General features: G+C 41.5%; 10 protein-coding genes and 1 long non-coding RNA gene across 16 annotated transcripts; 6 read left to right on the top strand and 5 right to left on the bottom strand.

Moving 5' to 3' along the window:
* Positions 1-450: 450 nt before the first annotated feature.
* On the top strand, positions 451-20,488 carry LOC137872086 (uncharacterized). The gene is made up of 24 exons (XM_068710319.1): positions 451-619; positions 968-1,351; positions 2,106-2,411; positions 2,525-2,785; positions 2,876-2,960; positions 3,027-3,066; positions 3,166-3,261; positions 5,212-5,443; positions 6,524-6,645; positions 8,113-8,188; positions 8,526-8,924; positions 9,517-9,822; positions 9,904-10,176; positions 10,253-10,334; positions 11,114-11,150; positions 11,914-11,956; positions 16,099-16,118; positions 17,236-17,311; positions 17,661-18,047; positions 18,674-18,979; positions 19,093-19,353; positions 19,444-19,528; positions 19,595-19,634; positions 19,735-20,488. The coding sequence occupies exons 1-24, from the start codon at positions 547-549 to the stop codon at positions 19,954-19,956; spliced, it is 4,212 nt and encodes a 1,403-aa protein (XP_068566420.1). The 5' UTR covers positions 451-546; the 3' UTR covers positions 19,957-20,488.
* A 3,974-nt stretch (positions 20,489-24,462) lies between these two features.
* Positions 24,463-26,630, top strand: LOC137871610 (uncharacterized). Its single transcript, XR_011102822.1, has 4 exons — positions 24,463-24,551; positions 24,628-24,709; positions 25,489-25,525; positions 26,255-26,630. It is a non-coding gene; the product is annotated as an uncharacterized lncRNA (long non-coding RNA).
* A 6,136-nt stretch (positions 26,631-32,766) lies between these two features.
* On the bottom strand, positions 32,767-41,479 carry pck2 (phosphoenolpyruvate carboxykinase 2 (mitochondrial)). The gene is made up of 11 exons (XM_068709681.1): positions 41,034-41,479; positions 37,853-38,065; positions 37,568-37,752; positions 36,586-36,656; positions 36,220-36,355; positions 35,925-36,112; positions 35,562-35,724; positions 35,261-35,476; positions 34,624-34,761; positions 34,360-34,455; positions 32,767-34,148 (listed from the first exon to the last, which is right to left on the bottom strand). Exons 1-11 carry the CDS (start codon positions 41,063-41,065, stop codon positions 33,679-33,681), a joined length of 1,908 nt encoding a protein of 635 aa, XP_068565782.1. The 5' UTR covers positions 41,066-41,479; the 3' UTR covers positions 32,767-33,678.
* Positions 41,480-45,321: 3,842 nt separating this feature from the next.
* On the top strand, positions 45,322-50,030 carry psme1 (proteasome activator subunit 1). Its single transcript, XM_068709680.1, has 12 exons — positions 45,322-45,401; positions 45,529-45,574; positions 45,893-45,925; positions 46,022-46,084; positions 46,214-46,315; positions 47,193-47,250; positions 47,445-47,542; positions 47,707-47,775; positions 47,862-47,929; positions 48,811-48,865; positions 49,107-49,193; positions 49,827-50,030. Exons 2-12 carry the CDS (start codon positions 45,536-45,538, stop codon positions 49,905-49,907), a joined length of 753 nt encoding a protein of 250 aa, XP_068565781.1. The 5' UTR covers positions 45,322-45,401; positions 45,529-45,535; the 3' UTR covers positions 49,908-50,030.
* A 108-nt stretch (positions 50,031-50,138) lies between these two features.
* Positions 50,139-52,124, bottom strand: fitm1 (fat storage inducing transmembrane protein 1). The gene is made up of 2 exons (XM_068709679.1): positions 51,751-52,124; positions 50,139-50,927 (listed from the first exon to the last, which is right to left on the bottom strand). The coding sequence occupies exons 1-2, from the start codon at positions 52,041-52,043 to the stop codon at positions 50,255-50,257; spliced, it is 966 nt and encodes a 321-aa protein (XP_068565780.1). The 5' UTR covers positions 52,044-52,124; the 3' UTR covers positions 50,139-50,254.
* Positions 52,125-53,453: 1,329 nt separating this feature from the next.
* dcaf11 (ddb1 and cul4 associated factor 11) lies at positions 53,454-62,597 on the bottom strand. Its single transcript, XM_068709678.1, has 15 exons — positions 62,403-62,597; positions 61,801-62,047; positions 60,989-61,116; positions 59,383-59,501; positions 59,210-59,274; positions 58,965-59,065; positions 58,425-58,571; positions 58,073-58,127; positions 57,568-57,636; positions 57,422-57,479; positions 56,227-56,412; positions 55,848-56,001; positions 55,305-55,457; positions 55,103-55,209; positions 53,454-54,689 (listed from the first exon to the last, which is right to left on the bottom strand). Exons 2-15 carry the CDS (start codon positions 62,031-62,033, stop codon positions 54,612-54,614), a joined length of 1,653 nt encoding a protein of 550 aa, XP_068565779.1. The 5' UTR covers positions 62,034-62,047; positions 62,403-62,597; the 3' UTR covers positions 53,454-54,611.
* A 2,537-nt stretch (positions 62,598-65,134) lies between these two features.
* thtpa (thiamine triphosphatase) lies at positions 65,135-68,079 on the bottom strand. 2 transcript variants are annotated; one of them, XM_068709480.1, is made up of 4 exons: positions 67,987-68,079; positions 66,968-67,037; positions 66,209-66,706; positions 65,135-66,094 (listed from the first exon to the last, which is right to left on the bottom strand). In XM_068709480.1, the coding sequence occupies exons 1-4, from the start codon at positions 68,044-68,046 to the stop codon at positions 65,994-65,996; spliced, it is 729 nt and encodes a 242-aa protein (XP_068565581.1). In that variant the 5' UTR covers positions 68,047-68,079; the 3' UTR covers positions 65,135-65,993. The 2 variants fall into 2 exon arrangements, with proteins under 2 accessions (XP_068565581.1, XP_068565582.1); XM_068709481.1 differs by having other exon boundaries at positions 66,209-66,703.
* Positions 68,080-68,677: 598 nt separating this feature from the next.
* On the top strand, positions 68,678-78,357 carry zfhx2 (zinc finger homeobox 2). Of its 3 annotated transcripts, none has more exons than XM_068709675.1 (5): positions 68,678-68,823; positions 70,899-71,057; positions 72,260-72,320; positions 72,592-76,802; positions 77,613-78,357. In XM_068709675.1, exons 1-5 carry the CDS (start codon positions 68,818-68,820, stop codon positions 78,027-78,029), a joined length of 4,854 nt encoding a protein of 1,617 aa, XP_068565776.1. In that variant the 5' UTR covers positions 68,678-68,817; the 3' UTR covers positions 78,030-78,357. The 3 variants fall into 3 exon arrangements, with proteins under 3 accessions (XP_068565776.1, XP_068565777.1, XP_068565775.1); XM_068709674.1 differs by lacking the exon at positions 68,678-68,823 and adding an exon at positions 69,257-69,396; XM_068709676.1 differs by lacking the exon at positions 70,899-71,057.
* Positions 78,358-81,476: 3,119 nt separating this feature from the next.
* Positions 81,477-94,454, top strand: pabpn1 (poly(A) binding protein, nuclear 1). 3 transcript variants are annotated; one of them, XM_068709671.1, is made up of 7 exons: positions 81,477-81,946; positions 84,353-84,461; positions 85,615-85,682; positions 86,285-86,391; positions 87,025-87,112; positions 88,074-88,252; positions 93,717-94,454. In XM_068709671.1, exons 1-7 carry the CDS (start codon positions 81,812-81,814, stop codon positions 93,910-93,912), a joined length of 882 nt encoding a protein of 293 aa, XP_068565772.1. In that variant the 5' UTR covers positions 81,477-81,811; the 3' UTR covers positions 93,913-94,454. The 3 variants fall into 3 exon arrangements, with proteins under 3 accessions (XP_068565772.1, XP_068565773.1, XP_068565774.1); XM_068709672.1 differs by lacking the exon at positions 93,717-94,454 and adding an exon at positions 92,498-92,916; XM_068709673.1 differs by lacking the exon at positions 81,477-81,946 and adding an exon at positions 82,276-82,389.
* Positions 94,455-95,399: 945 nt separating this feature from the next.
* On the bottom strand, positions 95,400-99,959 carry ngdn (neuroguidin, EIF4E binding protein). The gene is made up of 11 exons (XM_068709479.1): positions 99,906-99,959; positions 99,572-99,631; positions 99,191-99,262; positions 98,924-99,061; positions 98,745-98,829; positions 98,561-98,613; positions 98,246-98,357; positions 97,784-97,958; positions 97,498-97,642; positions 95,803-95,866; positions 95,400-95,545 (listed from the first exon to the last, which is right to left on the bottom strand). Exons 1-11 carry the CDS (start codon positions 99,924-99,926, stop codon positions 95,526-95,528), a joined length of 945 nt encoding a protein of 314 aa, XP_068565580.1. The 5' UTR covers positions 99,927-99,959; the 3' UTR covers positions 95,400-95,525.
* Positions 99,960-100,513: 554 nt separating this feature from the next.
* Positions 100,514-103,792, top strand: cebp1 (CCAAT/enhancer binding protein (C/EBP) 1). Its single transcript, XM_068709478.1, has 3 exons — positions 100,514-100,558; positions 101,576-101,839; positions 101,997-103,792. The coding sequence occupies exons 1-3, from the start codon at positions 100,556-100,558 to the stop codon at positions 102,300-102,302; spliced, it is 573 nt and encodes a 190-aa protein (XP_068565579.1). The 5' UTR covers positions 100,514-100,555; the 3' UTR covers positions 102,303-103,792.
* Positions 103,793-104,810: the final 1,018 nt, after the last annotated feature.

The raw sequence follows: 104,810 nt of genomic DNA, 5'->3' as shown, positions 1-104,810 counted from the left end.
CTGTTAGGGTAAGTCATTTATTTAATGATGAAATTGTAATAACGCAAATAAAAGTTTGTGAGGTTCATCAGTCCTGTGATGCAGAGCAACAGAGATAAAGCTCAGTGTGATCCACAGTGACTGTACTCAAGTCACTGGCTGTTACATGTCCTTATAATTATTGGGATATATATAATATATAATAGAAGATATAGACTCACAGGATATGAGCAGTTAAGGGAAGAACTCTGATAAAAATAAAACTGCTCTTAATTTAAAAAAGTTAACTTGGTTTAAAATTACGACAGCTAAAAAGGGGAAGTTGGTTAAAATTCATGAATCTCATTATTTTCTTTTTAAAACCACCAACCATCTGTTTGTCACTCTCTTGTTGATGTGGGCTTCTTTGGTGAGACAACATTCATGGTTTGATTCTCATCTAACACTCTGAGTCGTACACATTTGCAGACTTGTGAGCGGTGGTCTCTTAACACAACTTGTGGTTGTACAGAGCATGTTGAACGCTTCGTAAAATCCACTGCATTGTTGTGTTTGTGAATCCAGGTGATGAGTGTCATGGCAGTCCGGTCTGTGAGAACGGTGACAGCCAACATGTTACTGAGTGTCTTCTTTCTCTCAGGTGAGCTTTTGGTTCAGTCACTTGTATTTCTCTTGAATCATTTACTATTTGACACATATCATGTTACCCTAAATTCATGTGAATGTTACAATCTGTATTTTCTTCCTGAGCTTTTTGTCACTGAGACGAGGCTGACTTAGTTATTTGGAGATGTAGACGGGTTTGGTCACCACTGGGGTCGACCTCATAGTTGATGTAAAACCAAAAACATGAATCAATACAAAAACTGTTCACGGAAAAAAGACCACAATGCAAAATATTACTGCTGAAGCATATTTCTCTTCATGTTTTGTTGATGTTTTGATACACATGTTAATCACCACTGTCAATCATTAATCTGTTTCACAGGTGCTTTGGCTGATTGTGTAAATAATCTAGCTCTATTAATTACTGCACCTCAAGAGATGGAAGCACTGACTGGATCTTGTTTGCAAATCCCATGTAACTTCAGCGTTATTAAATCAGAGGAGGAATTCAACAGCACAAGAAAAACCTTCGGAGTGTGGATTAAAAATGAACATCTGTTTTTCAAACCAGACAATGTGATTTTCAACAGTAGCAGGAGTGATAACATCTATCCAATGAATCTAATTGGAGACCTGAGTCAGAAAAACTGCACCACTTTATTTTCCAGTTTAATCACAAACTACACGGACAAATACTACTTCAGGATTGAGAACTGGCCATTTTTGGGAACAGCTTCTTGTGATCCTCTTCAAATAACAATTCTAGGTAAGAGAGTTTGGTTTTTATCAGTCAGTCCATGATGTTATTGTTTAGAATAAAAAGTGATATCAGTTGAAGCTAACCTTCAATGTGAATGTAAATATCTGCTACAGAGACCAACCAGACAATGAAATGTTTACACTTCATGGATATTAATAGAATTTTTTTAGTGCACTACTATTAATAGTCCCATGATGAAGCTGGCTATTTATTGCGGACCTATTCATTTAACGCTTGAAAAAGGGGAAGTCTCATGAGTTCAGGTTTTTTTTTGACAATTTACCATCATTAATGTACAAAATCGACATTAATTAGTGTAAGTTTACATTTTATGTTACCCCTACAGAGGGTCACAAGATAAATCTGAGGGGTCGTGAGGTGATTAATGCGAGAGAAAAGAGAGAAAAAAGTAATTTCTGCTTCTCATATGTGTTCAAATTTTGGACTTTTCTTTAATCTTTGCTTCATTGTGAAATAGTGGAGACTTTTTGCCTTTTTGAGTCTCAAACAGTTATTGAAATGAATCCATGTGAGAAGTTCAAAAGGGGAAATTTCTCTTTGATGGAACTGTTAATAACTCAGAAATACAACACACATTATTTTATTTATATTAGGAAATAACAATCCAAAAGCTGTTAGTGGAGTAAAAGTACAATATTTTCCTCTCAAATGTAGAAGAGTACTGCTAGCATGGCAGTAGACTCCTGGTCTTGTCGCTGTGTTTTTCAGTGTACAATCTGTATTTGATTTGAAACCACAGATTCTCCTCCAAGTCCCAGGATTGAGATCTCAGGTGATCTGAAGGAGAAGGAGTCTGTCTCTATAAGCTGCTCAGCTTTCACTCCCTGTCCACACTCTCCTCCTAAACTCACCTGGAACCTCCAACAAGACCCTCACATCATGACAGAGGAAAACAAAGATCGAACCTTCACAACTAAAATCCAGAAGATCATCACTCTGTCAGACAAACATGATGGATCCATCATCACCTGTTCTGCCAGATATCCTGTGAATGAAGGAAAAGATGTCAAGACAGCAGAGGAGAGAACGACTCTCAATGTTTCATGTGAGTGTTTGTTATTGGATCCTGTCAGCAAATGATGATTCTTCTCTCTTAAGGATCTCGTTCAGGCTCTGATGCTGCTCTCTTACTTCACATCTCCGTCACATTCTCCTCAGACGCTCCCAAGGACACCTCGGCGTCCATCAGTCCACCAGGTTCGGTGTCAGCAGGTAGCTGGGTGAACCTGACCTGCTCCAGCAGATCCAATCCTCCCGTCAGCCGCTTCACCTGGTTCAAGATCAGCAAAGATGGACCCCTCACTGTATCTGAAGGAGACTTTTACAGCTTTAATGTCACTGATGGAGGAGTTTATCACTGTGTGGCCACCAATGATCTTGGTAATCAGACATCATCAGAGATCCGTCTGACTATTAAAGGTAACTATTAAAGGGACTTCGATAGTGTCACATGTTCACATTGTCTTCATTTAGTCACTTCTATTTGTTGTTTTTTCATCTTGTCTTGAGGTGAAGTTAACTTTCTACAATTGGGCGCAGTTCTTGAAGGAATCATTGGGATCATCGTACTCATCTGTCTGGTTGTCTTTGTTTGGTAAGTATCTCAAGTGAAATATTCTACTGGCACTCTGTATATTAAACCCAACCTTTTGTCTTCCAGGCATTTGAAGTCAACACATCCAACTGCACAACAGAGACAGGTGAGAACATACCAAACTCTGTGTAGTTCTGTAATCATGGTGAAAGATCCAGTGAATGTTCACAAACACTTCCTGTTTGCTTTATTTATATATTTGCAGACTCTGACTGTTGAGGAGACAGCAAGAACAGAGGAAGACATCCATTATGGAGAGATTAACTTCTCGAGGTGCGGACCTGAACCGTCCTCTGTCTCGGTGTAGGACAGTGGACAGCAGCAGGACACGCTGTATGCACTGAACTATTCTGAAAGACAGCTCTCTTCACACATTAGCATTGTACTACAATATTATATTTACTTTTTAAATGTTTCTGTCATTTAGTTTTTTCTTTAACAAGGCATGTTTAACCTCATTTACTGAGCTATTCTGTTTCTACGTCTTTTGCATTCTCCATTTTTTATTTGTATTTTAATTACTTCAAAAATGAACATCAAACACATGTGAAGACATTTATTCATTGCACCGTAATAAAAACCATGTACGACTTCTAAAATTACCTATTATTCTCAGTTGCATTTATTGGTCCAACATTTCACATATTGTGTGTAAACACCACCTGAAAATCACACAACTTAATCACAAACATTACATAAGCGGCAAAATGAATTATGCATAGTAATTCCCACTGGAAAACGGTGTTTTGAGTACTTAATGGTCTTCTGATATAAATGTATTTTAATATAAAGTTTAATTCAAAATAGAAAGGGCAGTTCCTGAGACTCAAGTCAATAATTAAAAGATCTGGTGCTATAACTCACTTAAAAAAATATGAGTACAAATGTTTAAACTTTTTTTGTCAGAATTTTGCAGAAAAATATCTTTGGGCTTGTTAGGGATCCGACTCTCGCAGACAAAGGAAGGCCGCACGTCTCCTACTGCTGCGTCTTTCATCAGCAAAGCAGTGCCAAAAAATCAGCTGGTTTGAGTCATAATCAAATCAAAAGATATTTAATAACTACAGAAGCAAAACAGTTGCAAACTGAATACACTATTAATAACAAAACAAACATAAATTCCATGAAATTGAGACCCAATCCGGGCCACCCGGCAGACTGGTGTGTCTGGCCGATGGTCCCCAGAAGATCTGAAGATGTCCGACAATTCACAGTCCCTTTGTTTCTTCAAAGTGTCTCTGAAAATGTCCCGTATCAGCTCAGTGATTGGCTGAAATGCGATAAGCCCCTCCTGGCCTTTGACCCATTGGCCTGGTCAATCACTCCTCTTCAGCCAGCGCTCGTCCATCCCCCGCTGACACACACTTCCTTACGTTCCTGGTGCCGGTTTCTCTGTTTGGTTCAGCTACTTCCATATATTGTCGTCCCCTGTGAAAACCCTCACTCACCTATCTATACTTCAGCTAATCTTCTTCACAACATTCAACACATTTAATGACTATACTTACAGTGTTCAAAACATTTGATGACTATACTTTTTTGTTTAAAACTTCTATAAGTAAACATATTGTGTCATATAATATCAAACACTAGGGGTGCTATTAAACATAAAAGCATTGCTTTTAAACTTAAATTCCTCACAACCTGAAAACATTAGCAGCCTAGACGTTGTATTGTTAAATGTCTCAAAAGGCTCCACAAGGCCGTGTTGATTGTGTTACAAACCTCCCTCCTACCACCAGTCTCTCTCACCAGTGGTATTAGTGGGAAGTCTTTCCCAAAGTTGTTGCATTGTAGATTATTAGATTTGTATCTATTGATATTTTTATTCCGAACAGATTTCTCTTCATAAAAGAGAAACACGAGAGTCACTGGTTGTTTTCACACACAGAGAAAGTTAACTACTGGCCTGGCTATTGGTCTTTTTGAGGCGTAAACCATCTTAGACTGACCAGCGAGTACTAGAACTCTCTCATACCTGCATTTCATGGATGAAACCCAAACTATGGTGACAGAACTAAGTTCTCTGTGAATGTAGACCCAGCCAGTGACTCTTGAGTGCACCCTAACGATCTGAATCCTGAGTCATCAGTGACTACCGCCCTGTTTCTGCTTGAACTTCCTGTCCGTAGCGTTTTAATTGTGCACTCGGTCCTCCAGTGCCTTCAGCTCAGCCTCCACCTGAGCTGGCAGATCAGCTCCAACCTGCTGGGTGAAGTAGGCTCTCAACTCCTTCGTCTCCCTCTGCCAGAAAGCCTTGGGCACGTCGAACAGGGCGCCCATGTCCACGTTGCCGCTCAGACCTTTAGTGTCGATGGCGCCATCTTCTGGCAGCCAGCCGATGATGCTCCTCTTGGCCGCCTCGTCCTCCCTCTCCCGGCTGCAGCGCTTGAAGATCCACTCCAGTGCGCGGGCGTTCTCGCCGAAGCCGCCGGTCGCCGGGTCCTTTCTGAACCAGCTGACGTGGACGTGCAATACAAACTGTAACGACTCAAACATGTCATGTGTTAAAAGAAGAAGACAACACAAGCACCGAGTCATTGTGCATGATGTTTCTGGGCTTCCTTTTGTGGTTGCAATGCAAGTTAGACTAATTTAGCTCACGTCCCTCTGTGAGTCACACCACAGAAGACTAACAACTAGGCAAGGCAACTTTATTTGTATAGCACATTTCAACAACAAAACAATTCAAAGTGCTTCACATAAAACCATTAAAAGCATCAAAACATAAGGCAAAAGAAAAATAGTACAAAATAGTAAATAGTAAAAAGCTAAAAAAAAAATAGAATGATAGTTGCAGTGCAGTGAAAGAAATAAAATACAGTAGGAAAATGCAGAAATGCAGGAAATTGATTAATATCCTTGAATCTGGTTCAATTAAAAGCAGCAGCAAACAGAAAAGTTTTCATTCTTGATTTAAAGGAGCTGAGGGTCTCTGCAGACCTGCAGCTTTCTGGGACTTTGTTCCAGATATGTGGAGCTGAAAACCTGAACGCTGCTTCTCCATGTTTAGCTCTGACTCTGGGAACAGAAAGTAGACCGGTCCCAGACCACCTAAGGGGTCGGGATGGTTCATAAGGTAGCAGCAGATCAGAGATGTATTTTGGCCCTAAACCATTCAGTGCTTTATAAACCAACAGCAGGATTTTAAAGTCAACTCTTTGTTGGACAGGAAGCCAGTGCAAAGACCTCTGACCTGGAGTGATGTGATCCACTTTCTTGGTCTTAGTGAGGACTCGAGCTGCAGCGTTCTGAATCAGCTGCAGCTTTCTGATTGACTTTTTACAGAGACCTGTAAACACACCGTTACAGTAGTCCAGTCTACAAATGCATGGACAGGGTTTTCCAAATCCTGTTGAGACATAAGTCCTCTAATCCTTGATATATTCTTCAGGTGATAGTAGGCTGATTTTGTAATTGTCTTGATATGGCTGTTCAGGTTGAGGTCTGAATCCATAACTACAACTAAACTAAATGCTTCGAGAGGTAAAACACATGAAAATGCTCTTCAAATAAAGTCTGCGACTGTTGAGAGAAAAACTCTGGATGTTCAACGAGAGCAGCACCAACCTTCCGGCCTCCTGCCACCGAAGATGATGGCGTCAATGGGAACGCCCTCCTCACTCTCCCACTGGGGGTCAATGATGGGACACTGAGCCGCCGGGGCACAGAAGCGGGAATTGGGGTGGGCACACGGGGTCGAGCCTCCTTTTTTTAACAACAGGAAACAACAGTTCAGTCGACCTTCAACGTCACAGTAATCTTTAAAAAAATAAGCTTGTTAATCTACATCTGGATGTCATGCTTCATACTGTGTCTGATCCACAGGTCTCTCCATTTCTATAGATGGCATTGCTTTAACATACCACTAGATGGCCCTGTTTACTGTATGGCTGTTCAGTTTACTCTTTACATATTAGTTTGATTTATCCAGAGAGTCTGTGATGAAAGAGTAATATTTAAACGTTTGATATGAGCTTTGCCTGCTCTGTTTTAGGCCTAACATCAATTATAACTGATGTCTTTGTTGGCAAAGAAACAAACATGATTCAAGCTCAAATTAAATCAGTAAAACTGCTGAGTATTCAATTAATCTCCTCTAGAACTACTGAACTACAAGCAGGACACTTTACACTTTCACACCGGTGTTACCTTGCTGCCAGGTTTTTCCGTGCCAGTCTGTGTGTCAGGACTCATGGGTGGATAAAATATCAATACGTTGTAAAGAGTAGCTGCCCATCTGAGCCTTTTCTGTATTATTCATGCCATTGAGTGCCTTATATTTTACTGACTGCTTGGCGAATCATTTTCCACTGCTTCTCATGGATTCCAGTATTTTCCCCTCTATGCTCCTTTATGAAGGAAAACAAAAACAGATACAATTTCTTCAATAATCTGTGTGAAACTGGGCTCCTTGATGGGACATTTTCATGTTTTTCTTTTTAAATATAAAACAGAATTATCCTTACCTTTTGTCTGCTGGTGTTTATGAAATGTACTTTTTGAAGATTTTAATAGATATTTGAGATGAAGATGAAGCAGAAAGTATGAGTGAGGAAATGTTTTATCTATTGGGGTAAGCCATTTATTTAATGATGAAATTATAAAAAAGCAAATAAAAGTTTGTGAGGTTCATCAGTCCTGTGATGCAGAGCAACAGAGATAAAGCTCAGTGTGATCCACAGTGACTGTACTCAAGTCACTGGCTGTTACATGTCCTTATTATTATTATAATTATTGGGATGTATGTAATATATAACGATTATAGAAGATATAGACTCACAGGACATGAGCAGTTAAGGGAAGAACTCTGATAAAAAATAAAACTGCACTCGTTCTGTGCTCTTAATTCAAAAAAAGTCAACTTGGTTTTAAATTACAACAGCTAAAAAAGGAAGTTGGTTTGTTAGACTGATGAAATTCATGAATTGCATGATTTTCTCTTTAAAACCACCAACCATCTATTTGTCACTCTCTTGTTGATGTGGGCTTCTTTGGTGAGACAACATTCATGGTTTGATTCTCATCTAACACTCTGAGTCGTACACATTTGCAGACTTGTGAGCGGTGGTCTCTTAACACAACTTGTGGTTGTACAGAGCATGTTGAACGCTTCGTAAAATCCACTGCATTGTTGTGTTTGTGAATCCAGGTGATGAGTGTCATGGCAGTCCGGTCTGTGAGAACGGTGACAGCCAACATGTTACTGAGTGTCTTCTTTCTCTCAGGTGAGCTTTTGGTTCAGTCACTTGTATTTCTCTTGAATCATTTACTATTTGACACATATCATGTTACCCTAAATTCATGTGAATGTTACAATCTGTATTTTCTTCCTGAGCTCTTTTGTCACTGAGACGAGACTGACTTAGTTATTTGGAGATGTAGACGGGTTTGGTCACCACTGGGGTCGACCTCATAGTCGCTGTAAAACCAAAAATGTGAATCAATACAAAAACTGTTCAGGGAAAAAAGACTACAATGCAAAATATTACTGCTGAAGCATATTTCTCTTCATGTTTTGTTGATATGTTGTTACACATGTTAATCACCACTGTTAATCATTAGTCTGTTTCACAGGTGCTTTGGATGATTGTGATTGGAATCCAGCTCTATTCATAACTGCACCTCAAGAGATGAAAGCACTGACTGGATCTTGTTTGCAAATCCCATGTAACTTCAGAGTTATTAAATCAGAGAAGGAATTCAACAGCACAAGAACAACCTTCGGAGTGTGGATTAAAAATAACCGTACCTTTGGCGAATATCCAGATAATGTGATTTTCAACAGTAGCAGGAATGATAACATCTATCCAATGAATCTAACTGGAGACCTGAGTCAGAAAAACTGCACCACTTTATTTTCCAGTTTAATCACATCATACACGAACACATACTACTTCAGGATTGAGAACTGGCCATTTGTTGCAACAGCTCCTTGTGATCCTCTTCAAATAACAGTTCTAGGTAAGAGAGTTTTGTTTTTATCAGTCAGTGCATGATGTTATTGTTGAGAATAAAAAGTGATATCAGTTGAAGATAACCTTCAATGTGAATGTAAATATCTGCTTCAGAGACCAACCAGACAATGAAATGTTTACACTTCCTGAATATTAATAGAATTTTTTTTGTGCACTACTATTAATAGTCCCATGAGAAAGCTGCCTGTTCATGTGGACCTTTGCATGTAACGCTTGAAAAAGGGGAAGTCTCGAGATTTTTTCAATTTACCATCATTAATGTACAAAATCTACATTAATTAGTGTAAGTTTACATTTTATGTTACCCCTACAGAGGGTCACAAGATAAATCTGAGGGGTCGTGAGGTGATTAATGGGAGAGGAAAAGAGAAAAAAAGTAATTTCTGTTAACAACTCAGAAACATCAGAAAAATGACAAGCAGCCTTGAACAAACGCGATCTTCTTTTTTCAACAAAAAAATAATATTCCAAAAGCTGTTAGTCTCAAATGTAGAAGAGTACTGCTAGCATGGCAGTAGACTCCTGGTCTTGTCGCTGTGTTTTTCAGTGTACAATCTGTATTTGATTTGAAACCACAGATTCTCCTCCAAGTCCCAGGATTGAGATCTCAGGTGATCTGAAGGAGAAGGAGTCTGTCTCTATAAGCTGCTCAGCTTTCACTCCCTGTCCACACTCTCCTCCGAAACTCACCTGGAACCTCCAACAAGACCCTCACATCATGACAGAGGAAAACAAAGATCGAACCTTCACAACTAAAATCCAGAAGATCATCACTCTGTCAGACGAACATGATGGATTCATCATCACCTGTTCTGCCAGATATCTTGTGAATGAAGGAAAAGATGTCAAGACAGCAGAGGAGAGAACGACTCTCAATGTTTCATGTGAGTGTTTGTTTTATAAAGATTGAAAGCAGATGGCACGACAGCTGATCTTTTCTCATCATTATGTGCTAAATCTTCCAGACCCTCCCAGGGACACCTCAGTGGTCATCAGTCCCACTGATCCAGTGTCAGTTGGCAGCTTGGTGAACCTGACCTGCTCCTGCAGAGGAAACCCTCCCATTGACACCTTTGTGTGGTTCATGATCAATGATGGCAGACTGACAATGATTAAAGTTGATGAACAGATTTATGGCGTTAAAGTGAGCAGCAGTGATCGAGGCAGATTGTATTATTGTGGATGTAGAAATGAGCTGGACATTCAGCTATCGACTGGACGTCAGTTGGTATTTGAAGGTAACTGCAGGAATTATGATTTCAGATGTTTTAGAGTCATAACATTTTAGAAGGTGACCATGCTGTTGTGTTGCAGGCGATCAACGGGTTGGTGCTCAAGTCATAGTGAAGATCCTGGGAATCGTAATGCTCGTCAGTACATTGGTCATCTTTGAGTGGTGAGACAAACTTTTCTACAATACGGTCGTCTGCAGATTCACACCAGCTGGTCTCATTTTAAATGTGGTTGAAATGTATGAGACAGATCATTGTCATTACAAAACAACCGCCAAAAATGTAACACTTTCTACTCTCTAAGCCCATGTCTATAATACATTATGAACACATTTGTAATGCATTAATGCATAATACATCATCAATATTCATAATGATGATAACTATAATCATACACATTATAAAGCATTTTACAGTGACGTATAAGGTCAAGTATAACACTTCATACCTGCTAGTCACTCACTGACATTTGCAAGGATCATAGTGTATTATAATTCCCGTTGTTGTTATACATCATAGTCTTTTAATAATGCATTATAATGTGATCATAAGTTACTCTAAGTGGGCACTGTTTGCTTCAAGAAAAGTGAAGAAATATGTCATTAAATCTACTAAATAACAACACACAACATGTTCACTTAAATCAAAACAATAACCACAGAGTAACGTATAACCTCATTATAATGCATTATAACAGTGAGTGCAATGATTTTTAAAACAAGTATAATTTATTGTAACTATGAGAAATATAATGCACTACTATCCTTCCAAATGTCAGTAAATGACCAGCAATTATAAATTATTATGATACTGGACCTTATATGTCATCATAAAATGCATAATGAAGCAGTGCTGAAAGGAAATGCATTACAGAGTATGTTTATGAAATATCATAGTTATAAAATGTTACCAACAAATTCATTCATTCTTCTTTTTCATCCAGCTGGTTCAGATCAAGACGCTCCATCAAACCACAGAAGGTAAGATATCAGATGAGGAGAGCTATTTCATGATCAGGTAACTTAACTGTCTGCAGGTCTCAGGAAGAGGGAAGAATCCACCTTAAATAGCTCTTAATGTAACTCTTAAGAATCAATTAGCAAGGTTTTATTTGTAGATGTCCTTGTTTTGATTTACAACAAGAATACAGGAATAATCCTTCAATGTTGTGATAATGTTTAAAGACCAGAGTCTCCACCAACAGCAGACCACTGCAATGCAATGAAGCACGTCTCCAAATGAATGCTAATGATGCTCTGGATCTGCTGGATGCTTTCTTTGTTAAACTGTTTACCGTGAAAGCTTCATAAAGTGGTTCCATTTATTCATCCGTAAAAACAGAACATCAGAAATGAATAGCGACAAAAATTAAATAAAAAACTATTGAAACAAAACAAAGTCAAAACAACATTAAACCTGCATTAATGTATTAAGGGGCAGTCCAACAAGCTGTAAACACAACATTGACATGTTATCACCTCATGAAGATGATATGGCAAACATTATCGTGTGTGTGTGTGTGTGTGTGTGTGTGTGTGTGTGTGTGTGTGTGTGTGTGTGTGTGTGTGTGTGTGTGTGTGTCTGTGAGGTTTAACATGTTCTTTGAGGGCCTAATTTAGGTGGTGGATTGCTCCATCTGCTGTTCTATAATGTGAGGCCTTGTGACAGTGACACATCTGGAACACAAAAGACATGTTGCATCTGTTTTCATCTTGGCAGTAACTAAAACTCTTTCCGCTGCAGCGCGCAGTAGAAGCGGACTATGTTAACAGCGTGGTTGAGTTACGTCCATCATGAGCCAGAAGAGGAAGAAGATGTTATGAAACGACAACTGTATTATAAGTTCTGTATTCATTAGTCTTAGTGTGCCACTTACAACAATGTGTGTAGATTTTCTCTTAATACTTAACGGCCTTCCATTCTTTAAAGAGGAACAGTGAATCATGTTTATATGTGCTTTCTCTGCACTGTGTGTCTTTGTTTAAATCATCATAACACAAAAGTAAAAACATCCTCTTTCATATTTTATCTCATGTTAAACTGATTCTTGGCACCGGATTTTATTATTTGTTCTTAAGATACAAAACACATGCCTGGACCATGTAAATCATTTCTATTGCTTAGCTGATGTTTCCATTGGATGCATGTAAAGTGTGTTAAATAAAATCAAAAATGATGCGTTTCAATCAGCAGAAAGTGTTGTCACTTATTTTATCCTTTAGCATGTATTCACAGACTCATGATTGCTATGTAACTGTGGAGGTAACTGCTGATATAATGTGCAGAAGTCAGCATTACGGTTTCTGTACGTGTAAAATACATGAAGTTCATGCTTTCACCTGTTCAAATATGTCATTATTATTATGTTATATGCGTTATGTGAAATATATATGAACGCTTGCAATGAGTTGAGTCATTTGAAACAAAGATTTTAAGATGTCGTAATATCTGACTTCATATGGTTCAAATATTTCTAAGTCAACACAGACAAGTGAGAATAAGTCGTAATTATAACTGACAAAATAACTAGTTGTCTCATACTGTGGAAAGCTCACGTTCCCCTACAGAGAATATGGTTTTATATGTGAGGTATTCATACAGTGCAAACAGTCTATGTAATGACAAGACAAGACTATTATTGTTATAAATATAAATCCACATGATCAGGAGTCCAGGTAATAATGCATTAATAATAATCCTCAGGAGGACATCACATTCACTGCAGGACAACTCAAATTCAACGTATATGCTATTCATCGTGACAGATACTTGTTTGTCAAGTTTCACACACGTTGAGTTGGTGTTGACACTCTGAATGTGTTGAGAAACCTTTGCTTTAGCTGTGTGGCTTGTCAGCCAGACTAATAAGGAGAAGTGGTGGAGGGTACGACATGTACAACTCCCTCAATACATTTTGAGAACTTTTAAGTACACAGGGGAAGTTGGTTAGTCGGAATCTGTAGAATTCTCACTTGTGATATACAATTTTCTGCAATAAAATATATTCATTGAGAAATGGGATTTTCATTTAAAAATATATGTTATGTGTACTAGGGATGGGACAATGAAGGATTTTATAGGATATTGCATTAAAAGAACAATAAGTACAGGAATTATCATGTACAAAAGAGCAGACTCACACAATGTTGCTATTTCTTTATGTAGTCATCCTTAAAGGGGACCTTATGATTTATGATTATTGTCAGACGAACATGATGGATTCATCATCACCTGAATTTGTACATACAGTATGTATCAAGCTACACTGGAAACCAGCAAGACATGGACCCAAAACACACGTCTCAGACGAAAAGTGCAGGTGCATGTAAAAGTTTTAAGTTGGCAAAAACATAAAAGTTCACAGGAGACTGTGAATGAAGTAAGACAATGGTACAAAAACACCATGTAGAGTCAAAGTCAGAATCCAATGAATAAAAACCTATTTCAATAACAGAAAAATCCTAATAATCTCATTTCAACATGAATTATATTCAATAAATGCATCCACAATAAATCAAGTTTTTTCTGCATGTAATAATCAAGGAGAGAAAGAGTATTTCTCCACTCATGCTCTTAACAAATGAAATAATCAGTTCCATCTCATAATAAGCATTGTTGTGACTCTTAATGTCTCATTTCTTCATTTAGAATACTTCATTTAATCATTGGCTGGTAAATTAATGGACGTTGTGGTATTTTCAGAATCCAGTGGTGGTTGTAGTACAAATGTGCATACAAGTGTGTGAATTATAGCTTTATTTACCATTTGCAGGAACACCAGCAGTAATATTTTGACACACCTTCCATTAACTCCTCCTTCCTTTCACAGTCCATCTTGGTTCATAGACCTGTGACTTCTGCATAGACCTGGTCAGACAGAACGGCTGCACTGAGAAAAAAACACTCACTCCAATGTAAGTTGATGTCTGCTACAATCAATCATTTTAGGATCAAATGGCAAATGGTAGAAAACCATCATTCTATATATTTTAATATTTATATTCGATCTAGTATGATATATTTAATTCTAGTTATTCACCAATAAATTGATTTTCGGAACTTCTGTGTTCATATTTAAAGGCACAGAGAACAAAACTGTGTGTCAGGACTCATGGGTGGATAAAATATCAATACGTTGTAAAGAGTAGCTGCCCATCTGAGCCTTTTCCGTATTATTCATGCCATTGAGTGCCTTATATTTTTCTGATAGCTTGGCGAGTCATTTTCCACTGCTTCTCATGGATTCCAGTATTTTCCCCTCTATGCTCCTTTATGAAGGAAAACAAAAACAGATACAGTTTCTTCAATAATCTGTGTGAAACTGGGCTCCTTGATGGGACATTTTCATGTTTTTCTTTTGAAATATAAAACAGAATTATCCTTACCTTTTGTCTGCTGGTGTTTATCAAATGTACTTTTTGAAGATTTTAATAGATATTTGAGATGAAGATGAAGCAGAAAGTATGAGTGAGGAAATGTTTTATCTGTTAGGGTAAGTCATTTATTCAATGATGAAATTGAAATAACGCAAATAAAAGTTTGTGAGGTTCATCAGTCCTGTGATGCAGAGCAACAGAGATAAAGCTCAGTGTGATCCATAGTGACTGTACTCAAGTCACTGGCTGTTACATGTCCTTATAATTATTGGGATATATATAATATATAATAGAAGATATAGACTCACAGGATATGAGCAGTTAAGGGAAAAACTCTGATCAAAATAAAACTGCACTCGCTCTGTGCTCTTAATTAAAAAAGGGTCAACTCAAATTCAACGTATATGCTATTCATCGTGACAGATACTTGTTTGTCAAGTTTCACACACGTTGAGTTGGTGTTGACACTCTGAATGTGTTGAGAAACCTTTGCTTTAGCTGTGTGGCTTATCAACCAGACTAATAAGGAGAAGTGGTGGAGGGTACGACATGTACAACTCCCTCAATACATTTTGAGAACTTTTAAGTACACAGGGGAAGTTGGTTAGTCGGAATCTGTAGAATTCTCACTTGTGATATACAATTTTCTGCAATAAAATATATTCATTGAGAAATGGGATTTTCATTTAAAAATATATGTTATGTGTACTAGGGATGGGACAATGAAGGATTTTATAGGATATTGCATTAAAAGAACAATAAGTACAGGAATTATCATGTACAAAAGAGCAGACTCACACAATGTTGCTATTTCTTTATGTAGTCATCCTTAAAGGGGACCTTATGATTTATGATTATTGTCAGACGAACATGATGGATTCATCATCACCTGAATTTGTACATACAGTATGTATCAAGCTACACTGGAAACCAGCAAGACATGGACCCAAAACACACGTCTCAGACGAAAAGTGCAGGTGCATGTAAAAGTTTTAAGTTGGCAAAAACATAAAAGTTCACAGGAGACTGTGAATGAAGTAAGACAATGGTACAAAAACACCATGTAGAGTCAAAGTCAGAATCCAATGAATAAAAACCTATTTCAATAACAGAAAAATCCTAATAATCTCATTTCAACATGAATTATATTCAATAAATGCATCCACAATAAATCAAGTTTTTTCTGCATGTAATAATCAAGGAGAGAAAGAGTATTTCTCCACTCATGCTCTTAACAAATGAAATAATCAGTTCCATCTCATAATAAGCATTGTTGTGACTCTTAATGTCTCATTTCTTCATTTAGAATACTTCATTTAATCATTGGCTGGTAAATTAATGGACGTTGTGGTATTTTCAGAATCCAGTGGTGGTTGTAGTACAAATGTGCATACAAGTGTGTGAATTATAGCTTTATTTACCATTTGCAGGAACACCAGCAGTAATATTTTGACCCACCTTCCATTAACTCCTCCTTCCTTTCACAGTCCATCTTGGTTCATAGACCTGTGACTTCTGCATGGACCTGGTCAGACAGAACGGCTGCACTGAGAAAAAAACACTCACTCCAATGTAAGTTGATGTCTGCTACAATCAATCATTTTAGGATCAAATGGCAAATGGTAGAAAACCATCATTCTATATATTTTAATATTTATATTCGATCTAGTATGATATATTTAATTCTAGTTATTCACCAATAAATTGATTTTCGGAACTTCTGTGTTCATATTTAAAGGCACAGAGAACAAAACTGTGTGTCAGGACTCATGGGTGGATAAAATATCAATACGTTGTAAAGAGTAGCTGCCCATCTGAGCCTTTTCCGTATTATTCATGCCATTGAGTGCCTTATATTTTTCTGATAGCTTGGCGAGTCATTTTCCACTGCTTCTCATGGATTCCAGTATTTTCCCCTCTATGCTCCTTCATGAAGGAAAACAAAAACAGATGCAGTTTCTTCAATAATCTGTGTGAAACTGGGCTCCTTGATGGGACATTTTCATGTTTTTCTTTTGAAATATAAAACAGAATTATCCTTACCTTTTGTCTGCTGGTGTTTATCAAATGTACTTTTTGAAGATTTTAATAGATATTTGAGATGAAGATGAAGCAGAAAGTATGAGTGAGGAAATGTTTTATCTGTTAGGGTAAGTCATTTATTCAATGATGAAATTGAAATAACGCAAATAAAAGTTTGTGAGGTTCATCAGTCCTGTGATGCAGAGCAACAGAGATAAAGCTCAGTGTGATCCACAGTGACTGTACTCAAGTCACTGGCTGTTACATGTCCTTATAATTATTGGGATATATATAATATATAATAGAAGATATAGACTCACAGGATATGAGCAGTTAAGGGAAGAACTCTGATCAAAATAAAACTGCACTCGCTCTGTGCTCTTAATTAAAAAAGGGTCGACTAAAAAAGGAAGTTGGTTTGTTAGACTGATGAAATTCATGAATTGCATGATTTTCTCTTTAAAACCACCAACCATCTGTTTGTCACTCTCTTGTTGATGTGGGCTTCTTTGGTGAGACAACATTCATGGTTTGATTCTCATCTAACACTCTGAGTCGTACACATTTGCAGACTTGTGAGCGGTGGTCTCTTAACACAACTTGTGGTTGTACAGAGCATGTTGAACGCTTCGTAAAATCCACTGCATTGTTGTGTTTGTGAATCCAGGTGATGAGTGTCATGGCAGTCCGGTCTGTGAGAACGGTGACAGCCAACATGTTACTGAGTGTCTTCTTTCTCTCAGGTGAGCTTTTGGTTCAGTCACTTGTATTTCTCTTGAATCATTTACTATTTGACACATATCATGTTACCCTAAATTCATGTGAATGTTACAATCTGTATTTTCTTCCTGAGCTTTTTGTCACTGAGACGAGGCTGACTTAGTTATTTGGAGATGTAGAGGGGTTTGGTCACCACTGGGGTCGACCTCATAGTTGATGTAAAACCAAAAACATGAATCAATACAAAAACTGTTCAAGGAAAAATAGACCACAATGCAAAATATTACTGCTGAAGCATATTTCACTTCATGTTTTGTTGATGTGTTGTTACACATGTTAATCACCACTGTTAATCATTAATCTGTTTCACAGGTACTTTGGCTGATTGTGTAAATAATCTAGCTCTATTAATTACTGCACCTCAAGAGATGAAAGCACTGACTGGATCTTGTTTGCAAATCCCATGTAACTTCAGCGTTATTAAATCAGAGGAAAAATTCAACAGCGCAAGAACAACCTTCGGAGTGTGGATTAAAAATGACCATCACTTTGGCGAATATCCAGAAAATGTGATTTTCAACAGTAGCAGGAATGATAACATCTATCCAATGAATCTAATTGGAGACCTGAGTCAGAAAGACTGCACCACTTTATTTTCCAGTTTAATCACATCATACACAAACAAATACTACTTCAGGATTGAGAACCGGCCATTTTCTGCAACAGCTCCTTGTGATCCTCTTCAAATAACAGTTCTAGGTAAGAGAGTTTTGTTTTTATCAGTCAGTCCATGATGTTATTGTTTAGAATAAAAAGTGATATCAGTTGAAGCTAACCTTCAATGTGAATGTAAATATCTGCTACAGAGTCCAACCAGACAATGAAATGTTTACACTTCATGAATATTAATAGAATTTTTTTAGTGCACTACTATTAATAGTCCCATGAGAAAGCTGCCTGTTCATGTGGACCTTTGCATGTAACGCTTGAAAAAGGGGAAGTCTGATGAGTTCAGTTTTTTTTTTTCAATTTACCATCATTAATGTACAAAATCTACATTAATTAGTGTAAGTTTACATTTTATGTTACCCTACAGAGGGTCACAAGATAAATCTGAGGGGTTGTGAGGTGATTAATGGGAGAGGAAAAGAGAAAAAAAGTAATTTCTGTTAACAACTCAGAAACATCAGAAAAATGACAAGATGCCCCGAACAAACACGTTCTTCTTTTTTAAAATAAGGAATCACAATCCAAAAGCTGTTAGTGGAGTAAAAGTACAATATTTTGCTCTCAAATGTAGAAGAGTACTGCTAGCATGGCAGTAGACTCCTGGTCTTGTCGCTGTGTTTTTCAGTGTACAATCTGTATTTGATTTGAAACCACAGATTCTCCTCCAAGTCCCAGGATTGAGATCTCAGGTGATCTGAAGGAGAAGGAGTCTGTCTCTATAAGCTGCTCAGCTTTCACTCCCTGTCCACACTCTCCTCCGAAACTCACCTGGAACCTCCAACAAGACCCTCACATCATGACAGAGGAAAACAAAGATCGAACCTTCACAACTAAAATCCAGAAGATCATCACTCTGTCAGACGAACATGATGGATTCATCATCAACTGTTCTGCCAGATATCCTGTGAATGAAGGAAAAGATGTCAAGACAGCAGAGGAGAGAACGACTCTCAATGTTTCATGTGAGTGTTTGTTATTGGATCCTGTCAGCACATGACGATTCTTCTCTCTTAAGGATCTCGTTCAGGCTCTGATGCTGCTCTCTTACTTCACATCTCCGTCACATTCTCCTCAGACGCTCCCAAGAACACCTCGGCGTCCATCAGTCCACCAGGTTCGGTGTCAGCAGGTAGCCGGGTGAACCTGACCTGCTCCAGCAGAGCCAATCCTCCCGTCAGCCGCTTCACCTGGATCAAGATCAGCAAAGATGGACCCCTCACTGTATCTGGAGGAGACTTTTACAGCTTTAATGTCACTGATGGAGGAGTTTATCACTGTGTGGCCACCAATGATCTTGGTAATCAGACATCATCAGAGATCCGTCTGACTATTAATGGTAACTATTAAAGGGACTTTGATAGTGTCACATGTTCACATTGTCTTCATTTAGTCACTTCTATTTGTTGTTTTTTCATCTTGTCTTGAGGTGAAGATAACCTTCTACAATTGGGCGCAGTTCTTGGAGGAATCATTGGGATCATCGTACTCATCTGTCTGGTTGTCTTTGTTTGGTAAGTATCTCAAGTTAAATCTTCTTCTGCCACTCTGTATATTAAACCCAACCTTTTGTCTTCCAGTCGTTTGAAGTCAACACATCCAACTGCACAACAGAGACAGGTGAGAACATACCAAACTCTGTGTAGTTCTGTAATCATTGTGAAAGATCCAGCTGAATGTTCACAAACACTTCCTGTTTGCTTTATTTATATATTTGCAGAGTCTGACTGTTGAGGAGACAGCAAGAACAGAGGAAGACATCCATTATGGAGAGATTAACTTCTCGAGGCGCGGACCTGAACCGTCCTCTGTCTCGGTGCAGGACAGTGGACAGCAGCAGGACACGCTGTATGCACAGGTCAAAGTGTCCCACCGAGCAAACAACGTTACACAGACTGCTGACGTCCCAGAGGATCTCTACGCTCAAGTGAAGAGAATATGAGTGTTGTCTTGTGGTCACATTTGGGTTGGATTCTTAATATGCTTTTTACTTACACAAGAAGTTTCATCTCTCAGTTTATGTAGAAGAAGAAACAGGAGAAAATGCAATCTTCATTGTTCACAGTTCATTAAAGGGGAACTCAAAACCTCCACACTCTGCAGCTCAGATAGTTTCAGCCAGTCATCAAGATACCATCATTTATATTTTTTAAATGACTTTAATGGGTGGCTGTGTGGTAGGAAATGTGTTATCAGATCAGTTCAAATAGAGCTCCCAAAACTCTTAATAGGGAACTATTCTGAAGGACAGCTCTGTTCACATGATTATATTTACTTTTTAAATGTTTGTGTCATTTAGTTTTTTCTTTAACAAGGCATGTTTAACTTTATTTACTGAGCTATTCTGTTTCTACGTCTTTTGCATTCTCCATTTTTTATTTGTATTTGAATTACTTCAAAAATGAACATCAAACACATGTGAAGACATTTATTCATTGCACCGTAATAAAAGCCATGTACGACTTCTAAAATTACCTATTAATCTCAGTTGCATTTATTGGTCCAACATTTCACATATTGTGTGTAAACACCACCTGAAAATCACACAACTTAATCACAAACATTACATAAGCAACAAAATGATTTATGCATAGTAATTCCCACTGGAAAACGGTGTTTTGAGTACTTAATGGTCTTCTGATATAAATGTATTTGAATATAAAGTTGAATTCAAAATAGAAAGGGCAGTTCCTGAGACTCAAGTCAATAGTGTATTCAAAGATCTTTGGGCTTCAGCCTGAAGACATTAGCAGCCTAGACGTTGTATTGTTAAATGTCTCAAAAGGCTCCACAAGGCCGTGTTGATTGTGTTTTAGTACAATGCCAGGTCTTGTGAGTGAATGGAGGTAGTGACATAGCTTCTCTATATGAGGAGTTTGACAACGTCAAACAAATCAAACCATGTTGAGACAAACCTCCCTCCTACCACCAGTCTCTCTCACCAGTGGTATTAGTGGGAAGTCTTTCCCAAAGTTGTTGCATTGTAGATTATTAGATTTTTATCTCTGATATTTTTATTCCGAACAGATTTCTCTTCATAAAAGAGAAACACGAGAGTCACTGGTTGTTTTCACACACAGAGAAAGTTAACTACTGGCCTGGCTATTGGTCTTTTTGAGGCGTAAACCATCTTTGACTGACCAGCGAGTACTAGAACTCTCTCATACCTGCATTTCATGGATGAAACCCAAACTATGGTGACAGAACTAAGTTCTCTGTGAATGTAGACCCAGCCAGTGACTCTTGAGTGCACCCTAACGATCTGAATCCTGAGTCATCAGTGACTACCGCCCTGTTTCTGCTTGAACTTCCTGTCCGTAGCGTTTTAATTGTGCACTCGGTCCTCCAGTGCCTTCAGCTCAGCCTCCACCTGAGCTGGCAGATCAGCTCCAACCTGCTGGGTGAAGTAGGCTCTCAACTCCTTCGTCTCCCTCTGCCAGAAAGCCTTGGGCACGTCGAACAGGGCGCCCATGTCCACGTTGCCGCTCAGACCTTTAGTGTCGATGGCGCCATCTTCTGGCAGCCAGCCGATGATGCTCCTCTTGGCCGCCTCGTCCTCCCTCTCCCGGCTGCAGCGCTTGAAGATCCACTCCAGTGCGCGGGCGTTCTCGCCGAAGCCGCCGGTCGCCGGGTCCTTTCTGAACCAGCTGACGTGGACGTGCAATACAAACTGTAACGACTCAAACATGTCATGTGTTAAAAGAAGAAGACAACACAAGCACCGAGTCATTGTGCATGATGTTTCTGGGCTTCCTTTTGTGGTTGCAATGCAAGTTAGACTAATTTAGCTCACGTCCCTCTGTGAGTCACACCACAGAAGACTAACAACTAGGCAAGGCAACTTTATTTGTATAGCACATTTCAACAACAAAACAATTCAAAGTGCTTCACATAAAACCATTAAAAGCATCAAAACATAAGGCAAAAGAAAAATAGTACAAAATAGTAAATAGTAAAAAGCTAAAAAAAAAATAGAATGATAGTTGCAGTGCAGTGAAAGAAATAAAATACAGTAGGAAAATGCAGAAATGCAGGAAATTGATTAATATCCTTGAATCTGGTTCAATTAAAAGCAGCAGCAAACAGAAAAGTTTTCATTCTTGATTTAAAGGAGCTGAGGGTCTCTGCAGACCTGCAGCTTTCTGGGACTTTGTTCCAGATATGTGGAGCTGAAAACCTGAACGCTGCTTCTCCATGTTTAGCTCCGACTCTGGGAACAGAAAGTAGACCGGTCCCAGACCACCTAAGGGGTCGGGATGGTTCATAAGGTAGCAGCAGATCAGAGATGTATTTTGGCCCTAAACCATTCAGTGCTTTATAAACCAACAGCAGGATTCTAAAGTCAACTCTTTGTTGGACAGGAAGCCAGTGCAAAGACCTCTGACCTGGAGTGATGTGATCCACTTTCTTGGTCTTAGTGAGGACTCGAGCTGCAGCGTTCTGAATCAGCTGCAGCTTTCTGATTGACTTTTTACAGAGACCTGTAAACACACCGTTACAGTAGTCCAGTCTACAAATGCATGGACAGGGTTTTCCAAATCCTGTTGAGACATAAGTCCTCTAATCCTTGATATGTTCTTCAGGTGATAGTAGGCTGATTTTGTAATTGTCTTGATATGGCTGTTCAGGTTGAGGTCTGAATCCATAACTACACCTAAACTAAATGCTTCGAGAGGTAAAACACATGAAAATGCTCTTCAAATAAAGTCTGCGACTGTTGAGAGAAAAACTCTGGATGTTCAACGAGAGCAGCACCAACCTTCCGGCCTCCTGCCACCGAAGATGATGGCGTCAATGGGAACGCCCTCCTCACTCTCCCACTGGGGGTCAATGATGGGACACTGAGCCGCCGGGGCACAGAAGCGGGAATTGGGGTGGGCACACGGGGTCGAGCCTCCTTTTTTTAACAACAGGAAACAACAGTTCAGTCGACCTTCAACGTCACAGTAATCTTTAAAAAAATAAGCTTGTTAATCTACATCTGGATGTCATGCTTCATACTGTGTCTGATCCACAGGTCTCTCCATTTCTATAGATGGCATTGCTTTAACATACCACTAGATGGCCCTGTTTACTGTATGGCTGTTCAGTTTACTCTTTACATATTAGTTTGATTCATCCAGAGAGTCTGTGATGAAAGAGTAATATTTAAACGTTAGATATGAGCTTTGCCTGCTCTGTTTTAGGCCAAACATCAATTATAACTGATGTCTTTGTTGGCAAAGAAACAAACACAAGATTCAAGCTCAAATTAAATCAGTAAAACTGCTGAGTATTCAATTAATCTCCTCTAGAACTGCTGAACTACAAGCAGGACACTTTACACTTTCACACCGGTGTTACCTTGCTGCCAGGTTTTATCGTGCCAGTCTGTGTGTCAGGACTCATGGGTGGATAAAATATCAATACGTTGTAAAGAGTAGCTGCCCATCTGAGCCTTTTCCGTATTATTCATGCCATTGAGTGCCTTATATTTTTCTGATTGCTTGGAGAGTCATTTTCCACTGCTTCTCATGGATTCCAGTATTTTCCCCTCTATGCTTCTTTATGAAGTAAAACAACAACAGATGCAGTTTCTTCAATAATCTGTGTGAAACTGGGCTCCTTGATGGGACATTTTCATGTTTTTCTTTTGAAATATGAAACAGAATAATCCTTAACTTTTGTCTGCTGGTGTTTATCAAATGTACTTTTTGAAGATTTTAATAGATATTTGAGATGAAGATGAAGCAGAAAGTATGAGTGAGGAAATGTTTTATCTGTTAGGGTAAGTCATTTATTTATGGATGAAATTGTAATAACACAAATAAAAGTTTGTGAGGTTCATCAGTCCTGTGATGCAGAGCAACAGAGATAAAGCTCAGTGTGATCCACAGTGACTGTACTCAAGTCACTGGCTGTTACATGTCCTTATAATTATTATAATTATTGGGATATATGTAATATATAACGATTATAGAAGATATAGACTCACAGGATATGAGCAGTTAAGGGAAGAACTCTGATCAAAATAAAACTGCACTCGCTCTGTGCTCTTAATTCAAAGGCAGCTAAAAAAGGAAGTTGGTTTGTTAGATTGATGATATTCATGAATTGCATGATTTTCTCTTTAAAACCACCAACAATCTATTTGTCTGTTTGCAAAATACTGTATGAAGTCAAGCTGAGCAGGAGAGAAACACTCTCAATGTTTACTGTAAGTGTTTGTTTTATAAAGATTGAAAGCAAATGGCAAGACAGCTGATCTTTTCTCATCAGTATGTGTCAAGTCTTCCAGACCCTCAGTGGTCATCAGTCCCACTGATCCAGTGTCAGTTGGCAGCTTGGTGAACCTGACCTGCTCCTGCAGAGGAAACCCTCCCATTGACACCTTTGTGTGCTTCATGATCAATGATGGCAGACTGGCAATGATTAAAGTTGATAAACAGATTCATGGCTTTAAAGTGAGCAGCAGTGATCGAGGCAGATTGTATTATTGTGGATGTAGAAATGAGCTGGACATTCAGCTATCGACTGGACGTCAGTTGGTATTTGAAGGTAACTGCAGGAATTATGATTTCAGATGTTTTAGAGTCATAACATTTTAGAAGGTGACCATGCTGTTGTGTTGCAGGCGATCAACGGGTTGGTGCTCAAGTCATAGTGAAGATCCTGGGAATCGTAATGCTCGTCAGTACATTGGTCATCTTTGAGTGGTGAGACAAACTTTTCTACAATACGGTCGTCTGCAGATTCACACCAGCTGGTCTCATTTTAAATGTGGTTGAAATGTATGAGACAGATCATTGTCATTACAAAACAACCGCCAAAAATGTAACACTTTCTACTCTCTAAGCCCATGTCTATAACACATTATGAACACATTTGTAATGCATTAATGCATAATACATCATCAATATTCATAACAATGACAACTATAATCATACACATTATAAAGCATTTTACAGTGACGTATAAGGTCAAGTATAACACTTCATACCTGCTAGTCACTCACTGACATTTGCAAGGATCATAGTGTATTATAATTCCCGTTGTTGTTATACATCATAATCTTTTAATAATGCATTATAATGTGATCATAAGTTACTCTAAGTGGGCACTGTTTGCTTCAAGAAAAGTGAAGAAATATGTCATTAAATCTACTAAATAACAACACACAACATGTTCACTTAAATCAAAACAATAACCACAGAGTAACGTATAACCTCATTATAATGCATTATAACAGTGAGTGCAATGATTTTTAAAACAAGTATAATGTATTGTAACTATGAGAAATATAATGCACTACTATCCTTCCAAATGTCAGTAAATGACCAGCAATTATAAATTATTATGATACTGGACCTTATATGTCATCATAAAATGCATAATGAAGCAGTGCTGAAAGGAAATGCATTACAAAGTATGTTTATGAAATATTATAGTTATAAAATGTTACCAACAAATTCATTCATTCTTCCTTTTCATCCAGCTGGTTCAGATCAAGACGCTCCATCAAACCACAGAAGGTAAGATATCAGATGAGGAGAGCTATTTCATGATCAGGTAACTTAACTGTCTGCAGGTCTCAGGAAGAGGGAAGAATCCACCTTAAATAGCTCTTAATTTAACTCTTAAGAATCAATTAGCAAGGTTTTATTTGTAGATGTCCTTGTTTTGATTTACAACAAGAATACAGGAATAATCCTTCAATGTTGTGATAATGTTTAAAGACCAGAGTCTCCACCAACAGCAGACCACTGCAATGCAATGAAGCACGTCTCCAAATGAATGCTAATGATGCTCTGGATCTGCTGGATGCTTTCTTTGTTAAACTGTTTACCGTGAAAGCTTCATAAAGTGGTTCCATTTATTCATCCGTAAAAACAGAACATCAGAAATGAATAGCGACAAAAATTAAATAAAAAACTATTGAAACAAAACAAAGTCAAAACAACATTAAACCTGCATTAATGTATTAAGGGGCAGTCCAACAAGCTGTAAACACAACATTGACATGTTATCACCTCATGAAGATGATATGGCAAACATTATCGTGTGTGTGTGTGTGTGTGTGTGTGTGTGTGTGTGTGTGTGTGTGAGGTTTAACATGTTCTTTGAGGGCCTAATTTAGGTGGTGGATTGCTCCATCTGCTGTTCTATAATGTGAGGCCTTGTGACAGTGACACATCTGGAACACAAAAGACATGTTGCATCTGTTTTCATCTTGGCAGTAACTAAAACTCTTTCCGCTGCAGCGCGCAGTAGAAGCGGACTATGTTAACAGCGTGGTTGAGTTACATCCATCATGAGCCAGAAGAGGAAGAAGATGTTATGAAACGACAACTGTATTATAAGTTCTGTATTCATTAGTCTTAGTGTGCCACTTACAACAATGTGTGTAGATTTTCTCTTAATACTTAACGGTCTTCCATTCTTTAAAGAGGAACAGTGAATCATGTTTATATGTGCTTTCTCTGCACTGTTTGTCTTTGTTTAAATCATCATAACACAAAAGTAAAAACATCCTCTTTAATATTTTATCTCATGTTAAACTGATTCCTGGCACCGGATTTTATTATTTGTTCTTTAGATACAAAACACATGCCTGGACCATGTAAATCATTTGTATTGCTTAGCTGATGTTTCCATTGGATGCATGTAAAGAGTGTTAAATAAAATAAAAAATGATGCGTTTCAATCAGCAGAAAGTGTTGTCACTTATTTTATCCTTTAGCATGTATTCACAGACTCATGATTGCTATGTAACTGTGGAGGTAACTGCTGATATAATGTGCAGAAGTCAGCATTACGGTTTCTGTACGTGTAAAATACATGAAGTTCATGCTTTCACCTGTTCAAATATGTCATTATTATTATGTTATATGCGTTATGTGAAATATATATGAACGCTTGCAATGAGTTGAGTCATTTGAAACAAAGATTTTAAGATGTCGTAATATCTGACTTCATATGGTTCAAATATTTCTAAGTCAACACAGACAAGTGAGAATAAGTCGTAATTATAACTGACAAAATAACTAGTTGTCTCATACTGTGGAAAGCTCACGTTCCCCTACAGAGAATATGGTTTTATATGTGAGGTATTCATACAGTGCAAACAGTCTATGTAATGACAAGACAAGACTATTATTGTTATAAATATAAATCCACATGATCAGGAGTCCAGGTAATAGTGCATTAATAATAATCCTCAGGAGGACATCACATTCACTGCAGGACAACTCAAATTCAACGTATATGCTATTCATCGTGACAGATACTTGTTTGTCAAGTTTCACACACGTTGAGTTGGTGTTGACACTCTGAATGTGTTGAGAAACCTTTGGTTTAGCTGTGTGGCTTGTCAGCCAGACTAATAAGGAGAAGTGGTGGAGAGTACGACATGTACAACTACCTCAATACATTTTGAGAACTTTTAAGTACACAGGGGAAGTTGGTTAGTCGGAATCTGTAGAATTCTCACTTGTGATATACAATTTTCTGCAATAAAATATATTCACTGAGAAATGGGATTTTCATTTTAAAATATATGTTATGTGTACTAGGGATGGGACAATGAAGGATTTTATAGGATATTGCATTAAAAGAACAATAAGTACAGGAATTATCACGTAGAAAAGAGCAGACTCACACAATGTTGCTATTTCTTTATGTAGTCATCCTTAAAGGGGACCTTATGATTTATGATTAATGTCAGACGAACATGATGGATTCATCATCACCTGAATTTGTACATACAGTATGTATCAAGCTACACTGGAAACCAGCAAGACATGGACCCAAAACACACGTCTCAGACGAAAAGTGCAGGTGCATGTAAAAGTTTTAAGTTGGCAAAAACATAAAAGTTCACAGGAGACTGTGAATGAAGTAAGACAATGGTACAAAAACACCATGTAGAGTCAAAGTCAGAATCCAATGAATAAAAACCTATTTCAATAACAGAAAAATCCTAATAATCTCATTTCAACATGAATTATATTCAATAAATGCATCCACAATAAATCAAGTTTTTTCTGCATGTAATAATCAAGGAGAGAAAGAGTATTTCTCCACTCATGCTCTTAACAAATGAAATAATCAGTTCCATCTCATAATAAGCATTGTTGTGACTCTTAATGTCTCATTTCTTCATTTAGAATACTTCATTTAATCATTGGCTGGTAAATTAATGGACGTTGTGGTATTTTCAGAATCCAGTGGTGGTTGTAGTACAAATGTGCATACAAGTGTGTGAATTATAGCTTTATTTACCATTTGCAGGAACACCAGCAGTAATATTTTGACCCACCTTCCATTAACTCCTCCTTCCTTTCACAGTCCATCTTGGTTCATAGACCTGTGACTTCTGCATAGACCTGGTCAGACAGAACGGCTGCACTGAGGAAAAAACACTCACTCCAATGTAAGTTGATGTCTGCTACAATCAATCATTTTAGGATCAAATGGCAAATGGTAGAAAACCATCTTTCTATATATTTTAATATTTCTACTCTATCTAGTTATGATATATTTAATTCTAGTTATTCACCAATAAATTGACTGATTACTTGTAGAATCAATGAAGAAGCATCCAGAGGACTGACTAGAGTTTTACTTTTTGAACTTCTGTGTTCATATTTAAAGGCACAGAGAACAAAACTGTGTCAGGACTCATGGGTGGATAAAATATCAATACGTTGTAAAGAGTAGCTGCCCATCTGAGCCTTTTCCGTATTATTCATGCCATTGAGTGCCTTATTTTTTTCTGATTGCTTGGCGAGTCATTTTCCACTGCTTCTCATGGATTCCAGTATTTTCCCCTCTATGCTCCTTTATGAAGGAAAACAAAAACAGATACAGTTTCTTCAATAATCTGTGTGAAACTGGGCTCCTTGATGGGACATTTTCATGTTTTTCTTTTGAAATATAAAACAGAATAATCCTTACCTTTTGTCTGCTGGTGTTTATCAAATGTACTTTTTGAAGATTTTAATAGATATTTGAGATGAAGATGAAGCAGAAAGTATGAGTGAGGAAATGTTTTATCTATTAGGGTAAGTCATTTATTCAATGATGAAATTGTAATAACGCAAATAAAAGTTTGTGAGGTTCATCAGTCCTGTGATGCAGAGCAACAGAGATAAAGCTCAGTGTGATCCACAGTGACTGTACTCAAGTCACTGGCTGTTACATGTCCTTATAATTATTGGGATATATGTAATATATAATAGAAGATATAGACTCACAGGATATGAGCAGTTAAGGGAAGAACTCTGATAAAAATAAAACTGCACTCGCTCTGTGCTCTTAATTAAAAAAGGGTCGACTAAAAAAGGAAGTTGGTTTGTTAGACTGATGAAATTCATGAATTTGCATGATTTTCTCTTTAAAACCACCAACCATCTATTTGTCACTCTTTTGTTGATGTGGGCTTCTTTGGTGAGACAACATTCATGGTTTTATTCTCATCTAACACTCTGAGTCGTACACATTTGCAGACTTGTGAGCGGTGGTCTCTTAACACAACTTGTGGTTGTACAGAGCATGTTGAACGCTTCGTAAAATCCACTGCATTGTTGTGTTTGTGAATCCAGGTGATGAGTGTCATGGCAGTCCGGTCTGTGAGAACGGTGACAGCCAACATGTTACTGAGTGTCTTCTTTCTCTCAGGTGAGCTTTTGGTTCAGTCACTTGTATTTCTCTTGAATCATTTACTATTTGACACATATCATGTTACCCTAAATTCATGTGAATGTTACAATCTGTATTTTCTTCCTGAGCTTTTTGTCACTGAGACGAGACTGACTTAGTTATTTGGAGATGTAGACGGGTTTGGTCACCACTGGGGTCGACCTCATAGTTGATGTAAAACCAAAAACATGAATCAATACAAAAACTGTTCAAGGAAAAATAGACCACAATGCAAAATATTACTGCTGAAGCATATTTCTCTTCATGTTTTGTTGATATGTTGTTACACATGTTAATCACCACTGTTAATCATTAATCTGTTTCACAGGTACTTTGGCTGATTGTGATCAGGATCTAGCTCTATTAATTACTGCACCTCAAGAGATGAAAGCACTGACTGGATCTTGTTTGCAAATCCCATGTAACTTCAGCGTTATTAAATCAGAGGAAAAATTCAACAGCACAAGAACAACCTTCGGAGTGTGGATTAAAAATGACCATCACTTTGGCGAATATCCAGAAAATGTGATTTTCAACAGTAGCAGGAATGATAACAAATATCCAATGAATCTAACTGGAGACCTGAGTCAGAAAAACTGCACCACTTTATTTTCCAGTTTAATCACAAACTACACAGACAAATACTACTTCAGGATTGAGAACCGGCCATTTTTGGCAACAGCGACTTGTGATCCTCTTCAAATAACAGTTCTAGGTAAGAGAGTTTGGTTTTTATCAGTCAGTCCATGATGTTATTGTTTAGAATAAAAAGTGATATCAGTTGAAGCTAACCTTCAATGTGAATGTAAATATCTGCTTCAGAGACCAACCAGACAATGAAATGTTTACACTTCATGGATATTAATAGAATTTTTTTCTGCACTACTATTAATAGTCCCATGAGAAAGCTGCCTGTTCATGTGGACGTTTGCATGTAACGCTTGAAAAAGGGGAAGTCTCATGAGTTCAGTTGTTTTTTTCAATTTACCATCATTAATGTACAAAATCTACATTAATTAGTGTAAGTTTACATTTTATGTTACCCTACAGAGGGTCACAAGATAAATCTGAGGGGTCGTGAGGTGATTAATGGGAGAGGAAAAGAGAAAAAAAGTAATTTCTGTTAACAACTCAGAAACATCAGAAAAATGACAAGATGCCCCGAACAAACACGTTCTTCTTTTTTAAAATAAGGAATCACAATCCAAAAGCTGTTAGTGGAGTAAAAGTACAATATTTTCCTCTCAAATGTAGAAGAGTACTGCTAGCATGGCAGTAGACTCCTGGTCTTGTCGCTGTGTTTTTCAGTGTACAATCTGTATTTGATTTGAAACCACAGATTCTCCTCCAAGTCCCAGGATTGAGATCTCAGGTGATCTGAAGGAGAAGGAGTCTGTCTCTATAAGCTGCTCAGCTTTCACTCCCTGTCCACACTCTCCTCCTAAACTCACCTGGAACCTCCAACAAGACCCTCACATCATGACAGAGGAAAACAAAGATCGAACCTTCACAACTAAAATCCAGAAGATCATCACTCTGTCAGATGAACATGATGGATTCATCATCACCTGTTCTGCCAGATATCCTGTGAATGAAGGAAAAGATGTCAAGACAGCAGAGGAGAGAACGACTCTCAATGTTTCATGTGAGTGTTTGTTATTGGATCCTGTCAGCACATGATGATTCATGGGATGTCAGCTGCTTTGGATGCATAAAGTTAATCTCACATTCTCCTCAGACGCTCCCAAGGACACCTCGGCGTCCATCAGTCCACCAGGTTCGGTGTCAGCAGGTAGCCGGGTGAACCTGACCTGCTCCAGCAGAGCCAATCCTCCCGTCAGCCGCTTCACCTGGATCAAGATCAGCAAAGATGGACCCCTCACTGTATCTGGAGGAGACTTTTACAGCTTTAATGTCACTGATGGAGGAGTTTATCACTGTGTGGCCACCAATGATCTTGGTAATCAGACATCATCAGAGATCCGTCTGACTATTAATGGTAACTATTAAAGGGACTTTGATAGTGTCACATGTTCACATTGTCTTCATTTAGTCACTTCTATTTGTTGTTTTTTCATCTTGTCTTGAGGTGAAGATAACCTTCTACAATTGGGCGCAGTTCTTGGAGGAATCATTGGGATCATCGTACTCATCTGTCTGGTTGTCTTTGTTTGGTAAGTATCTCAAGTTAAATCTTCTACTGCCGCTCTGTATATTAAACCCAACCTTTTGTCTTCCAGGCGTTTGAAGTCAACACATCCAACTGCACAACAGAGACAGGTGAGAACATACCAAAATCTGTGTAGTTCTGTAATCATTGTGAAAGATCCGGCTGAATGTTCACAAACACTTCCTGTTTGCTTTATTTATATATTTGCAGAGTCTGACTGTTGAGGAGACAGCAAGAACAGAGGAAGACATCCATTATGGAGAGATTAACTTCTCAAGGCGCGGACCTGAACCGTCCTCTGTCTCGGTGCAGGACAGTGGACAGCAGCAGGACACGCTGTATGCACAGGTCAAAGTGTCCCACCGAGCAAACAACGTTACACAGACTGCTGACGTCCCAGAGGATCTCTACGCTCAAGTGAAGAGAATATGAGTGTTGTCTTGTGGTCACATTTGGGTTGGATTCTTAATATGCTTTTTACTTACACAAGAAGTCTCATCTCTCAGTTTATGTAGAAAAAGAAACAGGAGAAAATGCAATCTTCATTGCTCACAGTTCATTAAAGGGGAACTCAAAACCTCCACACTCTGCAGCTCAGATAGTTTTAGCCAGTCATCAAGATACCATCATTTATATTTTTGAAATGACTTTAATGGGTGGCTGTGTGGTAGGAAATGTGTTATCAGATCAGTTCAAATAGAGCTCCCAAAACTCTTAATAGGGAACTATTCTGAAGGACAGCTCTGTTCACATGATTATATTTACTTTTTAAATGTTTGTGTCATTTACTTTTTTCTTTAACAAGGCATGTTTAACTTCATTTACTGAGCTATTCTGTTTCTACGTCTTTTGCATTCTCCATTTTTTATTTGTATTTTAATTACTTCAAAAATGAACATCAAACACATGTGAAGACATTTATTCATTGCACCGTAATAAAAACCATGTACGACTTCTAAAATTACCTATTAATCTCAGTTGCATTTATTGGTCCAACATTTCACATATTGTGTGTAAACACCACCTGAAAATCACACAACTTAATCACAAACATTACATAAGCAACAAAATGATTTATGCATAGTAATTCCCACTGGAAAACGGTGTTTTGAGTACTTAATGGTCTTCTGATATAAATGTATTTGAATATAAAGTTGAATTCAAAATAGAAAGGGCAGTTCCTGAGACTCAAGTCAATAGTGTATTCAAAGATCTTTGGGCTTCAGCCTGAAGACATTAGCAGCCTAGACGTTGTATTGTTAAATGTCTCAAAAGGCTCCACAAGGCCGTGTTGATTGTGTTTTAGTACAATGCCAGGTCTTGTGAGTGAATGGAGGTAGTGACATAGCTTCTCTATATGAGGAGTTTGACAACGTCAAACAAATCGAACCATGTTGAGACAAACCTCCCTCCTACCACCAGTCTCTCTCACCAGTGGTATTAGTGGGAAGTCTTTCCCAAAGTTGTTGCATTGTAGATTATTAGATTTTTATCTCTGATATTTTTATTCCGAACAGATTTCTCTTCATAAAAGAGAAACACGAGAGTCACTGGTTGTTTTCACACACAGAGAAAGTTAACTACTGGCCTGGCTATTGGTCTTTTTGAGGCGTAAACCATCTTTGACTGACCAGCGAGTACTAGAACTCTCTCATACCTGCATTTCATGGATGAAACCCAAACTATGGTGACAGAACTAAGTTCTCTGTGAATGTAGACCCAGCCAGTGACTCTTGAGTGCACCCTAACGATCTGAATCCTGAGTCATCAGTGACTACCGCCCTGTTTCTGCTTGAACTTCCTGTCCGTAGCGTTTTAATTGTGCACTCGGTCCTCCAGTGCCTTCAGCTCAGCCTCCACCTGAGCTGGCAGATCAGCTCCAACCTGCTGGGTGAAGTAGGCTCTCAACTCCTTCGTCTCCCTCTGCCAGAAAGCCTTGGGCACGTCGAACAGGGCGCCCATGTCCACATTGCCGCTCAGACCTTTAGTGTCGATGGCGCCATCTTCTGGCAGCCAGCCGATGATGCTCCTCTTGGCCGCCTCGTCCTCCCTCTCCCGGCTGCAGCGCTTGAAGATCCACTCCAGTGCGCGGGCGTTCTCGCCGAAGCCGGGCCAGAGGAAGGCGCCGGTCGCCGGGTCCTTTCTGAACCAGTTGACGTGGAAGATCTTGGGCAGGTGTGTGGGGGCCTTTCGGTTCTGCATGCTCAGCCAGTGAGCGAGGTAGTCGCCAAAGTTGTAACCGAAGAACGGACGCATGGCGAAGGGGTCGTGCATGATCTCCTTGCCTGGAGAATAAAGAATTGGCTTTAGTAATAGCACTAGTAACGTCCTATTATCCTAAAACACCTCAACAATAGGAAAACCCTGCAATGGCTCCAACATCATGTGATGATACAATATCAAATAAAGGTCAACCGGATCAGAACTGTAAATCAGTTTGAATGTGTATTTTACAGGGATTCAGACCACATGGAGATCAGGTGTGCGCTTTAGTACCTTTATGCTCAGCAGCTGCCGTGGCTTCAGACCTCATGGAGGCTCCAACAAACACTCCGTGTTGCCAATTGAAGGACTCGTACACCAGAGGGACTCCTACAACGTCAACATTTTATCACGTTTAATGCACTGCTGCTTCTGTGTTGCTCGACTACAACTAAACTAAATGCTTCGAGAGGTAAAACATTCATGAAAATGCTCTTCAAATAAAGTCTGCGACTGTTGAGAGAAAAACTCTGGATGTTCAACGAGAGCAGCACCAACCTTCCGGCCTCCTGCCACCGAAGATGATGGCGTCAATGGGAACGCCCTCCTCACTCTCCCACTGGGGGTCAATGATGGGACACTGAGCCGCCGGGGCACAGAAGCGGGAATTGGGGTGGGCACACGGGGTCGAGCCTCCTTTTTTTACCAACAGGAAACAACAGTTCAGTCGACCTTCAACGTCACAGTAATCTTTAAAAAAATAAGCTTGTTAATCTACATCTGGATGTCATGCTTCATACTGTGTCTGATCCACAGGTCTCTCCATTTCTATAGATGGCATTGCTTTAACATACCACTAGATGGCCCCGTTTACTGTATGGCTGTTCAGTTTACTCTTTACATATTAGTTTGATTTATCCAGAGAGTCTGTGATGAAAGAGTAATATTTAAACGTTTGATATGAGCTCTGCCTGCTCTGTTTTAGGCCTAACATCAATTATAACTGATGTCTTTGTTGGCAAAGAAACAAACACATGATTCAAGCTCAAATTAAATCAGTAAAACTGCTGAGTATTCAATGAGGTTCACTAGAAACAAAGTGGTAAAACCAATTCATCTCCTCTAGAACTGCTGAACTACAAGCAGGACACTTTAGATTGATGTCTTCATAACAGCCGGGGCACGCCGGTGTTACCTTGCTGCCAGCTTTTTCCGTGCCAGTCTGTGAGCGTGACCCCGCCTGCGGGGGGGTCGAGGCCCTCCCACCACACTCCTCCGTCGCTGGTCTCGCCAACGTTGGTGAACACGGTGTTTTTGGCGATGGTGGCCATGGCGTAGGGGTTGGTCTTGTCCGAGGTGCCGGGAGCCACGCCGAAGAAACCGTTCTCCGGGTTGATGGCTCTCAGTTTCCCTGCAGAGACACACGGGTACGGTGAGGATTCGGAGACCTATGCGAGCGATTCTATGTGCGCGGGACATCCTCCTCCCCCTCTCACCTTGGCCGTCGAACTTCATCCACGCGATGTCGTCGCCCACACACTCAACCTTCCAGCCTGGCAGAGATGGTTTCATCATGGCCAAGTTGGTTTTACCACAGGCGCTGGGGAAGGCCGCCGCTACGTAGCGCTTCACTCCCTGAGGGTTGGTGATACCCAGAATCTGAGGAGGGGAGAGAGAGTGGTGAACATCATTTTTATTTAACTTTACATGAATACTCATTACTCTGAGTACTTTAGAATGAATGTCCATAATGTACAGTAGTCTAAACTCTAAACAGGGAACCGCTGAAATATTGTTTTCTGTTGATTTTTGTGTGAGGCATGAGGCGCAGGCTTTAGGCAGCAACGTATCACACGCACCAGCATGTGTTCGGCCAGCCAGCCTTCATCCTTGGCGATGCGCGAGGCGATGCGGAGGGCGAAGCACTTCTTCCCCAGGAGAGAGTTCCCTCCATAGCCACTGCCGAAGGACATGATCTGCCTGGTGTCGGGCAGGTGAGAGATCAGCACCTTCTCCGGGTTACAGGGCCACGAGTTGACCAGAGGGGCTGGAAAGAGGGGGAAATACCAGAGTGGGGGAATCTGTAAGATCTTGTAAGTTTTAAGCAATAAGAAGCACTTAAAAGGACTCGTTTCATGCTCTTAGAATGTGTACCTTTGAGAGGTAAAGGTCGTCCCAGAGAGTGCTGACAGCGGACAAACTCCGCCCCTTCAGACAGTTTGTTCAACACAGGTTTGCCCATACGAGTCATGATCCCCATACTGGCCACAACGTATGGCGAGTCGGTCACCTTCATGCAGAACAAAATGTTTCATCACCCTGATCCACAACACTCAGTAAATAATAAAACCAGAAAGTGCTACAGCAATTTATTAGAATATACTGCGGAACAAATTACTATAATAAATCACGGCAATTTATAGCAACAGAGCAAAATCATATTTATAGCTACAACACGGCAGGCTTATTGTTTTATTACCCCCCCCACCCCGAGTATAAAGTGTGGAGCACAGTCAGTACCTGGACACCATATTTAGACAGAGCCGAGCCTACAGGACCCATACTGAAGGGAATCACATACATGGTCCGACCTGCGGACAGGACACAAAGGAGCGTGAACAACACATTAGTGCAGTTTATTTTTCCACTACAGGAAGCACTGTATCAATATCGACAAATGTTGATAAGCTGGTTATATTAGGCCAGAGGTAACAGAACCTTTTCTTCAGCAGCACCCTGTGGAGTTCATGACCACTAGTAGCATTATGGAACAACGTTTTTAACATGGTGGTAGAAGACTGCTGGCAAATAAACATGGATGTAAACAACACAGTATTTGTGAGACACCAAGGATTCACACTAGAGATGTTCAGATAGCATTTTTTCCATTTCCTGATTCTGACACCTGAACATGCTTATCTGCCGATACGGAGTACAGGGCTTTTACCAGTGCGTTAAAAACAAAAACCTAACATTTTTAACAGCTGTCTACTACCAAACCCTGTATGGAAGTTATAGGATTGCTATCATTGTTGTCTGGCCTGGCTCAGTTTGGACGCTTTTTTAAAACATGAACAAATTCACAAACTAAAGTTTTACTGGTGGGATTTTCCAGCATAAAACATTGTCAAATTGTTGACATTTTGCTCGCTCTGGCACTCTACTAGCACTTGCTCCAGAAGCGAGTTGGCTCACGTGTTACCTACTTCCACCATTGATTTCGGATGCAGCGATCGTTCTTTCCGGACCTAACGGATAAGCCATGTGGCCTCTTTCTCGCCTATGTCGAGCGGTGCACAGGCAGGATGTACGGATCGGGCAGCGAGTGACTCGTGAGCTGATAAAAGGAACACACCAATCTCCGATCCAGCACTTTAGGCTGTTTCCAGTACTGGTATCCCACATGTTCAGATTCAATTATTACCACTCAAGAAGGGAAGTTGAAAACGCACACCTTATGGCAACAAGGGACAAAACATGTTGTTTCAATGCACCCACGCACCTGCCATGCAGCCTGGGAAACGCTCCTTTCTGGCTGTCTGCCAGTCAGACTCGCTCATCCAGCTGCCCAGCTGGCTCTTCGCCCCTCCGGCAGGGATGGGGACGGTGTCCCTCTGGCTCTTGGTCACAATCACAGTCTTGCTTTCCACCCGAGCCACGTCCTTTGGGTCTGTGCGTGCCAACCAACTGCAAAAACAGAGGCGGAATCAAAGCACGATGCAAAAGCACTTACGGAAATGCACACCACACATGTAACTAGGGACACGGAATTTTTAAAAGCCCTTACCAGTTCTCGTATTTGGGCAGCTTCTTGACCATCCCCTCGTTCTCCAGACCGGCCAGGATGTTGGCCGCTTCCTCCGGCGTCCCCGTCACCACATGCACACCGGTGGGCTTACACTCGTCCACCGCTCTCTTCACAAACTCGGCTACCGACGGGGGCAGCGAGGCGATGGAGGCCAGAGACCGAACCCCGAGACTCGCCCCGACGCCGCCACGTCTGAAAGAGATCGGGCATTTAGGTCATTCGTTACTGTTTTTTGGGACCTTTGCTTGCGACCTAGGGACATTCCAACCACGCCGTGAAGACACTCAGTTTCGCGGGTTGAGACAAGTCCTTCACGAGGTTAACTTCGCTCCGGATATAATTTTGTCTGCCTCATCTTTGAGATTTCTCTGGTCTTTATTCACTGCCGTTTGATTTTTTTATTTTTTTTTAACTTACAGATCTCTTGTTGGAAGAGCCTGAGGTAGCACCAACACTTTTAACACAAGTTTAAACGATAACCAAAATGGAGTTGTGTTCCTTTCATGTGACAGCAGTGATAGCAAGATGCCCTTTGGTGCAGATACCAGTGCAACCCGAGAGCCTCAAACAGACTTCTCCACATAAAAGGGGGGCATGCAGGGGGAGATTAGCATGATATTCACCAACACCGGCCACTGAGAGGGCAGTGGATATGCAAGCTGTTAAAAAACCACAAGCCTGCGTGTGTGCGTTTCCTGTCTGTCCATATTAGAAAACAAAGCGCACAGACACATCGTCTATTCCATTGTCTGTCTGCGGACAATGTGGATGACCCCGGGCGACCTCTTTAAAAATGTGAAAAATACAAAAATTCGTAACCCTGTATCCCCAAATGAGAAGCACTGCAAATAAGCATTTGAGGGCTAAACTATTTTCCCCCATAAACAGTCCCACATCAATGGCTTTCTCCGCTGGGAATACAAATCACACTCTTCTACTTTGTTGCTTCACAGACAAAGGGGTCGTCCCGTCAAGTGCAGGCACGCGGCTCCCAATTGGCTGCACCGAGCGCTCCATTATGCGCGCATCACGCGCACACGGACACGCGTCGACCGGTGCGTGCAGACACACAAGTAAATCTGGTTGGAGCGCAACAAAAGGGGGCAAGGGCAGCAGGAACACAGACAGACAGGGCAAAGAGCGGAGGGCCGTCTAATGCAACCGCAGGGTTAATACTCCTTAACTAGTGACCTGTATCGCGTTTAATTATTGATGCGGGAGCAATTGATCTTGAACCGACTCCAGTTTGTGTTAGCATGCAGTTTAAGGTCAGTTTTTAGACTGAAGATGGTATCCTCTTCCTGTTCGCCCACCAAAGTTCAGGTGACAGACAATCAGAATTAAACAAAAATCCTCCTTTTTAAAAAAAAATGTTTTGTTTCACAGTTAATATTCTCTTTAAAAGACGCTAGAATTGAGCATCAGTCCAAGATAAGAAAGTACAGTACTGTTCCCTTTGTTGTAAAGAGGGAATCAGAAGCTTGGCTGATGTGTGCCAGTTTTTCAGAGGATCTTTAGGCTTTTTGACCACAATCTGAACAGAGGAATGATTCGCTGAAGGGGATCTAAAAAGAACAGTGTTCATTCATCTCGGCATCCTCGATTGACCTTTAGCCACAGAGGGCCAAAAATAAATAAAAGGCACTTTGTCAGTCATATCTGTGAAAACGGATGAATCAGTCTCCTTAACAACAGCTCCACAGGACATCTCTTCCCCCCCAAATCAATTACCTATGCCTCCAATAATCCCCTCTGTGGTGCCATCAATTACTGTAACCATTTGGTTGGAGCTGAATATTAACATGTTAACTTCAACTTTTCAAATTATGGTTGATTATTCATTTGCTTTGCTGAAGCACGGCCGACACAAGACATAAAAGGTAAAATGCAGCAGGACAGGATTAGCAACTTTGTTGAGACGCTATTTTTAGACTCTGATGACTTGTGCTCCCTATCCCCACCAACCCATTCATCCTCCTCTCATGCTTTAGTCTCCCCGTTCCTCACCCCATCCCCCATACCTGATGAGAACAAGCAGGCCTGCGTTTTATAGATGTAACAGATTCATCCAGCTTTTAAGGAAACATTTAAGATGTGACTACTCTGCAGCATTAAAGAGGGGGCATCATTCTCTAATTTTAGGGGGGGGGCAACAATGTCAAAGAACAGATTACTTAGATCTGGTATTTTTTTTATTTTTTTTGGGGGGGGGGGGGGCTGTCTCTAGCTTCCAGCTGTGCAACTCTTCCTCCAAATCCACAGGCCAATCCTCACTCAACACAACCCGACACGCCTACGCTCCCTCCCGGTCAACAGCCCCCTTTTTTTTTTAAGGCAGAGTCTGCAGAAGATCCAGAGACGAGCCCGGAGTACAAGTTAAAGCATGCACGCGTGCGCAATACTTCACACATGGTACAGAGAGTACCCGGTGAAGAAAAAAAAATTAAACACACACACACACACACACACACACACACACACACACACACACACACACACACACACACACACACACCAGGACATTCAGGCAAATAAGAGTGACGACTATAAATATTGACATGCACTAACACGGGGTCAGTGTGTCTCGCTCGCATGCATCTTTAGTGACACAATAACAGCAACCACACGATGCCATGGGGGGCTCACATTGACTCCAGAGTCCCTGTGTGACGGGGTGTCATCACACAGCCTGAGGGTGGTCGAAGAGAGGGAATGCAGAAAGACAGATTTTTTTTTTCCCTCAAAATTAGATACAACTGTGGAGTAACGTTATGTGTATTTGAGCCACAAGTCCTCGCTCAGAGGGTTGTGTCTGAGATCGAGTTGGACAAGTTTCAGACAGCAGATAGGGAATGAGGACGTAACGATCCTGGAGTCGTGCCCCAGGTGTTGATCACTGTATTGGAAAAGTAGCTATAAACGTGTATTCTTATTCATTGTGTTACCAATTGTTCCAAATGGAGGTACTCTTTTGTTGTACGCCTGAAATCAAAGTGCATTTGAATAGCAGATTTAGCCGTTTTGTGCATTCTGAACGACTCTGAAACATATAGCCTAACGATACTCTCTAAACATTAGCTTAAGTACAATTAAATATATTGTTCACCAAGCTAAAACACGCATTTTAAAATCCATTTTTAAAAAAGTCACAAAAACTCACCTTCGTATTACTCCCAGCAACAGGCACGACATGTTCGGTGTGAAAATAACACTAACTTATAAAAAATGAAAGTGCAAAAAGGCACATTTAGGTTAGCAGCAGAGGGAACAGCAGCAGCAGTAGTGGTTAGAGCTGGTCGCTGCTCATATCTGAGCTCTGAGGGGACTTTGCACTTTGTTCAACGTGGACGTTCACACGGACAGACTTTGATGTAACCAGCGGACTGACTAGATGTCGTCCTGCTGCACGAACACTACTGATAACTTCCCGGAGTGTCCGCGAACGCCTCACTGCTTTCAAACGTGGAGAGCCGAAATATATGCTCTGCTCAACTTTGAGGAGGCGGAGGCGCGACCGCTTTCAAATTTAAAAATGTAGTTTACTTCTTCGGTGGTTGTGTCCATATTGTGGTAGTTATGCCTTCTGCAAACCACGGACCTATCGACCGATTGCCCCTCCCGAACGACACGAGTCTCCAGAGAAGCACCGCGGAGTAGCACGCGCACGCGCGCACATACACACACGCACGCGCGCACACACACACACACACACACACACACACACACACACACACACCACCGCTAAAAAAACCAACGTAGCGGCACATCCCGGAAATACGAGACACTGTACGGAAATAGATCTCATGCGTACACTGACGCAACCCAATGGCCACATTACTGCAGCATGATAAGTTAACAACCCGTATTGTTGTTTTGGGCAATCTACATTTACTCTTATAAGTTAATGTTGTTCTGGTTGCCTTATATTTGTGCATGGTCTAGACCTGCAGTCCATTCAGGGCCCGGGCCTGGGATTTTGGGGACCCTAACCTGCTTATGATATACCATATTGATTATGTTCATGTTACGGTAATGTACAAATTTCTCCCCAGGGATCAATAAAGTATTCTGATTCAGATATTCAGTGTATATTTTAAGTTGTTCCAAGCCATTTTTATGGTGGGCCTATTTATACCTCCATTAATCTATTAATCTGCTGATTAGTTTTTTGATTAACTGATTAATGATTCATTGATTACTGAAAAATGTCCCATACATTATCCCGAGCTTGAGTCTGTTTGAAAAACAGTAAGAACCCTGAAGATGTACACTTTATTATATCAGAGACAAGTAGCAAAACCTCACATTTGAGAAGCTTGAAGAAGTGATTATAAAATACAGTAGTGTCCAGTTGATTTTCTGTCAAACGATTAATCAGCTAATCGTTTCAGCTCTAATAGCAAAAGACATTTGTAAAGAATCACCCAGAAAAGAAACACAAAACTGAGCTGAACACCTTATCTTCCTTCACACCAAAAGAAACATGCACTTTGTGATTTTTGACATCATGTTACACAACATTTCAGTTGTGGAGCTCAAATTTCAAGCAGTTCTCTTGTGCTCTCTTTGGAGAAGGCTGTAAAGAAGCCCACTGAGGTTTCAGTTAATCCTAATTATCAATCAGATAAGCCTGAGTGAAACAGTTCTGACCTCCAGACATGAGCCACCAGGAGGAATACACTTTCAATTAACAGGACATGGCGTCTGGTTTTTCAAATGGTGAGTTTCCTGTCCATGTTTCTCTGTCTGGGCACTGGGGGAGGACTGTGAGCAAGGGGGGAGTGAAGGGGTGGGGGCTGGACAGAGGAATATACCATAGAGATAAAGAGAGAAACCTTAGCCTTCGTGTCTCATGTTCTCTGATATGACCTGCAGAGTCAGCAGCCAACCACAGAGACTCCCAAAGCACAGAACACACACACACACACACACACACACACACACACACACACACATTCACAATGAATGAATGCCTACGTGCTAAACAGCCACAACGGCAGTCCACGGTTATGAAAGGGAGCATTCAAAAATGCAGCAACTGGCAAAAACTGCAAGAAGCCATTAAAATCTGTGACATGCTTTAATCATTTAGCCATGTGGCATTAATGAGACCCTTATTTGATTTGAGTGTGCACAGGTGGGACTTCGGCCTTTAGAAATCTTATTAGTCCGTTAAAAGTCAGCCTTGCTGATTTCACATCTGTAGAGATTTGAGGTTAAGTCTCATCCTATTAAGATGTTTCACTCTGGTTTTAAAGGCCAGCCGCCACAATTACACAGTCTAGAACAATCCAAATAACACACACACAGAAAGAAAGAACTTCATGCAATGTGACAGAATAAATAAATATTATGATATAAATTGGATAATATGTCAATGATATTTTAATCAGCCTCAAAGTTCAATCTGGTGTTAAGCTTACAAAAAAATATGAACTTCTGGAAAAAAAAGTGTATGACTGAACTCATTATCAATATTTCCCAGTCAATGATATACCGATTAATCAAGCAACGTGATAATAACTCATGTTCAAGCCTCAGTGAACAGACAATGATTTGGATTTCTCTTTTTGACTGATTTGCAATTAAAAACTGATTTTACCAGGAATAAAGTATAGTTTTAAGACTATATAGGATCAAATGCTGACTGTGATCATGTGTCCTTGAATTTAGTTTTTTTTTTCAGAATATTTTCAGCTATATCCAAAGGTCATATTAACTTTATTTGCAATTCTTAATCAGACAGATGTGCAATGCAAGTTGTTTTTTACAAGCTGGACTGTGGCTTTCTGCAACTTTAGATCTTAATGAGGAATATTAATGAAGTTTTCCTTAGAAAGATAAAATTGCAGCACAGAAACATTTACATTATATAGGTCATTCATTTAGCAGCCTATTTGGATTGCACAAAATACATATACAGTAATATAAAAGAAGTGCATTACTCCCTTGAGAGATATTTGTATATTGAGATGATTTACATTTCAGTACAAGGGAGCAATTGAGTTGCAACGTTAATGTGGTGACATCCTAGCTGTGGAGGGGAGCTGCTGAAGTCTGTACAAGTGTTTTTACTGACATGGTCACAAATCCTAAAGTTCTTCCCTTCTACCTCCTCCCATCTCTCCTGGCCTACTTTAGTTCAGGTACACGACCTTTGTCCCCGGTGTTTCTCAACAGCCTCCCTGAACAGCACAACGCACTGCGCTGAGTTTAAATCTCTCACTCAATCGAATCACAGAATCAATAACTAATGGTGCTGGCACCGTAAACAAGTGCACCCTTTGCCCTTTGGATCCAACTTCTACGAGCCTGATGGGTGATGTATTAATTGTGTCTCACTGTGTGGTACTGCACACTACAGATGTTCAGCCGGATATTAAAAAGATTTATGCAGAGGTCTATAAAAGGAAACTACCATCAAGTCATCACCTATTTATCGGCCAAGTGATTAAATCTGCGTGGGCTCTATTCATCTCCTAACGTGACGGGTTTACCTGTTACAGTCTGAATCTGGTATAACACAGAGAATGTTGGCATAATGATGGCATGTAACGGTGCAGATGACTTTGGTACTGTTTGTGTTTACAATGGGAGGCTCTGACGTCTTTTCTGCCCACTCAGGATCCTGTATTTGTTTTAGGCTTTTAACCTGACTGGGTCATCACACTGCTGCTGATGAAAGAGCACATGAACAACAGCAGATCTCTGGAGTAGACACACTTTGGCCTCAGGTTTATACCGATCAGTACCGAGATAAAGTGGTGCTCTCCTGCTATTGGGATGGTTTGATTGCAAAGACCATGGATATTTGACATTGTATTGATATTGTGTATCTTTTTGAATTACATCCATTTGTATTACTTTAACAGAAAAAAGCTACAGTTGAAGATTTTTCGATATATTTAACTGAAGAATATTTGTGTAATTGAGGCTAATGGTTCATATTTGTATTAGCATATGGTTTAGATTTTTGACATGACCTCACAGGTTTACTCTGATGCTGTTAATCATTATCTTTTTTTCTGTAGTTTGCCACAGAGTACTCACATTTACTCCACTTAGAACAGTAGCACCATCTAGTGGACACAGTCAGAACAGAAAAAAAAAGAAAAAAGTTACAAAATGGCAATGAAAACCATTGCAATATACAGTATGAACTATGATGATGGAAAACAGGTGTTTTTGCACACTACTCAAGGGAAGACGTGTCAGCATGTATTGATTATTCATATAAAGTGTTTCCACTTAATGTATTGCTGTTGATGCAATTTATTTCTTTAAGGTATTTATTTTACAGCTTTATATGTATTAATTGTAATGCATTATTATTTATTATTTTAAAAAAGAGACTATTTTAATTTCACTTCTTCATTACCACTCCCATTTCTTATGGGGAATGCGGAAGCTTTCTTTTAAAAAAAAAATACAACTCCCACAATGCAACAGGATCACTCGATATTGCAGAGGGGGAAAGTACGGAACTGTCCAAGCGTACTTTCATTTTCGCTTTTTATGCTGAGTAACTGTGAGTATTGTCCCGTGTCGTGCACGGCATCGAATTACACAAATAAAGAGCTTTGTTATTCTTTATCACGGAGTAGCTAAAGTGTAAACGCTTCAACAAACTATATCAAGTAACGTTTCATCAACAGAGACGACATGGCTTCTCTGGAACTTCGTCCCGACTCGAAGAAACAGGTGAGCAAAAACACGTCTGCTAGCTCGATTTAAAAGTGCTGTTTGTAACGTTACCGACATTTTAAACCCACTTTCCCTTCAAACATGGCGAGTCAGTGACGCTGACAGGTGAGACGAGTCCGGTAAGTGTTTGCTCTGATAAGTAGTCAGACAGCGGGGGGGGTCACGCGACGTGAGAGGGTGAGGTTGGTTAGCAGGTAATTAACGCTCTGTTCACACGTGTGAACGGCTGTTTCTGTGAATATCCTTCATGTAGCGACGGTGTCGGAGCATAGAGGAACGTGACCAGGACTAAATCACGTGATCTCTTTGTTACAGGTGGATGACTTCTGCCAAAAATTCACCAAGGAGGTAATTTATCTAATATTCACAAATCTCTCCCAACCGTCCCATGTATTTATCTTCCTCACATTATTATGTTAAATGTTGTTGTTTTTTGCACAACAGGCGGAGGACTTGCTATCCAAATTTTTCCCTCAGAAGATTGAGGAGCTGCAGATTCTGTCGAAGGTGTGTGACCATTAGGCGTACTGGAGACTTCCTGTTGTTTTCCTTAACAATAAAAGTTTGTTTTGAAAGTATGTCAGTCCCTGGAAAAACAGTTGTCAGAAGCAGCAGGACATTTGTGTTTTCTGTCAGACATCTTTCAGCTGTGACGACCTGGCGTCCCTGAAGGCTCCGCTGGACATCCCGATGCCTGACCCAGCGAAAGAGGAGGCCAAGCGCAAGAAGAAAGAGGAGGTACGTCCCACGTGTTTGAAGTCCAAATACATCCAAGCATTTGAGTGTTAAGAAATCTCTGTTTGAGTACAGTAATTGTCACTACGTTGAATTTTGCCTTTTATCTGCAATTTGTTAAGAGGTAAACACTAAATTTAGAACACTTCAGAAGTTAAACAGAAAGTAAACACCGGTGTTATATAAATGTCATTGGCTTCACAATAAGAGTCTTTAGGTAAGTATTTTATTTTCTTAACCATTGAATTCCTTCAGGAGCGCTGCATGGAGCCTCTCCACTGGGATCCTCAGTCAAGGGTTTATATAAAGCGCTGCATTGGCTTTTATACCATAATCAGATAATATATTTTGTATTGGTCTAGTACTGAAAGTAATACCCATGTAAGGGATAGAAGTATCCTGCAGCTGCTCCGTGCAGCTCAGAACCATCATTGACTTAAAGATGAAAGCAGAAAAGTCACTCAAGCTTAAGACATTTCACCCTTAACAGTCTCCCACATTTCTACCGATCCCACCTTTATTGTAGCAGTTGCTGTCATTTTTTTGCACACATTGATTTAGAGCAAGAAAAAGAGCAACGCTGCCAATGTCAATAGTTTTATGTGAAGGGGAAAAAAAGAGGTTGAAAGAATATTTGCGATCATACGGCGGCTCAGGGGAACACACTTGAGGCTGTTGGAGTGTGTTCAGAAGGAGCAGGGACCGCTGCAACTAGGTTACATTTCTTCTACGAAGAAGAAAGAAGAAAAAATCCAGCGTTTGACATCTTCATTTAGCCACAGAGAGAAGAAAAAAAAAAAAAGCACGTGGGAGAGCTGTCTAAGAGATTAATAGGCAGCGAAAACTCTCTGACCTGCTGCCTTCTGTTCCTCTGTTGCAGAAGGAGGAGAAGAAGGGGAAAAAAGACGAGAACGACGATAAAGAGGATGAAGATTCAGGTAGAGACGATGATGACGAGTGATTAATGAACATACTGCAGTGGTTATCTACAACACAGTCACTATTAAACAAGAATGTTCCTCTTTGAAGGCAGTTTTCTGTATTTGTTATGAGGTGACGGTGTGCGGCTGACCGGAATGTTCTGATATTGTGACTGAAAGTGAAACGGTGTTTCTGCACCCTTCTCCACCAGGGCCTCCTTGTGGTCCCATCTGCACCAACGAGCGGGTGGAGAGTCTCCTGCAGGAGGTGAAGCCTCAGATCCAGACGCTGAAGGAGAAGCTCAACATGGTCAGTCGGTCTCTCGGCTTTGTTTTATCTAAATGTGGTCTCTACCTTTTTACTCATCCAGTGCACTTCATGCGTGAGGAATGTGCTTTTGAGTGCTTCTGTGTAGCACTATGACCAACTCTCATATCACACCAGATATTAATACGTTCAGATTTCCTCGGCAGGTGACAATGTGGGTGCAACTCCAAATCCCTAAAATTGAAGACGGTAACAACTTCGGAGTGGCTGTCCAGGTTGGTAGCCGCTGAATGATTCTCTTTCAAAATGTTGTGTGAAGTGTATCCAGTTCGGTTTAATATCTTTTTGTTTCGTCCGACAGGAGAAAGTGTTCGAGCTGCTGACCAACACGCGCACCAAGATCGAGGGCTTCCAAACTCAGATTTCAAAGTAAGAGCCCACACCAACGCTGCCTCCTTGTGATAGAATCATTTAGTTTGAAAGGAAAACAAAATCCGCAGTCACAGCAACACGATGCATCAACGCGTCGACACACACACAGCTGTTGGCAGTTGGCTGGTTGTAGCTCTGTTCAGTTTGCAGTTGGCCACAGTCATGGTAGTCATTTGCTGAGATCATCAAACACCAGAAGCTGTGTGTGTGTGTGTGTGTGTGTGTGTGTGTGTGTGTGTGTGTGTGTGTGTGTGTGTGTGTGTGTGTGTGTGTGTGTGTGTGTGTGTGTGTGTGTGTGTGTGTGTGTGTGTTGTTGAGCCCAAATAGCTGCAACAAAACATAAGTGTCAAGACAGCTGTTTGCCAATCACGGATTCTACACACATACAGTTCTGAAAAGAGATACAAGTAGACATAATAACTGAAGACACCTTTGATAAGAGCTACAGGACCTCTTCACCTTTGTGTCATGAGTTTATGCAAAACTGTGTCACTTTTGAGAAGATAAATAATACAATCTTCCACTCACAAATCAAAAGATGCATTCATAACCAATAAGCACACTGTTGCTCAATTTAGTACACCCGCTAGCTTATGGTGGCTAATGTTAGTTCATGTTAGCAAACTTAAGGTAAATATTATATTACAAAAACTTTGCATTTTAGCAAAATGACAAACTTATAAGCATTTAGCTCAACAGTACTTTAGCATTTAGCGCTCGGGTTGTCCGCTGTTCAGCAATAGTCACGATCTGGCTTTAACCAAAATTGGACACTCACTGGTATTAAAGATGATCAGACAGGAATATATCCTGTTGATTGTTATAAATGAATGACGAGTAACTTTGTGTGTGTGTGTGTGTGTGTGTGTGTGTGTTAGATATTACAGTGAGAGAGGTGACGCTGTGGCCAAAGCCTCCAAACAATCCCACGTGGTGAGTATGTCATGTTGTGAATGCTGTCAGACTGCTGCATTGTAACACGTGTCTGTGTGTTAAATGGTCACACACACTCAGTGATGAGTGGTCATTGTGTGCCATCTGCACACTGTATGCTCTATTTGTGTGTAAAATGAGTTATTATGATGGTGTTCTGTTTTGATTAAATTGGGTACGTGCCAGATGTGCCGTTTACTAACTGTATGCTTCTGCATATCAACTGTGCCTTCTGCTGCAGGGAGACTACAGACAGCTGGTTCATGAGCTGGACCAGTATCAGTACTGTGAGCTCCGCCTTGTGATCTTGGACATCTGCAACACATATGTAAGACACCTACGCCCTGTTGTTTACCGACTTTTAAAACCACTGTATTTCACGTGTTTGTGTAGAAATATCGGAAAATGGTTCAAAATCAGATAAAAGCATGAAAACTGTCAACACACAACAGATAACAACAATTTGAGTGCATTGCACTCTGCGTACATGTCAGTTGGATATTGTAAATCTGACATACCAAACCTAATTCACCATCTGTTGCAATCACGCGCTGCACTTTGGATACAACTATCCACACATCTGTAAAATATTCCAGTCGTGTCCCAGAAGCAGGGATGGTGCCTAAATGGAATCCATTCCTTCTTAATAGGAGGGTAATTAAACTAATTGCTGTGCTTGTGTTGAATTGATTAGCGCTCCATCTCCCATCCATTAATCACTGTTGTCTCCTTCCTCTGGCTATTGTCTTCCTGTGTTTGATGCTGTTAATGAACACGGCAGTACAGGTGATGATGAAAGGAGCCGTTCCCTCACAATAACAGCTCTGGATCTGGGCATCTCTCTCTCTTATTACTGCCTCTGACCTTTATGTCTCTCTCACATGCTGTCGATCATCCTTTTAAACCTTTCTCGCACTACTTTTCCACTGATGCATCTCTCTTTCTCTGTCTCTGTCTGCAGGCTGTGCTGTTTGACGTCATTACCAAGAACTTTGACAAGATCAAGAAGCCCAGAGGAGACGGCAAGGCTCTCATCTACTGAGACTCCAGCAGGCTTACAAGATACAACTGTTGTAGTGTGACACTCAAGTAACAAAACACCCGCTCTGACATGCGTGCATTCATTTTGGTTCAAATTACACAATAAAGCAACATCATTCTGATACTTCTGTCTGCTTTTCTTTTGTCCCAATGGGAATTCAAAATCTGGTTTTAGACCAATATTGAGCTACAATGAATGTATTCATTATATTCATACGACGTCCGAGGTATGTAGTGTCAAGGTTTTTTACAGGTGATATATGCTTCACGACCCCTAATCAGAAGCCGTGTAGACTCCTTAACTTGAGTCCCAACCACATCCCCAAAACATCTACTGAGGGTTCCACACTAGTGAGGCTGTTTGTCGATATCCGTGGTGGTAAACAATCCCTCTGCCGGCAAACCAGGACCGGCCCAGCTCGGTTTGAGTCTGTACCAGCCTTGATAGAGTCCTCTCCATACCAGGTAGCCCAGAGCTCCTCCCAGATGCTGGGAGGGGAACTTGGGGAAGTGTGCAAGCAAACACATGAGCAGGAACATCCAAACGGCGAGTAGAGCTACACATAGGAGGAAGATGAACCGTAGAGGGGCACCAGGCAACCTCTGCAGAGCCTTCGTTTGAGCCAGGTGACGACCAAAGACGGACATTTCCTCCACAAGCAGCAGGCAACACAAGCAGACGATGAGGACGTCCTGGGATACTTCGTAGCCTCTCCACACCATGGCGGCCTTGAGGCAGGAGGCTTTGGTCTGGTCTTCGTGCAGGAGCAGCAGGGGCTGGACAGAGGCGGTGGCGCCTTGGAAATCCCGGACGGGGGGCATGGGTTCATAACAGGTTCCCGCTGCGTCCTCCAGCAAGGTCAGGAGACGCCGACAGCCCCACCAGAGGAACCCGACCACCCCCATCCGAGAGAGGTGGCGGAGGAGGAGAGAAGGGGAGCGACGGGCTGAGATGGAGAGGAGAAGGATGAAGGAGCCTGTGAAGACGCAGGTCCAACCCCAAGTGGACGTCAAGAACTTCCTGCAAGAGAGCAGCAATCAGTGTTGCGTGAAATGTCACCGTATGAATCGTCAGAACACATTACAATAATGCAATAGAACCTCACAAAAAAAGCCTCATGGGACAATAATTAATTAACTGTAATGTTACTTTGAACTGTGCGGTTGGATAGACACCAATAAACATATATTGATATAACTGTCAGTATGTTGCTAGATGCTCAATCATGGTGGTACAAGTAGTGGGGAGTCAGTCAAAGTTTGCTAACATTAGCTATTGAGCTATTGGTCGTACCAGAGTGTACTGAAGAGAGCAAGAGTGCATTTTATTGCTCATGAATTCAACTGTCCATTTTCAAGACAAATAATGTGTTGAGTATTATTTCAAAAGTTACATAATCTTACTTTAATATTGATGAAGGTTGACACAGCATGTATTTTAAAATGAACCTTCACTTGTGGTTTTAACATATGTAGCCATAATGCATTATTTCTACTGATTGTTCACATTTCATTTATTTTTGTGCATAAAATTACAAGTGAAACAAAAAATGTATTTCCCTGGGTTTAATAAAAGTATTGTTCTTCCTAATAAAGTCATGATTGACAGTTTATAGACTCTTCAAATGTAGGCAATGACTTGCTTTATGTAATGTCATATTAATGACGATACCTACTTCACTATATTTGGTGTGAAAGTGCAGTTTAAATTCTTATCTTTTAAATTGAACTGTTCTTCAATGTGCCAGGTGTTAACGGAGCATAAATCCACTTTATTCATTTCTAACAACAGCAACTAGTTCCAAATATTTCCATTTAAAAGGAGACACACACCCATGCAGTACCTGTACAGATAGTGGCTGCTGTTGGCGAAGATGCTGTGCTTTGACACCCAGAAACTCAGCAGAGGACCGAACAGAACCACAGCGGACAGCATCAGGTGGAAATGTCGTCTGAGCAGGCTGCTTCCTAACATCCTGGCCAGTGAGTCTGTGACCAACACCAGAGCAGCGTTCAGGAGTCTGAGGAGGAATTTCCCCAGCAGAATCACCTCTGCGGCCATCTTGTGTAACTTCTCCAAATTGATCTCTGGTGAGAAGCCATTTGAGGAGTTTTCAGTCTTGGCATCCATGTTCATCTGCTTCTCGACGACACCTTTTTGTAGTTTTGGATTGAATTATGACAGTGTTTTTCTCCTCTTTCGTCCAATTAGAGCCCCTCGGTGGAGTCTGCCTCACTTTCTTTTGTTTTTGAGAGGCACTCTGGCTCCACTCTGGGAGCCTTTCCACTTTATCACTGTCAGACGTGCAGGAGAACACATGGTTTATAAAAATACAGCCCCTCTCTCCCCTTTACCCTCAGAGGCCCTCCCCCAACACAGAACCAGACTCAGAGGGGTGGACATGGTAATGGCTGCTGCTGTAACCGACCCCATTATTCTCAAAACAATGACCCAATGCTTTGTGAATGTGATCCTTATAGCTGCCAACTGAATTTCAAATTAAAACACAACATTTTGTATTATGGCTTTAAACAACTACTTTTGCATTTAGCATCAAAGTCTCGTCTTTTCCTGCGTAAAGAATCATTCCGACATAAAATGGATCGTTTTGGCTCCTTCTTTGGTTCTCCTCGAGTCCCTCCATTCTTAGAATCAGCTGTCGGAGCCAAAACTAATTTAAGTTATAAACTGTTGCCAGTCTGCATTTGGCGCCATGAACAGCTGCATTTCTCACAGCACTTTTAGTCTTCTGGATTTCCAGGCCCAGTCCCCGAGCCAGAGCCTCTTAAACCTCTCCAACTCCCCGGGCCAGATTGAGTAAATTTAGTCTTTCTGTGGGATTTATGCTCAATAAAAACACACAAGAACTGTTTTCACAAGACAGGACATCCAGTCCCACTACTATACATAGACTGCATATCCATACTAAGAGAAGTACTGCTGGAGTCCATATGGGAAAGGTTATTTATTTTCTTTAAGTGACGCAGTTTTAACAGCGTAAGGATATTCTGAGCGCTACAAAAACATAATCTGAATGCTGAACTCAGCTAATTTTCCCTGAGTTGTGTCCTCCTTGATCATTTATCTGAAGACCTTTTCCTTTCACTGACACTGGAGCTGAGATGATACATTAGTGCCCCGACCGTGTTGCTGCGTTAAGTATTGTATAAAGCAGGAACAGTAAGTGTAAATGAGACCGTGCACGCCAAAGAATCGGTCTAATTTTAGAACACCTAACTGCATTGCTGTCATTACGATGCCCTTGAAGCCACTCTGCTTTGAGTTCCTGCAGCTACTAATTGTCCGTCATGTGCTACTGGCCATAGAAACAGCATGTGATGTTTGTTCAGCGTGACGGAATTATACATTAGTGCAAACGAATGCATACCTCCATTTAGTTCACTGGTAACGGTGTGAAATTGTTTTGTACATTTGCATGTTTAAATACCTGATAATGCAAATATATATATAAAAAAAACAAAAAACATCTAACAAAAGTAATTTCTTCTCAATAACAGCAGCAAACACTCAGGGTGAAGCGTCAGGTTGTGGCCGTACATTAAAGGTTTTATTGTTACTGTAAAACAACGGTGAAATATGGGCTTTGATATAAACACCTGAAAATTGCATATACAGATCAGTGTGAGAGTTTTGATCCACGCACACAGTCCCTTCACCGAGTCTCAACATGTTATCACACACATTCAAATCTTTTAAACTGATCACAGGTTTATAGTGGCCAACCAATCACTCTTTTTTAAATTTTTTTTATTTGTCTGTTAAATGGACTCAGGGCTTGTGTTTACAGAGCCGAGCGCTGACCCGGGATCAATAAGAAGACCTCAGACTAAGACCGCAGGCTTGAGGTGACATAAAGAGGTTATAACACAACATCATTGTGAGTTCGACAGTGAAGCGAACAGACTCGGTACGCTGAGTGCGTTCGGGTGTCTTGGTCATCGTGGTGTGCTGGGAATCTCCCGACACAGGAAGCTGAACACAGGAAGTTCCCCCTGAACGACCTCCGGTCAGCGACATGTCTGCCGGGTTCAGGAGTCGTGATTCAGGCAATCGGTATATAATGTAGTGGATCATTATAAAACAATCAGTCTTTAGATGTGGACCTTTGAAGCTCGTGTTATTCCCACCAGCAAGAGTCCAAATCAGCCCACTGACAACTGTCTAAATACACTCCCTGAATGCACATACCAGTAAAATACTATACATTTATTCAGAATCATCGTCGCCAGCTCCTCCCTGCAAATATCCAACACTGACTTTTATACAACTAACTTATCGTTAAATTTCAACAGGTCATTAAGTAAGTGCGGTGCTTAGCGTTTCCAGCTCCAGCACATTTTCATTAAGTGTTTCAGGCCAAATTCAAAAGCTCTGGCCTGTTGTTGACAGCGAGGCCAAAAAAAACAAAAAAAAACAAAAACAAAAAAAAAACAGAAGTAGGCCGTCCCACTGTGCCCTAATCCGCTCTTGACAACGTAAGGCTATAATGCCTTCCCAAATGAACACTTCACAACCACGCTATAACTGTAATCATTAATATCCAGCATCGAATTTAAAAAATATTGAAGTCTCTCCCAGTCCTTCTGAGCGTATGTATATAGACCGCCCGTGTTAGGGCCGGCCTCGCCTCCTCTGCAGGCGACATCTTTTTCCTTTGTCTCTCTAAAGGTCTTTCTCCCGTCGTCAGTCTCTGTCCCGCTCTCTCTCCTCCTCCAGCGGATGAGTCTGTCTGTGCTCCCACATTCGCACCGCTCCGTCCCACTGTGGAGAAACAGGGAGAGGCGCAGAGCGGTCAGAGATAAAAGGCCGAAGATGGATCATTTTACTTTAAATAGTCATTTCCTATGTATTACTTAAAGCTGAAATCCGTCACTTATTGTTAATTAAAAAAAAGGTTTTCGACAACAACTTATTTCTTGCCGCTGTAGACGGCGACAACATGAGGAAACTTTAGAATTCCAGCTTTATTGTTTTTTCCATGTGTAATTAGAAGATTTAAAATTTGCTCATATGTTTCTGTAAATTATCCATTTTTCTGTTAATTAAACAACTGGTTTAATTCCCATATAAACATTTTTTTTTTTTATTTTTTTTTTTACATCTTTAATGTAATATGTATGATCACAAGCTTTCACACTGACTCCAGCTGAACAGTTTGCATTAGCAGCACTCACAGAGCTGCTGACGATGTTGTCCTCGTACGGGTGCCAGCTGACGTCCCTCACGCACGCGTCGTGGCCCGACAGTCTGGAGACCACGGCGCCCGTCAGGACATCATAAACTGGACAGACACACAAACAATTCAAAAACATTGAGCTACTTGTTGTAGTCATGTCCTGTATATCGTGTCCTTTTTTAAATCAATCCCGGACTCACTGATGATTTTGCCAGTGGAGCAGCCGGAGTAGATGAACCTCTGTCCAGTGGTGAACTCTGGGGAGAAGCGGCTGCGGATGAGGGTGTGCAGGACGCCGTGACCGCGGTAGGTCATCACCGAGGTGTCGCCTGTCAGCTTGTGTCTCTTCAGGGCTGAAAGGGACGCGTAACATTTTTTTTTTTTTTAGGAATCGCCAGAAATCATCAGAGTACATTTACATCCTAATCTATGATCTGGTGAAAAGAAATGGGTAAGCTACTATCCGTATCCTGTCCTCTACGCCTCCCCTCCTCTTTGACTTGTAATGGTGATCACTCACTTCTCTGTGTGTGGTTTAAATACTGTCGTATCCTCAACCTTTACCACACATACACACCCACGTTCCACCTCTCTGTCATTGGCCCCCTCTCTCTTCTTTCATCTTTATGTCCTCCTCCACGAGACCTTCCCTCCTCTTGTCCTCTAACTTTCCTTCTCCTCTCCTCCTCTGAGTGTCACCACCAGTGGCTCCCCCCCCCCAATCTTCTCCCTTACTCCCTCACCTCTCTGGGGAACCTGCTGCCAGCGGTAATCCCAGTTCTGTTGGGTGACAGCCAGGCGGGAAGCTGCCAAACCCTCTTTGGGCGAGAACTTCCTGACGTCCCAGAGCTTGATGGACTGGTCCTTTGAGTTGCTGATCAGATAGCGTGCGTCACCCTGACACCGTTATGACACAGGTGAGGATGACCAAATTAAAAGAAATCAAAACAAACCTCAGGGTTAGACCAAAACACGGGACTAAAAACACATTACACTGGGCTAATATTAGCATTGAATTAATCAACTTCCAACCAATCATCGGTCAAATCCAACTACCCATGAGGCTTTTGGGGAACTTGACAGATTGATAAAATACCGGCAGCGTCCCCCCCCCCCCCCCACCTTGCTGTGGATGAAGGTGATGCCGTCTCGGTGGCCGGCCAGCTGTCCGACAGGCTGCGGTCTGTCCTCCCGCAGCGTCCGTCTGTCCCACACCTTGCACAGCGCGTCGTCGCTGCCAGAGAAGAGCAGCTGGGACGAGCTGTCGGCGAACGCCACCGCATTCACGTCGTCCTCGTGGGCATCGATCTAGACGAGCGGAGAGACGCGAAGGAAAGGAGAGTCGGTGTTTGTGTGGCGTGTGAGCGAGCCGGGGAGCGCGTGTGTGATTTCCTCTGCGAGAGAGAGTGTGTAGCATACATGCGTGTGTGTGTGTGTGTGTGTGTGTGTGTGAAAGTGCCTTTGTCTGTGTGTACGTCAAACGTTTCTAGAACCGATCCAGGATATTTACTATTTGATTTAGTTGCAGACATATTTTTCTGCAAGACTGAAGGAAACTGAGACTAAAAATGTTGTATTATTACTACAGTTCCCTGCAGCAGATGAGCAGGGAAGCGTCCAAGAACCGAGAGGCGGTTGATTCAGCTGCATGCTGCTGGAAGATGCTCAGAGAACCGTTCCTAAACAGAGCATTTGTTGGGGACAATTTTTCACCCGCTAATTTGGTGATCTAGTGGCGATTAACAGCAGCAGTAAGACGTACGTGGGATTGAATCAAGATAAAACTACGGCGTCGATCGTTATAAAGCAGCATGTCACCGAGTCTACCGGCTTTTAGAAGTTTAGAAATGGAGCTACAGACAATTCATGTAGATAGGATCAGTTTACTGTTGGTTTTAGTCTTTTCATGGGATGTGTTGACAATAAGAGAAATATAGACCACCAGTAGACTTTTCCTTGTGGTGAAAATTTAGCAGAATTTGGCTAAAAGTTCAGAGATTAAGCGCAGACACACTGACGCAGAGGTAATAAGAGGGGCAGTATGAGAAAGAGCATGTTCAGCGGTGAAGCAGATGGTGGAGGCCAGCTACTGACTTCTACGCAGGGGGGGGTTAACCCCCCCCCTGTCCCACTGCAGGGTGGAGATGGGCTACATTGCAGGGCGGTGTGAAACTTTATGTGAGCCGGCACGTGTTCAGGTCTGGCTCACCTTGATCACAGGGTGAGGCGCAAATAAATGGACGGGGAAAAAAAAAAAGGTACGAGGAGTCCCGCGGAACAAAAACACAAACGGCAAACGCAACTCAGTCAAACTAACCTTCAGCGTTCGTTTATTCTGCTCGAGATCAAAAACGTAGAGGCAGCCATCATTTGCTCTGAAAGGAGAGAGTGAACACGTTCTAATGAAGAGGTTAAATGCGACCGACTGTGCTTTATAAAACGTAAAAGCAAAACTGCGCTCACCCTCCCAGGATCTCGTTGCCATCTGTGGACGCAGCCAGTGAGAACACACAGAATCTCCTCTCATCTGGACTACAAAAGAAACAACAGCACACACACACACACACACACACACACACACACACACACACACACAAGCAGGTTGACACTACAGCAGTAGCAGCATTATTGAATCACAACTACACCGTCTACTGTATGTCATCCCACGCCAAAAAGCTTGATGAAGCCACACATCACCTCTTAAACAATGCTATTGTTATGAGTGCTGTGAGCTGAAACAATGATCTCTCCAGTTAACAAAGTAACACACAACACACACACACACACACACACACACACACACACACACACACACACACACACACAGCGAAAGGATGGATGTTGAGGTGACAAGTTCTGACAGCGTCATTCATCCAGATGGTAATGAGGGGAGAGGAGGGCCGGATGGTAGGAAGTGATAGATTACCTGCTCCGTAATGTTATAAGTTACTATGAGGGAAACACTAACTTGAGGTCCAGGGCGGTGTGGTTTTCACTGTCTCCATCTATACTGCACAAGTGAACTGCGGGGGAGACGCACAGAGACAGAGAACGTGTGAAGAAAACAACATATCGGGGCAACGCATTAGTATTTAGGACAATTACTTATCCAATTTTCGAGTAGGATTCTTTTATTGGTCAGATGTTTATTCAAGAAAAAATCTTTTAAGCTCTTTTATCCTACATTTAGAACAATGTTTAAGGTGCACAGCAACGCAGAGCGCACCTTGTAACTGTGATGCAGATGCTAAAGCATCAATAGGATCAATAGCTGCTACGCTAACTAGCGTCACTGTGTCTTACAGGTCGGTTAGCCTTACTGTAGTCGGACCAGCTGGAATAGAGCACATTTTGTCCGTCGGGGGTGAAGCAGACGTCCAGAACGCTCCAGCCCACGTCGCGAGCCTTCACTGTCCGCCGTAAGTGAAAGCGGCCTCTGGTGGTGTCGTACAAGCGGATGTTCTGGTCTGTAGCGAGCATCAGGATAAAAAAAAATATATATATATATTGTAATCAAACAATGGGTGGCTGTTATCACATGACGTATCTAGGTGAGACCTGATGTCCATCGCATGTATTGTTTGAAAGTAAATCAGTAAAAAAGTAGCAAGAATGAACAAATATTTGGTATTTTCGAGTAATTCTACAGTTCGTCTCAAACATATTTCATGTCTGATAGTTGCATCAAAATAATTAAAAAAAAATCAGTAACACTTGTCTGACCACGTTCTGTACATGTGACACTACATGAACGGCCATGGTGATTCGGTGGTCCGCACAGTTTTAAACAAACAATAAGAATCCCTATCAGATTTGATTCAGCTCCTCTGGGCTCTCATGTTGGATCTCGTCTTATTTACCTTGGCAGGCAGAGAGGAACATGCCGCCATCCTCGCTGTACACTCCACAGAAGGCTTTCTGCTGGTACGTATCTTTGTGGGAAACGTAGTTTGGCAGAAAACTGCGAGAAAAAGAAGAAAAAAAAAAGGGTCAATATCATTTGACAGACAACAGGATGAGTCCTCTTGTAAGCATCACGTCTAGTCTTTTGTACATTTTCACAAAAAAATATATAGATGTAAAAAAAATGTAAAAGAACACTTACTGTGTGCGGATACGACTGCACTCTCCGTGAGAAAAACTGGAGCCTCTACATCTGCCCTGCCTCCTCTAAAAAGCAAAAGAAAACATCAAACTGGTCAACATTCATTTGGAATTAAACTGTCAGACACAAACATCATCTTCATGGTTTATTATGTCTGGGGGGGGGGGGGCGACCTCGGTCAGCATGTGGGTGAAGCTGTGGCGGCCTTTCACGGTCAAGGAGCCGGTGGCCAGCAGGATCTGAGTCCGGATCTCACTTTGGTCCACTTCATGTGTGTCGGGTTGGGTGTCCACTAGGAAGGTGACACAAAACAAAACAAGTCTTGGTGTTAATTACCACATGACGGCAAACAGTTATATATATACACTGTATGTTTATGAGCGCAAATCACTTATGGACTTATCTACGACTGTCGCATTGTAATTGAAGTTGAATGACCATTTGACAAATTATTAACAACCGATACAGTGGAGGAGAGTGGGACATTGGTAAAGAAGAGAAGAAACATGGGACTCACTAGCAAAGTCAAACTTACGATTCCTAATTGAGTTAAAAAAAACCTCTAAAAGATGATTTGATTAGTTTTAAATTCTTACTTAACGTCTTCGTTTCATACTACTTATTTCATTTCCAACATAAATGTATTTTGACTGAATACAGGAAAACGGCATTACTCCACCACGATATACATCTTTGACTGAAAGACACATGACCAGGGTTTTCCATAAGCGCCAGCTGTCGGCTGAATATTAAAACACTTCCAGACGACTATCTTAGTCTTATGACTATCTTACTGATTCTTCTTATAGCGAGTTGCTTCTCGACCCTTTTGATGTAAGGTGCCTTGAATCCAATGGGGCAGAGCGCGCTCGTCCGTCCCATGAGGAGAAGGTAGCAGGAAAGCATTTTTTCCCCAAACTTAACTCGCTTGTATGGAGTTAAAAAACTCAACAAGTAGCTTGCTCTCCAGCCAAGTCACGCTCACAGACCGGCTACTGAGAAGCAGACAGAGGGGAGGAGCCTCTGACAGGGCAGATACTTATTGAGACAAAACAAACCTTTAACATTATTGTTATTGAAAAAGCAGATTGAGCTCATTTTGTAGAGTAATGTTTTATATTTACAGTCTAACCGTGTTGATGTTTTGTTTCATTATGAGCTGTTAGAATAAAATTGTTTAACGGTTGGGAAGCTAAACCATGCAGTATCTTATCAAATAAAGAAACACTGGTCATAAGCACAAAATAATAATTCAAAGCTCAATAAGTTATATTTTTTTTAATCGTTTCGCAATAGTGCTTTAAAAGCTTGTTCAAAGGCTAAAAAGAAGGCCCAGCATACTGCAAAATAAAACAACAGTTTTATACTGCATATTACTGATGAATGCAGTATTTACTGAACTATTGGACTGCGGTCCAGTGAGCCGTCGTTTACTAAAACCCCGCTACTTGGATTTTGATGCTTGTATATTCATATTGTTACGGTACGGGTGCTTGGAGCGGCCAAAAAAAGTTTCTCACATTTGATACACCGAGTTAAAAACTGCGTTATGTTGCACAATATATGAAACCCAATTATAACAGATTATAATAGGTCTGCTGCTTTATCCCTCTCGCTGCATGTATTAACAACTTCCAACTGTCCAAACACACTGTGAAAAACTACAGCAAAGTGAAAGTTTTTTGAGTCCTGTACGTTTCAGAAGAAGAGTAAGCTGGATACAATTGATCTTTCTCCCATCAGGCAGGTGGACAGTGAGCGGTGTCAGTAGGAGGTTACCTGGTGGATTGTAGCGGTCCCCCAGCCGACCATCCCAGGCTCCATCACTGTCCTCATCAGAGTCAGAGTAGGACTGGACCAGCTGCAGCCCTGTGGCTCCACTCCCATGGACCAGCCGGACCTGGCCCCTGCACACACACACACACACACACACACACACACACACACACACACACACACCATTAGTTCAACAGAGGAATATAAAAAAAATTCCCAGCCACTTTAACAGCATTAAAATCAAACAGAATAAGGATGGGAAACTACCGACCACCTCTTAAAGCAGCTTTAGCAGATTTGAATGTAATGAGGCGTTTCAATTATTTGCTCCCTTGACAGAGAAATAAAACACAATAAGCTTTCCTTCTGCTTTGTGCCATTTGAAGAGTGACTAATAAACTGACCAGATACAAGACACCTTCACAGAAGCTCATGTAGATGTGACCAGTGTTACTTCATTTCTATGTAAAAAGTCTCATGTTTCAAATATACACCCTAGAAATGTCTTTTAGATATTAGTGTCAATCAAGCTACCCATATATGCTAAGGGACCAGAACAATTGGAATTGCTTTAAATGTATGTAGGGTAAAATACCGCATATTGCACCGCTAATCTATTGCACTGTATTACATCACACAGGTGTTTCTATTGTTCTAGTCTCTCAGTGCTTCTTCTATTAAAAGAAAAACATTTTTAAAAAACAAATCACCACAAAACAACAAACCGGGCCCAGAAAGTGTAAAGTACAAACGCTGTTTGTTGTGTTATCATCATTGTCAGTGTTGTATAAATACAAACAATCATCTGAATTCACCTCCTCAGTAGGTAAGCCAGCACTTCAGCTAAGTCAACGTCCTCCTCTGATGCGGTATGTCTGTCTCCTTGCTGCCTGTCTGCCGTCCTGCGGCCCCGGCTGCTGCTGCTGCTGCTGCTACTACTGCTGCTGCTGCTGCTCTGGTTCGGTTCTGGTGCTTCAGGCTGCTCAGCTGGGTTGCCACTGGAAGAGCCCCTTCCACCAGACATCCCAGAACTGGACTGAGAGCCCATAGACTGAAGAGGGCCTGGCGAGGAGAGGACATTTAGAAATCAAATGACAGCTTTAGATTTACCTGGGGGAAGCCAGGTGAACACATGCAGCGTGTGTTGATGGTGAACAGAGAGGAGATGGGAAAACTGAAGTTAGGTAATAATGGCTGCACTTCACAGACTGCGTTAACGTTAGCTAACTTGACATCAATTCAAGCGATTTGCTCGAGCCACCGTACTTCCGCTTCTTCAAAAACGCCAAACTACTTGTTTCTGCAAACACCTTCCACCGGCACATTCGTACTGTGCGTTATCTCATCGCCATTAAGATGCACAGGTTCATTCTTGTTGAGCTAGCTAAGGATGCTAACGACTTAACGTTAACATTACCGTCTGACTGTCAAACGGTCTTCTTGACAGCTCGTCGGTCCAGCTCTTTTGTCGTTTCCGGGCGAACTTAACAATTTTGCCCCGACGCGTAACTTCCGCGAGGTCTAGCGCACAACGTTTGTGGCGCAAAAACAGCTGAAGTTTGACAGCAACACAGTGTGGTCTGATCTGTTGGCTAGCAGGGCCAGTCGTGAATCGCCATGTTGTTTACAAAAGTGTGAAAAAACCCTGCGCGTGCCCCTGCCCCTTCCCCGTCACGTGATCAGCCGCGCTGTTTGACTGAAAACCAATGGAAGTTCAAAACATAGGAATATATATATATATATATATATATATATATATATATATATATATATATATATATATATATATATATATATATATATATACTCCTGTTTTATACAAACTATATATACTCCTATGTTATGTACAAACTATAATTATATTATATATATATAACGTTGTACACAAAACAAATCATAAAGGCATACACAGAAAAGAAACAGGCAGAAACCAGTTAAACAGAGATAAGAATCTATGTACAGCTCTGACATAAGATGTCAAGCAAAATTCACAGTCTGTTGAAATATGTCCCACCCCAGAGATGAATGCATTTCCTTTACAAGTGAAAGTGACATTCAGTTTTTTTTTTGCTAAGCCTAATTATCTGCCCTGTTCTTTGCTTTAAAATGTTAAGAGATCATTGTGCTTGGTATTAATTTGCCATCATGGATGGCTTAGAAAATGAACCTAGACGGGTCATAAGCCCAGTGCTCTTGAAAAAGTAATTTACTATGAAGATGTCACACCTAATAGGACATCATAATGCGTTGTCAAGGGTTGCACTTGTTTGAGGCATCTGTTCCCAATGCGTCCTTAATCACATAATCTAGCTATAGCTGGTGGATAGCTTTGGGGCATAGCTCAGCGATCTAAAGCAACCGAATGTGTGATTTAAATGTGAATACTTGTGTTGCATTCTGTGAAATCAGTGTTATAAAGTGAGCTGCAGGTATAGTTCAGGGGCTGTGGTTGTATGCTTTGGAACCTTACAGTAAACCTGCAAGAGGAGTATGGTCTCCACGTACAATACAGATAAACACGCTTCTGGTTCTGCAACAGGGTGCATTAGGGTGCATTACCACCATCCACTATGTTGTGAACCTCCAAAAAAAGAACTCTCAATCCTCTTGACCTATTGGAATAGTCTCCCTAACCCGAAGTCAAATACATTTTCTGGCTTGGTTTGTTCCACTCCAAGCGTTCTGATTTCCCTCTTTAATGTTTCTCGTTCTCTAGTACTTTTGGCGTTTTAAAATTACATGCTCCCCTGATGTCCTACTTGACAGTATTCACATAATCCTGTGGGATGTTTACTTTAAGAGTCAGATTTACTGAGTGAAAAGTCCATGATCTCCTCAAGTTTCAGACTCAACAACTTAGAAATATGTGTCTATTTTCCTATTTGATTGTTCCTCAACCCTAATTTCTTAACTAGTTATTTATTTCTCTTTCAATGTACTTATTTGACATGTATGCCTTGTTTCTCATTTGTCTTATTGTTTACCCCTGGCCATCTATATGTTGACTTTGCCAAATACAGTTGCTTAAAAAAACAACAGCAACGAGACATATTGAACCCTGAACCCCGAGTGTGTCTCACCTAATCTTACTAGTCTAATAATTCCTCAAGATCTGTCTGTGTACACACTAAATACACATATTTATGTATCTTGAAATGCCATGACACTTATACGCTAATGATTTTTGAAACTATTTATCCAGTAGTTTTATGTGAAGGTAAACATAGGCTTGACTTAAAAGGTTAACGTTAAAATGATTAACCCCAACCTTGTTGTCATACTAACTTCATTACCTGTGTTTGTGTGTGTGAGTTTGCATGTATATGTGTGTGTGTACTTTTACATGCACTATTGTGTGTTTTCTTTTCTGTTGTTTTCACTGACTTGTAAAGAGTAAAGAGACTCTCTGGGCAATGTGCACTGAACTGAAGTTATAGTTAAATGTGTGGTGATCTCAAAAGCTTAAAATATATCCATATTTCCATCCATGAGTTGAGTTATGTATTGCATGTAATTACTGTGCATTTTCTGTAAACTCCATGCAAAATTGAAATGATATTGTTTTGTTTTTGTCTTTCATGAAGAGGGCAGCTGCGTTATGATGTGGCCTGTCGGTGGAACTCGTGGTGGTGCATGAAGTTGGCCTCCAGTGTCGTCTTCCTGTGTAAAAGGACGAGGACTGTAGGGACCCAGCTGTCAGAATGCAGACCGACAGGAGAAGCCTGGTGTGTGTCTCTCAAATGACTGATGATTGCTCTCTGTCTGAAAGAACTTCCCCATGTATCACATTACTCTGTAGTGTATACACTCTGTTATTGTGTGTGTGTGTGTGTGTGTGTGTGTGTGTGTGTGTGTGTGTGTGTGAATGCATCACAGGTGTCCAGACAAAGCTGCCTACAACAGGTGCTGGTGTTGGTAGTAGAAACGAGACCAGCCGAGCGATCAGTCGGTGGGATTATTTCAAGCTCCCAGAAAATGTTTCTCAATATAATGAGAAAACATCTGCCGCTACTGTAAAAAAAAAAAAAAAAGTTCAACAGTAAATTAAACAGGGTTATCCTTTCGTTTTAACTAGATTCGGGATATATCTCTTGTACAAACAAAAAATGTAGAATTATTATAGTGTCATAAAGATATGCAATGCAAAGGTTACTTCATTTATTTTATTTTTTTGCTGCAAAAGACGTTTCAATTCAGTGCAAAACTGTATTTTATCATTCATACATTCGTGCATTGAACACTTTGCTGACCTTTATTTCATTTCAAACCATACGCCATAATTCAAAGAGCAAAAGAGAAGCCATTTATGTTTTTATAACCCGAACATGACATTTTAACCCTTTAACCCATTTCGTAGTGAACATTTTTAAGACATCAACATGAATGTAAATATTTTAAAATGTTTGTAAACTAGCGGTGAGTGAGAGCTGCAGCAAATTGGATCACGCTTGATGTAAAACCAGGAGCAGCCACATTTGCACACAACCATCTGTTCATAAACAAGAAAAATCCATCTTCTGAAGTCGGCACAAGAAGCAATGGTTTCTGAAACAGAGTCACCAGCTCTCCATCTGGGAGTGTCTAATAATTCTAATCACCCATCTTTTTAATGCAACACAGTACAAAACAATCATCATTAATAGGGAATCGACAGTATTGCACGCTATTTATTTCCAGTGTTCACACTTCCTCTCATACGCTTCATAGCCAGACACAAAAATATAACTGTTGCATGTGGTGTGTAGAACACAGCCGTTGAGCACCCTTCCAAGGGTACATTTCAAGGGCCTATTGCCGTTTTTTCTAAGGTTTAGAATTCAGAAAATGTCTTGAGGGATTCAGGTCTGTACAGTGATGGAATACAGTGAGTCTTTACATTTAAAACAATATTAGCCCTTAAAAAAAAAACCCCCTCAGTTTTACAGTTATGAGTATTTGAGTAGCAACTTAAAAACAATTTAGTCGTAAGTTTCACAGATTTTGTATAACATGTGAAACTAATACCATGTTACATAACGTGTTCGCTCAGTAGTTTTGCATGGTGCTCTGGGTGATTTCTTTGAAGGTAAACATTCATTTTCCCGTCAACTCGCTGATCTCCAGTCAGACCTGAGAAGAAGAAGAAAAAAAGATTGATATCTTACTTGATGATTATGATACATGATACTGACTGTGTTTGGATTCACACAGAGGTTTTGGGTGGTTTCACAGCTTTGAGCTCACCCAGTTTTCTAGCCGTCCTTTCGATCTTCTCCAAGGCAGACTGCATGTCTCCTCCCTCTGGAACCAGGACCTCTATCTCTCCCACGTGGTAGCCAAAGTCAGCCTGGTCCAGGTCTATCTGCACCCCCTTCTCCTCTACAGTGAAGGACTGCCGCACTGTTGTGAAATCTGCGAAGCGCACCAGATTCATTCCTCCCAGCCAAGACTCGTCCTCCTGTGAGGTGCTTGTCTCTGTCTCTCCGTCCTCACGAATGTCTTTCATGACCTCTTTCACTCTCCGTTGGATTTCGGGCAGATTGGTTATCTCCCTGTAGCGAGAGCACAGTCCAGCGGCTTTAGATTGTCCTCCAGAGGCCTCGTCCATCCCGTTGACTGTCGTCGGGCACTTCAACTCCCAGCATGCTTTGCGTTTACGCAGCCACATGTCTCTCAGAGTCAGGTCAAACTCGGGGGTGTCAAAGTACTGGTCACGAAACTCCCGCCGACCAACACACACTGCTGAGCAAAAAGAAGTGGGAGGAGAGAGACAGCTGCTATAAAAAATGGAGAACTAAATATTAAAATGCTAACGAGGCTGGTACAGATAATTAAACTTCACTATTAACAAGAGACAGATGGCCAAGTGTTACAGTGAAAACCACAGCAATTAGTGTCATTAAACGAAGTCCTTCAGTTGTCGTGGATCACAGCATCAGTTAAATGCCTCAGTTCTAAATTTACTCATGCATAAAATGTGTGGTAGACAAATTTAACACATACCCCCGATCTCCTCCAGTGTTTTTAGAGTGTCAGCATTGCACACAAATTTTCTTTCCACTTCCACACTCATCTGAAATGACAAAATAAGATCAACACCAACGATATTGTATGCACACAAATCCAGCTAAAGACTGCAAGATTCAGACTGGTATTCATCTTCTCTAGTAATAAGGTTTACCTTTTATATAACAATGTGTTTTATTGTTGTTGAGTACGAAGGCATTTGTATTATTAAGAAAACAAAGTTGATTTTAGTTTTTTGACACTTTTTCTTAGCAACACCTTACAAAGTTTACCCCAACACTAACTTTTAACAATAACTCAATTAAATAACTCAATAACTCAATTAAATGTAATGTATTATACACGAATGGTGGAAACTAACTAAGTTAATTTATTCAAGTAATGTGCAGTAAGTTCAGTAGTACAGTACAGTAGTACAGTTTAGAGGTACCTGTACTTTCTTTTTTATTCAAACTGATATATTTTTTTTTATTTTGTATAATTTACAGATTAAGATATTATTATAAATTATTTAAATTTACCTTCACTTCAATCTACCGCATTAAAATGCATCTTACACAGTAGTGCACAATTAATAATAATAATCTAATATAACAATGTGTGTGACCTTTAGGCGTAATAAAGTATAATTACATTGTGTTATTACTTAAGTAAAAGATCTGCTGCAATTAACCTGTATTTAATCAGGGTTCTCAATTTTTTTTAGCTTGGTTGATTTTGCGTTTTGCTAATTAATTTAATACGTATTCTGTATATTATTATTTTCTTGTCAAGCTCCATGTATGCTCAAAACGGAACTGTTCTTACCAACTACACTACAATAAAGCACTACAGCAGCAGCTCCTGTAGCCGCACCTGTGTCATTGTGAATCAGTCTGGAACCATTTAGCCGAACCTGCTGTTGCAGACTCACACACGAACAAATCAAAATCTCCAAACCGAACCACAGAGTTCTAAATATCACCATCCGTGTAGCGAACCGCAACCTCACACACCTTCCTCACGTAGAGTCCTTTAAATCCCAACAGTCCTGCATTAAAAAGCGAGCGAGGCATCAATCCGAATAACTCCTCTACACGTCAGCGACGTTTATTTTGCACAGGCGCAATTAGAGACACCTATCGCGGTATTCAGAAGCTTCACTTCCTGTCCCAGTAACGCAGAGGCAATACAGATGGTGCAGTTTTAATCCCCCTCTGCTTCATACATATTTATTCCACATACTCGACTGTTGATGTGCGCCACACCTATCATTTGATTGAAAACGTGTTATAATTCGCGTGCGTGAGGCTGATTAGAGCCTTTGCGGTTACAACTCTATTATTCAGCCTTAATTAACTCGTCACACTCTTTGTGTCAGTCCAAGTTGGCAGAATGGGGACTCATCTTTTATTCACCTTTAATGTAAAAACGAGTACGGGTTTGTACATTTAAATGGATTTAATGTAATCAAGGCATCGAGATACTTTTTTGGGGGTAAATTATCCATCGTGAATGTTTCTTGGTGGCTCAATGGGTGATCAGCATTTCAACATACAGTCGCTAATCATCTAATATCTGCGGGGTTACATAAGGGATTTGATAGCCGCGTCTGTCCCTTCTGAATGTCAGCAATCAGCCTTGGGGGGAGCTGTGGTCTGTTTACTAGAGGAAAGAGGGGAAGGAGAGAGGGATAGGGCGAATGAAGGGAGGGGGAGAACAGGAGAGAGAAGAGAGAGAGAGAGAGGGAGAGAGAGAGAGAGCGAGGGAGGGCACGCAAGAAAACTTTTCACTTCTGAGGAGCCACGGAGGAAGCGTGTGTGTGTGTGCGTGCTGGAGCGGCGACCATGCAGGTAAAGACGCATTAGCTAATTGCTCCGAACTTAATTAAACGTCATTCGCGATCGGTTAATTGTGCTGCTTTGAGCGGGGAAGGTGGCCTGCGACTGGTAGAGGGTTGAGCAAACGACGGATCGTGCCCCATACTAATCCGATCCCTTGTAGGAATCCAACATTAAATCCAAACTTTTTTCTGCCTTCTCGTCTCTCTTTCGCCTGCTCTCCCGACACCACCCCCATCGTCGAGGCGACCGCGGCGCACGTACTCCGCTCCAAGTCGCTTTTTTTTTAGCGTTTAATTCTTTCGCCAATTACGGCTCGAAGCTGTTAAAATGCTAGTTTAAATGGCCATGTGTTGCACCGTAAGTATTTTAAGGTATGGAATCGAGCGCTAGGACGCGTCAAAAGGGGGTCTGCTGGGTTGGCGAGGGAGGAGGGAGCGAGTGTTTCCTAACACATCTGTAAACGGAGCCCACGCTCATTAATTAAATGGCTTTGGTAGGGCTAGGCCTCAATTTGCGCTGTTGAGCAGCAGGCGGCGGGCGGTGCAACACTAGATGCCCGATTGGCAGCCCACAATCAGAGGGGTAAGGAAACAACTCGAGGCCGAGGTTTTGTTGTTACGCTCGGTGAGAGTATTTTCAGTCCCGGGTGAACTCGCTCGGTGTATTGACGCTGCAGTTCCCACCTGGACCAGGCAGAGTTTGTAGGGAGCGGAGACGAGCCAGTTGGAGACAGTTTTGAGGAGCGGTTAATTATCTGCCTGCTAACAGGCTAGCTAGCGAAGTGACACGACTGTTACTAGCTCAACCTCCTTCTTGTTTATCACTTTAGTGACCGTCCAGCTTCAACCGAGAGCCTGCAACGAGGTCATGCACACGGCTGCCGTGTCTTTTGCAGTCTCGGAGAAGTGTCTGGCGGTCACCGCGGGGTTATTTTTCAGTAAACTAAACAGCTGAACAGCGTTTCCAGAAAGACGACTGTAATGCGACGTTACAGGGGGCTCCTCAACCTAGCTTGCTAGCTAATTGATTCGTCTCTGGTAGGCATAGCTAATTAGACTGCTCGTTAATTAGCCAGCTACGAGCGGAGAGACGTCGATCTGGTTAAATCTTGGCTTTTAATTTATGAAACTCGACATGCGGAGCGTCCTCACACGATGTACGTTACTCTATATCGACTTGTCGAAACATTATCTGCTCATATAGCCCTGCTAGCTTGCTAATTGGCGTGACGAGGAAGTGGGGATTATGTGTTGGTATTTCTCCTCATGGGCATGGTTTTGCTGTCTTGGTTGCATTTTTGGATCGTGAATGCTTGCAGAAAAATCCGTCAAGGCTGTGTTGTAGAATCCAGACGAGTGGTCTATTTTGACTTCCTTTTTAAAACTACGTGGGAGTAGCAGTTATTTGATCATGCAGGTCCAGCCTATGCAGTATGATTTCAGATCATAGTTGGTATATTGGCCACGTTCCCTGCCCTTGGTACTGTATACTCCTTTTGTTAATTGTCAAACAGTGCATGTTGTGATGATTGAGCGTAACTCCACTATATTCTGCTTTTAATGCATTTCATGTGTTTGTGAAAAGTTGGATGATTTGCAAAGCGGTTTGAAACAATCTTTTATCTAGAATTTTTAAAAGCACTATGACTACTCCTTTTACATTTAAACAATTGCATTATTATGTAATTTGATACGGTCCTTGCAGCCAAAATGTTGGGAACCTCCCTAAAAAAAACAAAAAAAAAACAGTCAATGGTCACTTCAAAGACCTGTAAGAATGGGATACTGATCTAGGAGTACTGTTAAAAGGGACACGGCCTGCCTATTAAAGGTCATGGTAACTGGTCTCTGATTGTGGGTTAAAATAGTTAAACATGGAAATGCATTGTGAGTGTTGGTCACCTAGCTAAGGTGTGTAATCAAGTAACAGTATACTTGTACCTTGGGTGGGTGCAGCTCCCTTCTTGGTGAAATTGCTTCCTGACGTCACATTTTCTTTTCTTTCTCTTTTCTATTCTGCATTTGTGATGGATAATAGCGGCCCCAGAAAGAGTAGGATTATCTCACACCTATTTGTTTTGATAGGAGGAGTCTGGAGAGACAGTGAGTTGTGAAAGCAATGGAGTGGCAGAGTGGCTGTGCCCCCTGTGCCAAAAAAGGCAAACAGACAGATCCTCCCTGTCTCTACATCTCACTGAGCAACACAGCGTACTTCCATCTTGTGTCGACAAACTGCTGGACATTGTAAGTATGGCTAGGCCCTATGGCCACGCTATACTCCTTGAACGGGAGAACTGTAGTACTTTGGGTAGTACATTATGTGCGTGATATTTAATGAGCCCACTTGTTACTGGCTGATGTACACGGTTTGGACAGAATATCAAACGCCTTGCAATGCATTATTAGCTCTGCAGTAAATACAAATGATGTGATGTGTTAAGGGAAACTACAATAGCAAAGAGGAGCAGTAGTCGCGTCACAACTTTCACCAAAATTTTAAATTTAAAATGAATTAAAAATGTATGAGGCTCACCAAATCATCATAATTTGTTTCTGTTACTTTGGTCACCTTCCGTCAAATATATTATGATATGAGAAAGGATGCCTTAGATAGATGAATAACTTTATTAATAATACCCTGGTTTAGTCTTCATGGCAAAAACAAACGTACACAAAAAGAGACACAAGTGAGACGGATTACATGTACGCATTGGGAAATGTTATGAAACAAAACTGTTTATCTGTTGACGTGCTGGTATGTAATTACATGGTAATAACGTTTATTTTTTTTACCAAAATACAATAGCTATCTAAACATTAATGATCGAACACATTTCTTAGTCAAATTCTTATCCAAAGAACCTCAGCTTAACAAAGTCATCTTCGTTGGATAAGATGGTTTACCCACAATCCTGGCAAACGTATACATATTTCTGCATAATCCGTTACTACATTAGTAATTACGAGTGTGAATTTTGAGGGTTTCTGTTCATGTTCATGACTTGTTTGTTCAGATTGAGTTTTGGCAGTGTTGGTGTTCTTTATTTTGATGGTTTGAATATTTCCTTCTTTGAAATAACCAGTTACCATTAATGTCAGTGTGAAAGTATTTGCTGAGTGGAGCCCAAATGAGGGGGAAAAAAAGGCACCTCAATGAACAGACTTTGTAATGGGTCCATGACAGTTAAGTATGTTGACTGTTAAGAAATAGAATGAATTTTATTGGAGGAATTGATGAAAGACTTCTTAATTTATGCCTTCAGGGTAATTTGTAAATTAAAGGCTAGCCAAGCTATGTGTAATATGACCACACATCAATAAGTCACGCCCAAATGTTGTGCAGCTCAAAAGCTACATAGCATTCCGTTCACCCGAAAGGAGCTGTTACATAGTTACGTTTGCTATGGGAATTTTGCTGACACCCTCCTTTCATTTTCTTTTAACAGGCTGTTCTAAAACAGGCTGGCAGTGGAGGAGAAGAGGACAAAAGTGCTCTAAAGTCGTCCGGTGAGTGTGAACATTTTTATTATCCAGCCAAACCTGATTTATTATAATATAGCTTTTTTTTGTTGGTGTTAAAATGGTGTTTCCATACTATATGAAGGGGAAAAAAGAGGCATTTACAATGAATAATTGCACCTGATGTGGGTTGGCTGGGTACAGGTGGGTAAAAATGTGTGTGTGTGTGTGTGTGTGTGTGTGCGCACTTCTGTTATCAGTTAGACCTCCATTTACTAGATAGAACATAAAAGTTAAACCTGCATATTCATTTTATCAGGTGCCGAATCCATACAACTGAAGCACACTGAAGACGTCTGTTCAGATCCCTGCCAATCTAGCGAGAGTTCAGACGCTACCCAGACGCTGGGAGACAAAGAGATGGAGGAAGAGAGAATAATGGAACAGGAGGGAGGTGAAGCTGAGCCGGAGCCAGAAGAGGAGGGAAATCGAGTCAAAGGAGCCAAACAGCAAAATGCAACTCAAAACACAGAAATCCCAGACAGTAGTGAGAAGTCGGTTGGTAAAAATGGTGCGCCAGCTGAAAATAACACCCAGTCATTCAAATGCAATGCCTGCCTGGAAACTTTTTCTGGCAGAACTGCCTTGAAAGTTCATTACAACTCTGCGTCCCACATTCAGAGGATGACAACAGGCTCTGCAAAAAAAGGTGGGGACATTGATCCCTCGACTCCCTCAGTCCCTGTCCTGTCTCGGCCATACATATCAAACAAACCTTACCAGTGTGCTGTATGTCGAGTCTCTTACAATCATGCCATCACTCTCGAGAGCCATATGAAATCTGTCTTGCACCAGACCCGCAGCAGAAATGCGGGAATTGTTGCACTTGCTACAAACAGCGCAGCTGCCTCTGCTAGCTTGGGAGGTACCACCACCAGTGCTCTAAACACTGTAGTGACCACATGTGGAAGTGGAACCAGTCAGTTAGTTACTACCACCAACTGTGCTGCTCCCGGGACCTTGATGGTGACTACCACAAAAGACGGAGAGCAGATTCAAGCTTCCCAAGTGGCTTCCTCCCTCCTCACCTCCCCTGTGGCCTCGGCTCAGGCGGTCTCGGCCTTTCTCACCCTCCTCACATCTAGTCCCAACACTCTCTCACACTCCCTCCTCCCCTCCCTGTTTGCGGCCGGTGCTGCTCCTGGTGCCGCCGTGCCTCAGCTCGTGCCTCATTCTCAAATGGTCATGCCCTTGATCTTGAATGGGCTCCAAGCCCAAACCCAGCAGCACATGGAGAACCAGCAAGGCCAGCTTCTGACCCAGTGTGTGCCATTCGTAGGTCTCAGCACAGCCCAGCAAGCCCTCCTAACCCAAAGACTTAACAGCTTACAGAACCAGTGGCCCTCTGTAGGAGTTCCAACGAACATACAGCCCTGCCTGGACGAGCAAACTATAAAGTGTGGGAGAGAACAAGAAAGACAGGACAGTGACGAGACACGAGAGAAGGTTTTAGATCCGGTCAAGGGCCGGAATAACTGGACTACAGAGAACATTGAATCGGAGAAACTTATGGACGAGGACGGTAAAGAATCTGCACAGTGTCCTAATATAGAAGGCAAAGTGAAGGTTGAGAATAAAGAAGACAATGGGAAGGCGCATAGAGATAGCACAACAGATGGACACAGCTCGACTAATCAGTTGGACCTGGAAGGTGATAAAGCAGCTAGCCTCAATCTCTCCCCAGTGGGCACAGAGAAGAGCCTCCGCAATAAAAATGTCTCGCCTTCTGCATCTGTGCCCAGCAACTCAAGCCTCAGTCCTTTGAATTTAAACCTTACACTTAGCCCTGATTCTACTCCTCAAAAATCACATTCGGGCACCAGCCCCTGTGGCTCTCTTGGCACCCCAAAATCTAGCCCAAGTACAAATGCCTTAACTAACAACCAAACTCGACCCCATTGTAATGCAATGGGATCCATTTATCCAGACCTTCCAGTGCTGTCGGAGTTCCAGTCGGAAGTTCTCTGGGCATTCTTTGAGTCGCGAAGTGAGGCCGACGCTGCAAGTCCTCCCCGTGAGGACTGCGAGGCGCTGGGCAGAGAGGTGGGACTTTCTGAGGAAGAGGTACGCAAGTGGTTGAGCCAAGCCCGACATGCAAAACGGAGGCAGAGGGCAACAGAGTTGGAACATCTGCAACGCTTGGCAGGATTCACAAGGCACACCCAGAGCTCTGACTGCGACTATGACGATGAGGAAAACTCCCTGATTATAGCAGAAGGTGAGGATGATGTTGAAGCGTCAGGTAGTCAGGCAATGGATCTGTCTAGTACAAGAGGAAAACGCAGAAAGAGAGATTTGGGAAGGGAGGGTCAGGGAGATTCCTGTCTCACTTCTGACTCCGAAAATGAGGTATACACCTCTGTCATTGTGTCTGATGAGGAAAGTCAGAATGGGTCTTTGAGGGAGGGCCCTGAGAGCCCTGCTAAAGATGAAGCACATTGGGAAGTCCATGGTGATAAGGGGCCAGTTGGAGGAAAGGTCTTGCGCTCCACAACTGTGTTTCTGTCTGATGCAGAGGATGAGTATGAAGATGAAGAGGGCGGAGGGGGTCAGAGAGCAAAGAGGAAAAAACGAAAGGGGGAGTTTGAGCGCGATGAGGTGGAGGTGAAGAAGGAGAGACAGGACCCCGATGTGGATCTAGAGTTGGAGGCCCAAGGGGATCCTCCAAGTTCTCTGTCTCACGCTGAGATTCCAATCAGTGCTCTCCACTCACTTCCACTGTCCCTTGCTCCTTTTTCTACTCAGTTCCTTAGCCCCTATGTCCTCTCTCTTACTCCTTCAGTGCTTGATGGGTGCAAAGTACCCATTTTTCCTAACCCACCTACTATCACACGCTTCTCCAGCTCTCTCCTCTCGCAGTCTCTCTCCTCCCACAGCCAAACTTCCCACTACCTGTCCAATGGTGGCGACTGTGAGTCCGCTCTGGATCTCAGCATGGGGAGACACAACAAATCTGCTTCTTCCTCATCATCTCTGGCTGATAAAATTGCAGCACAGAAGGGACAATTGCTGGATGGGCTTGGCTTGAGGCCCACATCCAAAGGTCTGGTTGTCGTCCAGGTAAAGCCTGAACCAGTTACTTCCATGCTGTCTTCCAACAGCAGTGTGAGTCTGTTGAACTGCAACAACATGACAAAGTCTAGCATTTACATGAGGGCAGCAGAGAAAATGAATGCCACGCTATTGGAAAGGGAGCGAGAAAAGGAGAGAGAGAAGGAGAGGGAGCAGCAGCAGGAGCAGCAACAGCAGCAGAGAAAGTCCAAAGGAAAAAGGTATCGGGATATGCGACGTTCAAGGACCATCATTCAGGCTGAACAACTTGACATTCTGTATGGCTGCTATTTCAAAGACCCAAATCCTGGGAAACATGAGTTTGAACAGATTTCAGAGTGGGTCCACCTTCCAAAGAAGGTTGTTCAGATTTGGTTCCAGAACATGAGGGCGAGGGAACGAAAGGGTGAGGTCAGATTCATCAGCGACGGGACCCTGGCAGCGGTTGGCAAACCTCTCATCAAATTTACCTGGCCTCTCTCCAAACCCATTTTCTCAAACAAGCCTGCTCCAAATAATACCGGGTGCATCACAACCACTCCAATTGTGCGCACCCTCATTAAGACGGAGAGAGAGCCTGTGAAGGAGCTGGGCAAACCTGCCATGGTGAAAAAAATAGCCCCAGTTCCTATCAAGCCCAAAGAGGTTGTTTCCTCTACTACAGTGTCTCCTGTGAGCAGCAGCAGCAGTGCTTCTGCAGTGCCAAAGACCAAGCTCGAAACCACCAGCAACGTCACTATGGTCAAAGTTGCACCCAAAGTCCTCACCCCTGTTCTTCTACCGCCACCCAAGGATCCAATCCCCATTGCCCCACGACCGGCCCAGAAACGAAAGCTAGAAGAGGAGAGCGAGGAAGAAAAGACCGATGAGGAGAAGGACGACGAAAACGAGATGGGTTCTGGACCAGGAACCACTAACCGCATGGTGCCCAAGCTGCCCACAACACCCATCAACAACAGGCCTCATGCCACATCGGTGGTACCACAAAAACAGAACGGGCTCAACTACTGGACTCCCAAGGTCCCCATTAAGATCAACACTCTATCGAGAGAACAACTGGCTCTTCCAACACACCCATCTCGTACCATCCCCCCTCCTCCAACCCCCAGCATTGCGCCAGTTAGCCCGAACACCCCCAGCTCTGCCAAAGTGGCCAGCCCCTCCACCCCGGTCCTAGCAAAATCGAGCCCGACAGAAAGCAGCTTTCTGCCCCACTCATCCAGCCGTAGGCCACGCACGCACTTGTCCTGCCTACAGCTGTCCATTCTGCAGTCCTGTTACGAGACCTGCGCCCACCCGAACGCCATGGAGTGCGAGGCGATCGGCACCGAGCTCAACCTGCCGCTCAAGGTGGTGCAGATTTGGTTCCAAAACACCAGAGCCAAGGAGAAGCGCTGGAGGCTGCAACAAGAGAAAATGGTGAGCTGGAAAGTAGACGTACTATGCAAGTTTTTATTAAGCCTTTGGTACAAGGTCACATAATTAATACAGTAAGATAGACGAATAAAGTTAACAGTAAGGTAGGTCAATGAGGAGAGGAACATTTTCTCTTGTTGGCATCACCTTGCTGCTTTGCACCTTTTTATTCAAGGGCTGGCCAATATTTTTATATCGTATATTGATTTTTGGAATCAAATTATCGTGCATTTTATATTTAATGACATTGAATGATTTCAAGTAAATTTTAATTAAAATATTTAAGTTTTTTGTTTTATAAAACATACACACAAGATTTTTTTTTTCTGCATAGCAGTGGAGCACAGGTTGTTGTTGTTGTTATTATTAATATTATTATTATTATTATTATTATTATTATTATTATTATTGAATGCATTATTTAATTGTGATAAAAATATTATGAAATTGATTTCGGCTATAGTGCTCTATTGAAGTGATTCTTTTTCTTCCTATAAGCTAAATGTATCTGAGCCCGGAGTGCACTGCAGCAGACATAGTTTGTGGTATTGCTCTAACAATGGCCTATATTGATTTACTAGTGTTGCTTGCCTTTGAGTACTCCAACTATTGCTCAAGAACACACGCATGTTGCTGTCTATAAAAGAAAAAGTGAATCAAAACAAAATATTACTGTCCAAAAAAACTATTGCTAAATTATGCATATATCAATTATATAGATTGTTCAGTTAAACCTGTTGAACTTTAAATGATATGATATTAAACTAATTCCCCCGCTGGTCCTGTCTGTCCTCCCCACCTCCCTATTCCCAGTCTCCTCTGTCAGGTGGAAAGGTGGACATGAGCTCAGGAAGCTACCTGCAGTACAACGCTCTCAAAGCCAATCGTCCCATCCTGCCCAAACCTGTTCAGCTGACCGTCACCGAACCTCCAGCTTCCCCGACGGCTGGCCAACCGGTGCCGAAGGAGACCCTGACGGGCCGCTGTGATGCCTGCAACGTCTCCTTTGAATCCCGGGCTGCAGCGAGGGCCCACGTCTTCTCCCCGCGACACCTGGCGACCCTGAGAACCACTAACTTTGGCCAGCCGACGACGCTCGTCAACAAGAACGGAACCGGTAACGGAGGACCTGGCAGCGTGGCGCCAGGATCTCACTCCACTCCGGTAACCAGCTCTGGAGGGGAGGTGGTGATCGAGTTGCCTCCACAGACGGCCACCAGCAACAGTTAAAGACTCGGATCAGGATTGGTCTGCACACTGACTATTCTTGGACCCATTTGGGCTCCTCAGATTTTAATAAACAAATTTGAGCACTAATCCTCAAAAGCTAATATTCTTTAGTTTTTGAAGTTGGCTCCCCCTGCACCCGCTATCCTTTTGCTTAACATTCACTGACTCGAAATCCGTTGACCTATAGAGCTCACCTGAAATCCAATCCAACAGCAGACTATTTCCTTGCTGCTTCACACTGACTCAGTTGCTGTCTGATAAGTGATGAACACATCTCAAGTCTCCTTCAATCCTTACACACTTTATCCAAACAGTTTTGGTCCTAATCCTGTGGTTATATATGTGTATATATATATATATATATATATATGTATGTGTATATATATGTGTATATATATATATATATATATATATATATATATATATATATATATATATATATATATATATATATATATATATATGTATGTGTATATATATATATATATATATATATGTATGTGTATATATATATATATGTGTATATATATATATATGTGTATATATGTATATATATATATATATATATATATATATATATATATATATATATATATATGACCTTCCTATAATTTGTAAAGGCACTTGACTTGCCATGCTTGAACTGTGCTACCCTAAAGACTAATGCAAACGTGTTTCCTCTTTGGAAGTGGCCATTTGTTGGAAGGCCTGGAATTTTTCTGGGATAATAACATGAAATAACTCCCAGTTTTCTCCTGTGGAAATGTATTTCTCATGCCTACTTTCACTTCTAGGGCAAAGGTTGCTTGGATATACAAAAGCTGGACTGAACCATTGGGAGAGGAGGACCTGGTATTAACTGTCACCTTTTTTATTTTCTACAGGAGTGTGAAGAGTGTTGTGTCCACTCATTTGGGATTTAAAAAAAAAAAAAAAAAAAGAGGTACTGTAGAGAGAATAGGGCTGTTGAATTGTCCCCATTTACATGTTCATAGTTTTCACGACAATCCTAATAGACAGGGCAAAAAGAGAGGCTGAGGAACGTAGAGTCTTGGCATACCGCACTTTGACACATTTTACATTGTTTGAAATGTTTTTAAGCATTCTAATGCAAGTGTCTTTTTTATGGAAAGATACAATAATGCATGATGGATGCCTTAATATAAATCACGTGAAATAAATTGATTTTTGCTAGTCAATAAAACATGCTTTAGGTGTGAGCATAATTGTGCAAGAAGCAGACCTGGTTATGAAAATGAAGAGTTCTGTTGCAAAATGCTTTTATATCAAACTTTTGGGGGAAATATCTGAATGTTATATTCTGTACCTAGAACATAGCAAATCCTGCCTGTAAAGTTGCCAGCATCCTCTTGGCCAAGGACTATAATTACATAATTACCAACTATCTTGTTTTTATTACAAATTACTTTGATCCTGTGGATTTCACTTTCCCTCCAAATGGTGTATATCTCATTTTGAAATGCAGCTCTTCAGACCTGTAGGGGAAAAAAATAAATGTTTTCACATGCTGTGGGTGTGTTACAAATAAGACCGCCTTAAGAAGATACGCCACCAGGTATCCGAATTCAAGCTCATGTGATCCTTGTATAATGTAATTAATTTCACCCTCACCTTGCACGGTGGGTCAGACCAAATTTGTTAATTTACGTTTTTTTTCCTTGCCATGAATACTGTGCATAAGACAGGAAAGATACTCAATTTATTTGCTTCAATATTTATACAAATGCCAATTATAAGCAATTAAAACTGGTGTAACAGACCTTTTTTAGTTTTTATTTAGGTCAAAAGCCAAGCCTCTAGAAATATAAAGAGAACAGGGCTTAAAGTGGGCAGTTTCCCTTACACCCCCCCCCCCCTCGTTTTGTTCAGTTTTGATACAGAGTTACTAATTCTGGAAATGTACGTGCTGTGAAATGAGATCTCATATCTGGAAACCATGACAAGGGAGAAAGTTGGGTATTACTAGTATCCTCAAGGGACTAACGAATACTCAAATCTTGAAAGCAAATTAGGAAACATTAAACGTGTTGACTGAGAGCTAATAAGACGGTGCTGTGTTGAAGGACACTTAACATACTAAAGATGTTTTCCTTCAATTTAAGTTGTATATTAATGTTACTATTGATAGTTTTAACAAAATGCAAAACTAAAACATGAACTTTTGTAAAGAAATATATTAAAAAAATAACTGATATTCCAAAGTAATCCTCCCTTTGCTTTCTGTCATTCAAAAACCAAAAAGCAATCCTGAGGTCGACAGAGAGCAGGAGAGGTGTTCGTAAATGCAAACTGTAAAGGACGTCCCACGGCTTGACACTTGCACTAGTCCACAATTTTTTGCACAAGCTACAGACATTTCAAACGAACACAGCCATTAACATGGCATTAAGAGTCACTTGGTGTGTTTTTTGAAACGAGGAGGGTAACCATGTCCTTTCATGAGTAATAATTTGTACTCTGTTGGGAACTGTATCTTGTGTGTAAAGCAAAGGACTGGAGTGCTTTAACTTCCAAGACTGGGATTATACACACACGCACACACACAGACACTGTGTTGCACTGTCCAAACTAGATAGGTTTTTATGGAGATCTGCTTTTTATTCTCTTATGTTTCATTGTCACTTTGATTATCACTATTGTTATATCTGTACTACTACTTATACGATTTATCATTACTACCCATCACTGTTTTTGATTATTATTGATCCATAATGGTTTTAAATGCCACCTCTCTGCTCATATACAGTATGGTATTCCTATGAATATTGAACAATAATAGTGGCAGTGTTGTTATGAATTGTTAGATTTTTGATTAAGCTTATTCTTTTTCCTCCTCACTTGTACCTGCCTTTTTGTGTTTGGTCTCCATTATGCTTTCTTTGATATACAGAAAAACAAATAAAATCAGTTGAACAACAAAGCATATCTGTCTGATTGCAGTGCAAGAACCAGACCTGAGTGTGTGTGTAGAGAAGAATTCTGTCGCAAAATGCTTTTATATCAATCTTTGGGGGAAATAATATATAACTTTGAAATGGGGCATTTGTTTCTTTTTTTCTCGTATGTGACAAAGGTTTAAATAATTGATATGGAGATAAACATCTGAGGTTTTACTTGAGTGGCATATTTTAAATAAAGGTCACTTAGGTCACACTGTAGGAGACAATTCATATGACACACTCAAATGTGCCTGGAATTAATTTGCTAAACAATTGGCTTTGCCAGTTTACTAACCGTTGACAGGGATGTGATTGACAGAAACGTAATCCAATTAAAAGCATACATGCGATTTGGGAACCGGAAAGTCTTGTACGACCATCCAATAGGAAGGCGGCAGACATCAGAGAGGTTTGTCTAGAATCCTCCGCTGACCAATAGGATTGAGAGTTTTACGCCCGCAGTGATACTTGACTCCGCCCCCGGCTTCCATTTCTGAACTGAAGGGACGCCGCCGCTCTCGCGTAGAGTCCTCGCCTTTTTTATATACTCATTTAAGTAAATAAACTAGGTTCTCTGTCGTAAATTAGGACCACTGCTTTAAGGTAGTGAGTGAAACAGTAGTCCTTGTTCATCGTGGTGTGCTGTTTGAGTAGTGGCTGGAACTGTAGCTAGCATTTTATTCCCCATTTTAACTTTTCTAAGCGGCGTTTTCCGCCGTTTTTTTCTTTCCGCCGCCCCGCTCACTCTCCCCCCTTGTGCGTGAGTAGGGGCCTGTGCGTTGGTTTGGCCACGAGGCGCGTCGGTACAGTTGGATCAGGGCGATGGCGGAGTTCGGTAACGGACTGGCGGAGGAATCCCTACTAGACTCAGACCCCGGACATCCCGAGCTGGAAGACCCGGGTGTCGGTGACGAAGAACCGGGATTAGAAGACGGAGAGGCCGCGATCGAAGACCCGGTAAGTGAAGGGCATTGTTTCAGCCGTGGGAGCCCACATGGCACCGGGACACGTTATACCCAAAACCAAGAAGTTAGCGAAAGCAGGCAAAGCAATTTGTTATTTTCCCCCCCTCTACACATATTTGGTCACATGCCGTGCAACGTTACGTTACTGCTATGGCTAGGTCGGTATTATAACCCGCCATTGTGGTTCACGCAGTGCAGTAGAAATGGGTGGTGACATGCGTGGTGTCAGCAGCCATCTTGGCGCAACAGCGGCGCCAGTTTCTCTGCGCCAGGGAGCAGCTCGAGCCGTTGGGGGTGGGGGGGGGGGAATCCTCGTCTCAAAAAAAAAAATGCGAGACGGCGATACAGGAGACAGTCAGGGGCAAGGGTAGGACAGGCCGCCGCCATTAGCCGCCGCTGTGCGAGTCTACTGCTCGAGAAGGCGCCCTGCTGACGGTAATGACATCTTTTATTCCTTTTACCTTCACTATTGTGCTGTCTGCTGCAGTCACCGGTGTGTGCACCTGCAAAATGACCGACGGCTAACATTAGCTTATCCCAAAGCTCCAACACTTGAGTGCTGCATTTAAAATGACCAGAGGACACGTCGACCGTGATCACTAGTCCACGAGATAAAATGTGAAATGTGCACCTTTTTAACGGTTATTAGCCTGGTGGCTAACATCACCCTGGCATGCTAACAAGCTAGCAGATGTTAACAAAGCTGGGGTGGAGATGACAGACGTGCAGCTGATCATCTTTGTCATTCATTCTGGACAATGGTTGGCATCGCACATCAGTGGGACGTGGGGATCGCTGTAAAGCTGTGGTGGTTCGAGGATGCACGATCGGCGTTAGTCGGCCTAATTTAAATTGTCCCAATACCGGCACACTCGTGCATATTCACTGATGTCTATGCAGCAAGTCCAGAGTTGTGAGGGTGTGCTAACCTACTGTCTGTCGGTATTAGGAGCGCGCGGAATGCAGCGCAGAAGCAGGGGGTTGCGGTATTTGAGGGGCTGGGTTTGCATCCTTCAATGTTTTACTAGAGCAAGAAGAATGAGAGAAGGGAGGGTAGTGAAGGAGCATGCACTGAATATGCGACAAAAATATATATATAGTAGCTACAAGGTGTCATTGTCGGATGGCTTATTTTATGTTTTTTAACATTCTTGCTGTGAAGGTGGATTACTTGCTCTTCTATGATCACTACATACCCAATGAGCGTGTGGCTCAAGGTTGGGAGGGCTGAGAAATGATGGTGCCATTATCATCAAATGCAGCGTGTCACCCTCGCTCTGGTTCGAGGACCTGCATTTAATATGGGTGTCTGTGTCACTGCACCCATTGGTACAAAGAGCCTTTACATTGCGAACCCTGTCAGCACAGGCAACGGCCCTGGATGGAGCTGGAATGACTCCCACTGTGCTGCAGTGCACCACTGTCAGACAGGAGGGTCCGCTCCCACGTGAGGACACGGCCATCGCTCTGTTCACTAGACGAACGAGACATTTCTCCGACAGTGGTGGTTTTGTGGGTTTCGCAAGTCTTTATTCGTGGGACCTGATCATCATCACTACCCCCAAATACATTTACAGTTCCCCAAAAGGCTCTTTATTGATTCTCAGTTGAAGTAGAGCTGCAGCAAATCAATTTTTTCCTGTTGGTTAATTTTCAAATAATGTATCGACATGTTCAGTGTCAAAATATATTTAGAGCAAATGTTAACAATCCGGTGCACGACCCCATAGTGTTAGCCAGGAATTTAGTTTTCATAATGGAGAGAAATAAGCACATTCCTGGTATGGGTGTATGCACAAGATGAATAATGTCTTGAAATTAGTATTTACAGCCTGTGTTGACTAATGTGTTGACTCCTCATTTGGATTCTTTGTATCTGTGTAATGTTGTTTCTGAACATTTGCTTTATAATCATTGAGAAGTGACAGGAAACTTGTAAACGGAGCGTGTCACACTGATTCATCAATTGTGTGTGGCAATTATATTTTGGATGCCACTCAAGCATATCATGACCCGATGAGGCACATTTTTCAAATGGCTTTAAGGTCAACTTTGAAGTTGTAGGCAGCAGCTAATGCCAAGTTAAGGCATTTTGGTAGATAACACTGTGTAAACATGTGGGGGATGAAAGGCTAAGGACCAGTCAGACATTTTCAGATGGGGTGTGTGTGTCTGTGTCTGTGTCCCTTTGGGCAGAAACAACTCACCAGCACTCACACAGATTCAGCATCTCCTTGCTACCCTGCCCTCCTCCTGGTGTTTGCAAAGGGTTGTTATGGCCACATTAGTTAATGATTAGACTTTAGTGGCTAGTTTTGGGAGATGGTCAGCATAGCAGAACTGTCATCCTGCTCATGATGGACTGACTGCTCTAATGGAATTTTTGTGTGTGTTGCAGGAGCTGGAGGCAATCAAAGCCCGGGTTAGAGAGATGGAGGAAGAGGCCGAGAAGCTGAAGGAGCTCCAGAACGAGGTGGAGAAACAGATGAATCTCAGCCCCCCACCAGGTGCAGTTGTGTGTGTGTGTGTGTGTGTGTGTGTGTGTGTGTGTGTGTGTGTGTGTGTGTGTGTGTGTGTGTGTGTGTGTGTGTGTGTGTGTGTGTGTGTGTGTGTGTGTGTGTGTGTGTGTGTGTGGGGTATTGTTTCTCCCCGTCTGTCCACATTTCCTATCCTTCTCTTTACTGTTAATTTACCTAATGAATCATAATAATCTTAAAATATTTCGATCTTCTGCTTTTTTGCCTTCTTCAAAAAACACAAATTTAATCTCACGATGTAAATTAAAACCCTACCACATTCAACCAGTGACCTCAAACTACAAGATTATTAAAATGTACATTGAAATATGAGTTTAGATTGGTACTTTGTTATAAGTGTAGTGCACGGAATTATTAGGAAATACCAAGTACTTGTGTTAATGTGCCAAGAATAGAAAGCTGCCTTTTAAAGTTAGAATAAACCATCTAACTCTATAGTTGGTGCATGAGCTGGTTTGATACAGCATCTTTGTTTTATGGCTGTACAATTTATTAATGCAACAATAGAGTATTCATAAGAGACTGCGTTGGAAGAGTCAACTCAGCCTTATAAATAAATAAATAAATAAAATGTGTATTACTTAATGCTCAACCTACAAATTAATTTGTGTATTTTTTTATAGGAATGATAATACCCAAATAATACAAGACATTTTAGTTTTTATAGGTCTTAATTGACATGGAATTGCTCCGCAATAAATCATGATATAGCATATTTTGGTATGAATATCAGCCTATCTATAATACGGTTAATAAAAATGTGAAAATAGCGCACGCTTTTGATCGATCTTCATTATGTGCATTAATAAATCACCTTGGAGACGATGTTGAACTATCAAGTTTTGCCTCATCTTTGGCGCAGTGTCTTGGTGATAGCCTCAGACAGGCTAAACAACAAGGCGACTGTTTCAAAATCACAGAATACTTTGGGTAATCACATCACTTGCGTATTAATGTAGCACTATCAGAGCGCTGCATTTATTTTTGATATATTAACGATTCTCTAAAATCAGCCTGGCACGGGGGGGGGGTCAATGGACAAAAGAGTGTAAATACTCAGTCGGGGACGCCCTTCATTTAGTTGCGTACTTAAATGTGTTTTCTGCCTCTCTACACTGTGCAGTCGGTCCAGTCATCATGTCCATCGAGGAAAAGATGGAAGCGGATGGCAGATCTATTTACGTCGGAAACGTAAGTAATTGTCTTGTACAGATGTCATTCTTCTTATTGCGACTTTTGAGGTGATGTCAAAGAAAATTATATTATTTAAGAAACGGTTAAGACACCGAATCGTAAAGTTCCTATAAATTTCAGCCCTTAGTCTTTTTGCAATGTTTTATTGGTTTAATTTTCAAGTCTGCAGAAAATGCTTGATTGCATTTAGGTCTTTGTTACTCCAGGGCTGTAATATTGTTTTTAAGTATAAGTCCCAAAGTGCATTGTTTGGGTGTTCAAATCTGTTTCCTGTGGGTAGGGCAGCTTATTATCTTCCCATATTTTTTTTATTTTTTTTAAATGAACTTTACTGAACCCAAAGTATCGTCAGTTTCGCTCACATTTGTATTAATACTTAATGATTGTTTTTTTTGTTTGCCGTTTTGTGTTGTTTTTTTTCCCTTAATATTTTAAATGCCTGTCTGTTCACTTAAAACTAATGTGGTATTTGTTGTTTTCGTGTCAGTCTGTCTTATTTCGTACTTTAACGTGACTCATAAATCAAACTTTGATTCCTGGTCCAGGATGTGTGGGTGCTGCTGTCTTGATGTCAAACCTCTCTCCTCGTCTTTCCTCAGGTGGACTACGGGGCCACGGCAGAAGAGCTTGAAGCTCACTTTCATGGCTGTGGTTCAGTAAACAGAGTCACCATCCTATGTGACAAATACACAGGGCATCCCAAAGGGTAAGACTCCGTCATACTGTGTCTCTTTACTGCGCGCTGGATGAATCGGCAAATGCACCAAAGTCATGCTGTTGGCAGAGAAATCCAACAGTGGGAGGACAGATTTGTATTAAGCATCAATACGAATGAAGTGTCACTAAAGCTGAATGGGTATATGTGATTGCTTCTGGGAAATAAAGAAGCAATAAACCATAACGGTTGAGTGGGACCAGGTTGAACAACTGTCAAAATGTTGTGAGTTCTGGTTTCACTTCTCCTGTGTTTAATGATAACGACAATTAAAACTCTGGTATCCATTGCTGTCAGTATAGAATTTTCTATTAAGGTAATTAAAAGCAATTATTTTCCAACAGAAATTGTTTTAAACAAATGGAAGTTGTTCACTCAGGAATAGATTTCCTTTACCGTTTCGATGTTTGTGATCCTCAGGAATCGAGCTACTATATTAAGCTGAGTGAAATGTAAGGAGACTTTCTTGTATGACTGTGTTCATGCATACATGCTGTACAAAGATCTTCTCTGATGTTTAGATTAGTGTTGTACGGACAACTGAGGCTCATTGTGTATATTATTTTTTTTCTACTATTGTTTTTCACATCGAGGTGATTGATTTGTTTTTATTCTTTTCCTCAGGTTTGCCTATATTGAGTTTGCAGACAAAGAGTCTGTTAGGACAGCCATGGCATTGGATGAGTCCCTTTTCAGAGGAAGGCAGATAAAGGTAAATCTCTTTTTATTCCTGCTCCTGGGACGTTCTCACATTGAGATTTTTAGCAGTTTTAGGTCAGAATGAAAAGTTACACCGTTTTGAGAGGAAGTAAACAGGCAATGTGATCTTGATTACAAGCCTGAAAAGTATTATCCCTTGTGATCAGAAACTGTGGCTTCATCGTTTTGAACTGATGAATGTTGGTGCATTTACAAAGTTACCCTAGCGGAACCAAAATAATCGGTGCACAGTTGCAGAATCGGCATCATTGGCTAAATTTAGTCATTTTTTTAGTCTTATCTTTTTCTTCCAAATACTGATTCTCTATCTGTGTTTAGCGAAAAGAAAAAGTTAAACGGATCATAATTCCCTCTCTATTATCTATTTTATCTCCGGCAAAAAAAAAATGGATTTATTGAAGTTTCTTGCCAAAACTAAATTTTACAATATTACATTTGAGCACATCATGATAAAGTTATAATTTACCTAACCCAATGCAAATTTTCTACCGAAAAGAGCATGAATGCATCATCGTGAAACTCAATAGAACCGACATATAGCCATGCTGGACTGTGAAGCCCACAGCTACAAACTGCTAATGCTAACTATCACTCATCCTGCTCATTTCAACACATTTGCTGTGCTCAATGTGGCATCATAAGAGTGTTTACCCACACGGTCGACACATGTTGCTGTTCCTGTGTAGTGTAAGTGAGTTGATACATGATATGAAGAACGGGATATGGGATCGATACTTAGACTCACATACTCTCCGATACCCAAGCCAGCAGTTCTGGTTGTATCAGATTCATCCAATGTCGATATTGAAGTCTAATTCTTGTTCCTTGACGGAGCAAAAATCTCTCGCTAAATTCAGAATTCAAGCAGTTTTCTTTTATCTTGAAAGAAACCGAATTTTCTGAATGGATGTTGGTTTTATGCAACGGCTCCTTGCTTGATTGTCTCTGCTCAGGTGGGCGCTAAGAGAACAAACAGACCAGGCATCAGCACCACAGACCGCGGCTTTCCACGGGCTCGGTTCCGATCACGGGGAGGAGGAGGCGGAGGAGGCGGAGGAGGTGGAAGCTTCTCATCGCGTGCACGCTACTACAGCGGCTACACACCCCCCCGAGGCAGAGGACGGGCCTTCAGGTGAGCTGACCCATCACTTCCAACACCATGGGGGGGGGGGCAGGCACACGGCACCTGCATGCATTGCACCTCACTCGGTGTTTGTTTTTCAAGGAAATGACAGGACAAACGAGGCAGACGGTGATGACCAGCCAGAATTAGCAGCTGTTCTTTCTGATTTACACAGACCTGCAATTGTGATTATTGGTATTTGTTGTAGAGATGAAGAATTCAGCTGAGGAGAAAACGAGGATTGGACTGTTTGATAAATTCCTCCACAGCATGTTAGTATATGGCCTGTTTTGGCCTTCAGATAAAGTCCGGGTTAACACTGTCCTCTCCTTGTATTTTGACACACAAAGAACAGGACAAGAGAGCGAGGGGCACTGGGATAGAGTTTATAGTAATGTATTGCTTTTGCACTCTAGACTTGAATGGGCAGGACAGTGTGGTTTAAGAGACTTTTAAATGTGGTCGCACTGAAAATACTGGATAGACTGAGCAATGTGAGCATTGTCAATGGATAGCAGGTCAAAATAATGATTTTAGAACATGACATGCAGTATTAGAGACTGTAATAGAAACACTGATACATGCCACTCCATCATGCCGTGTAGTCGGGTTAGACGTCACGCCAGTTGTGGGACTGAGGGACTCATTGCATGCCACATCACATTTAACCATTCTAACAGACTCGGTGCACATCATTTAGGTCCTCCCAGGCTGTTCATACATTCTGCATTAGTTCGAACCATGTTTGGGTCAATGCCAATGCAATCTCTTGCATCATAACAACAGAAAAGCACTGTGGTGAAGCTCCAGAGGCTGCACTTTCTTTAATTTCTGTTTGAAATCTTGGAATGTGATTTGTGATTGGACCATATATGGCAGGGAGAAGTGCAAACCATTTTGCATATCTGTGTGACCCATAGCCTTGCCTCGCTCTACTGCATTTAATGCTCCATTCCATCAATACTATGGTGGCATTACTGTGATCCATACTGAACAGCAGAATAAGCCTGGTGTTGATCAGAGTGCTGTGCACAGCGTTTTGATGGGCTTTAACTCAGAGCTCTGCAGTGGGGCCCTGAGTTTCTTGTAGTGTAGTTTCTACCTCGACGCCGCTGCAAATGTAACAATGTTTACAGTATGTGATTTAAACACTTGGCAGTTGACTATTAACTAGAGCTGCACAGTTTCTATAAAGATGATGCATAAAACAATCAGGCTGTTTGAGCATAATTAAACATACATTTGAACATAGATATGAACAGCAAATGAACTGTCCCTTTTTATTATGGCTCGCCCTTGAGGGCAGTGAGAAATCAAGGCTACGGTATCTCACTGGTTACTCCATATCTGCCTTGTGTAGCCACATTGATTTATTTATTTAAAATGAGAAATAAGGTGTGGTAATAAACCCACTGATCAGCATGCCAACTTCCCCACACATGCACTGAGCTAGAGACTGAGAGATTCTGATTGATCGTCCCTAAAAAGCATCTGGAACCTTCAGGCCTTGGCTGTTGCTTAATACTTAATGTGCAACAAAGAACATGTTCCAGAAGAAAGATGCTGCGGCAGTTATTTTGGAAAGAGCTGAAAAACCGTCATACAGAGGCCTTTATTCGAGCGATGAAACAGTTTGCCAAATTCTTCTGACAGGCTCCTATTTATGCCATTTTTACCTCATGTGTAGTTCTTTCAGTTTTGCTCTTACACTCAAGTATTTGTGCAAAGATTTTCTGCAAGGCTGCCTTTTTTTAAATCACGACAAGAAAGTGTTGCATATCTATCCATTCCTTTGTGTGAGAAAGTGCCTGAACCTCAAGGTCAGAATCTCTGTAATCTCTTGGTGCACTTACCCCAGCCACTCCCACACATACCAAGAAGCCCTAACCCTGCCAGTTCACTCTCTGGGATCTGGCCGAGCTGCAGGACCAGGCACACAAAGACCAGGGGAAAAGCTACGGGGGTTGGTGCTGTTACATCAAGTCTCCAGAAGCTGAAAGTACCGATAGTAATGTATAATCTGGTAGTTTAAAGACTAGACGCATAATTAGCATTTTGCTTTGAAGACTTGCTGTGATTGGTGAACGTTTATGTTCTGTCTGACTGATTTGCAGTTAGGTGAAGATAATGAAAGTAAGAGTTGAAAAAAACGTCACAAAAATGAACAGTTAAAGCGCCGTCGGTCAGGTTGAATAGAGAATAGAGCGCTGCAGGGAAGACATTTTTTATTTTTTATTTTTTTTTTAGGCCAATCTGAAAGTTGGCATCGCACTGGTTCCCTTGACAAAAAGCCAACGGGGGTTCTGGATTGTTGCAGAAAATAAACTGTGGCAAACACAAGTTTATGGCACCGACAAGCAAAATAATCTTCTCAAATGACCCTTTTTATATTTCCCGAAGCATGAATGCGAACGGCATAAATTGAAGCTGATGTTAAGCTATAATTAAAAAAAAACCCCGTTACGGACTAGTCTCCGTGATGCTGCTTTGTTTAAGTTAAGACATTAAAAAGCTTAAAAATTCCCCAGAGTGGTATCTACTGACGTGTTCGATATTGTAGAACAAAATTTTAAAATCTCGCTTGTGTTCACCACAGACCTTATTTTAGCCGTTTAACTAAAAAAAACAAAAAACATTGGCCTTGGAGACGAGGGAACCGAAAGTACCGTTGCTCTGGGATTAAGGACTCGTTCCTGCATGCAGAAGGGCCGCTTGGTTGCAACATTAGGGATTCATCACTGGTCTACTTCAGTAACACTTTTCACTTGTGCCTTGTTTTGTCTTTGGAACACATCCATGGTGAAGACAAACACAAAATCTTTGCATTGACCCATCGTGTGCTTGGGAAGATTTCCCACTGCTCGGCTGTTGGTCGTGCAGTCGCAGTCCAAGAGATACGTTTCATTAAAGTATCTCGGTGTTGCTCGGCTTTGTGTGATAAGAAGTTAAGCTTCAACAAGGCCACAGCAAGGTTCTTTTGTTGTTGTTTTGTGCAGGCTGAAGGAGCGCGCTGGCTGCCAGGATTTAATTGTGTTAAAAGACAACGCAGCCAAATAGTGGCATTTGTCTAGCACCTCAAATCCTTGCGCCCTGACTGAGAACAAAGACTCATTCATGTTAACATGCTCTTTTAGAAAAAAGAAAATTGGTACCCCGGCTGCAGAAAGTGTTTTCTCGTGTTTTGCGTCCGTTAACGTCATGTTGTCATCTTCCCAAGTCGGCATGGTGAAAGGCCAAGATTTTGATGTGAGCCAGAAGACTTGCATACTGTACTCATGATGTTTGGTGCTTATGTAGAGTGCATGTCCTCGCATGTACATTTACACACACACGCACACACACACACACACACACACTCCAACCCCAACCCAGATTCACCTTTTACAGTGTTCACTCCCAGAAACGAGGGTTCATTACTGCAGCCTGACTTCAGCATCTAGCCGGACAACCGCTGGCTTCAGTCCCAGTGTGACACTTTTTTTTTGTGTTTTGTTGCCACTTGGTGTGTGTGTGTGTGTGTGTGTGTGTGTGTGTGTGTGTGTGTGTGTGTGTGTGTGTGTGTGTGTGTGTGTGTGTGTGTGTGTGTGTGTGTGTGTGTGTGTGTGTGTGTGTGTGTGTGTGTGTGTGTGTGTGTGTGTGTGCACAGATGGTGTGTGGAAGCTTTGCTGCTGCCTGGCTTTTGTGTATGTGTCAGGCAGTGTTTTGAGTGTCTAATGATGGTGTGTGTGTGTGTGTATATATGTATGTGCACTGTCTTATCGGGGGGGAGGGGGGGGGTATATGTGTGGTGCTGTTTGTCCTCAAGGTCTTTCCCCACAGTGACCCCAGAGGCGGCTCTTGCGGAGAGAGAGAGAGAGAAAGAGGGAGAGAGAGAGAGTGCCTTTGCTGTTTCCCCCCTCACACCCAAACACAAATCCTTATTCCAACATCTGGAACTTAAACACTTTTCCTCTCTTGACGAGCTGCTTTCAGCTTCTTTCAGCACTGTAGTCTGCTCTTCCAGATTGATTGGTTGTAACACAACACCTTGTGAGACGGCCCAATACCGTTAAGATGGTATGACGATTTGGTGATTGTGAACACTGTCATTGAAATACGTAAATATATTCTTTCCCCTTCGGTTTGCCTTTCTCTGGCCACAATCTCACACGTATATCTATATATATCTATATTATATCACACCAGGAAATTGGTGTCAGTCTTCTTAAGCCAACCAGAAAAAAAACTCACCCTCTTTTTCTCTCTCTTTTCCAGGGGCCGAGGGCGAACAACATCGTGGTATTCCCCTTACTAAACACCCCCCTCCCTCTCCAACATTCCCTTACTATCAACCCTCTCCCCTCTCTCTTCCATTTAGAAAAAAAACAAAAAAACACACACACACACACACTCACGCACACACACAATGAAAAAGTCACCCCCCCCCTTCCCTTTCCCAACAATAAAAGAAGAGAATCCCAGAAGAGAGGAAAAAAAAGACAAAAAAGAAAAAAAAAAAAAAAAAAAAAACACCTCTCCTGGACAGAGAGACTGACTGGCCGCAGTGTGCGATTGTGTGTGAGCGTGCGTGTGCGGAGGTTGATGCAGTCGCCCCTGGTAAGGTATCAGTTGGCCATTGGGGAACGAATAAGGTGGCTGATTTCTTTGTTTTTTGTAAATTTTTGAGGGGTGGGGTGGGGAGGGAGGGAGGGTGGGGGGGGGGGGGGGGGGGATGTAAGAGAAGATGGTGGTATCTCAGGCTGCAGATGTGTCTCCTTTGGTCTGGCTGTGACTTCCTGCTTTCACACCATCACCAACACAGCCCACCCACTCACCCTCCACCGCCACCAAAACAAGAAAAGAAAAGAGAAAAAAAAGAAAAGAAAAAAAACATGGGGGGGGAAACGGCAACAAGAGAATATACTGTTTACTTTTGTTTTTAATGTACCGTACATATGTGAAACTTCCACTAGCCAGAGTGTTTGTTTGTGTTTTTAAGTTTGTGGTTTGGAGTATATCATTGCCTCCCTACCCCTCCCTCCACCCTCTTTGTGTTTGCCGTTCTCTGCCCCCCCCCCCCCCTCGCTGCATTTTATAACTCATGCTTTTTCTCCCTCCCTCCCCACCCTCTTTGGCTCATCACACCATGGATTGTTGTTCTCGGACAGTGATGGACCTTCAATGTTCAGTGGGATTGTACATGCATAGATTTCTTTTTCTTTCTTTTTTTTTTCTCGTGGGAGTGGGGTTCCTCCTGCAGCCACCTTCCTGCTGCTAGTCCATACCTGTCACCTCCAACTCAGGCATGGCCACAGCTCGTTTATTCTTTCGACAAACATCAATGTTATTATTTCGTGCAACCCCTCCATCTCTCCCCCCCCCCCCTCTCCACCTACCTGTTTTCCCCTCCCCTATGTGTTCCTTGTCTCCTGTCTCTCCTCCTTTCCCTCCCCCGTCCTCTCTCTGTATATTAGACCACTTCTTGTCGTTTCAGGTTTCAAGACCAGTGGAGGCTGACGACCCCTCCCCAGGTGGCGCAGGCCCCCCCCACTGTCTCCGCAGCGTCTCTCTCTCTCTCTGCTCCCGCTATGCACACTCACCCCATCCTGTCCGTGTGGGGGGGTGGGGGAGGGGGGCAGGGCGACCACAGGCCCGCTGCAGGGGGCATTTACTACAACAGCAAACGCTGATGATGCTTTTAGTCCCTTTCACACTGCAACTCACCCACACACAGACACACACACGCACGCACACACACACACACGCGCACACCTGTTCAACAAACACTGCAGTACACACAGAACTTAACAGGCAGCCAATCCAACACATGATTTCTATATGGAGAGCTGAAGCCAACATAGCTGAGTGGCAGGAAGGCAAGTTTGCGTGAGAGTGAGGAAGGCAGGACCAGAGACGAGGGTGTTTTTTGGGGTGTACAGTGCGGACCTTGATGGGCCCCTTTTCTCTGACTATGCGCAGTGCAGTCACGGCTTGTCTGAGGAAGGCTGAAGAGCTAATGGCATTGATTATTAATTTAATAAACGGAGTGGGCCGGAGCTGTTATTTTAGGGTGGGGAAAGTAGGGGCGGGGTTTGTGTGGAGACCCTTTTTTCTTTCTTTTTTGAAAAGGGGGAGTGGGTTTGAACAAATGTTCTGCTTTTTTATTTTTATTTTTAACCCATGAGTCTGTATTAGGGAAAAAAAATAAAATAAAGACATTGTGTAAAAATGAGACGGAGTCTTTGTGAGTTTGTTTTGACTCTGGTCTGCTAAAGTGCTGGTTTAATAATAGCCACACAAATGTATTGACCAGTGGACGCATGGAGACGTAAACAAAGGACGGCTCACGTGTGTTCAGCCTGTCGTATCAAATCTACTCACATTAAGGGTTAAAGATGGAACAGAAACATGAAATCAGGTTATTTATTCAAATATTTGATTTTATCATTAATCAAAATGAGTAAATAGATTAAATGAAATTACTTCTCATCCTTTGATAGAGCCAGGAAGATGTTCAAATAAGGGAGTATAAAAAAAATAATAAAAATAAAATACCCACATTTATACATATTTGTTTTCATGGTTATGTGATATGTTGCAGCAAATTCATATTTACACCATTTCAAGCCCTGAGTCTCCATCACACCACTTACCAGGTGACGCCAGTCAGTCCCTGAGGGTTCAGGGTTTTTGGGGGGACATTGGTTCCCTAACCAGCAATATTGGGTGGTTGGGATTTAAGCATGAATCTTTAAGTATCAGCAAAGTGGTCAACCCTTAAATATTTGAATGTTCAGTCCCAAGACCACCCTCACACCGAGGTAAACTTTGTCACTTGGTGGTGCATAATGTGACATGATCAAACTGCATGCTCACTTATGTTACTCGATAAATAAAACACTTGTTTTCCCCACTGGTGTGAGTTAATGTTAACAGGAATGCATAATTAAAACGCGTGCGTGTGTGTGTGTGTGAGAGAGAGAGACACACACATTGAATGAGTTTCTTTATCAATACTTGTAAACGTGTCCTAAAATGTCATCCGCTGCATATTTCCTCTACATCATCACGGCTCTCTAGCAGAGGGATATTAGACGGCACAAGGAGCATTTTGTCCTAATTGATAAGGAGGCGATGTGACTGCCCTCTAATGGAGATAAATAACATGACATACCAATCCAACAGGAAATGTTTATTCCACAAACAATGAAAAATAATCATATTGAAATGGGGAATTAATGGTAAACTGAAGTGATGATGGCTGTTGGTAAGAACTCTCCGTGTCATTTGGTGAACTTCAGGTCTATCGGTGCTTCTTGAAGGCTGCAGAGAAGGACACAGGTGATTATTAACAGGAAATAGCATTGAAATGCAAATAAAAGCACTTTTGCTGCGTTTCAAATGATCAATATTGTTCTCAAATCACACAACACCTGAATCTATATTATGATCATTTGGCTTTAAAAACAGTTTTTATAAAGTGACAAGATTACGCCAATCACATAGTTCTAGTGTTAGAATAAAAGCAGAATCAATACAAAAGGTTGGAAAAGTTCTTTGAAATGTTTGAGCGTCCTCACCTCTTCTTTTGGTTTTTTTCTTCATGAGTTTCTTCTTTTTCTTGGGCCGAGAGTTCTCCCCATCCTGCACCATTAAACACACAAGTGTAAGAACCAGCAGTCCCATTAAGAATGTGATCCAAATTAAAAACGAGCCACAATGCTCCCATTCATGCTGCGCGGAGATGAGCCTGTTAACATCGTTTGGTGGCTTCACGTGTCGTCCGCCACTAAATCTAAACATAGCGCGTGGATTTTCCCTAATACAGTTAGCCGAATGAATTTTCCGCACGAGGTCGGCCAGTCATTACTTTAACTCATCGGCTCTTTTTATGACGGCAGAAAGTGAATAGCGACAGGAGCGCGAGTGGAGTGGCACGACATGCTGAAACCTGTGTGGACCTTCAGTGTCAGCGGCTGCCAACAGCACCAGACGACTGAGTCACCGAGATACACCAACGTATGAGCAAGAGTTCTGTAAGACATTCATGATGTGCTGGTGGCGGCCCAAATTGAACCCTGTTACTGTATGGCTTAATATTAATGGACTTCCACTGTTACCGTAAAGCCGTTAGAATTGTGGCCTATCATCTATTTGCAATTAATACGCATTCAATCCAGCTAAATTATTTAAATTAAAATGATAATCTACTCTGGCTAAGAGTAAAATATTAGCTGTAATCTAAACACACCTCTGCATTAGCAACCCGCTGAAATGAAGGAACAGGCGCCTTAACGCTTTCTCTCATTACTTCAGGGCCCTTGGGAGACACGGCAGGTGGGCCTGTTGGGACTGGCTGTGTTCATTACAGTGTGATGAGAGGGCAAGTTGCTGTAGTTTATCTCCTTTGGGCAGAGGCTGCATTTAGCATACCCTGCCTTATCAATGTATTTTAAAATACTGTGACAGCGGGAAGCTGTACTGCTCTCCCCTCACGCGTGTTTAGACCTCCACCTTTATTCAGACCCGGCTCAGCCCTGCACATCCAGCTGCGCTACACAAACAGCGTCCTCTTCCTCAAGCTCTTTGACCACATCATCTTATCAGTCTCTGGGCCTCAGTCGTCGTGGTCGTAAAAGTCATTAAGACCATTCGCCTCATTCTACTTTGAGTTAAAAAAAAAAAAAACCAACAACCTGCCAGCAGACCCGCCGGTGTTGAGTGACCGCGTGAACTGAACATGTCGCATGTTTCATCACGTTACGGTTTTTTTCCTCCTCCTAAATCGCGATAATGACGAACGTTAACAGTCGACAAAGTTCCGCATGCAGTGGACGTTAGCCTTAACCCAGCAAGTCTGAACTGTAGACTTTAACACCAACACAATCCACTAACGTTAGCTCACGTGATATCAAGCTGACCAGCCTTCAATGAAGACGCCGTAGACATCTTAACGCTGATTGGCCAAGACTCGACACGTCACATCAAAGATGTTTTATTGCGAAAATCACGACATTGTCTCCTTGTCTCACTCCAATCTGAGAAACGCTGGCTGGCCAGTTGACCAGGTATGTTCATTAGAGCCTCTAATTCCTGCTCAAACTCCCACTAAAACTCAGTTTATAAAGATTTCTGGACCAGAAATTAGGATTTTCACAAACAGCGATGTTTCCACCTTGGCCGCTCCCGTCGCTCCTCAGTGAGTGAGATATCCCCCCCCCCCCCCCCCCCCCCCCTTCTGACAGGTTGGTGTAAAGTTGTCACTGCCGGCTCACCTGTCCCCCCTCGCCACCCGTCAGCGCCGAGATGTCACCGAAGTGTGTGATGCCGCTCAGCGTGGACATCATGCCTCTCTTTCTGGTGCCCTTCTGACGTTGTGGCATGTTGAGACGCACCATCATCGACTCCTCGTATTTTTTCCTTTAAAGAAGAGCAAAGTTATTGTTGATGGAAAATTGATGTCTGTAAAACTACACCCAGTCCCATCATGCTTCCATCCCGCATCTCATCCAGTCCCATATCGGCCTTCTTGTGTCGACGTGATCAAACTAAATTAAACACCTATGTAGCTCCTCGCGGCTCTCCCGCTCGCTCTGGAAGTCTCCTCTGTCCCGGATCTCCTCCGGAGCGTCGCTGTACTGCTGTCTCAGCTCCTGGATCACAGAGCTTCTGAGGGCAGCTCGCCGCTGGCGCTCCGACTGAGCCTTCTTCTTGTCCGCTTCCGTCATGTCACCATCTGGGACACACACACACACACACACACACACACACACACACACAGGTTGAGATGAGACATTTTTGGGGGTCTATATTTTGATGCACATGAGCCAGAGGGGATAATAGCATGGGCTAACTGTACTAAAAAAAAGCAGCACAGCAGCTGCTCGCTTCATTACAAACAGCGTAATTCACTTTGAATTAAGGAAAAGTATAACCTCTATGACCAAATGACCAAAGACCAAACTCATGCATGTTTTTATGACGAGCAATGACACAAGAAATGGTTTTAAAAAAAGACATTACCATAATGCACTGGGGCAATCTTTGGCGGTACATATTTCCTGCCACTAGAGTGGGCTGCTTTCTTCTCGGCCGTATTCTCAGCTTCACCTTCAGACTCCTCCGACCCGCTCAACTGGTTGATGAAGCGAAGAAACAAAGTCAGTCAGACAGTTACATTACTGTGTGTTCTGTGTTTGAATTAGACATTTAGAAAGTATTACAGCTTTTGTTTTATCCTCAATCGATGGTAACCTGACTTGATTAAATGTCTTGAAGCAATCAATAAGGTTAATTTAAGATAAACCAAACTGTATGACCACGATATTCAGCTCTTACTTTGCTGATGAGATTCTCAGGATTAGGACGCAGCTGCAACGGGTCATTTTCAGCTGCAATCAACAAAAGACATTGTTATACTATGAAGCCTGTGAAAAACGAAGGGACGGAAATCAAAGAATTTCTTCTCTGTTGTTGGACGCATTCAGCGCAAGAAAACCAAACAAACAAAAAGCAGGCTTACCTAGACTGCCGGTGACAGCTGTGCGCACCAGTTTATCAATCTGGTACTTCAGTTTGTGGTCTAGTGGTCGCATCTTCTCCAGGACCTTAAAACAGGAGGAGGAAAGCATTAGCTGGATATGTAAGAATTAAAAAAAAAAAAGGTGTATTAATAGCGGCCTGTTTCTACAGTCATCTCACCGTTCTGATTGTGACCAGTCTGTTCAAGGCGTCACTGTCTTTTATTTGGCCTCCTTCTGTTTTGATGCTGATCAGGTGAGTGAGGTCTTGAAGGTAGAAGAGCAGCAGGTGATACCGAAGGTCCAAGAAAGACAAACCCTGCAGGGAGAGAAGACAGAGAGGGCTGTTTGTCTGGACCAGACCTGGGAAAACAAATCCTTGTTGTTCCAATACAACGAAAACGTTTTATATATATCATGTAAGTATTTAATAACAGTCTCCACTCACCTCTGATGTCTTAAAAGCTCCATCTTTGACTTTTGTTATCAGCTCACTGACATGACTTGTAACCGAGGTCACCTAAAGAGAAAAGCCACAGTGGTTCAGCAGTGATATATATATATATATATATATATATATATATATATATATATATATATATATAAATAAAAGCAAGCTCTCTGTGAAAGTGACTGTTCAAATGATCATGGTGAAAGAGACACAGCAATAAAACAGGATCACTATGATCAGACTATTATGCATTATTATCCCACATTGAGGTCTAACTGTGCTAATGTCTGTGTTCGGATATTTTCAAAAGGACTCACCATATCTCTACTAATAAACAGTATTATTATTTCAATCGCATTACGGACTCGCAGTTCTTACCTGTTCTGTGAGATTTCTCAGCAGCTGTACAGCTGCAGGCAAATCGCTTTCAATTAAATCCTGTCAGGAGGGAAACAAGTCAGAAACACAATGCAAACATCTACCGACAGTAAAACGTGGAGAATGTTGATGCTACTACAACTTAAGTTAGCTAGTGGCTAGCTGAAGTTATTAAAACAAAACAACCATCATCACTCGCTTGTATCAATCTCAGGTGTAACAGATAGCTTCAGAGTACATATTAAATTGTCGTAATTGTCTATAGTATTATTATGCATTGTAGAACGATAAAATACATGTTTTATTAGCTCGCAGCTAGCTAAGCTCCACTCACGTTGTCAACAGGGGTAGCCATTTTGTTTCAATGTAGACTATGGAGGCCGCAGAGGGACAGTAGTCACGCAGCACTTGGTTTGCTTATCCGCCCGATGCATTGATACAACATTCCTGCACAGACTGTAGTCCACTGTTACAGTGTTAAAATGTAGCAAGTGAGAGGCAACAAAAACGGGATACAACGGAAAGCTATTAATGAATCAATTTGTTCATTATTAAATATGACCTGCTACTAAAAGTTACTGAATATCCAATTGTCCCATAATTTGTTTTAAAAAGTACTAAAAACTGTCAATATTATCAGCCATGAAAATACATAATCTATAGATATGATGGGAGTCAAGACAATCACTCTGCTTCACTTTCTGTCTGTGTGCTTTATTTCCTGTCATTTCTGTTTGTGTGTCTGTGTGTGTGTGTGTGTGTGTGTGTGTGTGTGTGTGTGTGTGTGTGTGTGTGAGAGAGAGAGAGAGAGAGAGAGAGAGAGAGAGAGAGAGAGAGAGAGAGAGAGAGAGAGAGAGATTGAGAGAGGTAATGTGAGATCAGACAGGTATCAAACTCCTGTCTGTCTCCTCCTTTCAGACCATTTTCAGTTAAACTGTCAGAGGAACCTGAAGCATATTCAGAGAGTCTGTGAAGAGCTAAGTCATGGTAAGTCCCATCCTACATGTATTCTTGTGTGTCTGCAGTTTATTTCTGTCCTGTGCTGTACAAGGTATGTTTTCCGTCAATTTTGGGCTTCATCAAACCATTTCCTTCGTAGAGGAACGCTTTTAAGACATCAGAGGTGAGTGGAGATTAAATACTTAAATATATATATATATAAAACTTTTTATTTGTATTTCCCAGGTTTCATCTGCTGATTATTTTCTCAATTAAATCAAAAAATGGTTTGGTTGGTAAACTTTCAGAAAGTAATGAAAAATGCACATCACAACCCAAGTGTAGTTGCATAAGCTTATTTTGTCCAACCAACAACAACAACAAGAGAAATAAAACCAGCAAATATCCACATTTGTTGAGCTGGAAACTAAGTTTTTATTTTTTTTCTACCTTAAGACATTAATCAAATGATTAATTGATAATCAAAAATGTTGTCGATTAACTTTATGCCAATCAACTTATCAATAAATTGACTAATTGTTTAATCTCTGATAAGCTATCTTTTAAAAACTTTCTTCACTTGTAAATTGTTATTTGCCCCAATGTTGCATCGGCCGTTTATAACGTCTCATTTATTATCATTTTCATTAACAATACTAAGTTCCGCATTGTTATTTGAGTAATGTACTTAAAGTATTAAAAGTAAAAGTACACAATATGCACCACATTAAGGCCTTTCAGGAGTTAAATTAGGTAATTATTTTTTATTATCATTACCAGGACAATATCATGTGCAGCCTTTTATTGTTGTAGTTGGTCCAATTGGAGCTAATTAGACCACATTATATGTGTTGTTGGGTTATTTAATAGCTCAGCCTTTTTGTCTTGACTTCTTAGTTTACTTATCTTACCTGTGTATTACTTTTAGAGCTGTCAGAGTCGTCTCTGTTTCTATATTGTACATGTGTTTTTTTGCTTCCATTTAAAAAAAAAACTAAAAACACAAACATTTAAACTTAAAATGAAAGAAAAAGCTCATCTTTATCTGCTTCCAACCCCCTCCAGATGTCTGATTCCAGGGTGTCCTCAGTCATCCAGGAGTGGGCCAGCTCATACTCGGGTCAGGCCCACAACCTGAACCATGCCACACCGAACGGTCAGCTGGCTCAGATGGACATGATACCGTACAGCCAGTCTCAGGGCCTGGTGAGAGGGGGCAGTGACGACATGATGGGACTGTCTTACCTGCCGTACACGTCTTCCTGTCTCAGCAACAACTCGAGCGCGGGGAGCACAGTCCACCACCAGAGCCACGGCAACACTCAGCAGGTATGTGTGTGTTAATGTGTGTAAAATGGATTTTTCATGTGTGGCTTATGGATAAATGAGTAAGTCCCACACATTTTTCTAAGTGGGGGAAATCATCAAACGCCACTCTCGTCCAGCCTCCCCACAACGTAAGCATGCTTGTGTTTCTGACCTCCAGGACTTCTCCTCCTTCCTCCTGCCTACTCTGCGGGCCCCGGTAAACAAGAGGAGCATCAGCAAGGACAGCGCAGAGTACCGGCAGCGGCGCGAGAGGAACAACGTCGCTGTGAGGAAGAGCCGGGACAAGGCCCGCAGGAGGATCCTGCTGACCCAGCAGAGGGCCCTGCAGCTGCAGGAGGAAAACCAGAAGCTGCAGATGAGGATAGGGCAGCTGACACAGGAGCTAGACTCTCTCAAACACATCCTGTCACAGCGGCACCTGCAGGGGTCCGAGGAGGGAGCAGCAGGGGTGCCCAGTATCTAGAGCCGCATTTGATTGTAGGCGTTAGATTCCTGATAAGTGTCTGTAGGCCTGACAAATGCCTCCTTGTTGATTCTTCAACTAAAGAAGTGAGGAAGTAATGCCAGGTGTAAAAGGGCTCAGTTGTAGTTTCATATTGTAAAGTTGTGAGGAGAGAAAGCGTAACACACTGGCAGGGCTATAACTGAGGTCACGTACTCCGTCTTTTTATTTCTGGGTTTTTGGCACATTTACATAACAGCCCTGTAAACTGTTGCTATTGGTTGCTTATCTTGTTGGGCTTTCTGTGCTTTTACAGTAGGCTTCAACATACATTTACATTGAGAAGGTGACATATTTAATACAAAATTGCAGTAGTTAATAAAAAAAAACCAATGGGTTTTCAACTTTAAAAGCGGCTTCTCAACTTTAGCAGACAAGTGAGGTCTTTAGTTCGCTGGCAGATTTGATCAGTTGTAACTTGCCATGGGAAGCTATTGCTACAGCTGTCTGCAGCTGACTTTTCAATGTTTCCAGCTGACCCTTAAGATATAGCTTAAGATATATATCACTACGACCCGATATGCACGCCTTCAACATGTGGAAAAATCTAAAGCTTGACAGGTTGCTTGTCAATTCTGCTAATAGTCAATTCAGTTCCTGGCAGTGTGGATTAGGCTTTAAAACAGCATTTCATGGTGGTAAATAACAGACAATATGCAGTATCATTTAACTAAATCAATAATTAAACATTTTAGTAGTCATTTTTGGTGTGTGTGGGATGTTCGCCACAACCTCAGTGTTTCTGAAATAATGGCTCACTGGACCTTTGAATAATTGAATTAAGTACCTGAATATAAAGCAGGAAGACGTGTGGAGGGTTTGAATGTAGACGTAATTGTATATCCTAAACTGTGAGTGAAGAGAGTTTACAGAAACCTTAAGCGAGTCTGTGCATATCAAGATTAGTAAACTGGCTCTGTGAGACGGGGGAAGCTGTACCACTGCTCCAGAAATTCTTAATACTGCACAAAAGTGTCCAGAAACAAAAAATCATGAAGGTAAAAAGCTGCATATTCAGCAATTTAGCAAATTCCAAATGTATTTCCCAAAAAGGTCTCGAAGACAACATCTTCACATACATGCACAATCCTCAGAAGAAGTCCATTTTGTGCATTGTACAGATTTGTTTTTTGATTGAACAAACGTCCTACTGCCTACTGGTCGACACTTCTTGTCATTGTCAGATATGATTGTAAGTGTTGTTGCCCAACAAGGTTACACAACCAACTGTGGTTTGTAGGGGATTCAATGAAATCTAAGTGTCTCTCTCTGTATATTACTTCTTTTGTCACTAAATGAGCGTGGGATTACTTGAAATAATGTTGCGGCAGTTTTAAATAACATGTAATCTTGCCGGTTGTCAAACGTGTTTTTATGATTTTTATTGTAATGCACTGTTAAAGCAATACTTTTGTCACATATTTTCTTTAAATAAACAAATAATTACTTGAGCTTTGATGAAACCTCTTTCATATCTGCCAATCCTACACATTTAACATGAATATAACATAGAAATACCAACAAAGCATATTCAAATATCCTTTATTTAAGCATGTGATTCCTAAAATAGCCTTTACAAGCTTTGATTACAGTGCTCTGCACCTTTAAACAACACATAATTCTCACAGAAACGGGTGTGATATAACCCCAGTGTGCTCATCCTGCATCAGTGAACATGACATGCACCTGCCACATTATTTACCATAAGTCTACCCACAGAAACGGACGTCGTGCCATGGACCGTTGTGCACCAGCGGTTTCCCTTTGTGGGATGGGCAAGATTTCAACACAGTGGAGGACGAAGATGAGGAGCGCAGAGATAGTATCAGTGTTTCGGGCTGCCAGGGCCTTCCTGTGGCTGTGATGGTACTGAAGGGACATAGAGATAGGAGACACAGAGGAGGGGGCCGGGGCAACAAGCCAGACATTTGTCTTTCATTTAAAATAAAGCTTTGACTAAAACAATAGTTGTAAGATTTGGCAAAAAATATTTTTAACACTATTTGATGAAAAATAAACAGTATGTAATTCTTTTGCATCTGGTTCCCAAGATGAAAGATCATGCAATGTGTTAGTCGTGGTGTGATATTCAAAATAAAGTAATGCACTCACTCAGTTCCCTTTCCATGTCTGGTTTCTGTATACACAACTGGATACACCTCTTTCATACAAATGTTTGACCTTTTTACACATGGAAACATGTAATTTGTCATTATTATAGTTTCTGACCAAAACTCAACATTTCCTTCCTGGATTTAGCTTTAAAGAAAAGCAATTGAAATGATATGAACATCCCTTTAGAGCTATACATGTTGTAAAATGATGTTGGTATTCAATTTTCCAACTCACTAAACTGAATAAAAAAAAAAAACACTCCTTCAATCAGCATGCACACTGTTAACTGTGCTGTTTGATTAATCCAACTGGAACTAAAACCAATCTCACCCAGTCACTGAGTGCTTCATTACA

The sequence above is a fragment of the Cebidichthys violaceus genome, unplaced genomic scaffold (genome assembly GCF_023349555.1).
Source record: "Cebidichthys violaceus isolate CVI_PGR_0920_01 unplaced genomic scaffold, fCebVio1.0.p SCAF_15, whole genome shotgun sequence".
Classification (NCBI taxonomy): domain Eukaryota; kingdom Metazoa; phylum Chordata; class Actinopteri; order Perciformes; family Stichaeidae; genus Cebidichthys; species Cebidichthys violaceus.
The sequence above is the reverse complement of the archived record's forward strand: the minus strand, read 5'-3'. Positions and strand labels throughout refer to the sequence as shown.

What these genes read in the sequence shown, in the direction of transcription:
- zfhx2 (XM_068709674.1), top strand. Translation starts at nt 69,367, where the DNA reads ATGCCCGATTGGCAGCCCACAATCAGAGGG. An exon ending in TCGACAAACTGCTGGACATT is followed by an intron (nt 71,058 to 72,259) that starts GTAAGTATGGCT and finishes TTCTTTTAACAG; the next exon opens with GCTGTTCTAAAACAGGCTGG. An exon ending in GGCTGCAACAAGAGAAAATG is followed by an intron (nt 76,803 to 77,612) that starts GTGAGCTGGAAA and finishes CCCTATTCCCAG; the next exon opens with TCTCCTCTGTCAGGTGGAAA.
- fitm1 (XM_068709679.1), bottom strand. Translation starts at nt 52,043, where the DNA reads ATGAACATGGATGCCAAGACTGAAAACTCCTCAAATGGCTTCTCACCA. An exon ending in AGCAGCCACTATCTGTACAG is followed by an intron (nt 50,928 to 51,750) that starts GTACTGCATGGG and finishes GCTCTCTTGCAG; the next exon opens with GAAGTTCTTGACGTCCACTT.
- thtpa (XM_068709480.1), bottom strand. Translation starts at nt 68,046, where the DNA reads ATGCCTCGCTCGCTTTTTAATGCAGGACTGTTGGGATTTAAAGGACTC. An exon ending in AAGGACTCTACGTGAGGAAG is followed by an intron (nt 67,038 to 67,986) that starts GTGTGTGAGGTT and finishes TTGTCATTTCAG; the next exon opens with ATGAGTGTGGAAGTGGAAAG. An exon ending in AAGGACGGCTAGAAAACTGG is followed by an intron (nt 66,095 to 66,208) that starts GTGAGCTCAAAG and finishes TCTTCTTCTCAG; the next exon opens with GTCTGACTGGAGATCAGCGA.
- LOC137872086 (XM_068710319.1), top strand. Translation starts at nt 547, where the DNA reads ATGAGTGTCATGGCAGTCCGGTCTGTGAGAACGGTGACAGCCAACATG. An exon ending in AACGACTCTCAATGTTTCAT is followed by an intron (nt 2,412 to 2,524) that starts GTGAGTGTTTGT and finishes CATTCTCCTCAG; the next exon opens with ACGCTCCCAAGGACACCTCG. An exon ending in GCACAGAAGCGGGAATTGGG is followed by an intron (nt 6,646 to 8,112) that starts GTGGGCACACGG and finishes TTGTGAATCCAG; the next exon opens with GTGATGAGTGTCATGGCAGT.
- pck2 (XM_068709681.1), bottom strand. Translation starts at nt 41,065, where the DNA reads ATGTCGTGCCTGTTGCTGGGAGTAATACGAAG. An exon ending in TGTCTAAATATGGTGTCCAG is followed by an intron (nt 36,356 to 36,585) that starts GTACTGACTGTG and finishes TTCTGCATGAAG; the next exon opens with GTGACCGACTCGCCATACGT. An exon ending in GGCAGCTGCTGAGCATAAAG is followed by an intron (nt 34,149 to 34,359) that starts GTACTAAAGCGC and finishes TTTATTCTCCAG; the next exon opens with GCAAGGAGATCATGCACGAC.
- pabpn1 (XM_068709671.1), top strand. Translation starts at nt 81,812, where the DNA reads ATGGCGGAGTTCGGTAACGGACTGGCGGAGGAATCCCTACTAGACTCA. An exon ending in GAATCTCAGCCCCCCACCAG is followed by an intron (nt 84,462 to 85,614) that starts GTGCAGTTGTGT and finishes TACACTGTGCAG; the next exon opens with TCGGTCCAGTCATCATGTCC. An exon ending in GATCTATTTACGTCGGAAAC is followed by an intron (nt 85,683 to 86,284) that starts GTAAGTAATTGT and finishes GTCTTTCCTCAG; the next exon opens with GTGGACTACGGGGCCACGGC.
- cebp1 (XM_068709478.1), top strand. An exon ending in GCCACGGCAACACTCAGCAG is followed by an intron (nt 101,840 to 101,996) that starts GTATGTGTGTGT and finishes TCTGACCTCCAG; the next exon opens with GACTTCTCCTCCTTCCTCCT.
- psme1 (XM_068709680.1), top strand. Translation starts at nt 45,536, where the DNA reads ATGGCTTCTCTGGAACTTCGTCCCGACTCGAAGAAACAG. An exon ending in GTCCCGACTCGAAGAAACAG is followed by an intron (nt 45,575 to 45,892) that starts GTGAGCAAAAAC and finishes TCTTTGTTACAG; the next exon opens with GTGGATGACTTCTGCCAAAA. An exon ending in TGGACATCTGCAACACATAT is followed by an intron (nt 49,194 to 49,826) that starts GTAAGACACCTA and finishes CTCTGTCTGCAG; the next exon opens with GCTGTGCTGTTTGACGTCAT.
- dcaf11 (XM_068709678.1), bottom strand. Translation starts at nt 62,033, where the DNA reads ATGGGCTCTCAGTCCAGTTCTGGGATGTCTGGTGGAAGGGGCTCTTCC. An exon ending in AGAATAAACGAACGCTGAAG is followed by an intron (nt 56,413 to 57,421) that starts GTTAGTTTGACT and finishes CCGCTCGTCTAG; the next exon opens with ATCGATGCCCACGAGGACGA. An exon ending in GCAGCAGGTTCCCCAGAGAG is followed by an intron (nt 55,458 to 55,847) that starts GTGAGGGAGTAA and finishes CGTCCCTTTCAG; the next exon opens with CCCTGAAGAGACACAAGCTG.
- ngdn (XM_068709479.1), bottom strand. Translation starts at nt 99,926, where the DNA reads ATGGCTACCCCTGTTGACAAC. An exon ending in TGGCTACCCCTGTTGACAAC is followed by an intron (nt 99,632 to 99,905) that starts GTGAGTGGAGCT and finishes CCCTCCTGACAG; the next exon opens with GATTTAATTGAAAGCGATTT. An exon ending in CTGAGAATCTCATCAGCAAA is followed by an intron (nt 98,358 to 98,560) that starts GTAAGAGCTGAA and finishes TTCATCAACCAG; the next exon opens with TTGAGCGGGTCGGAGGAGTC.